Source organism: Diabrotica virgifera, chromosome 8 (assembly GCF_917563875.1).
Source record: "Diabrotica virgifera virgifera chromosome 8, PGI_DIABVI_V3a".
Lineage (NCBI taxonomy): Eukaryota > Metazoa > Arthropoda > Insecta > Coleoptera > Chrysomelidae > Diabrotica > Diabrotica virgifera.
In genome coordinates this window covers 145,432,091-145,576,269 of record NC_065450.1, presented here as the reverse complement: position 1 = coordinate 145,576,269, position 144,179 = coordinate 145,432,091, and the positions used below count along the sequence as shown (strand labels likewise).

Sequence of the window (144,179 nt, the reverse complement as noted above, 5' to 3'; positions counted from 1 at the left end):
TAGAAAAGTGGTTATTTTGTTAAAAAATGAACATATTCACTCGCAAATAACTCGAAAAGTGTTGACTTGGCGAAAAAGCTCTATAGAACAAAAGTTACTTAAAATTAGTCAGTTTACCCATTTCCGGACATATTTTGGACATATATTTTTTCACCCCCAGCAGGGGGTGAAAGTCACCCCCAGGGCAAAAGCAAACATCGGCACAATATCACTTTTTTTCTTTAACATGTAAGCTATGCGTATGCCAAATTTCATGTCAATCCAAGCGGTTCTTTAAAATTTAGAGCAAAAACCGTGAAATAATGTACTAAAACTAAATGATAAAGCGTTTCTTTGCAATCAACGCGTTAGCAAGGCTTTTGCCGAAGACCTACTAACATGCACGCAACATTTTTCAAACCGCACAAAGATAAAAACCAACTAGATCCGAGTCGTGTTTTCTTTCCTAGCCATGGCATTTTTGTAGCTATTCACTTAAAGTGTAAAGTTCCAAGACACATACACTTTTATACTTTTTACACTTTTGTACGTTTACTTTTCTGCTTATGAATTCGTATTCTACCTGATACAGTCGAACCCGCTTATTGGAATAGCCTTCGTGCCAAGTAAAAATATTCTTATAACCGGGATATTCTAATAGCCGATCGTTGGTAGCTAGCCGAAATAAATGTATCGAATGTACGTAATGATAGTACATAACTATGTTATCATATATATGTATATGGTTTTAGGTCTTTTTATGTCAATAATAGATACAGTAGTGTAACGATTAGATACTTATTTATTAAAAACCAAATTGCATTATATAATGTGGATACATAGAGGAATTAATATGAAATGTATACAATATAAATATAGATGTGTAAATATTTTCTTATTAAAATACATATAAAAGAGTTACTTATTTTGCCTTGAAAGAAAAATAATAGGTGATTGTACTGTTTTTTTTTTGTTACATAAACCACTAATTAGTTGTTGCTCTAAATTATAAAAATTACAAAAATTTCCATTGGATTGTACCCCTTCAGAAAACTTCTTACCTACGAGCGGTCAGGATAGCAGATTAGCTGTTTCTAAAAATGTTTTTATATCAGGCAAATGGGCGGCAATATGTAAAGAAATTTGCAGACAAATGAAATTATTTTATGACCTGTGTCGGCGAACGATTGAATTCGTACTCATAACAAAGTAATAAAGTAATAAAGTGTAGGTATTACTTGACAAACCCCAAAAATATATTAAACAGCACTAAAGGCCTTCGAGGTCTTTGTCGACAATCCGTAATACCAGACATAATTTAAATTTTTTAGGAAATTGTAGGTAAAAATTTATTCGTTGATATGAAGAATATTCTATAAAGCGGTACCATCTTACTAAATCCTATTCTAATAAACGGATAAATATATTAAGGAGTAAATGGAAACGTTTCGGGACCTCGAATTTTTATTCCATAATCCGGGATATTCCTATAAGCGGTACTCTAATAAGCGGGTTTGACTGTACCTGAATCTCTGATGAAGTAGGGCATACCGAAACATGTAAGATCCTAAAATTTACCTTTGATTACCTCAAAGCTAAAACTATTCTTGTTTATCCTTAACAAAAAGATTAAACTGCAATGCTCATGTAAGAACTAGAAAAAAGTCTTATTTATGAGCAAACTATATATAATTACACATTTATAAAAAAGAACTTTTTATAATAAAACGTCTTCAATTATTTATAGGACCCATTATAAAATTATACATAGAGCAAAGACAATTATGTTGGTGGGGACATCTACAACGAATGAAAGAAACTAGACCAGTTCGAACTGTTCGAAAAGTATGGGAAGCAAAATTATCAAAAAACAGGAAGAGAGGACGACCCAGACAAACATGGGATAAAACAATAGGAACCATTCTGCAAATGAAAAGATCAAACTGGATAGTTGCCAAAGCGATAGCACAAGACAGAAAAGAGTGGAAAGAATTTGTATATACATAGAAAAATGATATTTTTATAGAATTAATAAAATTAATTAGAAATGTAAAATTAGATGTAAAGGTATAATTTGTATATGTGTAAGTATGTAAAACTAGATATGTAAAGTTGTTAGATCAAAGTAGCAACTCTACACCATTGTATGGTAGAAGGGATATGATTATAATAAAAAAATATATAAAATTATAAACTATTTTGTTGCTTTAATTTTTATGTCATAATAGTAATTTACGTAACAAGTTCCGAAAGTGATATTTTACGAGACGAGTAGGAAGTTTCCTTTAGGACTGGAATCCTGCGAGTCTCGTAAAATCACTTTTGGATCATGTTACGTACAACATTTTTTCTGCAGCCGTTTTGTATGTTAAAAAGAATATATGTATAAACTTTACTTATGAACTTTTATTAAACACTTTAATTATGACAAGCGTTGTCATAATAAAATACAAAGTTGATGTTATTGTCAAAGCCGTTACCTAGCTACCCAAAATCGTCCCGAAAGTAAAAAAGCGTCCGGAAAGTAAAAAAATTAGTCTCGAAAGTAACTACTTTCGGTACGAGTTGTGTAAAATGGTTCTTTCGATTTAATAAATCATACTGAAAGTTTTATTTTCGGGACGGCTGCAGAAAAAACAATTTTGTAATCGACTTTAAACTCATAGAAGTAAATTAAAAAAAAATGTTTTAACACACAACTTTAAGGCAAACATTGGAAATGAATTATTTCATCAAAATATATTTCATGAAATTTTATGTCTATTGCCTATTTGGTTTTCAAAGGGTACCCCCCGTTAAGATAGGCAAAATGCCTTCACTCGTAGAATTCAATTTTATTAATTTTTTTACGTTCTATGCAACTAAAAAATGAGATAACGCGGATTTTTAGCTCGCCACCCCCCTTACCCCTCCCCCCACAGCCAAAAACGTAGATTTTTAGATTTAATTTTTTTTAGTTGGGTTCCAATTGATTTAAAAATTTCAAAAAATTCACAAGTGTAGCTGAGGCTTTTACAAAACACGTCCATTTTTTATGGACCCATAGGTCGAGTGTACATAACCTCAAATTTTTTTTTAACTTTTTTAAAACCTATAACTTTTTTTTGGAGGGGGCTGCAGGTCCAGTTTTTTTTGCATTTTGTGTATCTTATCAAAAGCTATCATTCTAATTTTTTTCAGATTTTTCCGTCAGGTGCGCCATTTTGAAAAATTAAGAAAACTGTTTTTTTAGGGGGTTTTTGAAGATTTTCTCCATTTTATAGACTGCAACATAGATCAACTCAAGGTTTTGTTAATAGATTATGTATAATTTAAAATAACTGAGTATATAAGGATATTCAAAAATTGGGCGAAACACTTTTAAACCCCCCAAAAACCATGTTTTTTTTTTAAGTTTTGTAAGAATTTTTGCGGATCTAATTATATTTTTTGTGGTGGATACAGCCTGAATATTTTTTTATTTTTTTTACGTTCTATATGATTTAAAAAAATTAGGACTTACCGCAATTTTAGCCCACTTCCCCTATTCCCCCTCCCCCACAGGCAAAAATATCAATTTTTCGATTTTTTTTTAAGTTGGTTTGCAATTAAATTATGAATGTTATTCTGAAGCTATTTCTTTGGGGCATTTTTGTAATTAACTATTCTAAATGTTAATTTTTTAGTTAAATTGTGGCTTATTTCCCATTTAGAATACATAGTTAATAATTATTAAATTATAAATTACAAAAAATTCACACGCACAGCTGAGGCTTTTACAGAATATCTATTTTTATGGACCCGAAGGTTGAGTGTAAGTACATATTATAACCTCTTTTTTTTTGTTTTTTAATACGTATATTTTTTTGGTGATGGATTTATATCTATTTTTTTTGTGTTTTGTGTATTTTATCAAAAACTATATTTCTGACATTTTTCAGATTTTTCCGTAAGGTGCGCCATCTTCAAAAATCCGCAAAACTGCTTTGTTCGGTGGTTTCTAGGGATTTCTCCATGTTATAGACTTCAAAATAGCTTAATTCAAGGTTTTTTTTTATAGGTAATGTAGGTATAATTTGAAATAACTGAGTTTTTAGGGATATTTTATATATTGCTATTGAAAAAACTTAAAAACAACCTGCTAGTTTTCACAATCATAAACTTGTCAGGATGACACGTTTCACAATTAAAATTAAGTTTCACAATTAAAACTTCTCCTGTTTCCATACCTACATCAAAGTTTGTCCGACTAGACACCGTTAAACTATTCAGATATTTTCAGCTTGCTATTAATCAAAAATAATTTCAAATTTTTGCAATATTTTTATATAAAGTAAAGATGTCATTGCGATATCTTTTGGGTAGGATACAAAAAACAAAAATAAAACAGACTAATCAATTTAAGAAAAATACATTATTTTAATATATCCTACTTCTTGTCGTTGTGAATCAAAACATTTTGTTCTTTGTTAGTGTGTATTTAGTAGGTACCCTAATCTTACCTTCGATTATACATATTCTAGTTATTCAAACATGTGCTTGTACCATCTACATAACCTATATCTCTTCTTCTTCTTCCTTTTTTTTTGGGTTTCGATTTTTTTTTAATCATTTACCCAGTACATGTTATTGGTTATGCGCGTCTTGCTCAAGGCAATGCACAACCAGGTGTCCTGTCAACTTCAGATCTATTTTTTTTTTTTGGTCCTATGTGGTCCTTGTCCTTCTTCTTGTTTTTGTTTTTCTGTAGATAGAGGGGGAAAAGTATTACAACATTTAAGGTTAACTTAAGACTTTTCTCGTTTGGGGGTAGCTTCCAAACATTTTCACATAGGTTTAGGGCTGGCTACCTTCGGTTAGGATTAAGGATTTTAAGGATACCAATATAATTTTTGACATTTTAGGAGATTCCCTGTATTTTCTGAAGTATTTATTTATTGTTATTGTTATTATTATTATTTTTTGAAAATTCTATAGATCTACTTGAAAAAATTTGATAAATTTATTGATTATCTTAATAACTTTATTCGAGGGTTTATATAAAATGCTCTGTAAAGATATTGGACTGTCTATTCCAGCTTTTATTAGTTCTAGATACAAATCCATATCTTTATGTTTATTTATGGGGCACTCAAAGATGATGTGTACCAATGTTCCCATAGTACCGCATTCGCATATCGGTGTTTCCGTTTTGCCTATTTTGTGGAGATAACAAGGAGTTTTGCAATGTCCACTTCGTAAACGATTAAGGTTAGTAATATTGTTCCTACCCAAATATCCACATTTGTTATACCAAGGTTTTATAGGGAAACTATCCTGCAGTCCATAATAGTCCGGATATTTACCTTTAATTTGGGAATACCAGTTATTGTAAAATTGAGTCAAGATGTTCTTTTTTGTAACACAAAAGATATCTGTGCTGATGTTTTTTACATCATATGGTACTCTTAATTCTCTCCCAATATTGGCCAAGCTATCTGCCACCTCGTTGCCTTTAATCCCCTGATGTCCCGGTACCCATTCTAATCGTATTGAAAATCCCATATTATTTGCATCTACCAGTAGTTTTTTGGTCATTATAGTTACATAATCCATTTGGTCCCATTTGTGACTAGATATTTTGGATAAGGCACTTTTTGAATCTACAAAGATCACTGCTTTCATGATTTCCTTTTCAATACATACCGACATGGCTTTGTATACCGCTATTATTTCAGTTGTGCAGATTTGTGTGTAGTTATGGAGTCGTGACGAATATTTATAATTGATGCTTGGGATGTAAATTCCAAATCCCGATTGATTTGTTTGTGGGTCTATTGATCCATCTGTATATACGTGGGTATGATTATTATATATTCCACCATATTTAGCTATGAACCTTTCGTTCGATTCAATTTCATATTTTTCAAATTCTAGACTTTTAATTGTAATGGGGTATAGAAGAGTTTTTCTTTCTACCTCATATATCGGATTGATTTTATATCTAATTATGTTTTTTGTTTTTTTGAGTATATTTGTATATGCTAGTGAGTAATCTGGTATGACCTTGTTCCTCCAGAATCTATTGTTTGCATTTATTGCTTCGTTTAGCTTATTTAGACTCTTTACTATGATATTGTTTTTTTCCGGCATTTGTTTGAGTATATATTTATGTGCTAGTATCTCCCTTCTAACTTGTAACGTTGTTACTGAACATTCTGCTTGCAATATTAAGATGGGTGTAGAACGTAGACAACCCGTTACGATTCTCAAGGCAACATTCTGTACTTGTTCCAACCTCATCATCAAACTTTTACTGCAGGGGTTTAAAAGATTGGCTGCGTAATCTAAATGAGATCTAACTATTCCTTTGTATAAACTCAAAAGAATGTTCGGGTCAGCTCCCCATTTTGTACCACAAATTGCTCTCATGACATTTATTCCTTTGTTTGCTTTAGTTATCATGTCGTTAATTTGAATTGTCATATTCAAATTGCACTGTAAATGAAATCCCAGATACTTTATTTCATTTTTCCATGGAATTTCCATATTTTGATATATCAAATGTGGGAAGTTATAAGCCTGCCTTCTTTTTCTAAATATTATTGCTTTTGATTTGTGTGCTGAAATTTTAAAGTTGTGTTTCTCAAACCACTCCTGTAAATTTATTTATATGGGTATTTAAGGAATTAATTAGCTTGTATATATCAGATCCTTGCACCAGAATTACAAAATCATCTGCATATTGAAAACACTCCATCTCATGGTTTATTAAATCATGTAGGGATCTAGTATAGAGATTAAATAATATTGGACTGAGTGGAGACCCTTGAGGCAATCCAGTGGATGCCTGCATTGGGCCCAATATATTATTTGATTTGTCTTTAACGTAGATATTTCTGTTGAGCAAAAATTGCAAGATCAAGTTTGCATAAGTTATTGGGATGTCATACTTTAATAAGTATTTATATAGCAAATATATATTGACTGTATCATATGCCCTACTGATATCCAAAAAAATTCCAATTGTATTTAAATTTTTACTAAATCCAGTTCTAATATAATTAATTGTTAAAGCTAAGTTATCGTTGCACCCTTTGTTTCTTCTGAAACCTAACTGCTTAGGGCTTAGTATCGATTTTTTTTCCGTTATTTGTTCTATTCTTAATTTAATTATATTTTGCAAAATTTTGCCTACACATGACTCTAGAGCTATGTTTCTATAATTATCCTCACATAAAGGGTCTCTATTGGGTTTTAAAAAGGGAATGACAAGGGTGTTTTTCCATTCTTGTGGAAAACCTGTGTTTCTTTTAACTATTTGATTAAATATTTTTGACAATGCATCTAGCGCCACCAGGGAAAGTCTGTTTATCATGCTATATGTTACAAGATCTAAGCCAGTAGCCTTATCCTTTTTATTTATGGCACTTATTATTTCTTGCCTTGAAATGTCCTCCACATCCTCGTTAGTTAGGGTAACCGTGAACTCAGGATCTGTTATGTCAATTGCCAAATTATTTAATATGTTCTGAGCTATGTTTTTGTTGGGAAGTTTAGCAGGGATTACAGCATTTTGATATGTGGAGAATAGCTTAACTGTTCGCCATATTTCAGATAGAGGAGTGTCCCTTGTCAATCCATTGCAAAAGCTTTTGAAGCTATTTCTTTTTTTTGTTTTAAATATTTTTTTACTGTATGCAAATATTTTTTTGATTTCAATATAATTTTCATTGCTTGCTTCTTCCTTATATTTTTTAATTTTTTCTTTTCTTGTTTTTATTAAATTAGAGCATTCCTTATCCCACCAGGGAGGGCTTTTCTTTTTTCTTATAGATTTTTCTGTTTTCAAGAGAGGTATTTCCTCATCACTCACCATTTCCATAATTTGTGTAAATGAATTATAGTCTTCACACCCATTCTTCATCAAGTCTTCCATTTTTGAAGCATAATTCTCCCAATTGACATTCTTTGTATTTCTTTTATGACTTTTTTGTGTTACTATATTTTCATTTACAATTGCGATTTTGCAAGAAGTTGGAAAATGATCACTGCCTCCAGAATCCTCTAACACATCCCATTGGCATATATTTGCAATTTCCGAGGAAATTAGTGTTAGGTCTACCGCTGAGGCATTCTGTCCAGGTAGGGTAATCCGCGTGGGTCTCCCATCATTGCAGCAAACTAGATCCAAATCCTCTAAGGATTCAGCAATTATTCTTCCATTAACATTAACAGACACTTGACTTCCCCAAAGTGCATTATGTGCATTCATATCCCCCATTAAAATTTTATTTCCCCTGATTTTATTTATGCGTCCAACCCAACTATTTAAATTTATTTTTGCCCTAGGATGGATATAAATGTTAATAACTGTAATGTCCCAATCTATTATTTTTATTGCTAAAATTTGAATTTTACTAACATTATTATTATACCTATATACTATTTTGTGATCCAGACTATTATGAACCACAGTAGCTAGGCCACCATAACCATCCCCTCGATCCAACCTATGTATTTCATATCCTCTTAGATAGAAGTGATGATTATTTTTTAGCCAAGTTTCATTTAATAGAATTAATTTGGGTCTATGTTCGCTTATGAAATATTTCAGACTGTTATAGTTACTGCTTAAACTTTTTATGTTCCATTGGATAATAAGTGGATTCTTGATATCCATCTAAATCTAGCAACTTTTGATTCGATGAGCTTTCATGTATAAATAGCTGGTTCAAGTAATTGATTATATGTTCCTTATGTTTCCAATCTAGTTTTTTTAATATCGCATTCAGTGTTTTTTCTGTGTCCCTCTCTAGTTGCTCTGTACGGGAACATCCAGGAGTCTCATTGTTTACTGCACGAGCTCTCTCTTCGCTTCTCCCATTTGGAGATAATAAATATTGATTGTGTACTTCTTTATTGTATGTCTTATTTGTTTCATTAGCCTTTCTTTTATTTTTGTTTGAGTTATTCTCAATTTTTCTACTAAACAGGTGTTCAGGGTTACTCTTTACATTTTCTATCCATCGCATATTGATGGGAATTGTCTCTAAATTATTTGTTTGAGTTTTATGTAATGTTGGGAATTCCTCCTGGCTCATTCTGAATATATTATTCTCTTGCGATTTTCTAGTAGAAACATAAGGAAATCTCTCGCATGCCTCGTAGTATGAAAGATTGTCCAGAGACATGACAGCCTTAATATTCCGCTGTCTCACATACTCTGGACACTCCTCATAGGTACTTATATGAAAGCTGCTATTACAATGTAAACATTTCATCGAACAATCCCCTTCATGTATTTTTTCCGCGCAGTTTTTGCATTTTTCTCCCCCTCTACAAAGATTTTTTGTGTGTCCAAAAAGAAAACACCGATAACATTGAACCACTGGTATCATGTATGGTTTTACCCTAAAAGGGATCCCATATATATTCACTTCCTTCGGGATTACTTTTCCCGAAAAGGTAAATGCGACCGTTTCTGTATCAATATATTTCTCCGTGTCATATTTAGACTTCCGTTTAAATCGTCTTATTTCTAGTACTTTAATGTTGGCCGAAGCCAATCCCGAAAATTTGATTAGATCTGCATCCGATATACTAGTATCTACATTATTAACGACTCCCCTACATGTTACGTTATTTGCCGGAATAAACAATTCATATCCATCATTTCTGACCACGTCATTTAAAACAAATTTATTAGCATCCTCCCATTTCTTGAAAGCAACGCTAATTCGGTTTTTTCCTTTTTTGCTAAGTTTAAGTACATTCTCGATTTTTTTGTCATTTATGTATTTTGCTAATTTCAAAAAACTATAATTACCGACGTTATCGCCTTTTGACTCCATAAATACCTCAAAGGGACCGGTATCAGTGTACTGATAATAGAAATGTTTTTTTCCTTTTTTTATTTCATTGTTATTATTAGTGATTGAATTAGCATTGCTATCAAGTAATGGTGTATTATTTAAACTACTATTCTTTTCAGTGTTTTCTATATTATCTAACATCTCCTCATCACCGGGGGGGTTAGCCCCCCCGGTAGTATCCCCCATAATTAACCGTGTAATGCAAAGCTGTCTCTTTTTTACCTAACTAGATAATGTATAATTTATTTTATTCAAAGAAAGTACAGGAAATTTAGGAATTCAACAGATAGGAAATTTGTTAGTTACCTCTATTATGTAGTTCCTATTTTGTTTTTGCCGCCTGCGTTTTTTTTGAATTATCACTTCCACACTGAACTGTCACACAACCGAACGTTACGAAAGCTCATACAGAAGTCCTAACCTATATCTCTGCTCTGCCTATTATAATGTCATTTTGATTCACGTTTACTGCTACGTAAAACACCATAAAAAGAATAAGGAAAGTATTACCAATATATAGCTCCGTATATACTCGTAGAGTATTCGGAGAGTATATTCGTTGGTATAACACTTCAGTTCTAAAGTCTACATCGCTGTCTTCGTCTATTACAGGTATAACTTCTGTATTGTCAAAGAGTTTTTTGAGATATTCTGCTGGCTTGATGATTTTTGTAAAATATCTTCCATGCGATAAAGGTGCGTTCGCGGGTACAGTTGACAAATTGTCGCCGACAATTTCTAACCTCACTTAATATAAATAATACCGTTAATAGATAAATATACAAGGTATATTTACTTTTAGTTAATATTAATAACTAATTATTAAATTATACTAGGTAAATATACCCTGTATATTTAATTATTAACGATATTATTTATATCATTTTAAAGTGCGCATGCGTTTTGCTGCTAATTTGTCGCCGACTAGTCGCCGACAGGCACCCGCGAACGCACTTATAATGGCAGCTAATTACATGCGAACAACAGCCTATGGTCATGTTGCCGTTTGCGCAACTCGCATCTACAACAGTATCTATCGTTTAATGTTTTCCGAACCATCTTAGTTTGGCTCATAATGCAAATATTCCATGCTGCATGCTTGTCCCCATTAGGTAAATTATTTCGATTTATTTTTTTGCACAAACTTATTCAAAAACAGGTCCTTATAACAAATCCACATGGTGCCAAGAAGTACCGCGGTCGGAAAATTGTTAAACAATTTTTTAAACGAATTCAAAAAATAAATTTTTTCACTTAGAACAAATTTGTTTTAGATTCTCTGGATCAACCTGAGCAAAAAAGGTCTCTTGTGATTGTTCTATAAAATTGACTGTTGTCGAGTTACATGCAATTTAAAATTTGAGAAACGCGAAAATGGCCATTTTCAAGGCTTAATAACTCGATTAAAAATTATTATTATGAAATTCATAAAGTGACCAACTCAAAGTTTAAAGCCCCCCCGCAGGAGCCTGAAAAAATTTTTGTCATTATTTTATTACTATTATTTTTAATAATTAAAAATAAGCCCTAACCACGTATTGAACCGGCCGTCCGCGAGAGAGATGCAAATTCATTGGACGTTTTAAAAAAATATCGATTGGAAGTCAAAAATGCGTTTTAAAAAAATAAAAAAGGAATTTTGAGGTTATATGTATTGTACACTCGACCTACGGGTCTATAAAAAATAGATGTTTTGTAGAAGCCTCATAAAATTTTTAAATTAATTGCAACTTAACTAAACAAAAAAAAAAAAAAAATAGAAAAATTGACTTTTTTGTGGGGACAGGGGGAGGGGGTGGTGGGTTAAAAATGCGATTAGTCTTATTTTTAATCACATATAACGTAAAAACATGAAAAAAAATATTCAGGTTCTATCGATCTCAAAAAAATATAATTAGACCCGCAAAAATCCTTACAAAACTTTAAAAAAACATGGTTTTTGGGGGTTTAAAAGTGTTTCGCCCAATTATTGAATATCCTAATATACTCAGTTATTTTAAATTATACATAATCTATTAACAAAACCTTGAGTTGATCTATGTTGCAATCTATAAAATGGAGAAAATCCCCAAAAACCCCCTAAAAAAACAGTTTTCTTGATTTTTCAAGATGGCGCACCTGACGGAAAAATCTGAAAAAATCAGGAAGATAGCTTTTGATAAAATACACAAAATGCAAAAAAATTGGACCTGCAGCCCCCTCCAAAAAAAAGTTATAGGTTTTTATAAAGTTAAAAAAAATTTTGAGGTTATGTACACTCAATCTATGGGTCCATAAAAAATGGACATGTTTTGTAAAAACCTCAGCTACACTTGTGAATTTTTTGAAATTTTTATATCAATTGGAACCCAACTAAAAAAAATTAAATCTAAAAAACTACGTTTTTGGCTGTGGGGGGAGGGGTAAGGGGGTGGCGAGCTAAAAATCCGCGTAATCTCATTTTTTAGTTGCATAGAACGTAAAAAAATTAATAAAATTGAATTCTGGGAGTGAGGGCATTTTGCCTATCTTAACGGGGGGTACCCTTTAATTTGGAATTCCATAATCATTGGAACTAATAAGCATTCGGTTGCGGATTGCGCATTCGTTCCATTTCTCCCATAGCTTCTTCATTACAGGGTGTCTTTCCTAAGAGCCTTGAACATTCTAGTCAAAGGCGGATCCAGCAACCTTTCAAGGTGGGGGCAATGAAATAAAAAATTGCTCATCACTGGCGTACGCAGGATTCTTTTTCGGGATGGGATGTTGTTTTCTTCTTCATGTACCATGTCCTTTCAGAACATTGGTTGCCACCAAAGCTATTGTTACGAAAATTACCCGAATGACCCTCAATAGTTGTTTACGATCAAAACAGCCGGCGTCAGAAAACTCGCGAAGGTTAGAGGGAGTTCCGTGAAACCAGTTTTACCGTTCCAGACTTTTCTACCGTTTTCGAGATCATGGGCGTATCAGTATAAAAGGCATCAATTTTATTTTTTGGAGTCAGTTAATATTTTACTTCGCGTGAATTATTGTAACGTCGCGATCGGGTTATTGAAATGTATATATTTTTAAAGTACTTAGATAAATAATATTTGTAAATAAATTAAATAAGTTAGACAGTGTAAAATAAATTAGATCTTGTTGTAAAATTAAGTGTTAAATTGTAAGTGTTATAAATTAAACAATTTCACTTTTATTTATTTAATAATACATAATTAAAAGTCAATTCGCGTAACAGTTCATAAATAAATAAATCAGTACAGTAATAACCTAACACTATTTTAATTTTATTCACAATTTATTTTTTTTAATTCTCAACGCGGGTAACTTCTCGTCCACTTAAATACGTATTTAAACGTTAATTCGGGGTCAGAATCCCAACTAATAGTTTGTCCACCCTCTCGTAGCGTTTGTCCAACCCCTTAAATTGCGAAACTACCCCCTTGGAGACTTTCATTTATTTTTTTAATTCTCAACGAGGAACTTCACGTCCGCTTAAAAACGCATTTAAACGTTATTTCAGGGTCATAATCCCAACTACCCGTTTGTCCAGCCCCCTGCAGCGTTTGTACAACCCCTTAAATTGCGAAACCACTTCTTGGAGACTAATTTATTTTTTTTTTTAATTTTCAACGCGAACCCCTTCACGTCCACTTAAATGAATATTTTAAATTCGGTGTCAGAATCCCAACTACCCGTTTGTCCACCCCCTCGCAGCGTTTGTCCAACCCTTTAAAGTGCAAAACCACTCCCTTGGAGACTTGTTTTTTAATTTTCAACGCAAGCCTACGTCATGTCCGCTTAAAAAGGCATTTACACGTTATTTCAGGTTCAGAATCCCAACTACCCGTTTGTCCACACCTCCGTAGCGGTTGTCCAACACGTTGTTAAAGTGCGAAACCACCCCCTTGGAGACTTTAATTTATTTTTTAATTCTCAACGCGGGCCAACTTCCCGTCCACTTAAATACGTATTTAAACGTTATTGCAGGTTCAGAATCCCAACTACCCGTTTGTACACCCCTCCGTAGAGTTTGTCCAACCCGTTAAAGTGTAAAACCACCCCCTTGGAGACTTTAATTTATTTTTTGAATTCTCAACGCGGGCCAACTTCACGTCCACTTAAATACGTATTTAAACTTAATTCGGTGTCAAAATCCCAACTAACCGTTTGTCCACCCTCTAGTAGCGTTTCTCCAACCCCTTAAAGTGCAAAACCATCCCCTTGGACCCTTTAATTAATTTTTTTAATTCTCAACGCGGGCCAACTTCACGTCCGCTAAAAAACGCTATTTAAACGTTATTGCAGGTTCAGAATTCCAACTACCCGTTTGTACACCCCTCCGTAGCGTTTGCCTAACCCCTTAAATTGCGAAACCACCCCCTTAGAAACTTTAATTAATTTTTTTAATTCTCAACGCGGGCCAACTTCAAGTCCACTTAAAGATGTATTTAAACGTTAATCCGGGGTCAGAATCCCAACTAACCGTTTGTCCAACCCCTTAAAGTGCAAAACCACCCCGTTGGAGACATTAACTAATTTTTTTTAATTCTCAACGAGGGGTAACTTGTCCAACCCTCCGTAGCGTTTGTCCAACCCCTTAAAGTGCGAAACCACCCCCTGGAGATTGTAATTAATTTTTTTTAATTCTCAACGCATACCAACTTCACGACCGCTTAAATGCCTATTTAATCGTTCATTCGGGGGCAGAATCACACCTACCCCTTTATTCACCCATCCGCAGCGTTTGTCCAACCCCTAAAAGTGCGAAATCAAGCCATCGGAGATTATAATTAGTTTTTTTTAATTCTCAACGAGGGCCAACTTCACGTTCTTTTAAAAGTTGGCTCACGCTGAGAAAGTTTTTAAAAAATTAATTAAAGGAGGTGTGGGTTCCCCACCTCTGAGGAGGTGGGGTTCGCACTTTAAGGGGTTGGACAAACGCTGAAGGGGGTGCACAAACGGGTAGTTGGGATTCTGCACCGGAATTAACATTTAAATACGCATTTAAGCGGACGTGAAGTTGGCCCTCGTTGAGAATTAAAAAAATTAAATTAAAGTATGCAAGGGGGTGGTTTCGCACTTTAAGGGGTTGGACAAACGCTGCAGGGGTGGACAAAGGGGTAGTTGAGATTCTGCCCCCAAATTAACGTTTAAATACGCGCATTTAAGCGGATGTGAATTTGGCCATGGTTAAGAATTAAAAAATAATTACAATCTCCAGGGGGTGGTTTCACACTAAGGGGTTGAACAAACACTGTGGAGGGGTGGACAAACCTGTAATTTCGGTTCTGGACCTGAAATATCGTTTAAATGCGTTTTTAAGCGGACGTGGACGTGGTAATTTTCGCACTTTAAGAGGTTGGACAAACACTGCGGAGGGGTGGGCAAACGGGTAGCTGGGATTCAGCTCCCGCAGAAACATTCATTCTAATGGAGTCTGAAGTACTTTTTCAGCAGTACTGTCGTATTATCCGTAAGCAATATAATATATAAAAAAAATTATTTTAAAAAAGTCTGTGGGTGGACAAACATAATTATGCGGTGGACAAACATGGACAAACGATGGGCAAACAATATTGCAAGAGATTTTTCTAATTTTCGAAAAGTAGGTTTGTGAAGTTAGCCCGAAAATTTTTTTTTTATAAAAAAAACTTGATGGGTGGACTAACGAAATATCACAGTGGACAAACGTGGACAATCAATGGACAATCGAATGGCGTCGGTCACATTTTTTCCCCGCCTTTTGCGGGCCAACTTCACGGACCTGTAATTTTCTGTTAAAAATAGGTAAGAGTAAAACGTAACATATTGTTTAAATATCGCAAGATTTTATTTTTCATAAGAACACATTTTATAAGTACATATAGGTAACTATGGCAACACTGTTAGAATTACCCTTCTTAATGTTATGAACAGTGATGTGATGTGAGAGAGACACTCCCTCCCACATCACTGGTTATGAAGCAGTTGTTAAGGCGAACGGAGCAAAATTTTTAATATGTTTTAAATGTATTCATTTTTTTTTCGAATCTTAAGAAAACTAATAAATATTTTAAAAAAAATTAAACGCAGAATGAGCTATTACATTATCACCGAGGGCCGAAAGCCACTGAAAGCTTCTATAATGTTTATTTTAATAAATTACAAGGGTGAAAATAAAAGAGAAAATTTAGTGTGATTTTTAATTGCAAATACCGGGCGTCCACTTATATTTTCCCCCATTTCAACTGACTATAACTTCTAAACGGCTTAAGAAAGAACTATGCGGTTTTCGCTGAAATGTTTTATTTCAGTAGAAATTTTGTCTGAATGGATTAAGTTTTTTATATCGCTTTCAATTACGAAAAAAATGACAGATTTTTGAAAAAAACTTTGTTGACTTTTTTTAATGGAACACTCAGTATATTTTTTTGTAAATTGAAAGAACGGTCATTCCCCTATCCAACGATATAAATTTTTTAAAAATCGGTTGTCAAATGACTGAGTAATTAATTTTTAAAATGAGAGCAAAGTGACGTCACAATTGCAGTTTTTTTTTAAATTCTAAAAATCTGTGCTCTCACTATCAGTCAGTTTGATCAAATTTTTTGTATTGAGTTGTCTAACTTGTTTGTACTTTATTTAAAATTAAAATTTTTCATTATTATCCACAATGAACACTCAGGATGTGACGTCACTAACTGTCACTTTCAGTTTGCTCAAACCAGTTTGATCAAATTATTTGATGGTGGGACGCGTCCTTTATGTTATGTGATTTCCACATTGCATCTCTCATTTTAAAAATGAATTGCTCAGTCATTTGACAACCGCTTTTAAAAAATTTTATATCGCTGGATAGGTAACCCTAACAACACACAACATTCCAGGAATGTACTACCAAAGTTCTATCAATATTTGAATGTCCTGGACATTTAGGGAACATTCGGTGAACATCTGATTAAATTATTCCTGGAATGTTACCATAAGACATTCTGTGAACATACTACCAATGTTCCTATATGTTCATTTTCAAATTCACGGCGCATGTATTTGTGCATGGTGCTTAGAGAGGGCATCACGTGACTAAAAACGACCAATGACCTCACTTCGGACTTCGGCCTCGGCGCTTCGGCCATCTTGGCCTTGTCATGCATCTTGGCTTTGGCCACCTTGCCGTGCGTGATCGTTGTTTGTTTTTATTTGTGCTTTTTAAGAATATTTTTTTAATTCGGATACTTTTATAATAACTTTAATAGTATTATTAACATAGTGCATAAAATCAGTTGGAGTAGCAGAAGCAATGTAGATAAAAAATCTGCAGGAATAGCGTTTCAAAGGTTAGTATGCAAATATGTAAACAAAGGCATGCCCCTATTTCAGAAAATATCCATTTATTATTTTAATAATTGCGAATAAGCCACAAACTTGCTTATTCCTAACTAAAATAGTAAATAGAGATAATAACAAACGATTATTTGTAAAATTAAATTTTTTTTGCGTTTTTGCTAATGTATGCCTTTATAAACAGGATGGTAGACCACACACTATAATAGTACCAACTAATGAATACACAGTATGAATAGTATAGTCGGTTTGCTAAACTTAGTCTCAGACACAACTGGCTAGTGATTTTAGTAAATAATTTTGACAATTTGGTAAAATTGGCAAAAAAATAATAACTAAATAGTTAGTAATTTTGGCAAAATTGGCCAAAAACAAAAAAATTACCTACTTAAATCACTAGCCAGTTGTGTCTAGGGAAACGACTATACTAATAAACAATTTCTAAGCTGCTTTTTATAATATTTTGTGAGTTCATTAATCATATTTTTTATTTAAAACTAAAATTTGTTAATAATGCTCAGTATTTTGTATTTTTAGCTTTCCAGAAGATCCTGCGAAGAAGGCATGAAGTATTGATCAGATTTGTTAATAGAGCAGTATGTTCAAAACATTTTTAGAAAAAGATATTGACAGAACTTCACTTTCAACTGTTCGTTTGAGAGACCGTGCTGTTCCAATAGCTTATATCACACAGGTAATATGCTTAACCCAATTAATAATACAATTACAATATACAGTTGGAAAAATTAAAGAATAGGGCTTTTCATTTACAGTCATTTGTTTCGAGCTTCCGTCATATGTCGTATAATCCGTGTTGTATTAATATTATACACAGATTATATAACATATGACAGAAGCTCGAAACAAATGACAATCGATGAAAAGCCCTATAGGGCTTTGTTCATTGTCATTTGTTTCGAGCTTCTGTCATGTGTCACATATATTAATATATCTACGTCATACGTCTTTGGTTTGTATCATTGGTTATGTCAATAACATATGACGTAGATATATTAATATTATGTGACACATGACAGAAGCTCGAAACAAATGACTGAATGAAAAGCCCTATATAACCATGAACGATCACATCAATCACTTATTTTGTATTTGCTGTCTTTTTCTATAAATCACAAACGTTTGATAGAAAAAGATCATCATCATCATCATCATTGGCTCGACAGCCCTTTCTGGGTCTTGGCCTGTTCCAGGATTCTTCTCCACTATGATCTGTTTCGTGCTTTTTTCTCCAGTTTTTTATTTTTAAGGTTTTTATTTGTTCTAAAATAGAAAAAGATAGCAAATACAAAATAAGTGATTGATGTGATCGTTCATGGGTATACTCTCTGAGCTTCGCTGGTGTCGCTCCTGGCGGATTACTAATTCAACTTTCACCGGTAATTTTTAAATTTTTTATTTAATTGTTATCGCTTAATATTTACAACGCAAAAAAGTAATTAAATTGTAATCGATTTTTTTAAGATTTTGCTAATCATTTTGACGTTCTATTGATAAAATATGAATTTCTTACTTCGGATACTTTCACAATTATCGTGTAGATGGCGCTAGATTAATTTATAATTACATATTACGGAACATTAAAAAAACTTAAATTCAGCATTTAAAACGTAAGTATATTTAAGGTAAAAATATATACCACAGCTTTGACCAACTAATATTTTTTATAATTAATGTTTTTAATTTTAATTTTAAATTAATCACTTTGACATTTATGTCAAATTTCCGGTAAACGTTTACAGACTTGCCACTACTGGCGCTCGCGAATTTGTAAATATCCCCTCTACGTACGAGCTCACAGCGTATAGGGCTTTTCATTCACAGTCATTTGTTTCGAGCTTTTGTCATGTGTCACATAATATTAATATATCTACGACATACGTTATTGGCAAGGTTAATAAATAGACAGGTTGCATGGTAACTTTCCACCAATCAGCGTCGAGAATCTAATGGCGGGAGTGACGTCACCCAGAATGCTGCATTCAAATTCATTCACTTCACTCATTGAAATGAACTCGGAAAGTAGGAATATATTGAAAATGTGTATATTTAAAAAAAATACGTTTGGATTATTAATGACTATTTATTTCATATATTCGTTAAAAATGTGGTAGATACCTGTAGAGTTACAAAAATCATAGAACATAATTGCAATTAAATATATGCAGTAGAATAGCATTATTACTTAATTAAAGCAGAAGGAGATTCTTTCTTGTGTATATATGGGACTAAATCATTCAAATATCCTAGGTATATTAATAATGGGTTGAATACAATTTACTTTTTTAAATGATTTTGAGTAGGTATATAATAATTTTGAATTGGGGATAATGCATGTAGTACATTATTGTAAATTCCTCCTAACATGTAAACCATGGTGAAAAAGAGATTCAACTAAAGATTTATGTATCAAAATTAGTAGTTTTTCCCTTAAGTTTAACATAAGAGCATCTGATTACGTTAGGTAATGGATTATAATATCTAAAACTATTAAAACATTATGATTCCATTCAATAGGTACCTGTGAAGTTTTACATTAACAGTAAATTATAAAAAAATACAATTTCAGTGCAATAAAAGGAATTTTCCCCATTTTATATATTCATTTAGTTTATAATTGTTTATTCAAACGATCTTCAGATGGCTGCAATATTGGTTATAATTTTATATGAAACAATTACATATAATAGATCTATTATCTATAGTCTATAGACTTAATTAGATATATTGTTCAATAAGTCTAAGCAGATTGTAACCTACACAGATGATGTAAACTTGATGTGAAGAACCGCAAGAGACATTACAGAACTGTAATGTCTCTATACAAGAATGTCCTTTACTATACAATACAGCAGAAAGAAAATCCAGTAAGTAAGTAGGTACTTAATACAACCATATTAAAATGTATCTGAACACTTGTAAAAGAGTTTTGGGTTTAAGTTATTATACTAAAAACACTTAATGATATCTATAGATACATTATATCTCAAGATATAAACACAAATTAAAACACTAACGATATTTAATAACAAAATATAGCCTCCAAACCACGTATCCTATTATGTTTACATACAATTCGTAAAATTGATCGTCTGGGTGACGTCACGATGACAATATTTCATTTGTCAATGTCAAAGTTACCAAACAACCTATGGTATAGGGACCTTGCGTTATTGGTATATACAATAATACAAACCAAATACATATGACGCAGATATATTAATATTATGTGACACATGACAGAAGCTCGAAACAAATGACAATCGATGAGAAGCCCTATTCTTTCATTTTTCCAACTGTAGATACCGTTGCTCTTCATTATCTACATCAGAGATCTAAGTTGACATTGTTGCCCAATTACAAAAAATTTTTGAATTCATTTTAAGTCCAATATATCACATAATTATTGCGAAGTAGATTATACAAGAAAACAGATTAATATTGCATGTAAATAAATAAAAACATCAGAAATAGAAAACAAGAATTAAGTTATAATCTTAAGTTAAAGTAAATAATAAAAACAATAAATATAATAAAACAGAATACTTATTTGTTTGTGAAAAAGCTATTTCTTTGTGGCATTTTTGTAATTATTGTAACTATTTTAATGGGGAACTAAGCCACAATTTACTTGAAAAAATAACTTTATTATGGTTTCTACTTCCACATCGGACGTCGTTGTCAAAATACAAAATGTTTTATTATTTTCTTTATTAAATATTATTTAATTTATTATTATAATTTCTGCATATTATTACCTGTAAATATTTCTTCTGATTGTTAATTGTAAAGGATAGAAAAATTACCATTTATTTTATTTTCTTTTAGAATCAGCTGAGAGAAGTGGTCTACAAAAAAACAGGAAGGAAATGGAATATGTGGCTATGAAAGGCAAAATAAAGGTTTACAAAGCAAATGTGACACATTTTTTTATAGGAATATCAGTAAATTACATTAAAAAAATGTATGAAAAGATTTTTTACAATAAAAATGTTTATATTTATCAAGGATGTATTATTTGGTATGGCCACATATCGTCAGTGATGTGACAATACCTCCTATCTGTTTTTTCATGAGATTTGTAAGATAGATTAAAAACTTGTTTGGGTCACCTCCTGTTTTCATATATTTTTTGACTTGTTTTGCAGTAAATTTAACTATCTATTTACTACAAAACAAGTCAGAACTTACGTATGAAAACAGGAGGTGACCTTAAAAATGTTTTTCGTCTCCTGCAAACTTCATGAAAGAAGATATAGGAGGTATTGTCACATCACTGACGATATATTTCAGAGAATGTCTAAAAAATATACTGTGAATGTTCAAGGAACGTTCGTAGACATTCATGGAATGTTCCAACAAGACATTTAGTCTAAAAAATATACTGTGAATGTCCAAAGAACATTCATGGAATGTTCCAACATTCATGGAATGTCCCAACAAGACACTCAGTCTAAAAAATATACTGTGAATGTCCAAAGAACATTCGTATACATTCATGGAATGTTCCAACAAGACATTCAGTCTAAAACATATACTGTGAATGTCCAAAGAACATTCGTAGACATTCATGGAATGTTCCAACAGAACATTCTAAGAATATTTAAAATGCTGACACAGCACTTTCCTGGGACTTTCCAGGGACATTCGTGTGCATTTGGGGACATTCCAGGAATGTTTTCAATGTCCTGTGAGTACCTTCTAGGAACATTCCTGGAATGTTTTGTGTTATTAGGGATAACACAGGTTTACAAAAAAAAATAAACTGTGGACTATTTGACGAAACCATATGACAAGGGGTTTTTGGGGTCGCTGATCACGAATCCGGGATCCGCTGATCTCTATCACATCAGGTAAAGGTCATTTCAAGGTCAAATCAAGATACATCGATAATCGCTCTGAAAAAGTATATTAGGGGGTTTTTATAATCGCTGATCACGAATCCGGGGTCCGCTACCTTCTCTCACGTCTAGCTCAAGGTCATTTCAAGGTCAAATCAAGATAAATCGACACAATCGCTTTGAAAAAGTATATTAGGGGGTTTTTGGGGTCGCTGATCACAAAACTGGGGTCCGTTGAGCTCTACCGCGGCAGTAAAGGTCATTTCAAGGTCAAATCAGTTTTGTGATCAGCGACCCCAAAAAACACCTAATATACATTTTCAGAGCGGTTGTGTCCATTCATCTTGATTCGACCTTGAAATGACCTTGAGCTAGACGTGAGAGAGGTCAGCGGACCGCGAATTCGTGATCAGCGACCCCAAAAACCCCCTAATATACTTTTTTAGAGCGACTGTCGATTTATCTTGATTTGACCTTGAAATGACCTTAACCTGATGTGATAGAGATCAACGGACCCCGGATTCGTGATCACCGACCCCAAAAACCCCCTTGTCATATGGTTTCGTCAAATAGTCCACAATTTATTTTTTTTTGTAAACCTGTGTAATCGTTCTTTTAATTTACAAAAAAATATACTGGGTGTTTCACATAAAAAAGTAAACGTTTTTTTTTTCAAAAATCCGCCATTTTTTATTTAAAAGCGATATAAAAAATTCAATCCATTCAAACAAAACTTTTACTAAAATAAAATATTTCAGCGAAAACCGCATATTTCTATCTTGAGTCGTTTAGAAGTTATAGGCAGTTAAAATGGGGGAAATATAAGTGGACACCCGGTATTTCATTCAAAAGAAACTTTTTATTTATTCTAAGGGATTTTCGGCCCTCGGTAATAAAGGAGTCTTTCATTCTGCGTTTACATTGTTCAAAAATACTTATTAGTTTTCTCAGGATTCGAAAAAAATAAATACATTTAAAACACATTGAAAATTTTGACATGCCTCAAAATTTTCCATTATTCTCCGTTTCCCTTAAGTTGTCATGACATTTAGTGTCATTTATTGTTGTTTCATGGTAGATATATAATGGAGGTGGCTTTTAAAAAAAAGACATATTATTTTAAATGGCAGTTACATGAAAACGAACGTTTGCCACCAATAAAAATTTATTGTACTATCACCAGTAAGTGAAACAGAATTCATTGATATAAATTTTATATCCGTAAACAGTCTACCCTTTTACGGAATTAATACCAACTGAATTATTATACCATTAATTATTATAACATAATTATTATACATTCCTCATTATATTCTCTTTTTCAGAGACAATGCAAAGAAATTTCCAATGGAGTTAATATCAAAAATATTTACTTAGATATTTACTTAATTATATTCAGTAGGTAGTCAAACTCTGTACATATTTTCATAAATAATATTTTTTAAATAAGGCAATATTGCTTTTAATAAAAGTAACTATAATTAATTAAAATAATAAATTCTGTATTTTCATAAGAAATTCTATTTTTAAATAAAAAGATTGCTCAACGAAATGCCCTTATGATCCATGTGCGCATATTGAGGAAACTCTCATGGAGGCCCATGAAAATACACTTACATGTCCGCACTGCGTCAAGGATTATAACCGAACCGACTACAGACTACAAGCACAAGCCGATTGCAGATCCTAGCTTTCTACGCATACGCGGTACGAATGGATTATTATAAGTTTATGGATATATGTACTTAGAACATTATAATTTCACCTAAAATACATCAAAATTTTAATAATATTGTATAATATAGGTACATTAACTAACTCCTTCAGTCATAATCGTCGGAGATCTTTACATAATTATATAAAACTTCGTAAAAAAGTCATGTTAATAGATTGAAATCTTTACCACTTATAAAAACAACTTATTATTTATCTGAAATATTGATTAATACTGACAACTAACATTTATAAAAACATTCATTAATCCATTTTAGAGAAAAACTTACTTTTAAATAGAAAGTAGTAGTAAATTAAAAAACGCCATAATTTGAGCTATGGCAAGTTTAATTTCGTTAATTAGTTGTTGCAAAACAACCAGAGAAACGTCCAAAATGGCCGTTTTTTGCAATTGCATTATGTATTGTAAAAATAACTTATTTTATTTTTTAAGGCCTTAAGCCTCGCGAATAATCTAATTTGGAGACAAACCCCGAAACAGGTCAATTTTTATTTTTAAATATTGATTTTTGGCATATATATCACACTAGTGACGTCATCCATTTGGCCGTGATGACGTAATCGATGATTTTTTTAATAAGAATACCGGTCTTGTGCTAGCTCATTTGAAAGGTTATTCAATTCTCTATTTATTAATATAAAATATTAATATAATTATTTATACAGGGTGGCCAAAAATAATTATTTCAATTAAATTAATTAACTCAAAAACAGTTTTTTTTGTAATTTCTTTAATTCAAAATACATTTCACTGCTGTCAGAGGAGAAAAAAATGTTTATTTCACAAATAAACATTGATTTTCGCCTAAATTAAATGTTCAAACTACTATCCACATTTGTTTGAATTTGAATATTTAATTTAAGCGAAAAGCAATGTTTATTTATCAAATAAACATTTTTATTTTGTCTTCTGACGGCAGTAAAATCTATTTTAAATTAAAGAAATAACAAAAAAAACGTTTGTGTATTAATTTGATGAAAATAATTATTTTTGACCACCCTGTATAAATAAGTATATTAATATTTGTATTAATGAATAGAGATTTGAATAACCTTTCAAATGAGCTAGCACACGATCGCTATTCTCGTTTAAAAAAATCATCGATTACGTCATCACGCCCAGATGGATGACGTCACTAGTGTGATATACAGGGTGGTTCGCCTCGGTGTCTGCACGGAAAACCGCTTGATATTTAAAAAAAATTTCTTCACAGAAATATACAGGGCCATTAATACTACAATCTAAAAACAATGTGAATTATACAGGGTGCTCCAAAAAAGAGTGGTACATGTAAGTTATATTTTTTCTTCGACTTCAACAGCCACCACGAAATGTGGAAGTACACCACGAATGATGAAAATGGGGAGGCACTAGTAGAATGGTCCGAAGAGCAAAACACATACCTAGTTTTTGATGCCAAAGACAGAGGAACATTTAAATCAGCTGCATGGAGAAAAGAATATAACCCAGACCTATGTTTTGTCTCAAAAGATACCAATGACAGACCACTAACAACTGCGAGAAGTGTCCTTGCAGACTTCCCACATACTCAACATCGTCCGGTGCTTATCACCATCGGAATATCAATTCCAATAATTAGATCATATCCTCGACCCAGGTGGAATCTTAGAAAAGCAAACTGGAAGAAATTCTCTGAACAACTAGACCGGACCTTGAGCTGGGTCCCTCCAACCAGCAAACATTATGAGAGGTTTGTGGGCGCAGTAATAAGCACTGCCAAGAAAACCATCCCTAGGGGGTATCGCAAAGAATATGTGCCTGGATGGACTGAAACATGTGAAGACTTATACACGAAGTTTCTCGAAAGTGGTGACCGAGAAATAGCCGATGAGCTTTTACACAACATCGATACAGCTAGACGCCAAAAATGGATAAAGACTGTCGAAAACCTTGACTTCAAAAAATCAAGCCGGCAGGCATGGTCCTTGTTGCGGAAAATTGGAGGAGCTAACCAGCTGGAATCCAGAGAGTCTAAAATGTCTCCTAACAAGGTTGCCTCCCATATAGTATCTCTATCCAGAGCTCCACGAGATCGAACACATACTACCAACGTGAAAAGAGACTTAAGGGCATTAAAACAAATGAACAGAACGAACTCCGAATATTCAGCAAGAATACTTATTTCTGAAATCACACATGCGCTGAAAGAAATGAAATCAGGTAAAGCACCTGGGTTTGATGGTATCCATCCAGAGTTCTTGATACACAGTGGTGCATACACGAAACAGTGGCTTGCAATGTTCTTTAATGATATACTTCAGTCAGGTAACATTCCTTTCTCACTTAAGCGAACAAAGATAATTGCAATTCCGAAATCGGGCAAATCAAACGATAAGCCAGAAAACTACCGCCCCATAGCTCTACTCAGCATGGTATATAAACTATTAGAAAAGCTTCTCCTCAACAGAATTAGTCACAGGATACTAGAAAATGTCCCCATTGAACAAGCTGGCTTTCGCCCTCATCGAAGCTGTACGGACCAAGTGCTGTCATTAACAACTTTTATAGAAGCTAGTTTTCAAAAGAAACAAAAGACAGCAACAGTATTTATAGATCTAACAGCAGCATATGATACTGTTTGGAGACAGGGATTAATATATAAACTGGCCCGCATTATCCCCTGCAGAAAGATAATTAACCTCATTGACAACATGCTGACCAACAGAGCCTTCCAGGTTATAATGGGAAAGGAGACGAGTAGACAGATGAAACTTAACAATGGTCTTCCACAGGGTTCTGTTCTTGCCCCTTTACTCTTCAGCCTCTATATTGCTGACATGCCTGAAACCGAATCTCGGAAGTTTGGATATGCTGACGACTGGACCCTTGCAACAAGCCACCAATCTTTAGAAACTACAGAAATCACTCTCACGAATGACTTATCCATCCTCAGCGAATACCTTAAGAAATGGAGACTACAGCCAAGTACTACAAAAACTGAAGTATCAGCTTTTCATCTAAACAACAAGTTGGCAAACAGAGAATTGCGAGTGTATTTTAATAACAAGCTGTTAAAACACAATAAATACCCGAAATACCTTGGGGTTACTCTAGACAGAACGCTCACATTCAGAGAACACCTGACGAAAACAGCAGCAAAATTGAAAACACGCAACAATATAATACAGAAACTCTGCGGCACTACATGGGGGTCCACAGCATCAACATTAAGATCCTCTGCTCTTGGCCTGATATATCCGGTGGCAGAATACTGTGCTCCAGTGTGGCTAAATAGCAGGCATACCCACCTGGTCGACACCCAACTAAACCGTACTATGCGTATGATAACAGGCACAATTAAGCCCACCCCTACAATGTGGCTACCTACCCTTAGTAATATAGCACCACCCAACCTACGCCGCGAACATGCATTGGTTAAAGAATATAACAAAATAATGGACAGTCGCCAGCTTCTAGTCCACAACGACATCCCCGATATTCTTGGAAACCGTCTCCGATCCAGGTTACCCCCTCTACAATCTGCTCAAGCGCTGCAGCAATCCAACTTTGACTTAAATACCCGATGGAGAGAAGATTGGGAAAGTAGGACAGATCCGCATTACCATAGTCTACCGGACATCATAGGGAAACCTGGCGAATTTGAACGTCCCTGTAAGATTTGGGCAGCCCTTAATCGAATTCGAACAAACTGTGGAAGATGCGCCGACTCCCTCCACAGATGGGGTAAACTCCCCTCGCCTTCTTGTGACTGCGGCGCTGCAAGACAGACGATCAGTCACATTGTTCAGGACTGCCCACGCAGAGCATACACAGGCGACCCTATAGACTTTGTAATGGCAACCGAAGGGTCAATCGAATATATAAAAAAATTGGACATCTGTTTGTGATGCATTGTATAATGCATAAATCTAACTATATTCTGTGATATACTTAAGCCATACGCTAAATAAAAAAATAAATATTTTTTCTTATGGAATGCCCTATATTTAATAACATTATTGAATTGACCTTAAAAAATAAGCTATACTTTCATAAGGGTTCCCTATACCTAAATACAGGGTGTTCTGATTTATTTCGATTTTTATAAAAATGTAAGGTTTTAGAAAAAAATAAATATCTACGAATTTAAGAATTAGTAACAAATTCTTTCTTGGATCTTAATAATAGACTATTTAGCATACTTAAACAGATGCTTATTGCAACAAAATTTCTTACAGGGTGGTCAAAATATGAGATTGTTCTATTAACAAATTCAAGCTGTAATAACTTACTTATTTTAAATAGAACACCCTGTATCTTACTAGTCTATCGCGTAGAAAATTTACTTAGCTTTTAATTTGTATTAGATAGAGTTTCCTATAACTACCTTTTTACAGGGTGGTCAAAATATTAGATTGTTCTATTAATAAATTCAAGCTGTAATAACTTACTTATTTTAAATGAAACACCCTATATCTTACTAGTCTATCTCGTAGAAAATTTAATTAGCTTTCAATTCTTATTAGAGTTTCCTATACCTATCTCCCTTCATTTTTTAAATATTTAAAGATTTCCTAATTTGTAAGCTTTAAAAATTAGAATTAAGTACCTATGTCGTGGTTATGTACAACACATCACCAACACCGGCAATATGCTTAGACAAGATACTGTCATTAATAAAATTTTCATTGTTATCATGTAATCACACAGGGTGTTGTATTATTTTAGTTGATTTTTGCCTACATGTGACATTGAATAATATGTTTACATTAAACTGCATACCCTATTATATTAGATGCCGTATTTTGGAAGATATTTAAATTATATTTCATTCCGTATTTTTCATCAGTCTTAACCCAACGGTTATTAAGTAAATTTAAGAACACCACTTTTTGTTTGAATTTTTGAATCGCAATTACAGACAATTAAATGCAATGGCTACTTTGACGAAAACGAGCCTATTGTACAAAAATATGTAAAAATGGGTATTTACACAATAACATGGGAATTTATATTTACAGAATAACATGTGTATTAAGAATGTTTACATGGAATTGAAGAGATTTTATACTACATTCGCTCTCGCGAGATTTTTTTTGACACATTCGGAATAGGAAACATACAACACAAAAATTCCTACTTCACACTATTAACTGCTAAAATCAACTCAAATCAACTTAGGGCCGGTTGTTCGAACTCTAATCAACATTGATCACTATCAAATACTTAATTACTGTCACAACTGTCAATGTCAACTTTGGATGGGTTGCCGAAAACATAATTATTGATGACAATTATGAAATTAGTTAATCAATTATGTTAATAATGTTATGTTAATTGACTAACTAATCTCATAATTATAATTAACTATGTTTTCAGCAACCCAACCAAAGTTGACATTGACAGTTGTGACAGTAATTAAATATTTGATAGTGATCAATGTTGATTAGCGTTCGAACAACCGGCCCTTAATCTTTCATTAAAAAAAAGAAGAATTATTAGAAATAGTGGGAGTGTCTACTTATCTCATACAATTTTGTGAAGTTTATTTCTACAAAATATTTTTATTTTGTACAATAAATAATTTTCTCATTTTTTATCAATACATTATAATGGTGTAAATAAATAATTATTGATTGGCGTAAGGTTTATGTTATTTTTATGTCTGTTTACTATTAATAATATTGGATATGAGCTGGTGCGTTGGTTTTGTAGTAATTTCCAGTCACTTCTGACAACTGAACTTTTCAAAAAAGAAATTACTAACGTCAGTGTCAAAGTGAATCTCGATAGAGTGAATTCAGTATAAATATCTTCCATTATAAAGAATATAATATCTAGTATGTCATTTAAATAAGAACACTCTGTGTGATTAAATGATAAAAATGTGAATTTTATTAATGAAAGTATCTTGACCAAGATATTTAAGTATATTGCCGGTGTTGGTGATGTGTTGTACATAACCACGATATAGGTATGTACTTAATTCTAATTTTTAAAGCTTACAAATTAGGAAACCTTTAAATATTTAAAAAATGAAGGGAGATAGGTATAGGAAACCCTAATAAGAATTGAAAGCTAAGTAAATTTTCTACGCGATAGATTAGTAAGATACAGGGTGTTCTATTTAAAATAAATAAGTTATTACAGCTTGAATTTGTTAATAGAACAATCTCATATTTTGACCACCCTGTAAGAAATTTTGTTGCAATAAGCATCTGTTTAAGTATTCTAAATAGTCTATTATTAAGATCCAAGAAAGAATTTGTAACTGATTCTTAGATTCGTAGATATTTATTTTTTTCTAAAACCTTCCATTTTTATAAAAATCGAAATCAATCATAACACCCCGTATTTAGGTATAGGGAACCCTTATGAAAGTATAGCTTATTTTTTAAGGTCAATTCAATAATGTCATCAGATATAGGGCATTCCATAAGAAAAAATATAACTTTGATATACCACTCTTTTTTGGAGCACCCTGTATAATTCACATTATTTTTAGATTGTAGTATTAAAGGCCCTGTATATTTCTGTGAAATTTTTTTTTAAATATCAAGTGGTTTTCCGTACAGAGACCGAGGCGAATAAGATGAACCACCCTGTATATGCCAGAAATCATATTTTAAAAATAAAAATCGACGTGTTTCGGGATTTGTCTCCAACGTAGCCTATTCGCTAGGCTTAAGACCTTAAAGAATAAAAAAAAGTTTTTTTACAATAACTGATGCAATTGCAAAAAACGGCCATTTTGTACCTTTCGCCGGCCTGTTTTGCAACAACTAATTAACGAAATTAAACTTGGCATAGCTCAAATTGTGGCTTTTTTAATTTACTACAACTTTCTATTTTTAAAAATAAGTTTTTCTCTAAAATGGATTAATGAATACATATTTTTATAAATGTTAGTTGTTAGTATTAATCAATATATCATGCAAATTTATAAATGGTAAAGATTTCAATATATTAACATGACTTTTTACGAAGTTTCATATAATTATGTAAAGATCTGCGACGATTATGACTTATGACTATGACTGAAAGTTAGTGTATGTATGTACCTACCTATATTATATAAAATTATTATAATATGTATATGTTTTAAGCACATATCCATAAACTTATAATAATCCATTCCTACCGCGTATGCGTAGAAAGCTAGAATCTGCAATCGGCTTTTGCTTGTAGTCGGTTCTGTTATAATCCTTGGCGCGGTGCAGACTTGTAAGTGTGAAAATACATACTACTACCTACATTTTTAAACCAGATAAACGGAAAAATTAAAAGGTATACGCCATAATGTATGCATTGTAAGTTGATAAATGAGCACGGAAGTACCTATATGTATGTATACAATTTTCAGATACGTACGAGCTGTGAGAAAAGCTAGAATACCCTATTTTTTATAAGAAAAAAATGTAAAGTCATACCTTTTCATGATCGAGAACTTGAGAATATGTTAATAATTCTCGACAACCATCAAATCTGTTAATACATTTGAATAAACATTTTTCAGCTATTTTTCCATATAGTGATTCAACACCTGCTCTTTGCTTTTCTTGTATATTGGCCACTAAACATCGTCCACATTCTACATCTCTATTTGGATAAACTGTTATGGGTTTCACCGATAAGTATTTATGGCAGAAAGTACAAATTAATGTCTCTAACATTTTGTCGGGAATTATAAACGCCATAACAATAATATATAATATGACCGGAAAAACTTTTAAGACAAATATGGAATCACAAATTCTTCACTTTAAGAAGATAAATACCTAATACGTTGTTAAACGCTGAAGCAACAGAACCAAAACGCAAACGCAAAACGCAAAACCAAACGAGAAAATGGCGGTAGGGCAGGGCCGCAGGGCGTGGCGTGGGCGGTGGGCGATTTGTGAACCATCATGAACCATATGTCGGGCCATGTCCATGTCCATGAACACAGCCACCTTTACTTTTAAGTTACGTAAAAGTGGCTATGCCATGAACCAAACACACAGAACACTAACACTGTCATAACGAAAAATCCAGGCCATGGCGCGTAATGATCAACTTGGTTATCTCCAGTGATGTGGGAGGGATCTCTGTCCCACATCACTGGTTATCTCCGTTATCTCTATGCAGGCCAAGGCCAAGGTCGTATGCAGACCAGAGACATGTTAAGGATAGACCGGGCTAGTCATATGCCACTCAATGCATCGAGGTGTAACGCCGACATAGGATTGAGTGGTCTAGCCATCTTTGTCTGTCACATGCGCGGGATCGCTTGGTTAAAAGAGATAGATAGACCACCCTTAAACAAGGAAAGAGAGAGGACGGATAACACTCATTTAAATACACGTTCAAAAAGTGAAGCCAGTTTTGAGTTTGTTTGCTACCAGAAACATGGCGGTCACATCAAATATACGCTGTGAGCTCGTACGTAGAGGGGATATTTATAAATTCGCGAGCGCCAGTAGTGACAAGTCTGTAAACGTTTACTGGAAATTTGACATAAATGTCAAAGTGATTAATTTAAAATTAAAATTAAAAACATTAATTATAAAAAATATTAGTTGGTCAAAGCTGTGGTATATATTTTTAGCTTAAATATTCCCGTTTTAAATACTCAATTTACGTTTTTTTAATGTTCCGCAATATGTAATTATAAATTAATCTTAGCGCCATCTACACGATAATTGTGAAAGTATCCGAAGTAAGAAATTAATATTTCATCAATAGAACGTCAAAATGATTAGCAAAATCTTAAAAAAATCTTTTACAATTTAATTACTTTTTAGCGTTGTAAATATTAAGCGATATCAATTTAATAATAAATTTAAAAATTACCGGTAAAAGTTGAATTATAATCTACTAGGAGCGACACCAGCGAAGCTCAGAGCGTATAACAATGGGTTGCCAGTGGTGGGTGTTCGTTGAGGGTTAAAATGTCATAAAAAATAAAGTAAATCCTCATCTAAAATTTGTAATAAAAACATATGTACGTATTGAAACATATGTACGTAATATGAGCAACTTAATAAAACATTTACCGTACAAAAAGTTTTCATTTTAAATATATTTCACTTTTCATTTTAAATACTCAATCCATAACAATACGCTGTGAGCTCGTACGTAGAGGGGATATTTACAAATTCGCGAGCACCAGTAGTGGCAAGTCTGTAAACGTTTACTGGAAATTTGACATAAATGTCAAAGTGATTAATTTAAAATTAAAAGTAAAAACATTAATTTTAAAAAATATTAGTTGGTCAAAGCTGTGGTATATATTTTTACCTTAAATATACTTATAGTCCAGAAAGCCACTGCGCATCCGCTAGGAAAAATATTCTAATTCGGATTTTTTGCACAATCTTACTCAAAAAGGACTCCTTTTAACAAATTTGCATGTTGCCAGGACCAAAAGGTGGTCAAAAATTTTTTAAACGTTTTTTTTGTTTTTTCCCTAAAATTATTTTTTTTGCATGGAAAAAAGTTTTTTTAGGTTTTTTGGATCATTCCAAATAGAAAAGCTCTTTTGTGACTTTTCTCTAAAAATGATAGTTTTTGACATATAAGCGATTCAAAATTTAAAAATTGCGAAATCGGCCATTTTTCACCCTCAAAGACTAGGTGAAAAACTGAAAATTTGAATGTTGCCAAGGTAGGTAGATATTCTTTAAACATCGATTGATGAAATCCCGAAGAGTTTTTTGCAATACAATATTCAAAACTCCTTTGTTTTTTAATTGCTAATCAAGCGTGCGCGACACTATTTTCCACCGACAGTATGGTGCAAATGAAAGGAATAAATTCGTTATTTCGTAAACCGGCGACTATAAGGAAAAATCCCGAAACCGTTCGATTTTTATTTTTAAGTCACGATATTGTGGCATATTTGGTATACTAGTGACGTCATCCATCTGGACGTGATAACGTAATCGATGATTTTTTTAAATGAGAATAGGGGTCGTGAGCTAGCTCATTTGAAAGGTTCTTCAATTCTCTATTCAGTAATATAAACACTTACATAATTAAAAATGAATAACCATTTTCAATTTCGTTGCAAAACGAAAATACAGCCGAACAATATTCCAGTCCAATCAGAGAGTGCTGCAAGCACCTCTACCGGTTTCGAAACTTATTAGTCTCTCATCAGGAGGCACATATGCTGCTCTCCCTGATCCAACCAAAACAAACCCCAGCGTGCAGTCCCGAATTGCAACGAACGAAATGGCATAGATGCCCTAGCGGCAACTGCTAGCAAAGGACTAAGTTTTCACTCTAATGGCATACAGCATATCCCACCAGAATGAAAACAATGGGAACCTTCTCTGGTAACACCTCCGAGGCTTCTACAATTTGCAAGCCATACGGATGCTGAGACTAAGGAAGATGAGGGAATTCTACAATTTACAATTCACGTCCCATCTGCTCAGCGCGGTAAAGTTCCAACGAGACTGGTTCCCTTCATACTCCACACAGAGTAAATGAATTTATTCCTTTCATTTGCACCATACTGTCGGTGGAAAATAGTGTCGCGCACGCTTGATTAGCAATTAAAAAACAAAGGAGTTTTGAATATTGTATTGCAAAAAACTCTTCGGGATTTCATCAATCGATGTTTAAAGAATATCTACCTACCTTGGTAACATTAAAATTTTCAGTTTTTCACTTAGTTTTTGAGGGTTAAAAATGGCCGATTTCGCAATTTTTCAATTTTTAATCGCTTATATGTCAAAAACTATCATTTTTAGAGAAAAGTCACTAAAGACCTTTTCTGTTTGGAATGATCCAAAAAACCTAAAAAAACTTTTTTCCATGCAAAAAAAATAATTTTAGGGAAAAAACAAAAAAAAAAACGTTTAAAAAATTTTTGACCACCTTTTGGTCCTGGCAACATGGAAATTTGTTAAAAGGAGTCCTTTTTGAGTAAGATTGTGCAAAAAATCCGAATTAGAATATTTTTCCTAGCGGATGCGCAGTGACTTTCTGGACTATTACGTTTTAAATACTGAATTTAAGTTTTTCTAATGTTCCGTAATATCGTTGATTGAAATAAATGGTAATCTTAGCGCCATCTACACGATAATTGTGAAAGTATCCGAAGTAAGAAATTCATATTTTATCAATAGAACGTCAAAATGATTAGCAAAATCTTAAAAAAATCGAGTACAATTTAATTAATTTTTTGCGATGTAAATATTAAGCGATAACAATTAAATAATAAATTTGAAAATTACCAGTGAAAGTTGAATTAGTAATCCGCCAGGAGCGCCACCAGCGAAGCTCAGAGCCTATACCCCAAAGATACGTCGCTGATCAAAATCTCTGGTGGCAGTTTGGCTTTTGGCTTCACTTTTGGTCATAGGATTACTCGTCCTCGCTCTTTCCTTGTCTAAGAGACCACCGATCGACTATTTCCATGTTGTTTCCGAGTTACGCTTTTTTGGTCGCTTTTTTTCTAAGCTTAATATGTCAATGATGCAGACTCACTCGTGAGCGATATGAGCAATATACAGTATGTAAATCGTTCAGCTGGACATAGGAAATATTTGAGAGAATTGTGGCAACTGCGCTAATCTGTGTTAGTTGAAGCTTCTGTTCGAGTACGAGTTTTTGAGAGAATAGAATAGAATGAGTGAGTTTTGAAGCAAGGCTGCCCATAAATAAAGCAAAAACAAAGTTTATGATTAATGAGTTAATAGTTTTACTTTAATTTTTAAAATATTTTTGAAGTTATACTACTTTAGGCACGAGGGTAAATTTTTCATTTTACTGGGAGCATGCGCACACCGACAGTATGGTATAAACGTTATATGTGATCGGGATCTGATTGGGTATTAAAATCATCTGTCAAATTGTTCAATAGGGCTTTTCATTCACAGTCATTTGTTTCGAGCTTCTGTCATATTTCGTATAATCCGTGTATATTAATATTATACACAGATTATACAACATATGACAGAAGCTCGAAACAAATGACAATCGATGAAAAGCCCTATATGGAGATTTTGGATAAACAAATTAATGTTGTGTATATTAGTTTTTATTGTTGTGATGGCAGAGAAAAAAGCAAGTTTATAATATTGTAGTGACTTTTTAAATAGTTTTTAAAAGTGACAGGTACGTAATAGTTGTAAATGTTTCAGTATCCTAATAAAAAATTTCTTCTTCTAAAAAATTTCTTAAAAAGGTACTTCTTACCTACCTATTTGGAAAATTTAAAAAGAACCTACCAAAATAGTATGTAATGTTTTGATTTACATAATTTGATGACCATCAAAATTTCTATCAATATTCACCTAATATATTGTTTTCTTACTCTATGTTTTGCTTTATTTTAATCTTTCTTTCAATTCTAAATAATTTCAATTCAAAATCAAAATAATTTGGTTAAATTCAGAACCGTCAAAAGTTTAATCCGTTTAGTTAGTTGATCTTCGCACATGATGACACATGGTCTCAGTGGGTAAAAGTTTAAGGTGAATGAATTTCAATGCTGACTGCGCTGATAAGCGGGTTCGAATCCCAATGGAAACTTTTATTTTTTTATACATTTTATGATTGTAAGTTTATTTATTATATAATTTTTTTTCAGAAAATACGTATTTAGTTAAAATTTTTTCCTACATTGTTCAGAAATCATTTGTGGCATTTTTCAATGTGTTTGTTTGTGTGTGTTTTATTCTTTTATTATTTTAATTTTTGGCACTGTTTTAATAAAAATTTTTGAGAAGTAGTAAGTATTAAAATTAGTTTAATATTTAAATAAAATTTAAATAAACTGTTTAAAGTATATTCATTTCGTTGAAATCATATAAGTATAACTTCTTACGTGCGTACAAAGTACACACACACATTCTTTTTTTATTTAAAAACTAATTTCAAAACTAAACAGTTTTCCCATTCCCTTAGACCAAAAATATTTAGCTACTACATTGTCATATTTTGACGTTTATTTTTGTCAGTCAAAATGATTTGTCAATTTTGAGGTTAATGCCCCTTAATGCTATTAACAACCATATTGTCATCGAGAGCTCAGTTGCCACAATTATCTTAATATAATACAATATATGTATTTATGTATCTAAATATTATATACAATGTAATGTATGTTCCCTATGTCCAGCTGAACGATTTACGTACTGTATAAGATCGTACTGTAAATCGTTCAGCTGGACATAGGGAACATACATTGTATATATTTAGATACATAAATACATACATTGTATTATATTAAGATAATTGTGGCAACTTCGCTCTCTCAATGACAATATAGTTGTTAGCATTAAGAGGAAACAGTAGCGATCAACAGGTAGCAACAAACGCGTTCCAAGATTGCGGCTCTAATTTTGAATATTTTGTCGAGATATTTGGCACACATATTCGTAATATTGTAGCGTGATTAGTGTAATTACTTCTAATTACAATAAAACTAGCGGTTCGTAATTTATATACGACTTTATTTATATAAGTTACAGACGAATTTATCTTATACACTAAACTTATTCACAAAATATGCCCGTATTTATACCCAGTTGTTATTCTGGAACAATCGACTCCCATCTCGAGCTATCGGCTTGTTCCGCCTACGTGACGTACCTTCCAGAATTCTCCGGCGAGGCCTAGCACATCCGATTACGTCATTCTCGAGGTGTTTACTGTTATACGGGGATCGGCCAAGATTTCTCTTCCGCTACACTGCTCCCCTCTTAAGATCTGAGCGTCTCGATCAGCAACTCTAAATGAAGGCCCAGGATGGCGGAATCTACACGACTCTCCAGCTCTGCATACACCCTTCAAGAAGAAATAACAGTCTACTGTCTTTGAAGGGTACGACATCTTCGGGTTCATGCAACACACAGTGATTTGTACACCAGTTCCTCTGAAGACCACTTCAAGCATGCTTCTCACAATCTTCCAATCCAGATTTTCTACTGCATGGCCTATTTTTGGTAAAGCCAAATTTTTGATATCATAATTACACACGATTTTCTTCAAATTAGTTAGAACACGCCATATGTTCTCGTAGCTTGGCGTGTCCGTATAAGACTTTCTGGTCACCATATACAGCAAAGATCGAGGACCATCTTCCAATCGCAGTACTCTTCCAATTTTAGGCTGCTGATTTCTTAACTCGTCCAGGCGGCCGAACTTTCTATTGAATACGGACGATATTCCTTTAGTCATCTCGAGGTCTTGGGCAACACAGTGGGCCAGAGAGACGTTTTCTGGAACACCAAACAGATCTTGCTGAACTTCTGTGGTCACGCCGAATCTAGCACTCTTTCTCGCTGCGTAATTTGACATAAATTGATTAAAACTTGGCTGTGCGACATCTTTCATCTCCTGTTGGAGGACTCGTGCTTCTTCTGTTTCATTTGAGCCAGCATATGGTGCAAGACGATTTATGTGAATAACTTTTGGTTTACCGTTTGGCAACTTCTTAATTCTATATATTACGTCATTTATTTTCTTCTTAACTTCATATGGACCTTCCCATTGTCTTTGCAGTTTAGGACATAAGCCTCGACGACGTTGCGGATTATAAAGCCAGACAAGATCACCTACTTCGAAGCTTTCATTCTTGCATCGAGAATCATATTGATCTTTCATTCTGTCACTGGCTATCTGGATGTGTTGTCGGGCAAGTTCATGAATGTTGTTCATTCGTAACTTCAGGCGGTCTACGTATTCTTCGCCTGCAACATATTCCTCGGAAGGTCTGCAGCCAAACTCTAGGTCGCAGGGCAAACGAACTTCACGACCCAACATCAGGCAGGTTGGTGTTTGACCTGTAGTTTCATTCACGGCCGAGCGGTAGGCCATCAGGAATAAATGAATGTGTTGGTCCCAATCTCGCTGATGTTCAGATACAACTTTGGACAAGTGTTTACCCATCGTTCGGTTCATCCTCTCGACCATTCCATCTGATTGAGGATGCAGGGGTGTTGTTCTGGTCTTATTGGCACCAATCAATTTACAAACGTTTTGGAAAAGAGCTGACTCAAAGTTTCGCCCTTGGTCGGAGTGGATCTCCAAGGGAACACCAAATCGGCTGAAGAATTCTTTAACAAGTACCTCTGCAACGGTAGCAGCTTCTTGATTCGGTAATGCATAGGCCTCGGTCCATTTCGTAAAATAGTCCATGGCTACCAGAATGTATTTATTTCCAGCATCGGTTTCTGGAAATGGACCTGCAATGTCGATTGCTACTCTTTCCATAGGACTTCCAACATTGTACTGTCTCATGGGTGCTCTCTTTTTACCAACTGGACCATTACCGGATGCACACAGTTCACATTTCCGGCACCATCTTCTTACATCATCTTTACAGTTCACCCAATAGAACCGTTCTCGAACCTTTTGCAGAGTCTTCGTAATACCAAAGTGTCCACCTGATGTACCGTCATGCAACTGACGCAATACTTCTGACACTTTACTTTTAGGTACAATCAACTGAAGCTTAGATTCTGTACCATCATCGTTCTCAAAGGTTCTGTACAGAAGATCATCTTTTAGTATCAGGCAATTCCATTGGCTCCAGTAGGCCTTGACTTCCGGACTACATGCACTAATGTTTTGCCAACTAGGTCTCTCACCTCGACGCATCCAATCCAATACTCTTTTTATACATGGATCGTCTTCTTGGGCTTCTTGTAACTGTTGTGGCTGCCATTGCTCATTAACGACGGTAGTTCGTCTCACAGGGCAAAGCTGTTCATCTACTTTAAGCCGGTGATTACAACTTTCACTGCATGGCCGTATCGAGGAAGCATCTGTATTTGAACCAACTCTTCCAGCCCTCTTCATGCGTCTCTTCGGCATCGTGTCACGAATCACCCTCCGTACCATTTCCACCAAACGTTCATCTTTTCTCTTATCGCCTTTTTCCACGGTTATTACTCGATTGTTTCGTGAAGCTTGGCTAGCTGCTTCGTGTTCCAAGGCAATAGCAAGTGCTTCATCTAAAACTTTCGGCCTTGCTAGTCGTAAAGCTTTCTGTAGTTCATTATCTTTCAGCCCATTGACGAAGGTATCTACTGCAATTTCTTCTAAAACGCTGTCTGGCACCTCTGGATAAGCCAACCGCACCACACGAGCCACATCTGCTTCAAATTCTTGCAGATTCTCACTTGCTCGTTGACTTCTACTTCGCAGTTGTGCTTTGTATACTTGTTGTAGATGGGCATCTCCATAGCGTTTTTCTAGACGAGTGAACAAGGTCTGGTAACAATTTTCTTGACCCTTGGGAATTGACCTTAATATATCTGCAGCATCACCTCGTAAAGCAGCAGTCAAGGAAACAGCCTTTTCTTGTTCGCTCCAATGATTGGCGGTCGCAATAGCTTCAAACTGTCTAAGATATATGGACCAAGAGGACTTTCCATCAAATGGTGGTAATTTGAATCTCATATTATGCGACGTTTCGTCTCTCGGTAGTTCATCTTTCACTAAAGGATCTAACGTTGCTGCATTAACTGATGGTTGTACTTTTGTATCGGTTATCCTGCTCTCTAGCTGTTTGATCTTTTCTTCTACGGTCTCTACACTTTTCTGCATCTTATCGAATGTTCTAGAAACTTCTTCAAATTTCTCATTGTTCTGTTTACAAACTTCTTCTAGTTTTTCGTTGTTTTGCCTACAGACCTCTTTAATTATTTGAGAAGTCTCATCGAATCTTTTAGCAACATTTTCGAATTTCCCGTCGCTTTTTCTACTAACTTCTTCAAGTTTCTCGTTGTTCTTTATAGAAGTTTCATCGATCTTTTGAGAAATGGTTTCGAATTTCTCATTATTTATCTTAGAAGTATCGACATCCTCAAGTCGTGCTTGTAGGACTATCTTGAGCCCACTGCTGTCCAGATCCCGTTCCTCGAGCTGTTCACGGAGCTGTTTTACTGTAAGTTCTTGTAGCAACATCTTTGGTCGGCACACACGTACTTTCCAAAATGTCTTTTAACAGTCTTTCCGAATACCGAACAATCAACGCACTTTAACTATTCCCGACGAATAAAGTCCAAAAGTATTTTAAAGTCTTTCCGAATACCGAACAATTAACGCACTCCGGTTATTCCCGACGAATAAAGTTCAAAAGTCTTTTAAAGTCTCTCTTTAATTCACTTATTTATATCGCACTAAGTTAACCGAACACCGACACCAACTGTTGCGTGATTAGTGTAATTACTTCTAATTACAATAAAACTAGCGGTTCGTAATTTATATACGACTTTATTTATATAAGTTACAGACGAATTTATCTTATACACTAAACTTATTCACAAAATATGCCCGTATTTATACCCAGTTGTTATTCTGGAACAATCGACTCCCATCTCGAGCTATCGGCTTGTTCCGCCTACGTGACGTACCTTCCAGAATTCTCCGGCGAGGCCTAGCACATCCGATTACGTCATTCTCGAGGTGTTTACTGTTATACGGGGATCGGCCAAGATTTCTCTTCCGCTACAATATAATAAAGAATCGCCCAATTTCAGAAATATGTTAGTATGTGGAAATTACTCTACAACTAAATAAAATATTAAAAAAAGAGCCTGTACCGCCATTAAGAAAGACAAAAAAATACAGTTTCTTCAAATAAACTTTTTATCCCATGCCTAGATTTTGTGTAATCTTGGAACTACTAAAAATCGATTTTTTTATAACAAGAAATCGAACGTCACTGACTTGGCAACATTTCACGCCTATGTGTATAAAAATTATTGTTTTTGATAGTATAAACGTCACTGTCAGTGTCGAATTACCGACGCACTGTTGCCTCACTTTTGAAAGTTCGCAGAACTTTCGCAATATTGGACCGCGTTTATTGCCACCTGTTGATCGCTACTGTATCACCTTAATTGGGGGCATTGACCTCAAAATTGACAATTAATTTCGGGTGACACAAACAAACTTCAAAACATGACATTGTAGTAGAACTATTTTTAACCTAATGGGAAAACTGTGTCTGTTTAATTTGGAAATTAATTTTTAAATAAAAGATATTTTAAAAATTAAAGTAAAATTATTAATTCATCAGTCATAATCTTTGTTTTTGATTTATTTATTTATGGACTGCCTTGTATTCAAAATCACTCATTATATTCGTTCTATCAGCTCTATTGCACCAGAAACTCGTACTCGAACAGAAGTTTCAACTAACACAGGTTAGCGCAGTTGCCACAATGATCTCAATGTATATTCCCTATGTCCAGCAGGACGATTTACGTACTGTATAAGATAATATATAGGGGCGTTCGCGGGTAACTGTCGGCGACAAATTGTCAGCAAATCGCATGCGCACTTTAATAGTTATTTATGAGATAAGTGTTAAAAGTACACGTTTAAGGCACGCATGTGAAAATTCACATGAGTGCCTTAAAAATGTACTTTTTAACACGTATATCATACAATATTTTTCTACAAACGTCTTATATATCAACAATTATAATTTATTCATTCTCAATTACAGGACAATATCTACAAAAGCTTTTACTTGAACTTGACTGACATTCCATTTGTATATTTTTCTTGACATTACATCAAAACTGCCTATATTGTCAATACTTAAATCATAATAACTAATATAGAATAACATCTTACTTTTTCTGTTGTATATTCTAACAAATTTTAATAGTTTTTTTCTACAAACGTAAAAAATGCAATAATACAGTTTAAATTAAATTTTAAAAAACCTTTTAAACCACCTTTTTCAAATTGCGCAAGTTGTACTATTAATATTAATGTTAATAAATGAAATATAAATATTTTGACGTTTCACAATTTGACAATTCACTTTTAACTGCAGTGCCTTAAAAATTTTAAAGCACTATATTATATTGCTTTAAAGTAGCATTTTTAACGCTCCTATGGAGTGCTAAAAATTACATTTTTAACACGGTTGTAGAAAAAATAATATAAATAATATCGTTAACAAATAAATATACAAGATATATATTTACTTAGTATAATTTAATAATTAGTTATTAATATTAATTAAAAGTTAATATACTTTGTATATTTATCTATTAACGGTATATTTAGTATTATTTATATTAGGTGAGATCCCAGCTAACAGTGTTCGTATATATAACGTCAAACAAACGTCAACATTTTGGGAGAATTTTCGGTATAAATGATATTTATAAATAGGACTTAAAATTATTGTGTAAATAAAACCACATACATGATGCTGACACATTTATTAAATATTTGAAATAAACATTTATTAGATATATATTTCACTTTTATGTGAGAGAAAGAGATAAAATTATTAATAGCTACTTTATATTGCAATATATACATAAACATACCCTTGAACTAATCTTCATTCTAAAACTGCACACTTTCATATAAGGACTAGGCTGCTTCCCCATTTTTAGAAGATATTTCCAAACATTTCGTTTTTCAACTAAACTGTCATTGAATAGAATTCTATTTTGTTTATCCTATTTAGGGAAAGAATGAAACGATAAATTATTATTAGGTACGCTTTATCCAAGAATCACATTGAGGCACACAACAATAATAATTCGATTTGATTAACTCATAACTCGACACATACAAACACGATTTTAATCACGGAAATGTAAGATTAGGTTAATGAAAGGTTCGAACTAAATACTCGATGGCGCTGCAATCTCAAACGAGATCTTATACGTGTTACGTGTCTATACCTACCAAAAAGCCACGTGTTAGAGACGAATAAATTCATACGCATTAAAACCTACCAAAGAGCCACGTTTCAGAAACGAATAAATTCATACGTATAATATACGTATTAAAATTTCGTATCAGTAACGTCATTTTTTGTTAGATGTTACGTAACAATACAAAAATACCTAAATTTAACGTTAGTGTAACGGTATCTTGCTAGCTGGGATTAGAAGTTGTCGGCGACAGCGACAAATTGTCAAGGGTAACCGCGAATGTTTGTTTAAAATAATTACACTTTTGTAAAAAAGAATTTTTTTATAATAAAACCTTTTTATTATTTATATGAAAGAATATAAAATAATTTAACAAAAAACGATTTAACGATAAGATGCTTAAGATTCCAAAAATTACACTCTAATAATAGTCCGTTCTTTAACGGTAAAATATTGCAAAACCTCAAAAATTTTAAAAAACCGCTTGGATTGACATGAAACTTGGCATACACATAGCTAACAAGTCAAGGAAAAAAAGTAATATTGTGCCGATATGTGCTTTTGCCCTGGGGGTGATTTTCACCCCCTCCTGGGGGTGAAAAAATATTCGTCCAAAGAAAGTCAGGAAATGGATAAACTGGCTAATTTTAAGTAACTTTTGTCCTATAGAGTTTTTTCATTAAATCAATACTTTTAGAGTTATTTGGCAGTGAATATGTTCATTTTTTCAACAAAATAACCACGCTTTTAGACGGTTTTTCGCAAATAACTCAAATAGTAAGTATTTTGTCGAAAAAACATTCTTAGCAAAAATATAGCCTGTAAAAAATTTAAAAAAATGGTGTATACATCACGTTTCTACACCTAGTAGAAGCAGAGTTATAGCTAATGAAAAATAGGTTCATATTCGTCAAATTCCAAATGGAATACTTTAACGTGAAATAACCAAAAATAAAGCATATTTCGGGAAAACTCATTACAACTTATTTAAAGCATTTAAAAAAAGCTTCATTTTTGTTTCATAAAAAAAATTTCTAGCATCAAAATTAAACAAGTTACGCTCAAAATAATGTTAGTCCCTTTTGGTTTTGGTAAAAAAATCGAGAAAATCACCCCCTAATTAATATCTTAAATGAACTTAATCGTTACGACTTCACAAGTTTCTTGACTCATGTATATATTGTTTATATGATCTGTAAGTTTCATCGGTTCAAAGTCCTTATTATTGAAAGGGCTGTAGTTAAAAGGGGTTAAACGAGTCACTGATCACGAATGTATGCAAATTTAGAAACACCAAATCTTAATCAATTTTTGTCTAAAATAAAAACAAAAAAATACATGATATTCAGAAAAGCAAATCTGACTTTTTTTTTTGTTTTTCGAGATTTTTGGTACCTCTAACAATTTTTAAGCTATTTTGAAAAAAAGCATATTTTTCAAAATTTAAATTTTTAAAAATTTTACTTTGAAACCAAATTTTTTCAAAAATAAGCACTTTGAATCGATGAAACTTACAGATCATATAAACACAACATAAGTAAAATAATTTGTGGAGCGGTAACGATTAACTTCATTTAAGTTGCTAATTAGGGGTTGGTCTTCCCGATTTTTTTTTGCAAAAACAAAAGGAACCAACTTTATTTTGAGCGTAACTTGCTAAAATTTAATGCTAGAAACTTTTTGTAAAAACAGAAATAAAGCTTTTTTAAACATTTTAAAAAAGTTAAAATGGGTTTTCCCCAAAAATTGCTTAATTTTTTGGATATTTCACGTCGAAATATTCTATTTGAAATTTGGTGAATATGAATCTATTTTTTATTGGCTATAACTCTGGTTTTACGAGATCCAGAGACCTAACGCGTACACCATTTTTTTTACTTTTTTATAGGCTAAATTTTTGCTAAGAACGTTTTTTTCGACAAAATACTTACTTTTTGAGTTATTTGCGAAAGGCCGTCTAAAAATGTAGTTATTTTGTTGAAAAATGAACATATTCACTCGCAAATAACTCGAAAAGTGTTGACTTGGCGAAAAAGCTCTATAGAACAAAAGTTACTTAAAATTAGTCAGTTTACCCATTTCCGGACTTATTTTGGACATATATTTTTTCACCTTCAAGAGGGGGTGAAAGTCACCCCCAGGGCAAAAGCACACGTCGGCACAATATCACTTTTTTTCTTTGACATGTAAGCTATACGCGTGCCAAATTTCATGTCAATACAAGCGGTTCTTTAAAATTTCGAGCAAAAACCGTGAAAGAATGAACAATAAAAAAGTACTTTTTATAGGTTTTGTTATTGTACATATATAGGACACAACATGTTTGGAAAGAATAATTAACTTATAAAATATGAATTTTTAGTAGGTGTATTACCTGTTATTGATAATTATGATTCCAAAAATTACGCTAGTATAAAATAGTATTTTTTATAATACCACGGTTGTTTAAAATGGTATATATAATTTGAAGTATATAAACTTTTAATTATTTATTAAAACAATTAAAAAAAGATACGCAACAGCCGGGTTCCAATTGGGGACCTCTCGATCTGCAGTCTAATGCCACTGAGGCACCATCATTTTGTAGATATCGATTTATTAACGTACTTTAAAATATCATTGCATTAGTCACATTTTTAAAATAGTTTGAAATTTAAAAAAATTCGATTTATCCGTACAGTGTGATTGGTCAGTGGGGTAAAGCTTTGTAGATCCGTGATAAGTAATAGATAGTAATAAAAGTTAATAACAAAAATTGTAGCCAACTTTGATTACAGATTGATAATCAGTAATCGTAAATTGTAAGTTTTAGACAATTAATCAGTCATGGCTTACTTAAAATTTGGAAAGATTTAGACCCGTAAGTATTAATAATGTTGCTCTGAAAAATGAAAATATCTCGAAAACTAATAAATTTACACATAATGAATGTTATACAAAAATTATAGTAGATATGGTAATGGTACTTTTCGATAATGATATAAAATATATGGTGTTCTATTTAAAATTACTGAGAAAATAATGTACTTGCGTTTTGACTCACCCTGTATTCAATATAAAGAAAATTAGCAAAACAACCATTTACGAAAATTTTGGCAATAAATAAAAAAATATGACGTCAATAAACCATTGTGCTTGCTTTTATTTATATAAGTAGTTAAACTTGTTACGATTTTCATATAAAATTTATTATAACTTTGTAAATACCCCGTATAACATACCAAACCTTTATATTTTTGTAATCGAAAAGTTACGAAGATTTCGAATATAAAATAAAATATAGGGTGTTCTATTTAAAAAAACATAAGTTTGGTCTGCCACTATGTTATCGAACACCCTGTAACATTCTAACTAATTTTGTAATGTGAAGCTCAAAGTTCGTTATAATTTTTGTTATTAAGTTTTATCGCTATACATTACTATAACGGATCTACGGAGCTTCACCCCACTAATAATTAATCACCCTGTATAATAGCAATTAAATATTGCATTGTTAGCTAGTTCTAAGCTATGCTGAAAATTTCAGGTGTCTAGGTAGCCTAGAACTATTTTTAAAATGGATTACAAAATTTGCGGAGTCCGTGACACCAACCAAGCCAAGTATATAAAAAGGTTTTAAAATAGCAATAACCGTGAAAAAGGAGCAAAATTTTGAGATTTCCTTTAAATTTTTCGGCCGCTGAAACGCAAAGCTTTCATAATATAATATTCCGTCTAGAAAACTTTATAGAACACGAACGAAGCGAGTGCTAAATTTTGTTAGGATCGGTTTAATAGTTTTTTCATACCAATTTTGCAATCCAAGGTCAGAAGAAAAAATATTAATGAAATTGAAAAAATAAACATCAACGAAATATTGAACTCCCGAAATAAATATGTAGTACAGTGGACTCTTTCTATAACGAGCACGGATATTAAGAGGTTTCGCTTATAACGAGGTACACTAGATGTCCCATGAAATTCATATTGACCTATAACACCTCTATAACGAGACATATTTGGTTATAACGAGGAAAAATTAAATCAAGAAATATGTTTCTTGACCTGTATTTAGCGTAGTAATGACTATAAATAAATACTCCAACTGCCTTTATATAGAAATGCCCAACATCTGTGTTATTATCGAGGCCAGTGCTGTAATAAACTCGACCGCCTTTAATAAACTTCTTCCTTTATCGACGGATATTGAATATTGTAGGAAACTTACAATTTACGATGACGAAGCTTCATTGTTCAGATCGACCATCGACACCTATTAACTACGTAAGAGGCATCAAATCAAAACATTCCAATATTATTGTTGTCTGATCTAACGAGATCCGCTAATAACGAGATAATTAGTCCGCCATTTCAGTTCTCGTTATAGAGGGAGTCTACTGTATAAATTCAAGCCTCAGACCGCAAACTATACAAATACGTGCTAAACAGATCATAACTAAATTTAGCATACGTTTCATTCGTATTATAAGTTTTTCTATGCGGAATATGAAGGCTGTAAGTTATGTTTAAGCAGTGGCGTAACAAACTCCGTCGGGGCCCCACCACAGAATTGGAAATGGGCCCCATTACAACTACCTATATGTGTTACAGCCCAGTGACTAAACGTAAAATATGGCGATACCCATACAGCACAGGTCATCTTTAAGATATCTTATTTACAAATTACAACCAAATATGGTCTTAATGTCTTGAGACTTTTAATAAGATATCTTTAAAACGCCAAATTTAAGATATCTTTAAAACGCCAAATTTAAGATATCTTTTAAACAACATATTTAAGACATTTTTTCTTAAAAATAGGTTATAATTACGAATTTAAAAGTTAGGTTAGGTTAGTAAAACATTTAAGACAAGAGTTGGTAGCTAAAAGACAAACTCCAAACAAAATCTTTTTCACATCAGTGACTTCAGTGGTATTTCCCATATCTTGTGATGAAGATATGGTTTTATTTGAGAGATATTTAGAAGACTCTACAGATTTTAGTAATGCAGTAGGTTTAGATTTAGATTGTTATATTATTAAAGTAAAAAATTAACTTTGTTATCAAGAGTAAATGCATCTCTCCTAATTCAACAGCTTACCTTAACAATACGCTCTTAAAAATATATTTTTTAGGTAGGTATCGGAGCTTGGAAAATTAATTATTAGCAATGTGCAAGCTTTAAGTACAGTTGGCTAGGACAAAAAGGCAAAAAAAGTTTTGTGATACCAGAATTGCAAATCTGATCATTGGTAAAGCTTATTCTAAATGTACATGTAAAATTTTAATAGCAATATACGTATTTTTAGAACCTAATTATTTTTATTAAAAGTCCATTTAAAATATCTCATAAAAAATTAAAAAGAAAGCTATGTTAAACACCTTAATAATAGACAAAAAGGACATCTTTAAGATGTAAGGATGTGTAACATCCGTACATCTTTAAGACGTCGCGCGTCGTAAAGATATCTTTCCGGAAATACCAGACATCTTTAAGACGTCTAAAACATCTTTAGTGAGTTATCTTTTAGATTTCTTTAAGATGTCTTTGTTCAGTGTCACCACCGAAGTGGTCAACTCAAGACTTTCGAGTTATTTATGAGTAAAAATGTTTATTGTTCAACAAAAAAAAACACGTTTTTAGGGGATTTTTCGCAAACAGTTCAAAGAGTAAGTATTTGATCGAACAGAATATTGGTAGCAAAAATGTATCTAGCTTAAAAAAAATGAAACAAAAATTAAGTCTATCGACAGAGTAAAAGTTGTAGCTCATGAAAAGTTTTTCTTATTCGTCAAATTATAAATCGAATATTTCAACGTGAAATAAAAAAAAATGAAATACTTTTCGGGGAAACTCATTAGAACTTTTTTAAAATATTTAAAACAAGCTTTGTTTTTTACAAAAGTTTCTACCATAAAAACTAAACCAGTTACGCTCAAAATACAGTTAATCCCTTTTTTTGTGTGAATCACAAAAAAAATTGTGAAAATCTCCCCCTATATTGGCACCCCGAATGAAACTAATCATTATCGCCTTACAAATTACTTAACTTTTATGTATGACCTGTATGTAACATTCACTGGTTCAAAGTGCTTATTTTTAAAAGGGTTCTAGTTGAAAGGGCTTGAACGAGTCACTAATCACGAGTATATGCAAATTTTAAATAGCCATATCTTAACCAATTTTTGTCTTAACTCTTTGAGATTTTTCGTATCACTAATACTTTTTAAGTTATTTTGAAAAAAAGGCATTTTTCCAAAATAAAAAACTTTTCTTACTATGAAACCAAATTTTTTCAAAAATAAAAACTTCGAACCGGTCACACTTACAGATCATATAAAGAATAAATATTTAAAGTAAATAGTAAAGCGCTAACGATAAATTTTATTTGGGGTGCGAAATAGGAGCAGATATTCACGATTTTTTTACCAAAAAAAGGGGCCAACTTTATTTGAGCGTAACTAGTATAGTTTTGGTGCTAGAACCTTTTATAAAAAATAAAAATAAAGCTTTTGTTTGAAACATTTAAAAAAAGTTTTAATGAGTTTTTCCCGAAAAGTGCTCCATTTTTTAGTTATTTCAGGTTGAAATATTCGATTTGGAATTTGACGAATAAGAATACTTTTTCATGAGCTTCAACTGTGCTTTTACTGTGTCGATAGACTTCATGAATAAGTACACCATTTTTTTGTATCTTATAAGCCCCCCTTAAGCTTCATGCTGCCGGGGCCTCTGTTACGCCTCTGGATAATTGTATCGAAATCCTAAACGTAGGTAAAGATTAAAGAGAAAACCCATTTCTAGATTTAGAAATATTCTTTTAAAAATTCGGCAAATTGCAATTCCTAAGTGAGTGCGCAGACTGCAGACTTTTTAGTCGGCCGATAGTTTAGTCGGCTTCTTAATCAGTACAGAGAGGTATGCAGATGCGCACACTACACCGATTTACCGATGCATATCTCTCTGTACTGATTAAGAAGCAGACTAAACTATCGACATCGACCGACTAAAAAGTCTGCAGTCTGCGCACTCACTAAATCTTTCAGTAGTCACGTATAAAGCAATATAGTTTATTGTCGTCATCATAAAAGTTCGTGAGACCGGAAAGAATTAAGTATTTATATATGAGATGATTCACTTGCTAAATCCGCCTATTTACAAATTTACGTTTTTAAATTTAAACACAAAAAGTAAAATCATATACTATATAAGTAGTACCCATAACAGATTTTTACATAATATCAGACGATATCAGACGACAAGATGGGACCTCTGATCGATTGTCCCCCCCCCGCAAGTTTCACGCTGCGGGGGCCTTTGTTACGCCCCTGTGTTTAAGGGGTAGAAATAATTTAAAGGAAAAACTCCATTTTTTGCACCTTTTTTCGTAATTATTGTTATCTTTCAACAATAAACATTAAATTTTCAATTCAAATCAAGATCAAAATTTCAAATCTAGCTATTTTTTAGACAAAATATTAAAATTGCAAAAAACGTGCGATTTGTTTCAGATTTTGTTAAAAAAAAAATTAAGCACAAGGTGTGTGACTGGCGCATGTATTTATGAAATGCATCGAATAAAATACACAGGTAACATAATTAGTCCAATCTATGAGTGAAAAAAGGTCAACTTCAGGATATAATTCAGGAATTTTTGAAACCTATCAGGTGTTGTAAAGGACGATGTCAGGAATAACTTCTACTAAAATGTAACCAAAAATTTTAGGAGCTTTTTGAAGATATTCTTCTTTAGCGGCGAATCGATTGAAGGTAAAATTTGATTGATCCCCGCGCATGCACACACCGACAGTATGGTATTAGTGGTTATACGGGCTCTTATTGGGTGTTGAAATGATCTGTCAATAATTGTTCAATATGGAGGTTATCGGTAAACAAAAATATTGTATAATATTATTATAGTGACTTTTTAAATAGTTTTGAAAAGCCGCAGGTACGTAATTCTAAATGTTTCAGTTGGAAATACCTAATAGTTTCAATACCTATATATTTGGAAAATGTAAACAAAATAATGTAGTTACCTATTAGTAGGCAATGCTTTAATTTACATAATCTGATTACGAACAAACTTTCTACAAATCTTCATCTCATATATCGTTTTCTTACTCTATATGTTGTTGTATTTTATTTCGACAAAAATCAAACTAATAATTTTATTAAATTCATATAAATTTATGGTGTAAACGTTTAGTTTGTGTATATTCCCACATGACTTACACGTGAATGTGGTGCAGTTTGAAATGCCGTCAACTTTCGTACGGCGCGGTAGACGTGAAGTGGGTTCGAGCCCCACGCAAGTTATTATTTTTTTATTTTTTTTATAGATTTTATGATTGTAAGTATATTATTATATAATTTTTGAAGATATTCTTCTTTTTTGAAAGTGGTAGATAAGAAAGTTAGTTTGATTTTTAAATAAAATAAGTACAAATAACCTTTTAAGTATATTTACTTCATTTAAATTACCTATTATATGATAGAAGAATATCTTCTTACGTGCGTACAAAGTACACACACATTCTTTTTTATCTATGATGTTTTTCATTTGTTAAATTTGCAATTTTTAAAGATTTTTAATTTTGCAGCTTAGGATATTCATTTTACAGACAAACTTTTAAATAGAAAGTTATAGTAAATTAAAAACCTACAATTTGAGCCATGGCAAGTTTAATTTCATTAATTTGTTGTTGCAAAACAGCCTGCCAAAGGCCGTTTTTTGGAATTACGTTATTTATTGTAAAAATAACTTTTTTAATTTTTTTAAGGATTTAAAATGATGATCTTTCAATTCCAAATATAAAAAAATTGTAAAGCCCGATTGGTGAACTTGTTGCATAGATATTATAAATTGTTTATCCTGATGTCAAATGTCGAAGGCTATAACTTTAAAAAAAATCGTAGAGTTAATCCTAGTTCCACTCTCCTTCTAAAAATTTATATTTTCATATTCTATTTCGGGTTTGAAAATAATAAGGGGGCAAATTTCGTTATAAACATTTAGAACTGAAGCTACAGTTGAGTCCGGAAATCTTTACCCGTGCGTCATTATTTAAAACATACGAAATAAGTCAATGATAAGTCGGAAATTGAAATATACTAAACGCAACAGCAAGTGACAGTAAATGACTTGCTGTTGCGTTTAGTAAATTTCAATTTCCGACTTATTATTGACTTATTTCGTATACTTTAAAGACGCACGGGTAAAGATTTCCAGACTCAACTGTATATGGACCCTATAGGTACATCCTATGAGTTTGTAACTTGCAGATTATTATTTCTGAAGACAAAACGAAGATTCAAAAGAAAATAAAAATTTTCTACGACCAACTGAAGCCGAGATAATTGTTTTTGTTTTCTTAAATCGTAGTGACTTTATATATAACAATTAAGAAACTATTTCACAGTCATTGACCAAAGAAAGACTTATATTATCTTAGAATAAAAATTATTTTAAAAGAAAATTTCATTTAATTATTAAAAATGATTTTAAAGTGGAGTGTATATTTTTTTTATATGATTGTGATTCATTGTGTCGGTTGCCCTTAGCAACCAATATATTAGGTACATTGTAGTGATGTTGATTATAGTTACTTTCGAGTATTCGTTACAAATCGTTACTTTTGTATAAAGTAATCATTTACAGTATTCGTTACTTTGATTACTTTTGTATTTGAGTACCGGTAATCATATCGAGAATCTCATTTCTCAGTACATACATATTTTGTATTAGTAATAGTAGGATACTTTGATTACTATGATTACTTTTGTATTTGAGTACCGGTAATCATTTCGAGGATCGCATTTCTCAGTATTTCGTACAAGTATAAGAAATTAAATGATATGTAATTTGTTATGTTACATGTGTGCTTAGCTGCACAAAGACCAACTTCTCCTCCACGTGGTGTGTGGTGGTAACAGCTTCGAGCTGATGTGGATAGGGTCCCAGGCCCCTAGACACGTCACAAAGAGGCTGGCTAACGAAGCTCTGGCGTAAGCAAATACCGGGAACAGCAGCGTGGAGAGGGAGTGTTGTGGACGGGTGGGTGCGGAGGTAACTGGACTAATCGTTCGGGACCTCTGCGGGCATCCGGAAACAATGCAAACTTGTGGAAACCTGCCCGGTATATACCGTGTTGGTAAGCCGGTGGTTGTAGAGGATGTGCTTACCGATGTGGGGGCTTGCCTTGATTGGCTGGCCAAGTGGAAGGGAACCACAGAAATCCCCCTCAAGCCAAGGTGGAACAGCATAAGCCGAAGGCTTGGCGTGGCGCAGGAATTGCGCCGCGGGGCTAAGAGGTTGCTTAGTCACGATTATGCGGACTCCGGGTACCAGGCGAAACCCAGGTTTCATTAGCCTTCTCCCGGCATGCGGGGCTCTGCTGGGAGTGACCATACATTCCCTAGCTACTCGTGGGACTAAAATGGACCAAGTAGGAAAAACTAAAAACAATGAGGGCAAAGAGGAAGAACAAAGCCTCAATCATCCCGAGGTTATGGAATTGGATCCAGTTCCAAGCCATAAATCGGAGGATGAGCTTTTAAAAAGCAGCGGAGACGAGCAAAGTATCGCTCAAGGGCCAAAAAAGGCCGAAAGAGAGAAAATGAGTGGCGCTGCCCGTAAAAGGCTTAAGTACCTGTTAAAACAAGGCCTCAAATATGAAGAGGCTCGACAACAGGCACAAAAGCCTATACAAAAACCACCCGAGGATGTATCCAAGGGCAAAGGGTCCAAGAGGATCCGGTCTGAGGAGAGCACGCCAGAAAATCCTAAGAAAAAGGGAGCTGGCACCACCGTTGGGATAACCAGCGGTGGTGAAGAAAACAAACCATCCTATGGACAGGTTGCAGCTGCAATAAGGGTAGGAATAATGCCCAAAAACCATCCAGAATCTTCACTAACAGTGGAACAACTAGCCGCAATGAAAGAGAAGATTCTGGAAAAAATAGTGGAGCTGGATCCAAAGGCAACAATTAGGCCTAAATTCAGTAACCTACAATTCAGACTGGGTTGGATGCTTCTGTCTTGTGCTGACAAAGCCACAGTTGAGTGGCTTAAAAGCATAATTCAGGAGCTGCAGCCACAGGAGGGTATCTCGCTGAGACTGGAAGAGGAAAGCAATATTCCTCACTCCGAGATCTTTGTGACATATCTTCTTGATAGTCTGAACACCACGAATGCAAAAATTCTTCGATTCTTAGAGGTCCAAAATGAAGACCTCAACTCACAGAATTGGAGAGTTGTAAGAAGGGTTGACAAAGGCCCTACTGTAGAGCTCACTCTTTCAATGGACCCTAACTCCGCTGAAAGGGTGAAACAAAATGGCTATAAAGCCAACTATAAATTTGGCCAGGTAAGAATATTACCAAAAAAAGGCCATCCAATACCTAGTGAGCCAGAAGCTGCTTCAACTAGTGAAGCAGCAAAAATGGCCACAAAAAAGGGGGCCCAGGAAAAGGGCCCTGCGAAGTTCAAAAAGGGATCAGATAAAGGTCGCAAAAGCCAGTAAAATGGCTTCCAACAAAAATATTAGGTTTCTGCAGTTAAATCTCCATCACGCAAAAGCCGCAACTAGTGTGCTTAACAGGAGTTTTAGCAGAAACTTAACTGACATCGGGCTCATTCAAGAGCCCTGGGCTGACAAAGGACTTATCAAAGGACTTCCAAATAATACATGTAAGTTGATTTATTCACAAATGCATGACTTGCCAAGAGCAGCTTTGCTCATCTCTAAAAAACTAAAATTCATTTCTGTTCCGGAGTTTATCACAAGAGACTTAGCAATAGCTGAAGTGGAGCTCGCCACGGAAAGGGGCAAAAGGCAAATTATAATTGCCTCTGCCTATTTCCCGGGTGATGAAGACCAGCCTCCGCCAGAGGAAGTGAAAGGCCTCATCAGTTGGTGCAACAAAAAGAACAGACAACTTATCCTTGGATGTGATGCGAACTCCCACAGCATAGTATGGGGCAGCACAAACACGAACAAACGTGGGGAGTACCTTTTAGAATATTTGGCTAACTCCAATATAGACATTATCAATAGAGGTAACAAACCAACTTTTATCACTGCAAATAGGAAAGAGGTGCTTGACATCACTTTAACTAGTTGCTCTGCTACAAATCTAATACAGAACTGGCATGTCTCCGATGAGGTATCGATGTCGGATCATAGAACCATAAGGTTCGATGTCGAGGCTGAGCGGGAACAGATACAGTCCTGTCGAATACCGAAACATACTGACTGGTGTGCATATAAGGACACCCTAAGGTCAGATGTTGAAGGCGTAACTTATTCGATTGAAACCATAGAGGAACTGGAAGGTGCCTCACAATGGCTAAATCGTACGATAATTAGCTGCTTTTAGGGGGCCTGTCCCATCAAGACCAAAGCCGTCAAAAGAGATGTGCCATGGTGGAACAGGGAACTCAGTAAGTTAAAAGCTCAAACTCGTAAAGCTTTTAATAGAGCCAAAAGTATAGGTAACTGGGATGACTACAAAAAGGCTCTAACAGAATACAATAAAGAACTTAGAAGGTCTAAGAGAAGAACATGGAGGCAATTCTGCGAGGGGATAACTGAATTAGCCCCAGCAGTACGCCTCCAGAAAGTAATCTCAAAGGACCACTCAAACGGTATTGGACTTCTAAAAAAGCCAAACGGAGAGTTTACTGAAACCATAGAGGAAAGCATGAGTTGCTTATTACAATCTCACTTTCCTGGGTCAACACTCATTGAAGATGACTCAAGGGTTAATCTTGATGAATCTAATTACAGAACATCAAGAGTTGCAAAAAGCCTAGCGGGAAAAATCTTCACCAAAAATAGAATTAAATGGGCAATAAATAGCTTTAAGCCCTACAAATCTCCTGGAGAGGATGGTATCTTTCCAGCCCTGCTACAACAGGGCGTTGATACATTAACTCCTCATCTAGTCAAAATATTCAAGATGAGCTTCATCTTGGGCTACATTCCAAAAGGGTGGAGAGAGGTTAGGGTATGCTTCATTCCTAAGAGTGGTAAACGCCCTCCAGAGGAGCCGAAGTCATATAGACCCATAAGCCTTACCTCCTTTCTACTTAAAAGTATGGAAAAAATACTTGATACATATATAAGAAGCGAATATTTAACAAATATACCGCTTCACAAAGAACAATTTGCCTACCAATCAGGCAAATCCACCGTGGATGCCTTGCACTGTCTCGTAAAAGACATAGAAAAGGCAATAGGATCAAAGGAAGTGGCGCTATGTGCATTCATAGACATAGAGGGTGCGTTTGACAACACCTCATATGAATCAATCATCGCCGCCGCAACAGCAAAAGGTATCCAACCTTCCATAACTAAATGGATTCAATCCATGCTAAACACTAGGAAAATTATTACCTACCTAGGAGGCAAATCAACTACTATAAAAGCAGTAAAAGGTTGTCCTCAAGGAGGAGTCTTATCACCTCTACTGTGGTCGCTAGTGGTTGACGACCTCCTAACAAAGCTCAAAAGAGCAGGATTTCGTGCTCTGGGCTATGCTGACGATCTAGTTATAGTGGTTAGAGGCAAACATGACGGTATTATTGCCGAACGCATGCAGCAGGCCTTAAACATTATAACCACTTGGTGTTCGAGGCAAGGGCTATCAGTCAATCCCAACAAAACGACACTTATTCCGTTCACTAACAGGAGGAAACTAACATTACAGCCTCCGATCATGAATGGAATAACCCTTTCTTTCTCAGAAGAGGTTAAGTACCTAGGAGCCATCCTTGATAGGAGACTTACGTGGAATGCACACCTCACTCATATTACCACAAAAGCAACAAGGGCTTTCTGGATGTGCCGTAGGCTTTTTGGGAAAACCTGGGGTCTGAAGCCAAAAATGATCTACTGGTCATATTTAACGGTTGTCAGACCCATTATCACTTATGCTGCGGTGGTATGGTGGACCAAAACAAAGCAGCAAAAGGCAATAAACGAGTTGCAAAAAGTGCAACGACTTGCCTGTATTGGGATCACGGGTGCAATGAGATCGTGTCCTACCGCAGCCTTAGAGGCAATGCTAGACCTTCCTCCACTACATTTACATGTACAGAGGATCGCTCTAGAAAATGCCTATAGGCTGACACAGAATAAATCTCTAAAACCCGGTGACTTAACGGGACATCTTGAGGTATTAAGGGCTGGAACAACCCAAATCATGAAGATGCCTACAGACGTAATGCCTGCAAAACAAGATTTCGAACTCGCGTTAGATGTTATTATTAACGACCGCGAGTTGACAGAAAACGAAATCGCTCAAATCACAAAAGGTGCCTTCACTTAATATACTGATGGGTCAAAAACAAACGAAGGAGTAGGAATAGGGATCACAGGTCCTAATATTAGGATATCCGCAGCCCTTGGAAATGCTCCAACAATATTTCAAGCAGAACTATTAGCAATAGAGTTCTGTGCTCAAGAGTGCCTAAGGAAAGGCCTCAACTCAGCAAGAATATTTATTGCATCTGATAGTCAGGCTGCTTTGAAGGCTCTGAAGTCCACAACTTACGAGTCAAAAATAGCCTGGAATTGCAAACAATCCCTTAAACAACTGGCAAGTCGCAACAAACTAACGTTGCTATGGGTGCCAGGGCATAAAGGAATTGTCGGAAATGAGATTGCCGATAGTCTCGCAAAGGAAGGAGCTTGTACTCCTTTCATCGGACCTGAACCATTTTGTGGCATACCAAAAAGCCGCATAATGGAAGAAGTTCGAAAATATGAAAAGGAACTCAGTGCAGCCTACTGGAAAAATGTTCCAGGCCAAAGACAGTGAATTGGGATACACAGCATCTCAGTAAACATCATATTAAAAATAAACCTTTTAATAATTAAATGCCCGTGGTAATGTTTGTTTTAATAAATACGATTAACCTAGTTTTTCCATCGAGGCATGCTAGTATTTGATACAAGGTCGAGTTGCAATAATATTCAGTGGGTGTTTATTAACAGTCAGCACTTTGAATCACGGTCACCTCGGCTTACCCAAAACAGTAAATAAACAATAACCGACTTTAATTATATTTTTACGAGAACAGATAAATTAATGAGCAGTTGAGATTCGACGGGGTAACATCGATTTCAAGTAATTAATATACCACCAGTTACTTTCTGTGATATATTTAACGTGTAAATAAATGTCTTAACAACGAACTATATTTACTACATCAACCCTCATAGTCGGGGTAACCACCCCTAAGTATCCAGGGTGGCTCAGAAGGCAGGAGCCACCATATGGCGATCCAAGACCAGGCGAGAACGTAAGGAACAAGCAGTCTAGAACGAGAAATGGGAAAACACGTCAATGTTCTGGCACCTCGACCACCCTAGAACAGTGTGGTATGCAGAAAAGGATGGAGACGTCAGGCCCGAGACGGAGCTGAGGTATGGAAAATGGAATGATATGGAAAAGGGAACTTGGTATGAAGATGGAACATCGTGGGACAATGGACAATGCCATGGATCGTGCAGCGAGGACTTTTTGGTGATACGAACACAGACGTTTAAAGTGGTAAGTCCATATTATCTATTTTTATGGTATTTCCTGATTCGTATAATATAAAGTATAAAGTAATATTAACGTAATTATCATTTAAGACGCACATTACCTTTTAAGTTTTACCTATTTTTACTTAATTATTCTATTTTAATTTCCTTATGATACCAATATTTATCAAAATATACAGAGTTTTTTAACCCTGATATTAGTTATTATAGGACGTAATGATACATTTTATTTGATACTGATTTTTATATGATTTTTATATATTTACCAACATATTTTATCTTTGCTGATTTTTATCCATTTATTATTTGACTACTGATTTTTATTACATTTTTATTGGCTAAGCAGTAGACCCCTTTTTAATGGTGATTTATATTGAGTGATATACTGATTTTTTTATGGCAATTTACTATATTTTTTACTATTTTTGACATAATATTTTTCATATATATTTACTATACCTCGTAAGACTGTCAAATTTATGCGTTCGTTACGGGTACAGGAATAAGAAAATTATGAATAAATGAGTAGCAACAAAGTTACTTGGGAAGATTTCATCAAAATAGTTGAGGAGACTACGCAAGAAGTAACAAGACAAAGTAGAAGGGTCTTGAAGAAGAAAGTACCTAAATCTAAGGATATACAAGAAGAAGTAACGACACAGCTAATTAAATTGTATAACAAATTCACACATTTAACGAAGAAAAATTGGGAAGCGCTATCGGACAAACAAAGAGAAGCGTGCAACAAATATTTCGGAAAAATAAGAGACAAAGTTATACGCTCATTTCAAGCTGTAAACTTAAGGACAGTAGTTCCAAGTTCAATACACCAACTAATCGACAAGGAAATAGAGGAAGAACAAAGCGACGAAGAAGTAGAAGAGGAAAAAAGTGACGAGGAGATAGAGGAAAAAATTGACGAGGAAATAAAAGAGGGAAAAAGCGACATAAAACAAGAGATAAAAATATTAAACATGGCTCTGACAATCAACGAATTTTTGAATATTGCAAGCAAGGTATTGCCCAACGAGTTTGATGGAAGCGCAGGGAAACTACAACCATTTTTAGACGCATTAGAGTTACTTGGAAAAATAGCAGAAGGACATGAAGAAACAGCAATAACATTAATAAAAACAAGATTGACTAATAAGGCTAGAAATCTGATAACTACAGAGGATACGATCCCACTTATAGCAGCGGCACTGAAGAAGGAATTAAGAGGTGACAATCCGAAAACGATAATAGACAAGTTAGCAAAGAAAAGGCAAGGAAACAAAGATGCAGCAGTGTACGCATCCGAAGTAGAGGAATTAGCGGAACAGTTAAAGGTAGCATACATAGCGGAAGGAATGCCATTGGACCTAGCGAAAAAATACACAACGGAAACAGTTGTAGCAACAATGAAGCGAAACGTTAATACGGATAGAGCAAAGTTAATACTGGAGGCAGGTAATTTCACAACACCGCAGGAAGTAGTATCTAAATTTTTATCGATTGATACGACAGAGGAGAACACACAGGGAAGAGTGTTCAATTATTGGACGAATTATGAAAATAGGAGAGGACAACAGCAATACCGAAGAGAATACCACAACAAATACGACAGAGGAAGAAGAAATAACTTCGGACAACGGAACGAAGGAGAAGAAACAGGAAACCAACGGAATTATTCCAACAGAGGATATAGACAATTCAACAACCAAACGTACAGAGGGAACCAGAGAGGAGGACGTAACAGAAACGTAAGGCTACTTGAGTTAGAAGACAGCCAAGAGGAACCAGAAAACCAGCAGTTGGGGTTTTGAATGAACGAAACAAGGAAAGTACACAGTCAGAAGTGGAATATAATATTTACAACTTCGATTTAAACCTAACGAATTTTGTACGAATGAAAACAGGAATCCTAGAAAACACAAATACCTTTATCATAGACACAGGAGCTGATATTTCAATACTGAAATGTTCACAAGATTTTATGAAGGAACATGTGAAACCAAACACAAAAGCGAAAATAAAAGAAGTAACTAAAGGAGAATTACAAACAATGGGAGAAGTTGAAACAACACTAGAAGTAAAAGGATCTCGATTTGAGCATATCTTTCAATTAGTGGAACCTAGCTTTCCTATTCCAACCGACGGAATCATTGGGAGAGACTTTATTTCAAATTTTCAATGCATACTAAACTATGCTAACCTTAAAATGCACATTAAAGAGGACAACGCTTGTTACGTTAGTACAAACATTTTGGATAATATAGATAATGACACGATAATAATACCGCCTAGATGTGAAATTTACAGAATCGTAAAAATTTTTCAAACGCTGAAGAACGACAGGATAGTGGAACAACAAGAAATACAACCAGGAATATTCATAGCGAGAGCAATTATTTCAAGTAATAATCCGTACATCAAAATTTTGAACACAACCTACGAAACAGTAAAAGTAGAGACAAACGAAATCAAAACATTAGACATTAAATTATTCAACATATATGAATAGACTGATCAACGACAGCAAGGATAGGAAAAAGGAATTACGGGAATCATTGAAGTTAGACATTCCAGAATACATACGCGATAAGTTAGTATCTTTATGTGAAGATTATTCAGATATATTCGCCCTAAGGCATGACATGCTAACATGTAACAACTTCTACGAGCAGAAACTGAGAGTTAAAGACCAAACTCCGGTATACATTAAAAACTATAGGACACCTCATGCACAAACAGAGGAATTAAACCGGCAAGTGCAAAAACTGAGAGACCAAGGAATAATAGAACCGTCTACATCAGAATACAACAGCCCAGTAGTACTGGTACCGAAAAAGGCGATAGATGGAAATAAAGCATGGAGATTATGCATAAATTTTAGACAACTGAACAAGAAAATAGTCACAGACAAATTTCCTTTACCAAGGATAGACTCGATACTAGATCAACTAGGAAGAGCAAAATGGTTTTCAGTTATAGACTTAATGTCAGGTTTTCACCAGATACCATTAGAAAAATCATCGAGAAAATACACATCGTTTAGCACAGAAAATGGAGCATTTCAATTTACCAGATTACCTTTTGGATTAAATGTAAGCCCAAATAGCTTTTCAAGGATGATGTCAATAGCATTTTCGGGATTAACACCAGACAAAGCATTTCTTTACATGGACGATATAGTAGTGATAGGAATATCTGAAAAACATCACCTAGACAACCTGAAAAAGACATTTGAGACATGTCGAAAATTCAATTTGAAACTTAACCCAGGAAAATGTCAATTTTTTAGAAGAGAAGTAACATATTTAGGACATGATCTTTCTCAGGAAGGAGTATCACCAGACAAAGCGAAATATGCAACGATTGAACAATACCCGACACCTAAGACAGCGGAAGAAACAAAAAGATTCGTAGCATTTTGTAACTATTATAGACGTTTTATTCAAAATTTTGCTGAAATATGCAGACCACTCAACAGATTATCAAGAAAAGGAGTAGAATTTTTTTGGTCAGAAGAATGTGAAAAAGCATTCAATAAGCTTAAATCATCTCTGATGAAGCCACCGATCCTAAAATACCCAGATTTCAATAAACAATTCATCCTAACAACAGACGCATCCAACGAGAGTTGTTCAGCAATTTTAAGTCAAGATTATAACGGAATAGACCTACCTATAGCATACGCATCAAGAAGTTTTAATAAAGGAGAATGTAATAAACCTATAATCGTTAAGGAATTACTAGCGATTCATTGGGGAATTAATCATTTCAAATGTTATTTATATGGAGCACCAACATTTTTAGTAAAAACGGATCATAAACCACTAACACATTTATTCGCAATGAAAGAACCAACTTCGAAACTTACAAGAATCAGATTAGATTTAGAGGAATACGATTTCGAAATAGAATACATAACAGGGAAAAATAACTATGCAGATAGTCTTTCAAGAATAACATTACATCAACTAAAGAACCTATACATAGACAATACCCATATATTAGCTATAACACGAGCTCAAGCAAGAGAAAATAAGAAGGAAGCAAGGCAAACGAAGGCAGAAAGCGAACTCGCACTACAGCCAGAAGCCCACAAACAGACAGTAATAAAGGTACTAAATAATTTAGAGGCGCATAGACTACCAATTTTGTCTTTTGGAGCAGAACTAATCTCACCAAGGCTGAGCATTAGGGTCAAAAACAAAATAAAGTGCAGCAAGAGCATAGCCACAGGATTCAATCATTTCGATTTAAACCAAATGTTGGCACAGCTTGATAAGCTGGCGGTAGAGAATGCAGTACGTAAAGTAAAAATATACGTAAACGATATTATTTTTAAAGTGTGCACAATTGAGGAATTTATTAAACAAGGAAACGAAATATTGAAGAATGTAGAAATATACATATGTGAAGTACCAAAAACAATAGAAGATGACAAAGAAAAACACAGATTAATAGAAGAATACCATAACCATCCGATGTTCGGAGGACACTTAAGGAAAAATAGACTAATAAAGAGGCTAAAAGCAAGATTCAGATGGAAAAATTTGGAAAAAGACGTAAGAAAATACGTTAAACAATGTCATGAATGTCAAATTAACAAACCGAATAGAACACATGTCACAGAAGACGTGATATCGGACACTTCTTCGAAACCAAAGGACACAGAGTACATAGATACGATAGGTCAATTCACTAGAAGTAATAAAAGCAATGAAGACAAAATAGAGCGACAAGAAAAGAATAAGCTCAAAACAACATCACAACACTTTAAAAGAGGAGACCTAGTCCTGGTAAAAAGGGAAGAGAATGGTAAGTTTGATAGTCTTTATGTAGGCCCTTTCACAATAACAGAAGTAAATAATGTTAATTGTAAGATCAGATCGAAAAACAATAAAATCAAGGAAATACATAAGAATAGATTATATGCTTACAATCCGAGAACACCGTGAGTGACAAGTGAAACGGGAACAGTCTAGATAACGAACATTTTCACTTTTATTTTTTGTATCTAATTAGTATTTATAGGAAAAATGTATATATTGTACTTCGTAAAACGCAGCAAGTAATTAGTGGTACTATTAGAAAAATTTTCTTTCTTTTCCGTAGTCAGAAAATTTTCGGGGGAAGGGGAAGATGAATTGGGATACACAGCATCTCAGTAAACATCATATTAAAAATAAACCTTTTAATAATTAAATGCCCGTGGTAATGTTTGTTTTAATAAATACGATTAACCTAGTTTTTCCATCGAGGCATGCTAGTATTTGATACAAGGTTGAGTTGCAATAATATTCAGTGGGTGTTTATTAACAGTCAGCACTTTGAATCACGGTCACCTCGGCTTACCCAAAACAGTAAATAAACAATAACCGACTTTAATTATATTTTTACGAGAACAGATAAATTAATTAGCAGTTGAGATTCGACGGGGTAACATCGATTTCAAGTAATTAATATACCACCAGTTACTTTCTGTGATATATTTAACGTGTAAATAAATGTCTTAACAACGAACTATATTTACTACATCAACCCTCATAGTCGGGGTAACCACCCCTAAGTATCCAGGGTGGCTCAGAAGGCAGGAGCCACCATAACAGGCAAAAAGGTTATTACGACCCTCTGCCCGGTACGCGAAATTACTCTTAGAGCTTCAGAAATCTGATCTCAGAGTAATCACAGGAATTCTCACTGGACACTGCTCACTCAGATATCATCTCTGTAAGATGGGCATACTGGACAGTGGGACATGTAGATTCTGCGATGAGGCAGATGAGACGTCAGAACATATTATCTGCAATTGCAGAGTAATTGTTCGGCAACGCCATAAATATCTGGAACAGGTATTCCTTGATCCTGATCAGATTACAAACCTAGCTCCAAAACGGATAATGGACTTTCTTAGAAGCCTAGACCTTTTGGACTAAAATATAGATGTAGGGTATACACAAAAGATCTTATAGGTCGCAGTGTAGTAAGGTCAACTGGGCCAATCGACCCCTTTTGCAATCTACAATCTACAATCTTGTTATGTTAACAATTATTAAAAACAAGGGGTGCCCGACATAATTTTGTCCAGACTAATTAATAATTATTAAAAATGAATTTTTTTTATAAATTCTACTAATTTTTTTGGCCCGGGCAGATATTGTTTTAGATTTTTGGATTATAACAATAAAATACACATAGACCAAGGCATTTAAAAAACAATACATTATTTTTAGGGAAATAGTGAAACAGGAAAAAGTTTTCAATAGAAAAACGGGTGGAAATGCATAATTGCAGTATAAAATGCATCCAAAAGTACATAAACATATCAAAATCAGTATATTGGGGGCTCCTTTTTTTTTTCTAGGCCTGATAAGAATAGTGTGTATTTATTATTAAAATCTAATGTATGGCATTGTTATTTTCAAAGGAACGAACCATCTGTGAATTATCTACCTCGACGAATCGTATAGACGTCTGTTTCTGGGTGCATGCTTTTTTAAATGATATACCTCCCTCTGTTTCAGCTACTTCTCAGCGCCCTGTAATCAGGGCCCCCGTAACCGGGCGTGCAACGCGTGCGACGCACGCGGGCGTAACCCCAAAGGGGCGCCAAACCGAAGGTTTGGTAAATAAGAAATATTTATTTTAAATGAGATAATAATTTTTTATATACAATTTTAATTATTTCATGAACAGCTAGAAAAATCTCAAAAATCAAATATTGTGATATTACTGAAAAAATAATTATTCCCGTCCTGAAATGTTGAACTTGCTCTGTCAAACATATATTACATTTTGTTGTTCCTTCCTAATTTATTTCTTTGAAGTATATTGAATTACGCTTGTCATACCATCCAATCGATTTTATGTTGTAAACTAAAGCGACACTCACAATAGTGAAATAAATATCAAATCACACTCCTTGACGAGTAGAAACATAAATTAACACCCATAAAACTCAACTTAGCAGTTTTACTCCAACAAAAACACAACTTGCTGGATCAAGTAGTTTTACTCGTATAAAGTGAATATTTTACTCGAATTTATTATGATAATTACCCTTAAGTAAACAAATACTCTATGAATTATGCTTATGTATTTGACTTGAGTATCTTTTCCCTTCTCGTCTATGCGTTTATTATTATTAGGCACAAACATTATTTATTGTTACTGGTGAACGGGTGGTTTCCTGCAGTGAAAGGTTTAAAAGTGGTGTGGAAATTAAATTAATTGTGAAAATGGTAAGTATCATAATCATTGCATAGAATAATAATAATTCATTTTAAATAGGTCTAATCGGGTTTCCTCTAATAAAATCCACAATTTACAATTTATTTAAAAAAAAAGAAAATAATTAAGAGGAAACAGTAGCGATCAACAGGTAGCGAAAACGCGTTACAAGATTGCGGCTGTAATTTTGAATATTTTTTCAAGATATTTGGCACACGTATTCGTAATATAATAAAGAATGGCGGTACAGAGCCCCATTTGAAAAATATATTAATATGTGGAAATTACTCTGTATGGGCCATTCCACGAACATACGCCTGTTTTGGATTAGTTCGACAACGAATATTTTACTGTGCAACATAAGAAATACCAAAGTAAATGGCGCTAATAATTATTCCAATAAACAACAATGTAATTTGCAATTTACTTTCGTTCTTCGTATTTTGCACAGTAAAATATTCGTTGTCGAAGTAATCAAAAACAGGCGTATGTTCGTGGAATAGGGTATAACTAAATACAATATTAAAAAAACGAGCCTGTGCCGCCATTAAGAAGAACAAAAAAATACACTTTCTTCAAATAAACTTTTTTATCCGATGCCTAAATTTTGTGTCATTTTGGAACTACTAAAAGTTTTTATTTCATTAGTAGTTCCAAAATGACACAAAATCTAGGCATCTGATAAAAAAGTTTATTTGAACAAAGTCTATTTTTTTGTTCTTCTTAATGGCGGTACAGGCTCGTTTTTTAAATATTGTATTTAATTACAGAGTAATTTCCACATATTAATATATTTTTCAAATTGGGCTCTGTACCGCCATTCTTTATTATATTACAAAGACGTGTGCCAAATATTTCGAAAAAATATTCAAAATTACAGCCGCAATCTTGGAACGCGTTTTGGCTACCTGTTGATCGCTACTGTATCACCTTAAGACATAGTGTCTGCGTAACTTGGAACCATATGGGAAACTTTTTTATTATTAATTTTTGCGGAAAAAATTTATTCTTCATAAAATGCTTTGCATGATCTTAAAACTAAAATGCAACCAAATACATATAAAATTGTGTCAATCTTATGAGTATCAAAAATATGAATTTCGAACAAGAGTACCTTATATTTTTCACAATATCGAAAATTATTATTATGAAAAGTTGTTCGGAATTAATTAAAACTTATGTTTATTAAAAAATTATGTTTTAATATGCAATTATATCCTTTTAATTGCATTTTTTTTCTCAAATTACAGATACCCAACTCCCTTTTCATTTATTACGAATAATGCGATAACTCTTTTATTGTTATTGATTAATTAATTAATAATAATAAAAGAGTTATCACATTATTTCTAATAAATGAAAAGGACGTTGTTGAAAAGTACAATTAATGTAAGATAAAAAGTTCTTCCCAAAAAGCTTTGCATGGTCTAAAATTTAAAATCTAAGATGCAACCATCAAATCCTATCAATTTTTTTCAATTTTATATGAGATATAATATGTAAAAAATATGAGTTGCGATCAAAAGTAAAGTGCCTTTCTAGATCACAATATATTTCAATTATAATGATGCAATTGCATATAGTTTTTAATGCTGAACAACTTTTCATAATAACTTTTCAATATTGTGAAAACTAAACGTACTTTGCTCTTGACCGAAATTTATATTTTTTGACATACCTCGTATAGGATTCATAACATTTTGATATTTGATGGTTGCATTCTGAGTTCTAGACAATACAGAACTTTTTATGAAGAATAACTTTTTCTCGTAAAATTAATAATAAAACAGTTTCCTATAATATGATACCTAGTTATGTAGACACCCTGTATAAAATAGTGTTATTGTTTATTTACTTAAATGTATATTTTTAATTTAATATGCAGGGTGCTTCATTAATGTTGCAAAAAATTGAAGGGGAAAGGCGCAAAATGTCGCATGTCAAAATTTTCAATGTGTTTTAAATGTATTCATTTTTTTCGAATCTTGAGAAAACCAATATTTTTTTCGAATGTTGAGAAAACTAATAAGTATCTTTAAAAAATTTAAACGCAGAATGTACGATAACATTATTGTCGAGGGTCGACAGTTCCCTAGAATAAATAAAAAGTTTCTATTGAATTAAATGTTTGCAATTATCAAAAATCACACTAAATTTTTTCTTTTATTTTCACCCCTGTAACTTATGTATTAAAACAAACATTATAGAAGTTTTCAGGGACCTTTCGGCCTCAGTAATAATGTAGTCTTTCATTCTGGGTTTAAATTTTTCAAAAATATTTAATAGTTTTATACATATAAGTAGTAGATTTAAGGGGCGCTAAAATATGTCCCGCACGCGGGCGGCAATCAGCCTTGCGGGGGCCCTGCCTGTAATCCTGTAAAACTCTTCATAACCTTCTCCCTTCATATAGATAAAATTTTAGTTAACTGTAGTGGAATACCGGTCCGATTCCGATATCAACCGATTGTAGATACAATACTTAAATAGGTACTCGCTCTGATACGATTGGTACTAAGTAACGAAGTAATCAGAGTACTCAAAGTAATCAAAGTAACGATTTGCCTCTCTGTATAGTAATCGTTACTTTCGATATTCGTAAGTAACGAGTACTTTGTAGCGAATAGATACTTTTTCAACATCACTAGTACATTGAATCACCGTTTTTGCTCCAAATTTTAAAGAACCGCTTGGATTGACATGATATTTTACATACACATAGATAACATGTCAAAGAAGGAAAGTGATATTAGGCCGATGTGTGCATTTGCCCTGGGGGTGGTTTTCACCCGCTCTTGGGGGTGAAAAAATATACGTTCAAAATAAATCTGGAAATGGATAAACTGGCTAATTCTAAGCAACTTTTGTTCTATAGCATTTTTTTATTAAATTAATACTTTTCGAGTTATTTGCAAGTAAATACGTTCATTTTGCAACAAAAAAAGCATGTTTTCAGGCGGTTTTTTGCAAATAACTAAAAAAGTAAGTATTTTATAGAAAAAAATATTTTTAGCAAAAATATAGCCCATAAAAAGTAAAAAAAATGGTGTATGTATGAGATACCTAGACGCAGTAAAAGAAGAGTTCCAAGTAATAAAATATAGGTTCATACTCGCCAAATTCCAAATCGAATATTTCAACGTGAAATAACCAAAAATGAAGCAGTCTTTGGGGAAAACTCATTAGGTCGACAACTTTTTTAAAGTTATTAAAAAAAGCTTTATTGTTGTTTTTTAAAAATGTTTCTAGCATTAAAAGTAAGGAAGTTACGCACAAAATAAAGTTGGTACCTTTGTTTGGTAAAAAAATCGGGAAAATAACGATTAGTAACCTAATTAGCATCCCAAATGAAATTAATCGTTACCATTTCATAAGTTGCTTTACTCGTGTATCTATTGTTTATATGATCTGTAAGTTTCATCGGTTCGAAGTGCTTAATTTTGAAGGGGCTGTAGTTGAAAAGACTTGAACTAGTCAATAATCACGAGTGTGAGCAAATTTTGAACTGCAACATCTTAACCAATTTTTGCCTTACAGAAAAACAAAAAATCCAAAATATTCAGAAGACCAAAACCTACATTTTTTTAGTCTTTGTGATTTTTGGTATCACTAATAAATTTCAAATTATTTTGAAAAAAGCAAAAATTTACTTTAAATCCATATTTTTTTTCAAATAAGCCCTTTGAACGGGTGATACTTACAGATCATAATATAAATATACATAATAAATCAATAAATAATACAATAATTAAAGTAACTTGTGAAGCAGTAACGATTAATTTGATTTAAGATGGTAATTAGGGGGTGACTTTCCCGAGTTTTTTGACAAAAAAGAGACCAACTTTATTTTGAGCGTAATGCTTACTGTTGATGCTAGAAACTATTTTAAAAAACAAAAATAAATAATTTTTTAATAACTTTAAAAAAATATAATGAGTTTTCTCCAAAAAGTGCATTATTTTTAGTTATTTCACGTTGAATTATTCACTTTGAAATTTGACGGATATGAACCTATTTTTCATTAACTACAACTTTACTTATTACTGGGTCTAGAGAGTTCACACACACGCTATTTTTTTAACTTTTCCATGTGCTATATTTTTACTAAATATATTTTTTTCGATAAAATACTTACTTTTTGAGTTACATATTTGCAAAAACCGCCCAAAGGCGTGTTTTTTTCTGTTGAAAAATGAACGTATTTACTCGCAAATAACTCGAAAAGTATTAGCTTAGTGAAAAATGCTATAGAACAAAAGTTGCTTAGAATTATTCACTTTATCCATTTCCAGACTTATTTTGAACGTATATTTTTTCACCCCCATAAGTGGTGTGAAACTCACCCACAGGGCAAATCGGCCCAATATCACTTTCCTTCTTTGACATGTTATCTATGTGTATGCCAAATTTCATGTCAATTCAAGCGGTTCTTTAAAATTTGGAGTATAACCGTGATTCAATGTACTATACTATAGATTGCTATAAGGGCAACCAACACAATAAATCACAATCGTAAAGAAGGTTGTTTTTAATCTTCGTTTTGTCTTCAGCAACAATAACCTGCAAGTTAGAAACTCATAGGATGTACAGGGACCGCTTCAGTTCTAAATGTTTATAACGAAATTTGCTCCCTTATTTCCAAAACGCGAAATAGAAGGTTGAAAATTGTTTTACGCATTTGTTTACATTAGAATATGAAAATATAAATTTTTAGAAGGAGAGTGGATCTAGGATTAACTCTCTACGATTTTTTTCAAAAAGTTATAGCCTTCGACATTTGACCTCTTGGGATAAACAATTTCAAATATCTAAGCAACAAGTTCATCAATCGAACTTTATATAATTTTTTATTTGGCATTGAAAGATCTTCATTTTAAATCCTTAAAAAATAAAAAAAAAAGTTTTTTTTTATTTATTTTATTCTGGCCTTGGTTCAGAACCTTTAGCCACGTAACTACATATATAAAAAAAAAGTTATTTTTACAATAAATAACGTAATTGCAAAAAAACAGCCATTTTGGACGTTTCGCTGTTAACCAGCCATTTGGACCAATTAACGAAATTAAACTTGCCATAGCTCAAATTGTAGGTTTTTTAATTTACTACAACTTTCTATTTAAAAGTTGTTCTCTAAAATGAATATCCTAAGCTGCAGAATTAAAAATCTTTAAAAATTGCAAATTTCAAATGAAAAACGTCGTAAATAAAAAAGCTCCTGAAATTTTTGGTTACATTTTAGTAGAAGTTATTCCTGGCATAGTCCCCTACAACACCTGATAGATTTCAACAATTCCTGAATTGTAACACGTTTTTTCATCCAGTCTTTTTTTTTTTTTTTTGTGTGAGAGTGGGAATCTTCTAAAGACCGTACCAGGCGAATCGTACCTGGCGTGTGTTGGATTCAGAGTAAACGGAGTACATCCGAACGCAGTTCCCCCTCTGGGGGCCTTGCCTCCGGATGCATCCGTGTTACAATGCCTACCAACTAAACCCACTCTCGGCTTACGCGCGTGGCACGTCTTTCCAGACCGTTCTCTCGCGCGCGCAGCCTCTCCTTCTCTACTATTTTCTTTTTCTCTCTGTTGCTTTATTGCTTTTGTTTACCCCTGTTGTCTCTCTCTTTCTATAATCTCTTTTCTTTTAATGATTTTTGTCACAGCCTCTATCACTTCTTTAAACTCCCTTTCCCCCCTTGTCACTATGGCCATAAAATTGTTTGCTCCTAAGATGCCTACTTTTGCATGTAGCTCCGCTCTTTCGTCATTAAACTTTCTGCATTCAAACACGCAATGTTCTGCTGTGTCGCTTACTCCGCAATCTACGCAACTATCATCTATTATCTTGCCTATCCTCTCAAGGTATGCTCTAAATGATCCGTGTCCCGTAAGGAATTGCGTGAAGAAGTAGTTCGTACTTTTATATTTGCACTTCACCCACTCCTCCACGTCAGGGATCAGAGTCCTTGTCCATGCAGCCCTCCGCTCGCTTTCCCACTCTTCTTGCCACTTTGTAATGGTTTCTCTCCTTTCTTCTGTCTTTTCCTCGTTAGTCTTTCCGTATGTTTGGGCTCTCTCTTTTACCTGCAGGTGTATTGGTGGTACCCCAGCTATAACTTGTAGGGCTACCGTCGAGGTCGTTCTGTAGGCGCACACAACCCTTAATAGGGCTTTTCTTTGGGCTTTCTCTAAGATGTTTTTGTACTTTTTCTTGTTTGTTACTTGATGCCACACCGGTGCCGCGTATAGGATTGTGGAGTGTATTACTTCCATTAGGATCCTTCTTTTCCCCGTACCTGGGCCTCCTATATTAGGCATGATTATTGCCAGGGCTGTTGCTCTTTGTTCTGCCTTATGTGCAGCATATTTGACGTGTTCGCCAAATATCTGCTTACTGTCCAGCATCACTCCCAAGTATCTAACCTTTTCGGCCGGCGTTATTCTTTCTCCTTCGAGGGTGAAGGAGATGTGCTCTCTGTCTCTAGGTCCTTTTAATATCAAGGCTTCCGTTTTATGCGTAGCGAGTGTCAACTCTCGATCATTCAGCCACGTTTTCACCCTTTCCAGTGCAGCATTCGCCGTGTTCACTATGAGCCTGTTTTCGTTTTGCTCTACTAGAACGACCAGGTCATCCGCGTATGCTATAGCCTGCGTCCCCTCTCCTAGATCTTCTTCTAGTATGTCATTGTAGAGGATGTTCCAGAGCAACGGTCCTAAGACCGAGCCCTGTGGCACCCCCGCCGATGTCTGCATAACATCTCCCCTCGCTATGTTAATTTTTCTACTTGTGAAGTATTCCTTCACTATATTTTGTAGGTATGGGGATATTTCCAAATTCTCCAGTATTTCGGTTATTACTCTCCAGCTTGCACAGTTGAAGGCATTTTTTATGTCCAGAAAGAAGGCCACCAACCACCTGCTCCTACATGTGGCAGTTAATTGCGTGATCTTACTGACTGCATCGATTGCGGACTTCCCTTTCCTAAATCCATATTGGCGTTCAGACAAGCCCCCTTTCTCCATTACTTCTTTTTCTAATCTCGTCTTTATAAGTATCTCAAAGACTTTGCCTATCGTGTTTAATAGGCATATCGGTCTGAAAGCTCCCGGTTCCCCAAGTTCCTTCCCAGGTTTGGGAATAAGTAAGAGGTTCGCCGTTTTCCATGCCTCTGGGAAGTTTTGCCTTCTGAGGAGGTCATTCATGATATCTTTCACCCACGAAGCTTTTTCCTCTATGATTATCTTAACAATTTCTGGTAGAACTCTGTCGGGTCCGGGTGCTTTCCTGTCCTTGAGTGCTTTCCCTGCCTCCATCACCTCCTCCATAGTGAAATCATCTGCCGGCGTTTCTACATGCCAAGGTGTGAATTCCCTAATCTCTCTCTGTGGGAATAGCTCTTCTGCTATCTCTCTTCTCCGGCTTTCTTCGATTTTGTGGATACTACTTCCTTTGAGATTTTTTGTCACTATCTTATATGCATCACCCCAGATGTCATTCTCGAGGTTATCGCACATTTCTTTCCAGCACCTTTTCTTTTCATTGTTGATTTCCTTTGAGAGTTCTTTCTTTAAAGATTTTAATCGCTCTATCTCTTCCTCCACCGGTTGATTCTTCTTTTTATCTCTAGTGACTTTCCTTCTTAGTTCGATATATCCCCTTCTTATTCCCTCTATGTTGTCTGTCCACCAATATGGGCGGCTGCTTATTCTTCCACCTTCTGGGCAACACCTTCTGGCAAGCTCTTTGACTTTTTCGTATCCCTCTTCATAGTTGTTGGGATATTCTTCCATTGCTCTGATTTCTTCTTTTAGCTTCTGTTTATCGATGTGTTTCGTTCTTCTGCCATCGTTAGTTTTCTTTACGTTCTCTCTTATCTTAAATAGGATGTGTCTATGGTGGGTAAATATTTCCCCTTCTAATACGTCCCATTCAGCCGTTTTCCTCCTCATCGTCGCCGTTGCTAGCGTGACATCTATGTGAGTCTGACTTTCTCCTCTAACAAAGGTTGGTTTGCCGTTATTAAGGGCCGATAGGTTCATTGCTTGAATTATCTCATTCCACATATCTCCTCTGTGATCATTTTGTGGTGCTCCCCATAGCACAGATTTAGCATTTATGTCGCCCGCAATAATCAGTCTCTTTTTCCCTCTTGCATGACTAGCTATGTCGTCCACTACTTTCTTGTATTCCCTGAGTGTGATATTAGGAGAGATGTAGGTCGCCAGCAGGACAAACATTCCAAGGTCCAGGACCACAAATCCCTCCTTCCTTATGCATGTTCTTATTCCTATTTCTCTGTTTCTAATATAGACTGCTACGTCTTGCTTCTTGTCTACAATCCATCTCCCTTTAGCTGTAATCTTTTTATTGGGTTCAGATACTATTACTAAACCCGCCCCCGTTTCTTCCCCTCTTAACGTGAGTATGTCATGTGCCGACCTACATCTCCCCAGGTTTGCTTGTATTATTACTACCCCTTTAAATGCTATTGTTGGATTGAATTTATTGGCTGACTACCCCCCCCCACTTTGTGATGTGGCTGTTCTATCTTCATTGAAACATTTCCTGTATTCAGGACAGTCGTTTGTGTCCGTTCTGTGTTCGCTGTTACATATTCCGCAGTAAGGTGTGTTTTGGCAGTTTTTCGCATCATGCCCTTCTTTCCAGCAGTTAAGGCACTTGTCTCCCCCTTTTCTTTCTTTGCATGTACTTCTTGTGTGTCCAAAATGTAAGCATGCATAACACCTCTTTGGCCTATATTTGGGCGCCACAATTTTGCTTGTGACCAACCCTATTCTGACCCACTTCTTATTTATTAGGGTTTGGGCTGCTTTGGTGTTTGCCGTAATTATTACTGTTTGACCTCCGCTATATCCCGCCTTTCTCTCCAGAATTTTTACTGTATCTCCTTCTCTCTGCCCCACTTGATCCTTCAATGCTTCAATGACCTCTTCGTCATCCATAGTTTTATCTACGTCATATATTATCAGCGTTTTTTCCGGGAGTTTGGAATTAACTTCTAGTCCCGTTTTGCTCGCTATCTGTTTAGTGAGGTCTTGTATTTTATTTCTTTCTCCTCTTATTTCCAATTTAAGATCTCCCTTCGCCGTTTCCTTTAGAGTTTTAATTTCTACTCCGCAATTTTTAACATCTACTTTATTTCTTACTTGTTGTACAAGTTGTGCATATGTTGTGTCGCCGCGTTTTATTAAGATGTTTCCCCATTCTGTTTTTCCTTTTAGATTTGGGACCACCACCATAATGGTCGTCCCCATATCCTTTAGGGAACATTCCAGGGCCTTTCTGTGGTTCTCCCATGCTATACCTTGTCCAATTATGCAGAACAAATTTTGGTTTTTGTTCTCCCTCGCTTTAACTTCTTTTATGGCTTCAGCTAAATCTATTGCCGCGTCAAAACTCTCTGCCTCTCCCTCCTCGATCAATGTCGCATATGCCACCTTCGTATTTAACTTGCTTCTTCCTCTCCTTGATTCAGATGTACTAAGGACATAGTCCGTACTGCTTTTGCACTCCCTTATTATTCTGTCCAGACCGGTATGGCCTTGAACCCATTGCGTGGTGTAGTTGTCTATGTCACCTTTCTCCTTGTCTACTGTTATTATTATATCTTTGTCCCCAGTTGGTGTTATCTCTCTTCTTTCTACTATTTTGGTTATTCTGTATGCCGTTTCAGGCCATTCTTCTCCAGCATATCTTATAAATTCCTCCTTTGTCATCCCTTTTTCTAGGGTGGCAATAATTTCTCCCTCAATTCTCTTTCTTCTTAAGTCAATGTCTTTTTCGATGTCCCCTTCATTCGCTTGCGTCCCCATTTCTGTCTTCTTCACTGGTGCTTGATTACTGGGTTTTTCTTTATATGACTGCATAGTGCCACGCATTCGCTTTGTTTTTTTGAACATATTCTGAATCATTTTCTTTATTTCCATCTTTGTGGTTACGTATTCTTTCGTCATGTCTAGTAACGTTTGTGATATTTTATATATTTCTTCCATATTTTCTCTCATCACCGTTAATTCTTCACTTTCCATATCATTTTCTTCATTTTCTTCTTGAGTGACCTCCAATATCAAGACCTCCGCTTCCTCATCACCGCTTTGGTCGTCTAATACTTTCTCTGCGTCTGTTCTCGTTTCTATTACCGTTTCCTCGCCGTTTTCGTCATCAGATATGTCCGTTTGGTTGTTTATTGTTTCTTCTGTTTCCATTTCCGTCCCACGGATTTTTCATCCAGTCTGGAGTAAATATCGTAAAACATTTACTATAACCTATATACAGGGTGTCCAAAAACTCTCCTAACAAACAAAAACCGGAGATTCTTCAGATAATTTTATAATAATTTAACCCAATTCGCCTACTACGAAATGCTTCCAAGAGGCTAGAGCTCTTTAAATATGGCGCCTTGTAATTAGTATTTTTTTAAAATGGTACCTCCAGAACGCTTCTATTTAGAAAAACGAAAGCTGGTGTGCCTCTTTATCTTTAACTTTTTTTATGTCTTTAACTTTTTTAATCATTCTTGGTACTGGATTATTAAATCGTGAGATATTATACTATTAAAAGGTATTCTTGATTTAAGTCGCTGGGATACACCGTTCCTTAGAAAACCCGATTTAGAAATTTTTGAATTGAAAACCTCTTTAGAGACGTTGTGCGATTTTTGGATAGGGGAAAAAGCATTGAATTCGCGACCGTCATTGCGACCGTCATCGCTTATGCTATACAGTGAGCACGTAAAGGTTGGAATAAATTCATTTTCTGGAGAATGGACAATTTTGGAAAAAAATCCAGAAACAGGTCAATTTTTATTTTTAAATTGCGACTTTCTGGCATACATATCATACTAGTGACGTCATCCATCTGGGAGTGATGACGTCATCGATGATTATTTTAAATGGAAATAGGGATAGTGTGATAGCTCATTGAAATGTAATTTAATTTTCTATTCAGAAATATAAACATTTCTATAATTATTTATACAGAGTGTCCAAGAAAACATTTTTTTAATTTAATTTATTGACATAAAAATAAAAATGCATGTAATTTATTTAATCCAAAATACATTTTACTGCTCTCAGAAAACAGAAAAAATGTTTATTTGAAAAATATTCATTGCTTTTCGCTTAAACTAAATGTTCAAACTGTCCAGAGGAAGGTGGGTGATAGCTTTGATATTGAATTTAAGCAAAAAACAATATTTATTTGTCAAATAAACATTATTTGCTGTTTTCTGATGGCAGTAAAATGTATTGTGAATTAAATAAATTACACACATTCTTCCTTTAATGTCAATAAATTTAATGAAAAAAAATTTTTTTGGACACTCTGTATAAATAAATATATTAATGTTTATATTACTGAATAGAGAATTAAATTACCTTTCAAATGAGCTATCACACAACCCCTATTTCCATGTAAAAAATCATCAATGACGTCATCACGTCCAGATGGATGACGTCACTAGTATGATATGTATGCCAAAATGTCACAATTTAAAAATAAAAATTGACCTGTTTTGGGATTTTTTTCCAAAAGTGTCCATTCTCGAGAAAATGAATTTATTCCAACCTTTACGTGCTCACTGTATATTATTATTTGTATGTATTTATATAAGTTATATAAAGTATTTAAATTTAAAATAAATGTAAAACCTATTTTAGGATGGGGAAAAAGGATTTATTTCGCGACCGTCTTCTCTTTGGCGAAATAAATTTTGTACGTATCTGTGTATGTATTGTATAATTTTTATGGGAAAAATTTAGAAAATAAATTCATATCAGAGACCACGAGATCATAGATTTTCATCGCCCTGTATATGACCAAAAATTGTAAATATTATAATTTAGTTAGTAAACAGGGTTTTCGCGGAAAGTGAAATCGTTAAGGTGGTTTGTTAGGTAATGGGTTTTTGAACGGACTTAAACAATGGTGCGGGAAGATTAGAAGGAGAGACATTAAACAAATTTATTGAGTTTAGGATATAAGGCTTTTTGTTTAGCAATTTGAAACAACGAAGGTAGTTTGGTATCTCCTAGAATTTAACAAAACGGAAAAGTTGTATACAAAATAAATTGGTTCTTAAGAAATGAAAATATGGATGTAGTGGGTAGAGAGGATGTTTGTGATTGGCGAAGAAAGATGAATGGAAGGGATGAGAGTGTTGAGTCTGAGTTTGAGGAGAGAAAAAATGGTCACTGTGTAATTAATATCTGGAGAGAACAGTCCAGTTTTTGTAAAGTGAGAAGTCGGTGTAAAATGGTGAAGTTGGCCTTTGCGGGCAGAATCGTGTTGAAACGAAATCGTTGACTGAGTTGAGAAGTTAATTTTCCTTGTGTCCTAGGAGATTCCTGTTTCTGTTTAGAACGAGTAGCCGATTGGTATCAATTTGCACAAGATATCGAGCATAGAGAAAACTGAGTAGAGAATTCGAGCGAGTCCTGTTTGTTTGTTTGGGAAGCAGTTTGGACGAGAAGGACCTTTCGCAACATCCTAGGAGCACGTGTGGGAGAATCGAGGACTACGCAATCCGAGAGAAGAAATAAAAAAGAAACAAAAAGGTTAGTCAAATTATTTGTGAAACGGAGTCATTTTATATTCACACCATATTTGCTATTTTTTGTATTGAACAGTTCTATAGCATAATTTAGTCATTCCAAGATATAAAGAAGAAATAAGTAATCAATTCAAAAGGAGAAAAGTAAATTTTATTATTTTTTGTAAAAATAGTCTAACAAATTATTTAAAAAAAAATTGTTAAAAATAAAGGAGATATCAGAATTAAAGCTTAATTTATTAGATGAAAAAAAAATTGCAACAGAATTGAATTTTAATATAATTTAATCAGTATATTTATGGTATGGCAAACCGAAGGTAATACATTCAAATTAAAATAGCCCTGAGTATAAAATTTATTAGAAAATTTAATTTAATTTTGGTTTTGTTTTACATAAGTAATAATTAAAATAATTAAGTAATTAATCAAAATAAGAATTTGCTGATCAATCTCATAACAGAGAAATCAGAGCTTAACAGTATACATGTATATGTGTATGTATACATATGTGTATGTATACATAAATTGTATAGAAGTATTAAAATTTAAAATAAATGTAAAACCTATTTTTGTCATCGCGACCGCCATCTCTTCGACGAAATAAATTTTGTACGTATATTTATTGAAGTGAAAACTTCTTTAGGGACGTTGTGCACATTTTGGATGGGAACATGTATTAAATTGGCGACCGTCATCGTTTTGAAGAAATAAATTTTTGAAGTGAAAACTTCTTGAGGGACGTTGTGCACTTTGTGGATGGGAAAAAATATTAAATTAGCGACCGTCATCGCGACCGCCATGCTCTTCTTTTTGGACGGGGAAAAGGCATTGAGCTCGTAATTTATTTACTATAAGAAGTTTTCACTTATGTCGGTACTCCCACGAGTGCCTTCAATTTTTTGTTTCAGAAAATCGTTTTCTGCATTTCAAAAATAAATTAAAAAAACGGTGTATTTTACCAATTTACAGCAAGAATAGTAGTACTAAGAATACCTCAGAATTTACTTATCCAGGGTCAAAAATGCTTAAAAGTTAAAGACAAAAAAGTTAAGCGTTAAAATAACCGTTGCCCTACGCAAAACGGGCGCTTTTGACCGGTACTAGAAATTTGCTATTGGTTGAATAGATTTATGTCTGGAAGATAAATAGGCGTATCAGTTTTTGTTTTTTTTTTAAATAATTTCGTATAATTCTGAAGGTAATAACTAATAACTAATTACAAGACATCATCTTCAAAGAGCTCTAGCTCTCTTCGGAAGCATTTTCGGACTAGGTACATTGGGTTAAATTGTCTTAAAATTATCTTAGTAATCTACGGCCTTCGTTTGTCAGGAGAGTTTCTGGACACCCTGTATAACCCATAGCATCTACATCTACAGTGCCAATATATTCTAAAGGTGCCTGTGGCGGATGGCATCTATGCGCAGTATTATGGTAGGTGTATGAGATACAAAGTATTCGAAATAATGAAATGACAAATAATATAAAATTTGTTGTTTCCCAGACATAAATAAAAACCAGACCACAGAGTACACCAACGACGTTGGTGTAATTCTGTATTCTTTGACCTGACTATAACCGATGTATTCGATTGACTCAATGCATCGAATGGTAAAAATCGATATTTTCGATGCAGCGATATAATATCGAGCTCAAGCTCAAGTTTTGTTTGGTTATTGTTGTTTAATAAGTAAGGTTATGGTTATGTTATATTTATAAGACTTTTTAACTGATTGTTGTGCATGTAAATCAAAAACAATAAGGATTTCATTTTAAACCAACATTAAATGAGATTGATTTTAATTAAGTTTACATAATATTGATCTTACTGTTATGATATCATTTTTTTGTTTAAAAATATGAACGAATTTTCTGAAGATACTTCCAAACAATGCAGGTTTTGCTCTGCAAAAAAATTATTAATTACTTTAAAAAGAAAAACGGATGTGAAAATACGAAAATTGATTGAAGTTACCATAGGAATTAAGGTAAGTTTAGTTAAATAAACGTATATATTTATGAAGGGATTTCGGATGGGTATACATAGGCTTACTACAGGAAGTATTCAAGTTTGATGTAAAATTCTAATTATTTACATGCGTAAATTAAAGATAATTACTGATCATGAAACAAATAGCACTCAAGAGATAAATATATGTGTCAAATAATAAATCGTCGTCCTAATCTGTAAACTGTGTAACTCCACAATTCTCTGAAAATGAGTTATTACTGCCAGCTATTTCAAAAGTGCCTTCATGTGATGATTGTACTTAACTCTCAGTATAGTATGGTATTGTGTATAGATAATCATTTGTAGAGATGCACATTATCCTTCAGAGTAAACAGTAGCGATCAACAGGTAGCAACAAAATATAACTTCGGGAGATAGTATTATAAACTTTGGCAACAGTGGTAATCTTTGAAATTATCTAAGATTAATATTTTGACAATATCATAGTCGCGCTAAATGGAAGTACAGTACAACTTGCCATATCCGGACGGTTCTGCGCCATCTGGATCTACCGAAATTTACTGAGCAGGGCAGTCCTGCTGTTGGACAGCGCACTAAAAGAAGAACTAAAAGATGGCGAAATAATGTATTATACAATCTATAAAATGTGCCTATCGATGAAAGTTATTGACGGCGTTATTACTGGAATGTATGAAGGAGAAAATGTTTCAGAGACTGTAAAAGAATTAGTGGTCTTGATATCCAGATTTTTTCATATCCGGATCAGTCTGTCGCCATATTGATTAAGATATGGCAGGTTTAACTGTAATAGAAAACGATTTTATTATTAATAAATAAAAATTTATACAAATAAACCAAAATGGGTGAAAATTTTATGTTAACCCTTTCAGTCACAACTTTTTTTGAGCTATGGGAAAATTCTCATATTTGGTATATAAAATAAACTATTTTTGTTGATAATTTTAACATCATTTTTTTTTGATATGTCATATGTCACTTGGCATATGACATGTCCATGTTGATGTGACATTATGACTTGAAGCAAAATAAAATAAACCTGAAGATTTTAGAAATTTATTTGAATATCATTAGAATGACGAAATAAACAATATTCTTTGTAAATAACGAATTAATCATTTTACATGAAATTTAAAAAAACAGTTTACAAAACATAAGTGAACATTACATTTCACGCAAAATGTATGTGATTTTCCCTTACAGTTCTCCATTTTGCAACCTGTACTATCTTTTTTTTTCATCTATTTTCGGAAAATGTCCATAGCTGTCGAACCGTAATTCAATATATGGCCTTGCTTCAGTTTTGGTTTTTTTATTACTTGTTGTACCAGTATTTTCTTGACCAGATGGTCTGCCTCTCTTTGGTGGAACCTTATGTAAAATGAGGTGTTGCCCAATACTCATTCTAAAGTCCCACAAATCCAGGATTTTATTGTGTTGTACGCCTAGCAGTTCAGCTTGTTTTCTATATTCCAACCACGAATTTACTATCGCCATATCTATAGCATGTGTTATCATACGTACAGTCCATTTTCTGGATCGTCTGTAGGATCTGTAAACGCTCAATAAAAAATCTAACTTATCAACACCACCCATGTTGGAATTGTAAAGCGATATGGCTTCCGGTCTAGATACATTTATATACTCTTTCGACGTCTTATCCCATCTCTGGCACAAATCCATTTTTCCCGCTGCAACAAAATTTAAAGCCACTAAAACTGGTTTATTGTCGAACCATTTTGTAATCACAATTCCATCTTCACTAACCGCTACATCAAAACTACCTCTACCATTTTTTTTTAGATCTTTATCAGATGTTAGTTCTGGTCCAAAAAATCGGTTTATTCTAATTGTTCCGACAGCCATAATAGATTTATTGTTCAACCATTGAAAGAGGTGATAAGAACTAAAGAAATTATCAAAGTACAAACCGTGATGAGTTTCTTCAATTCTCTCAACTAGCTGCATCACAGTTCCAGCTCCTTGTCCAAACTGTGCATAATTTTCTTTTATTTCCGTTTCAGCACCTTGATATATGATGAAATCGTAAATGGTACCAGATTGTCCAGCCAATATCCATAATTTGATCCCCCATTTTTTCGGTTTATTTGGGAGGTACTGCTTGACATTGATCTGTCCCTTGAATGGAACAATTTGCTCGTCAATGCACAAATTTGTTTCGGTTTGAAGTTCCCTACAACGATTTCTAATGGAATTATATATTTCTCGGACTTTCCACATGCGATCTGTTTCGTCAACTCTTGCTGTTACATCTACTAAGTGAATGGTATTGCGCAACTTAGAGAAGCGATTGAATGTCATATTATCTTTTACAATTGAAATACCTGTAAGCTGGGACCAATACAGTCTTGCTCTTGGGAATTTTAGATTTCCCATAATAATGTGAATGCCTTCAAATCGCTTTATTTCTTCTTTATCTGATGGAGAAAACCGAGCAATATTTTTTTGTACGGCATATAAGTTAGTCATTTCTGAAATCTTCTCAAACAGAGCATCAGGTATGTATTTCATAAAATATTCAATAGGAGCAGGTAATTCATCAACTTGTACTTCTTCTGGAACAAGCCACTGTACTGGCCTGGTAAGATAGGTAATATTTTTTTTCCAACAAACATCTTTCTTATTTGTGAGTTTGAACTCTTTACAAAACTCTAGCAGTCTCTCCTTTGCAGTTGTTTGTTTTTCAGTGGTTTGGTTGGAATTTTCTTTGGTTTTCATGTCCTCAGACATTGGTTGTTCTGTAGTCACTTCATTGGGATATTCTAGATTTTCTAACTCACCTCTTTCTGTTGACTTCTGTTCTTGGATCAATCCGTCAAAAATAGTTTCCTCAATATCTTGGATATCATCGCCAAATTCTGAGGAAACGTCATTTTGATCCACAATACTGTTGGCGTCATCAGCATCTGACAAACGTAATATTTCTGAGTCATCGTCTTTCATGAGTAAATCCAGAAGTTCATCCTCAGTCAAGGGTCGTGACCATCTCTTTTCTTTACTAGTTGACGGTAAACTTTCCATTTTATGGATATCTAAAACAACACGACCTTGCTAATTTTTATATGCATAAGTATACCTAAGTCATTTTGTCCATCTACATGGACATATAAATATACACCACTTTATAAGATATTTTCAGTCAACAGTTTAATACATAATATAAACACACTATACTAATGCTCTTTACTTACCCAAATCAGCAGGTATTTGTACGAAAAAACAAGTTTATTCAATAGAAATCGTTCCAATAACAAACAGGTGTTTTCACCACCACGACAGCGTGCTAAATGCAACCTGTTTTGCGTTTTATATAGCTTCACAAATCGACTAACAGATGGCTATCAATGTATTCAATGCTTTTCTTATGCATGTACCATGTACCCACACATGGACAAAATGATTTGGGCGATAATAACCATCGATGTTTTAAGAGAATGCTTTGAAAATCGATGTCCATCGGTGTGGACACGATGACTGAAAGGGTTAAGATAGGTATTTAGAAAGGTATTTGCATGAAATATCTAATAATAAATCAATAATAAATAATCATTTTTTGTTGTGAAGCGAAACAAATTTCGATTTTCGCATAATTTTGGCACAGTTTTTAATGGACTTTTTCTTGAAAGGTTTCATATTTTTCGTTTGATTTACTTTTTCCATTTTGTTAAACTATTGATAATATTTTTAGAATAAAAAATCATCCTAAAACTTTATACATTAATGTATACTCGCATTAGAATTCGAAATATTTTTACGTAAAATATACTTACCTACCTACATATAACTAAAACTCACAATTAACAACAATCTATTCTTTCAAAGAGGCCAACAACTTGTACAACAACAAATATATAATAAATTAACTATCAATAAACACTACTTTCCTATGAAACAACAATAACGAATAATTCTTAAATTAACACACTACTGCACTGAACAGATATCGATAAAGATGACAGAACAGATTAGAGAAAATCTGACGCAGGTTTGTCAAAATGACAGTGATAATTTCTCTATGTTGTCTAATTATTTATTTAGTTATATGTTCAGTGGCGTAACTAACACCAATGCTACCAATGCGGTGCATTGGAGCGCAGGCCTTAGGGGGGCGCAAAAAACTGATATTCTGGAAAAATTTTAGCAAAAAAATATGTTGAAGCAAAACATTCGTGGTATTTTATTCCGTTAGCGCCATAACAGACGGTCGACTGTGGCCGGGCACTCTGTGGATCCACAAAAATACATAGTTTCCGATTATTGACCGTGAGTTCTTATGTGGAGTGGACGTTGCATCACAGACGAGCGACTGTGGCCGGCCACAAATACCCCTAGTTGATGATGTAGAAAATAACTTATATTTCAATAATAACTTTGAAATTTCATGTTCCAGGGTCTCTACGAGTCCCAATCACAATCACTGCAGCAGTGGAGCTATGTTTTTATTTTCACGGTGCAAGTAGATGGCGCATAAATCATTTAATTTTCGATATTTTTTATGAAAATTATTTTACATGTACTTCTTTTCATAATAAATGCTCATGCACATTTTCAAAACAATTGGTACTTACAGTTCTTTTTATTTTAGAAATTAACAAAAAAGTATTAGTACGTTCTTTAAACGTAAAATATTGCAAAACCTCTAAATTTTAAAGAACCGCTTGGATTTACATGAAATTTGGCATACACATAGCTAACAAGTCAAAGATAAAAAGTGATATTGTGCCGATGTGTGCTTTTGCTCTAGGAGTGAGTTTGACCCCCTTTTGGGGGTGAAAAATATATGTTTGAAATAAGTCCGGAACTGGATAAAATGTCTAAGCAACTTTTGTTCTATAAAGTTTTTTCTCCGAGTTAATAGTTTTCGAGTTATTTGCGAGTGAATATGTTAATTTTTCTACAAAATAACCACGTTTTCAGACGGTTTTTCGCAAATAACTCAAAAAGTAAGTATTCTGTAAAAAAAATTCTAATCAAAAATATAGCACGTAAAAAAGTGAAAAACATGGTGTATATGTTAGGTCACTATACCTAGCAGAAGCCGAGTTATAGCTAATGAAAAATAGGTTAATATTCGTCAAATTCCAAATCGAATATTTTATCGTGCCGTAACCAAAAAAACGAAGCACTTTGTTGGGGAAAACTCATTTTAACTTTTTTAAAGTGTTTAAAAAATGCTTATTTTTGTTTTTTTAAAAAATTTTTAGCATCAAAAGTAAACAAGTTGCGCTGAAAATAAAGTTGGTCTCTTTTTTTGGTAAGAAATTGGGAAAATTGCCCTCTAATTAGCATTTCAAATGAACTTAATTGTTAGGTACCACTTCACAAGTTTTTTACTCGCGTAATTATTGACCATATGATCTGTAAGTTTCATCGGTTCAAAGTCCTTATTTTTGAAAGAGCTGTTGTAGTTAAAAGGGCTTGAACGAGTCACTTATCACGAGTGTAATGTGTTTTCCCCAAAAATGCTTCATTATTTGGATATTTCACATTGAATTATTCTATTTGGAATTTTTCGAATATGAACCAATTTTTCATTAGCTATAACTCTGCGTTTGCCAGGTATAGAGACCTAATATATACACCGTTTTTTTTTTCATTTCTTTATATTCTATAGTTTTGCTAAGAATATTTTTTTCGACAAAATGCTTATGTTTTGAGTTATTTGCGAAAAACTGTCTAAAAACGTGGTTATTTTGATGAAAAATGAACATATTGACTTTCAAATAACTGGAAAAGTATTGATTTGGTGAAAAAACTCTATAGAACAAAAGTTGCTTAAAATTAGTCAGTTTATCCATTTCGGGACTTACCTTGGACATATATTTATCACCCCCGAGATGGGGTGAAACTCACTCTCAGGGCAAAATCACACATCGGCACTATATCACTTTTTTTTCTTTGATATGTTAGCTATGCGTATGCCAAATTTCATGTCAATCCAAGCCGTTCTTTAAAATTTACAGCAAAATCCGTGAAAAATGTACTATATGTGAATTTCGTACTTTTACACTAGGATAGCCCCTTGAGCCCCTTAATTTTACTTTCAATTAATTTTTGAATAATAATGTTTTTTAATAATAATTAACTTTAAAATTTCGCCTTACACCACTAATGTGGTAAAAAGGTTTTTTGAAAATATATTATATAATATATAACTTTAAAATTACTGTTATATTTCTTTGTATAATTTTTCTCTGATTGGATATGGCTTGTACAATGTCGTGTGTACTGAAATTGAAATAGTATCCCCTGGAAGTACGGAGAAATGTTGTTGTTACTTTCGTTGGAGGTTGGGGGGGGGTGGGGGGAGGAAGAATAAGTCTGGGAATAGGGGCGCACGAGGAATACTTGCATTGGGGCGCAGGTCAGGCTAGTTACGCCACTGAATATGTTCGATTTCTTGCTAGAAATAAAAAATTTCAGTAGTTCCAAGATTACACAAAATCTAGGCATGGGATAAAAAAGTTTATTTGAAGAAAGTTTATTTTTTTTTCTTCTTAATGGCGGTACAGGCTCCTTTTTTCAATATTTTATTTAGTTAAAGAGTAATTTCCACGTACTAACATATTTCTGAAATTGGGCTCTGTACCGCCATTCTTTATTATATTACGAATATGTGTGCCAAATATCTCGACAAAATATTCAAAATTAGAGCCGCAATCTTGGAACGCGTTTGTGGCTACCTGTTGATCGCTACTGTAGCCTCTTCAGTAAATGTCTAGACTCATCAGTAGAGTCCGCATTTCTAAGCATAATGCTTATGTTAAATAATACAAGCAGGACTATTTTCTTTTTAAATATGAATGAAATATGCAAAAATAAGTCATTTTGACAAGCCCTTTTTTTATGTTTTTTTTTTGTTTTTTTTTTAATTATTATGCCTTTTTTGACTTTTTGTGCTTATTTGGTGCTTTTTTATATACTATTATCATTTTTTGCATTTGCGAACAGCAGAAATTTAATTTTGATGTATGTAGTGCAATTGTGGAATCTTATCTCCCATTAAATAAATTGTAAAATGAAAGTTTTAAATAATTTTTGGAAAAGTACCTTCTATTGAAGGTAGTACTCTGACTCTGCGATAATATGAAAGTACTATGCGAAAAAATATGTTATTAATTGCATTTACAATAAAACCACAAAAAAAACACTAGTGGGAAACAATGTTGTTCTGAAGCTATTTCCTTGTGGCATTTTTATAATTACGTATTTTTTATGGGAAATAAGCCACAATTTTACTAAAAAATGAATTTATTAACGTTTCGAAGCCCAAATCGGGTTTCGTTGTCAAAATACAAAATACTATTGACATATTACAAAATAGTATTTTGTATTTTGACAACGAAACCCGATTTGGGCTTCGAAACGTTAATAAATTCATTTTTTAGTAAAATTGTGGCTTATTTCCCATAAAAAATACGTAATTATAGTGGGAAACAATTACACCTGGTTTGCTGTGGAGGAGACTACGTATATTTGTGGAAGATATGTCGCTAATTTAATCATAGGTGTACTTCACGAAGAAATCTTGACGAAGGGTTATTTAGTGTGCTCAAAAGAACTAGAAGCAACAAATAACAATACAGTTCCAAGATTCGTAAATGACGCTTTAACAAATTTGTATCTTCCCGAGGCTGTGCCCACCAACAAAATAGTATTAATGCTTTTCGACGCTGCACCATATAATATGATCAAAACAGCATCAAATATTAAAGTGTTTTATCCAAATCTAATTCATTGTACGTGTCTAGCACACGGCCTGAATCGCATTGCTGAGACTATACGGCTGCATTTTCCACTTGTTAATGAGTTGATAAAAAATGGAAAAAAAAATTCATTAAAGCTCCTTTAAGGGTGCAACTTTTTAAAGACAGATTCCCTAACACTCCATTACCATCAGAACCAGTGTTAACTCGGTGGGGTAGATGGTTAGATGTAGCTTTATACTAGGCCGAATATTTCGAAAATTTTAAAAGCTTCGTATTGGAACTTAAAGAGACTGCTAGCAAATCGATAAAATATTGTCAGGATGTTTTAGGTGAAACATAATTACAAAACAATCTTGCTTTTATCAAAAGCAACTTTTGTTCTGTGAGTGAAATAATAAAATATTTGGAGAAACAGCAAATGTCATTAGTTGAGTCGATCCAAAAAATAAACAGTTTTGAAAAAAAGATGGAAGGCGGTGCTGTTTTTGTGACGGTACGTGCCAGTACGCCGTACCGGTACCTCTTGGGACAAAAAATAAGAAAAAACAACAAAATTATAGACAAATTCCTGAATTGTTTCCTTGCTCCCAAATAGCTTTAAAATGACCTTATTGAGGCTAAATTTAAAAAAATTTCCCGGGTACGGACCCCCTTACGAACACTCCCCAGACCCACCGGAACATTGCGTACCGGAACCTATATTGTTACAAAAACAGCACTGATGGAAGGTATCCCTGGAAAAATTGGTCAGATAATATTAACAAAATTCAAAGATGTATTAACAAAAAACGAAGGATTTCAAAGATGAAGAAAATATTTTCAGTTTTAAATTGAGAACACGTTGAAGACATAAATAATATGGATCCGGCAGTAGTGGCAAAGTATAAGTATGCAATGATAACCAGTGTGGACGTTGAAAGAAGCTTTTAGATATACAAAAATGTTTTGAGTGATAGGTGCCGAAACTTTACGATGGAACATTTAAATGAGTAATTAGTTATTTCATGTTTTAAACAAAAATGATATATTTTCCTTCATCTAAAGCGTGTCGACAAAAATTAGGTTAAAGCATTTTTGTTTCAGTTATCTATTTTTTTTTTGTTTATTCTATTTTATTATTAAATTTATAATAGGTCTTTACTAGTTCTTAAGCTAAGCCTTAAGATAATTATATATATTTTCTTAAAAAAAAACGCTTTGTCAAAATTTATATGCTTATTTTCATGCTTTTTTTGTATAATTAAATGCTTTTTTTCGTAAAATTGTTATGCTTTTTAAGCGCTTTTTTTGCGTTTCTTTATGCTTTTAAATCCGAACTCTGCTCATCAGCATTGACGTGTTTCCAATGCTAAACATAGATTTATTTTATGCTAGCGTTGGTGAACTTTTTATTAATTTATCTATGGAACGCAACGCTTCTATTTCTTCTCTTCTTCATGTGCCTCATCCTTTAAGGACAATGTCCCATTTAACTCTGTCTGCAGCGGTTCTGAAGAGTTCTATTGTTGTTTTTCCACTACATTGCTTTAAGTTTTTCTTCTTCTTCTTCTTCTTCTTCTTCTTTATAAGCAATTCTGCTTGTTCATTGGCGGATTGATACCTCTATGGAAGGTTGTCACTTCTCTTTTTCTATTTAGTGTCCATTCGTTTATACTCTGTATGTTACATTGTCTTCTGATATCTTCACTCCTCTTTCGATCTCTCAGTGTATTTCCTGTAATTCTTCTCAGTACTCTCAACTCTGCCGTTTCCAGTAGTTTTTGTGTTGTGGCTGTATCGGGTCTTGTTTCTGATGCATATGTCTTACACTGGCTTTATAAATTCTTGACTTCATCTCAGTGTTAATATGTCGGTTTAGCCATATAGTGTTATTAAGGCTTCCTGCCAATCTATTTGCTCTTTGTATTTGATTTCTCACTTCTTTGTCCAGGTCTCCGTAACTTGACAATGTAATTCCAAGGTATTTTATTTCCATTACTTGTTTAATACTGATACCATCAATTTCTATTTTACATCTGATTGGTTCTTTACTGATTACTATTGTTTTGGTTTTCTGAGATGAAATTGTCGTATTGAATTCTTTTGCTCTTATGTTAAATCTGTGGACTAATCTTTGCAGACTATCTTCATCTTGGGCTATCAATATTGCGTCATCTGCTTAGCAAAGTATTTCTACTTCTTTGTTTCCCATTATATATCCTCGTCCTTTGTTGACGTTTTTGATGATTTCATCCATGATTAAATTGAAGAGCATAGGACTCAATGAGTCTCCCTGTCTTATTCCGCTGCCCATATCTATAGGTTCTGTAAGTTGTCCATCTATTCTGACTTCCATTTTGTTGTTTTGGTAGATGTTTTCAATAGCTTTTATATTATCTAGAGGGACTTCTCTATTATACAGAAGATGGATTACATCTTTGAGTCTTACTCTGTCAAATGCTTTCTTCAAGTCAGTCAGACATAGAAATGCTGGTCGATTATACTCTAGTGATTTCTCAGTAATTTGCTTTATGACGAATATTGCATCTGTACACGATCTTCCAGTACGAACACCCTGTTGTTCATCTGCTAAACTTATCCTCTGATTCATTAGGTCTTGTAAAATTTTAGTTGTAAGTTTTAGGGTAGTATTTAACAAGTTGATACCTCTGTAGTTTTCTGGCTGCTTTTTATCTCCTTTTTTGAATAGTAGAATTAGTTCGCTCGTTCTCCATTCTTCCGATATTTTATTGTGTTTTATGATTTTGTTAATTAATGTTGTTAATTGTTCTGTCATTGCTGCTCCACAATATTTCAGTAATTCGTTTTGTATTCCATCCTTACCTGCAGCTTTTCTGTTCTTCAGCTTTTCGAGCGTTTTTCGTACTTCCTGTGTACTTATATTAACATCTTCATTTGTGGTAATTTCTGGTGTTTCCGGTTCTACCATCATTTGTTCTTCCTCTGCATAGAGCTTTTTTAGATAGTCAATCCATGTGTCCTTTTCTATGTGTTTTGATTCTATTAGTTCCTTTACCTCCGTTCTTTGACCTCTTATAAAGCGCCATATTTCCTTTTGGAGACCATAAAAATCATGTTCCATTTCTTTCGAAAAACGTTCCCAGTGATCATTTTTTATTCTTCTTACGACTGCATGTGTTTCGTTTCTTATACAGTGGAACCCCGAAAATCCGAACTAATGAGTAAATGGTTGAGTTCAATTAGTTACCACTATAAACATCTTGGATTAACCGATAATAGTATAAAATGCCCGGTTTCAGGTAAAATTTAAAATTTAAATATGTTTTCTGGTAAAATTTCTTTTGCTTTATTATGGGAGGACCGTCTAGTCAGTGCTAATTGTCAAAAGACCAACTCTGTCTACCTCGATTGCTTATCGCTCCGGGTGGGTCTTAACAATGGGCCAGGTCAGATAAATTTAATAATATTTACGACCGCACTAATTGCACTCAACCATTTACTGTTGAACAAACCATACGCATTTATTTTTAAGAAATTTTAAATGTCAAAGTCCAATTAATCCTACATTGTTCAATTTTCTGGTTTTACTCTGTATAATAAACATGTTTTTAAGTTTTTGTCTTGAATTTTTTAATTTTTTTCACTTTCCGTTGGTTCGGATTTGCGGAACGTTCGGATTAGCGGGGTTCTACTGTAGTTTTATAATTATCGTATGCCTCTTGTATTTTAGTTGACATGTATTTTAGGTATGCTTTTTTCTTCTCTTTACATTTTTCCTTCACTTCTGTACAAAACCATGGAGTTCTTCGTCAGCTCCGTGAAGTTAGCCCGAAAAAGTCGGGAAAAAAAATGCGATTGATGCCATTCGTTTGTCCATTGATTGTCCACGTTTGTCCACCATTTTATTTCGTTAGTCCACCCATCAATTCTTTTTATAAACAAAAATTTTTTTTCGGGCTAACTTCACAAATCCACAAATTTTCGAAAATTTAAAAAAAACTCTTGCTATATTGTTTGTCCATCGTTTGTCCATGTTTGTCCACCACATAATTTTTTTTGTCCACCCTCTGAAACAACCCCCTGTAAATTGTAATTATTTTTTATTTCTTAATTCGGGCTAACTTCACGTTCTCTTAAATGGGCATTTAAACGTTAATTCGGGTGCAGAATCACAACTAAGCGTTGCTATATTGTTTGTCCATCGTTTGTCCATGTTTGTCCACCACATAATTTTTTTTGTCCACCCTCTGAAACAACCCTCTGTTAATTGTAATTATTTTTTTATTTCTTAATTCGGGCTAACTTCATGTTCTCTTAAATGGGCATTTAAACGTTAATTCGGGTGCAGAATTACAACTAAGCGTTTGTCCACCCCTTTGCAGCGTTTGTCCAACCCCTTAAAGTGCGAAACAACCCCTCTGTTAATTGTAATTATTTTTTTATTTCTTAATTCGGGCTAACTTCACGTCCGTTTAAACGTGTATTTTAAAGTTAATTCGGGTGAAGAATCACAACTAAGCGTTTGTCCACCCCTTCGCAGCGTTTGTCCAGCCCCTTAAAGTGCGAAACAACCCCCTCGTTAATTGTAATTATTTTTTTAATTCTTAATTCGGGCTAAATTCAAGTTCTCTTAAATAGGTACTTAAACGTTAATTCGGGTGCAGAATCACAACTACCCGTTTGTCCACACCTTCGCAGCGTTTGTCCAACCCCTTAAAGTGCGAAACAACCCCCCTGTTAATTGCAATTATTTTTTTATTTCTTAATTCGGGCTAGCTTCACTTTCCCTTAAATGGCCATTTAAACGTTAATTCGGGTGCCGAATAACAACTACCCGTTTGTCCACACCTTCGCAGCGTTTGTCCAACCCCTTAAAGTGCGAAACAACCCCCTCGTTAATTGTAATTATTTTTTTATTTCTTTATTCGGGCTAACTTCACGTTCTCTTAAATGGGCATTTAAACGTTAATTCGGGTGCAGAATCACAACTACCCGTTTGTCCACCCCTTCGCAGCGTTAGTCCAACCCCTTAAAGTGCGAAACAACCCCCTCGTTAATTGTAATTATTTTTTTATTTCTTTATTCGGGCTAACTTCACGTTCTCTTAAATGGGCATTTAAACGTTAATTCGGGTGCAGAATCACAACTACCTGTTTGTCCACCCCTTCGCAGCGTTAGTCCAACCCCTTAAAGTGCGAAACAACCCCCCTGTTAATTGTAATTATTTTTTTATTTCTTAATTCGGGCTAACTTCACGTCCGTTTAAACGCGTATTTTAAAGTTAATTCGGGTGAAGAATCACAACTACCCGTTTGTCCACACCTTCGCAGCGTTTGTCCAACCCCTTAAAGTGCGAAACAACCCCCTCGTTAATTGTAATAATTTTTTTATTTCTTTATTCGGGCTAACTTCACGTTCTCTTAAATGGGCATTTAAACGTTAATTCGGGTGCAGAATCACAACTACCCGTTTGTCCACCCCTTCGAAGCGTTTGTCCAACCCCTTAAAGTGCGAAACAACCCCCCTGTTAATTGTAATTATTTTTTTATTTCTTAATTCGGGCTAACTTCACGTCCGTTTAAACGCGTATTTTAAAGTTAATTCGGGTGAAGAATCACAACTACCCGTTTGTCCTCCCCTTCGCAGCGTTTGTCCAGCCCCTTAAAGTGCGAAACAACCCCCTAGTTAATTGTAATTATTTTTTTATTTCTTTATACGGGCTAACTTCACGTTCTCTTAAATGGGCATTTAAACGTTAATTCGGGTGAAGAACTACAACTACCCGTTTGTCCACCCCTTCGCAGCGTTAGTCCAACCCCTTAAAGTGCGAAACAACCCCCCTGTTAATTGTAATTATTTTTTTATTTCTTAATTCGGGCTAACTTCACGTCCGTTTAAACGCGTATTTTAAAGTTAATTCGGGTGAAGAATCACAACTACCCGTTTGTCCACACCTTCGCAGCGTTTGTCCAACCCCTTAAAGTGCGAAACAACCCCCTCGTTAATTGTAATTATTTTTTTATTTCTTTATTCGGGCTAACTTCACGTTCTCTTAAATGGGCATTTAAACGTTAATTCGGGTGCAGAATCACAACTACCCGTTTGTCCACCCCTTCGCAGCGTTTGTCCAACCCCTTAAAGTGCGAAACAACCCCCCTGTTAATTGTAATTATTTTTTTATTTCTTAATTCGGGCTAACTTCACGTCCGTTTAAACGCGTATTTTAAAGTTAATTCGGGTGAAGAATCACAACTACCCGTTTGTCCTCCCCTTCGCAGCGTTTGTCCAGCCCCTTAAAGTGCGAAACAACCCCCTAGTTAATTGTAATTATTTTTTTATTTCTTTATACGGGCTAACTTCACGTTCTCTTAAATGGGCATTTAAACGTTAATTCGGGTGCAGAACCACAACTACCCGTTTGTCCACCCCTTCGCAGCGTTTGTCCAACCCCTTAAAGTGCGAAACAACTCTCCTGTTAATTGTAATTATTTTTTTATTTCTTAATTCGTGCTAGCTTTTAAATGCCCATTTAAGGGAACGTGAAGCTAGCCCGAATTAAGAAATAAAAAAATAATTGCAATTAACAGGGGGGTTGTTTCGCACTTTAAGGGGTTGGACAAACGCTGCGAAGGGGTGGACAAACGGGTAGTTGTGATTTTGCACCCGAATTAACGTTTAAATGCCCATTTAAGAGAACGTGAAGCTAGCCCGAATTAAGAAATAAAAAAATAATTACAATTAACAGAGGGGTTGTTTCGCACTTTAAGGGGTTGGACAAACGCTGCAAGGGGGTGGACAAAGGGGTAGTTGTGATTCTGCAGCCGAATTAACGTTTAAATGCCCATTTAAGGGAACGTGAAGCTAGCCCGAATTAAGAAATAAAAAAATAATTACAATTAACAGGGGGGTTGTTTCGCACTTTAAGGGGTTGGACAAACGCTGCGAAGGGGTGGACAAACGAGTAGTTGTGATTCTGCACCCGAAATAACGCTTAAATGCCCATTTAAGGAAACCTGAAGCTAGCCCGAATTAAGAAATAAAAAAATAATTACAATTAACACGGGGGTTGTTTCGCACTTTAAGGGGTTGAACAAACGCTGCAAAGGGGTGGACAAACGGTTAGTTGTGATTCTGCACCCGAATTAACGTTTAAATGCCCATTTAAGAGAACGTGAAGTTAGCCCGAATAAAGAAATAAAAAAATAATTACAATTGACGAGGGGGTTGTTTCGCACTTTAAGGTGTTGGACAAACGCTGCGAAGGAGTGGACAAACGGGTAGTTGTGATTCTGCACCCGAATTAACATTTAAATACCTATTTAAGAGAACTTGAAGTTAGCCCGAATTAAGAATTAAAAAAATAATTACAATTAACGAGGGGGTTGTTTCGCACTTTAAGGGGCAGGACAAACGCTGCGAAGGGGTGGACAAACGGGTAGTTGTGATTCTTCACCCTATTTAACTTTAAAATACACGTTTAAACGGACGTGAAGTTAGCCCGAATTAAGAAATAAAAAAATAATTACAATTAACAGGGGGGTTGTTTCGCACTTTAAGGGGTTGGACAAATGCTGCAAAGGGGTGGACAAACGCTTAGTTGTGATTCTGCACCCGAATTAACGTTTAAATGCCCATATAAGAGAACGTGAAGTTAGCCCGAATTAAGAAATAAAAAAATAATTACAATTAACAGGGGGTTGTTTCAGAGGGTGGACAAAAAAATTATGTGGTGGACAAACATGGACAAACGATGGACAAACAATATAGCAAGAGTTTTTTAAATTTTCGAAAATTTGTGGATTTGTGAAGATAGCCCGAAAAAAAATTTTTGTTTATAAAAAAGAATTGATGGGTGGACTAACGAAATAAAATGGTGGACAGACGTGGACAATCAATGGACAAACGAATGGCACCAATCGCATTTTTTTTCCCGACTTTTTCGGGCTTAGTTCACGGACCTTTCTTCGTCTTGGAAGCGATTTATTTTTATTAATGTTTCTTTCATCAAGAACTTAAGTAAGATATTAGACTTAATTTTTGCCCAGCTTTCTTCGACTCCGTCACTTTCTGTGATATACATGTTGCTGCTATTTAAGTTTTTCAACCAGGACATTTATCCTCTCCCTGGTCCTCTTCGTTTCACTTTCCCTTGTATAACTTATCGCATCAACTCATATTTTTCATTTCTTAGTGTGTGACCAAAGTAGCTAATTTTGCTTTCTTTCATAGTGTTGAGTATTTCTTTTTTCATCTTTCTTAATATTTCTGTTTGTTATGTCTTGTGTCCATGGTATTTTCCACATTCTTTGATAACACCACATCTTAAAGCTGGCAGGTATTTTTTCAGTTGCGTCCGTAATTGTCCAGGCTTCAACTCCATATAAACGGGCAGAGAATACATAGCATCTCAACACTCTAGTTCTACTTTCTATTCCCAGTACCATTACATAATACTGTGTTCGTCATATTGAAAGCGCTTCTGGCAATCTCTATGCTTCGTTTTATTTCGAGTTATTGTTCATTTAGTTCACATCCCAAATAATTGTATATTGGTACTTTCTCTAAATCTTATCCTTTAACGTAGATTATTTCATCTTAAATCTTGTTCTTACTGACAATCATGGTTTTTGTTTTTTTTTGTGCTGCCTAGCCATTACATACATCTCGCAGGACTGCGTAGTGCAATCAACCAAAATTTGCAGCCCTTCTCTCCAAGAGCCGCAGGGAGGGTTGGAGAGAAGCATTCCCTGCAGCCCTACAACCATTTACAACAAACTATTCGTAGAAGTGCTGGTCAGATCTGCGTTAGGAAAGTTTATGGTGGACATTAAGAATGGTCATTTCTAAGATGTAGCCGAATGTTGTATTTAAAAAAAACCTCTAATATCGCATTTTATACTAGCAGAACTGGTCATCTTATTGTGATTGAAATTAATCCTGTAGTTACTTTTGTTACGTTACAAATGTAGAGTATAATACAATTGGTGCCACTATAGAATGCAGTCTACCGTAGCGTTTTGGCTATAGCTTGAGATCTACCGAGGGATGCGGTGAAGAATCATTATCTTAATTTTACAAATTAATATTTTGTCATATCAATTTACTATATTAGTTGGGAATAAGAAACAAAATTGGCTTATTCTATACACTATAATAGATATGCACAGGTAGACTGCATCCTCGGGGCAGACTTATTAGTATAGTAGCACCATACAATTGCTGATAAACCCTATTCCACGAACATACGCCTGTTTTGGATTACTTCGACAACGAATATTTTACTGTGCAAAATAAGAAGAACAAATTACATTGTTGTTTATTGGAATAATTATTAGCGCCATTTACTTTCGTACTTCATATGTTGCACAGCAAAATATTCGTTGTCGAAGTAATCCAAAACAGGCGTATGTTCGTGGAATGGCCCATAATAATGTTTTGTAAAAATAAATTAATTAATTTTAGATTGAAGAAAATGACTACTACAATAATGTATGTTTAAATTGTATAACGTTTGCCTACAACATACATGTGTATAAAGAAAATACCCAGATACGAGAAGACAAATTAAAGGTAAGAAGTGAATATATTTATAATTCAGTTTTGCCATGTATTTTTAAGAAATATCTGCTTATAGTCCAGAGAAATGAGGTTTTTGTCAGGACACTTGAGCAGCCAGGTTGCAAATGGATTTTTTGGGTACTATATACTTAATACATTATAAATACAAAAATGCCCGTTACAGTTCGGACGAGAAACTTAGTTATTAACAAATAAGGGTCAAAAATCGCAGTTTTTTCGTTTAAATCGCTACAGGTACAAATAGTGTAATTATATATATTATTTAGAGTATTCGTATTTTAGCAGATCAGCCAAGGTTTAAAATGGCACTTTTTGAATTTTGGTCCGATCATTTTTTGCTTCGGAAATTGCAATATAAGACTAAAATTTCAAAAATAAAAAATGTGCTATAACTTTAGCAAAAATTGCCTTAAGACTTTCATATTGCACGAAAAGTTGAGTCAAGCATTCCATATAATGCACAAAAATTTTTAAGACGATTCGTCAATTAGTTTAAATTTTATTCAATTTGTTTATCGCACAGAGCTTTTTTTTCGCAATGTTATTGTTCAGAAAATAATAAGGTTATAACAATTCTGTGGAAACGAGACCGATCCTGCATCGATAACTATAATATTGTATTCAATGTGGGCTCCGAATATTTTTAATATTAACAAAGTTTAATATAAGTTATAAATTGTGAATCTCAGTGATATATTGAAATAAACTGTAAGTGTACAAACTCTTTACATAATATCCAGTAAAATTAGCATTAAAGTCAGCAAACTGCAATTATTTGTTATTGTTGTCAATACACAAATCCAGTTTAACCAGCAAAATAACCGCTTTTAGTAAAGACCGATACACCTGTTTTAGCAGGTGTACAGGGTCGGGCTTACTTTTCACTTAACGTTTATCGAAATGAATTCAAACATGGAATCCCACAACAGTTCTACAATACAAGACGATCAAAGTCAAATAAACGCATCACAGTCATACTCTTTGGCAGCGTCGAGAGTGCAATTTCCTTTAAAGTCCCAAGCAATTATCTTTAGTGCCTTAGAAAACACCAAACTTCAAGACTATCTTCTCCCACTTGGAAATATAATTCAACCGAAAAATATAATCTTCTCTTCTAGATTATCTAATAATCGCATATGTATGTATTTATCCAATAAACAAATAGTGGATGATTTTATGAATAATTATGGTCAAATAGAAATACAAGGTGAAATTGTCAGAGCAAGAAGGTTAGTTACACCAGCGGAACGACTTGTGCTCTCCGGCGTATGTCCTTCAATACCGCACGACTTGCTAATCAATGAGTTACAAAAAATCGGCATAGTTCCTGTCTCCCCCATGACATTCCTCAAAATTAGTGCTTCTATGCCTGAGTTCAATCACATCCTGAGTTTTCGAAGACAAATCTATATCACTCCTCACAGTCTAACACTACCAGAGTCATTTACTCTTGTTTTTGACAACACGATATATAGAATATTCATCTCTCAAGACAGTTTAGTTTGCTTTAGATGCAAGAAGCCAGGTCACATTGCATCACAGTGCTCCGAACCACTAGCTCAACTAAACCCCAACCAAAACAATGAAGCATCGGTATCCAGCGCAACAAATATATCTTTGCAAGCACCCAATGATACAAACCCTTCTCAGTGTGAACAAATGTCTATTTCCAATGTCTCGGAGATACCGAACAAAGAAGATGCATCAAATTAGGACAGTCACATAATTAATCAACCAAAACGTAACTTTGATGAAATTATTTCACCTGAAGCAGATCCATCTTCAAAAGAATGTAACATTTTTCCACCACCTAAAGTCCAAGCAAAATCTAAAAAAGCTAAAATTAGTTCAGCAAGCACTTCTGAATGCTCATTTTCTCTCTTACTTGACCCTGCTAAGAACTTCATAGAAAATCACCCTCTACCTTTCCCTCTAAACTTTGATCAACTTAACATGCTCCTAATGAATATCACGGGATCAACAGATCCTATAACCACAATTCAAGAATATACCACAGACCTATCAGCTTTGACCCATATGCTCAGTCTAGTTTACCCCCATTTAAAGGAAAGATCCATAAAACGAAAATTCACTTCCATAAACAAAAAAATTAATAGTTATCTTTGCAGTGAGGTGTCAGACTGGGAAAGTGACACATCTCAATTAAGCCAACATTAAGATTCAAGTTTCTACTCCAAAAGAATATTGATGGAATTTTTCATCGCCTTGTTATGCTCCTACATCTTTCTCTGAATTCTAGCATCTATACTGCAGAGCTCTTTGGTTTGTTTAAAGCCATCAAACTATGTATATACTAAAAACCTCCCTTGTTGCCCAGTCCTTTCCAACTCTCTTAGCACAGTCAAAGCTATGCAAAATATATACCATAAACACCCCATTGAGAAAAGAACCAAGGCCGAACTATTGGAAGCTCAAGAAAGTTTCAGAAGAATCCACTTCCTGTGGATACCATCCCACATAGGCATTGAAGGAAATATGAACAAGCAGATACTAGTGCGCGTAACGCTATCACTAATGATGCATCAGAAAGAGAGTGTCGGAGTGTCGCTAGCGATCTAAAAGTTCATTTCAAAAATAAAGTGTTAGTGCGTGGAATCCAATTATTGCTCCAAAGGTTTAATTGTATGCAAATTGTAATTCATTTTTACCAATTTTTGATTTAATATTGTTACAAATGTTACAGAAATGTCGCTAATAACCTTCGGGTGGATGCGACTTTGTCTTTCTAAATAAAAAAAAATTCTGTGGAAACCACATGCAAGAAAAATAGTTATTTTTTCAAAGTGTTGACAAAAATCATTAAAATGTCGGTTTTATCACTCCGAAAAAAGTTTAGCAAAATAGAGTCATTTTTGGCTTATAAATAATTTGAATAACTTTGTTAATATTGACTATAGAGTAAATCTACTTTAGAATTTCAAAAGCTGGTATTTTTACACGAATTTTCAGAAAAAAACTTATTGCCTAGGTTAATTAGGCTCAAAGTTAGCCACTTTTATTATTTAATTCGCAGTTACTTCTATATACATCAAATTCTCCTGTTACTCTGTTAGTTACCATACTACTCCGAAACGGCTTGGCCGATTTTTATGAAATTTTACACGTATATCCTATAGGACGGAGAAGAGGTTTTAACCTATTTTTTGTGCCCATAAGTTGTAAGGGGGGCTGCCCCCCTGACATTTTTTAAAATTTTTTTGGATAAAATTATTTACCTTAATTTTATATGATTAGAATTAAAAATTACATTCAACCCTTAATTTTCACTCTTTTATCACCAACCCCTATTTGTTAATAGCCATCTATATATTTACATCTATAAAATTCTCCTGTCACAGTGTTAGTTTCCATACTCCTCCGAGACCGCTTTACCGATTTTTATGAAACTATATATTTATATTCGGTAGGTCTTAGAATCGGTCGTAATCTATTTTTCATGTCCCTGTGTGATAAGGGGAGTGCCTTCTAACATTTTGTAATGTTAGGTGGGGATGTGTGTACATAACGTACTCTATAAGACTACGAGTAAATACAAATTTAAAAAATTATAATCAAAATCCATCAACAAGCTCCGGCGATATTAATCTCAGCATATTATGTTTTCAGAATCAATTTCATTTTTTGAGTGCACGGATTTTATTAATTCCCCTCCGCCGACCACGAATTAATTCCGTTCGGAGCCACTTTTAAGACTGTATTAACCACTCTGTTGAGGTTCAAAGTTTACTCAAACTTTTACACATAAATTATATATCTTCAACTTCAAAATAGCTTAAGTTAGGTTGCTTAATTATTATAAACAAAGTAGCCGTCAATTAAATAAAAAAAGTGGCTAACTTGACCGTAATTAACCTAGGCGAAAAGTTTTTCTTTGAAAATTCGTATAAAAATACCAGTTTTTCAAATCTCAGTGTAGTTTTAGCCTACAGTCAATATTAACAAAGTTATTCAAATTGTTTATAAGCCAAAAATGACTCTATTTTAGTAATATATTTTCTGAGTGATAAAAATGATTTTTTTTAAATGCGTTGAAAATATGACTATTGTTCTTTCATATTGTTTTCACAGAATTACTGTATCATTATTATTTTCTGAACAATAAGCTCATTGCGATAAACAAATTGAATAAAATTTAAACTAATTGACGAATCGTCTTAAAATTTTTTGTGCATTGTGCGGACTGTTTGACTCAACTTTTCATGCAATATGAAAGTCTTAAATTCATTTTCGCAAAAGTTATAGCAAATTTTTTATTTTCGAAATTTTAGTTTTATTTTGCAATATCCGAAGCAACAAATTATCGGACCAAAATTCAAAAAGCGCTATTTTAAACCTTGGCTCATCTACTAAAAGAAAAATATTATAAATAAGATATTTAAACACCCTATTTTTACCTGTAGCGATTTAAACGAAAAAACTCCCATTTTGACCCTTATTTGTTAATAACTAAAATTCTCGTCCGAATTGTGACGGGCATTTTTGTATTTATAATGGTATAGGTATATAGTACCCAAAAAACCCATTTGCAACCTGGCTGCTCATTGCTCAAGTGTCCCGAACATGGTATATTTTTGCCTTATTTCCCTGGTGTATTAGTGTTCACATTAGTTTGGAATAAATATCAAAATTTTGCCTTTTCCCCAGATCAGTGTGCTGCCGTAATTCTCTGTGGAATCAAAATCAAATATGTAATGTGGAGTCAAAATGATTATGATTCGTTGAGAAGTCGCTGGATTTGATTAATTAAATAATGAAAATGAAAAAACGTGAAAATAAACTTATTTTAAACTAAAATTGTGGCTAATTCTCACTTTATTTATTTTTTCTACGACCGTTTAATAACATGCTAATTATTCGCTATTTTTCATGGATAATAGCACCCATTATTGTACCCGTGAGTAATAATTCATTACTCACGGGCTGAAGTTACTCACGGGTCATTACTCACGGGCTGAAGTTAGATTCAAGTGGCGCATGCCACTTTTAATATTAATCGTATATAAACTGCAAATAAAATTACTTAAACTTGTTTATTTAATACAATAATTATTGTAATTTATACCAATAATTAACTTCGAAAAATTTTTAAAGGAATTTTAACTGTAACAATGTCAGTATATTTTTTACGTTTATATCTTGTTTACTAAAAATTTTGACGTTTTATCATTTAATTTAGTGACAGTGACATTAGCGCATTTTGTTTATGTTAATTGGAATTTATAACTAATATTGTGTCTGTTTTTCAAGTTATATTGCGTTAAATATGTTATAACATATTATGTATAGTCATATTATTATATTATATATAGTTAAATGTAAATATACATTATAACTATATATATATATATGAAATACGTCCACCGCCAACAGCCATTTCCTATTTATTAGATTTACTGACAGTAGGTACAAATTTTATAATTTTTCGGAAACAAATAGAACTTATATTGACTATTTCTAGTTGTATTTTTACAATAAATAAGAATTTGGTAATAATAGGCAACCAATTATTCAGCCACGTACTAGGGGTAAATAGCATTTAGGTATTTTTGTAAATTATTATAATTTAAATCTCGAGTAGTTGATAATTAAATTGTTTACTAGTTAAAATAAAAAAAGGTCGTAGAAAAAGTATAGTATTCTACTCGCATGTAATGGCTATTACATGCTCGTTGAATAATATACTATATTTAGCGTATGGCTAGAACACAGTTGAATTTTTCTGTATAAGTAAATAGGACAACACATTACAAACAGTAAATAACATTAATAAATTTTTACAAACAAAAATTTAGTTGACAAATACACATAGTTTCAAAAGTTATGCATCACTTAAAATTATGCTCATTTTCATAGTTAATTTTTTCGTGAACAGATTAACGGATTCCGCTAAATTTTTTTTAATATTTCAAATTTTTCTTTGGTATTTACACAGGTTGGCAAAGGTTTACTCAAACTTCTTTTTTGAACTTATACCGGGTGGAAGAAAAGATATGTTTTCCTGATGCTAAGTTTGAGACACCCTGTAGGGAGGACGAGGTATAAATGTGGGTATACATCGAAATCGTATTATAGCCTTATGTTTTATGAACATTTTGTTTTTTGAATGTCCCTAATATCTTTAGAAACAAATAAATTAGACTGGTTTAGTCTTTAACATGACCTGTTTTATAACTGATACAAAACTAAATTAACAATAAAAAATAACAGTTAATAAACGTTTCAAACAGAAAGGCACATAACGTTAACAATTCTGGTAGACACCTTTAGAGTTTAGTTGTCGACCATTGAGCGGTATGTACAGCAAAACATAAGAGAGATCAGATTGTTTAAGAGATGCTCCGTGACGTTTTGGGGTGAAATTTCCTTGAGAATAAGTACGAATTTGGTGTCTACGTAGGGGCTCTTTAAAGGGTGGTGTGAGTTTTTATTGAATCTCACCTTAACAGTGGCGAAAAAGGTTTAATTATTACCCTTTGCCTAATTGGACATAGGTGAATATTTTAGGACCACACGCATATGTCCCAAAAGCAGAGAGTCTTTCGGTATTAACAAACTAGTGAACTTTTAGGGCGACTGGTTCTGAGAATTTATTTGATCTGGTTTTATAGTTACTAATAAACACGATATGAAGGGTTGTGCAAACGACAAATAAAAGTGTTAAGCGAACAAAACATTTATTAACAACAACAGGTATAACAAATATGCGGAATTAACGATAAATTGTCTTAATAGCGAAAGAGAAAGAGTATTTAACCTAATTATTGCGGAAGGCGTAATGTGTCTTCACGGCGAAAAGAGGAACACACGCGAACAGAAGTGTCCACCGCTGAGAACTAAAAGGGACTGCTCAAATTTTTTTCAAAAATCACTGCATTAATATCTTAATTTACACTTTTCTGCCGGAAAAAGGGCGACACACGTGTTTTTTCTTAGTTAGCAAGGATAGGTGCCTCTTCTAATAGCAACCACATGTGCGTTAACCTTTGTGCCTACATAACACAAACTTTTTGGAGAACTAAAATATATAGTCCGTCTAGAAAGTATCCGGAATTTTATATTTTTCCTAATTTTAATAGAATTCCTTTTTGTAACATTTTAAGACAAAAGTAATGCATCAAGTAGGTTGTGCCGATAGTAGGTTATGGACAAAATCGCATGACAACACCATTTGTCAAATGTTGTTGTTTGTAAACAGACTTAAGATTTGTGAAATAATGTGCAAGTAGAAAAAAGAAAAGTGGTGGAATATTTGCATAGAAAGAGTGTGCGAAACGTTAAAAAATTAGTGCAATTGACTGAACTCGGCAAAAGTGCAGTGTATGAGACAATAAAGAGGATAAAAAATGGCATAGATATGAGACATAGACCAGTTTCGGGTAGACCGCGTAAGATTCGCGGAAACAATTTAAATGCTTTAGTGGCTTTAGTACGACAAAATCCGCGTCTAGGGTTTCGAAAATTAGCGAGCAGATTTGGAAATCAACGAAGAATAAAAGTGTGTCCAGAAACTGTCCGCATGTCACTGAAAAAGCAAGGCTACATATCAAGGAATCCAAAAAAAAAATCCCTACAATGACACCTCTGCAAAGGCAACGAAGAATAGATTTTTGTCAACGTTTTCGAGAAGATAATTTTAATAATGCCTTTATATCATCTAAAAGTCCTATCAAGAGAAAATGTTACCGTTCAAATTTCCTACTAAAATAATGGTTTGGGGAGCAATATCTCAGCGTGGTGCTACACCTCTCTGTATAGTTAATGGTACTGTTGATAGTGCGAAATATTGTGACATCCTAAATGGTTTTCTTCTTGAAACGGCTCATGTTTTATATCCAGATGGGTGGCGTTTCAGCAAGGTAATGCAAGATGCAATACTTCTGCTTATACTCAATCTTGGATGCAAGAACACGAATTGGCAACAATTCCGTGGCCAGCAGCATCTCCAGATCTTAGCCCCCTTGAAAACATATGTGACTGATGAAGATTGAAGTGGAACGAGCAGCGCCACGAGATAAAGAAGGTTTGATTCGGTCAGTTTTACAGGCCTGGAACATCATTACCGAAAATTATGGCCTTGAACTAGTTTCGGGTGTACCTGGACATTTAGTTAAGTGTTTAGATTTAAATGGAGGTTGTATAAGTAAATGAGATAAATTATTTGTTGAAATTTTATATTTCAAGTGATAGAAATAAATACCGTAAAATTATAATTCTGCTTTCTTTTTTCCGGATACTTTCTAGACGGACTATATTTTCAACCCACATACAGATTGTCCCAAAAATTTAAGAGCGATATTTTTACATAAATTCGAATTAATTTAACTGTTGTTTTCACAACAAAGAGCTAGATGTACATTGCATAGAGAACTTTCTGTGAACACTTTGTTCCTTTCGCAGTATATATCGAAAATAATTTCATCTCAGTGTCTGCTAAAACATGGCCTCACGTATCGCATGTCGTCAGTTAAAACACACATTACATATTAAAACCGTGTAGTTTCTTGGTTATTAAAGACATCAGAGAAACTAAAAAAACAAAATGTTAACAAAATATGAGACTAACATAATTTCAATGTATACACACTGTTGTACCTTTTTCTCCCTACAGGGTGTCTCAAACTTTTGTTTTAGTTAAAATACACGTTCAAGAATAAAACCGACTATTTTCTTTATTTCTAAAGATATCAGGCACATTCAAAAAACAAAATGTTCACAAAACATAAGACTACAATAACATTTTAGTGTATATCCACACATGTACCTTGTCCTCGCTACAGGTTGTCTCAAACACAAGAAAAACATATCTTTTCTTTATCCCGGTATAAGTTCAAAAAAAAGTTTAATTAAAGCTTTGCCAAACTGTGTAAATACCAAAGAAAAATCTAAAATAATAAAAAAACATTAGCGGAATCCGTTAACCTGTTCATGAAAAAATCAACTATGAAAATGAGCATAATGTTAGGTGATGCATAACTTTTGAAACTATGTTTATATTCAATTGACTTGAAAAACTATAAATAAAACACGTGCACTTATGACATTATAAAAATTTTTGTGCGACATTGGAAGCCTCTCTTCTTCTTAATGTGTCATCTCCTCTAAAAAGGTCGGCAACCATCATGCCAATTTGTACTTTCGTTACCGCTGCTCTAAAGAGATCAGCAGAAGTGCAGTTAAACCAAGCTCTCAAATTGTTTAACCAGGAGATGCGTCCTCTTCCGCGACTCCTTCTACCCTGTATTCTTCCTTGTATTATTAACTGCATCAAGTTATAACGCTTGTCCCTCGTGACATGTCGCAGATATGACAGTTGTCTAACTTTAATTTTATTTAAAACCTCTCTTTTCCCATTCTTTTCAACACCTCGACATTCGTGACTCTATCCACCCAACTTATTCTTAATATCCTTCTGTAGGCCTATAACTCGAAGGCTTCTAATCTGTTCGAAACATCTTTCTTTAATGTCCAAGCCTCCAACCCATAGAATAACGTAGCATCTTAGAAGTCTTATCTTTAAAGAAATTTTAGTATCCTTGCTACAGAATACTTTTTTCAGTTTGTTGAGAGCATTTCTTGCCTGTCCTATTCTTGCTTTAATATCTTCTGTGTATTCATTATTTTCATTAATTATTGTATCCAGATATTTATATTTTTCAACTTTTTTAATTTGTTCTCCATGTATTGTTATGCTTTCTTTGCGCTGTTGAGCTTTTGTTATTACCATGAATTGTATCTTTTTTGTGTTTAGGGACAGTCCGTTTTCTTGGCTGACTTCTACCACTCTGTCAACCATTTTTTGTGAATCTTCAAGGCATCCCGCTAATAAAACAGTGTCGTCGGCAAACCGTATATTATTGATTGGTCGACCATTTACTTTTATTCCCGTAGTTAGTTCTTCTAGTGCTTCCTAGATTATTTCCTCTAAATACAAATTGAACAAGGTAGGAGACAGGACACAGCCCTGCCTGACGCTCCTCGAATCTTCTAAACCTGTTATCCGATTTTAGTGATTTTTTTAGTATGTTACAGACTTATTCTTTAAGAATCTCGATTTAGTAATATTGTTGCTGAACATGTAAATGTCATAATATACCAGGTGTAACAATACTACTGTGTTTTTTCCTCAAAGTTCGGAACACCCTGTGGAATATTCTAGCATTTAAAAAATATTGAAATTAAAACTCAATTGTATTCTTAGGCTTTCTTAACATTATGTGTTTTGACTCATTCACTTATGTTAGATAATAAAAAAGTTAGGTACTTTAACAATTAGCCATGTTCTTCATCAATACAGGGTGTTTCTAAATAAGTGCGACAAACTTTAAGGGTTAATTCTACATGAAAAAATAATGACAGTTTGCTTTATAAACATACGTCCGCAAATGCTTCGTCTTCGAAATACGGAATGTTGAATTTTTTCTTACAAACTGACGATTTATTTATTGCTCTAAAACCGGTTGAGGTATGCAAATGAAATTGGGTAGGCTTTAAGAGGTAGTCATTTTACATTTTTTGACATACAACTAAAAATTTTATATTCACCATTAGCGTGCATACAGAGTATATGACCGGGTTATATGACCCGTATGCACGCTAGTGGTGAATACAAAATACATAATTGTACGTCAAAAAATGAGATATAACTACCTCTTAAAGCCCATCAAATTTCATTTGCATATCTCAACTGGTTTCAGAGCAATAAATAAATCGTCAGTGTGTAAGAAAAAATTCAACATCCCGTATCTCGGAAACGAAGCATTTGCAGACATATGTTCATAAATCAAACGGTCATTATGTTTTCATGCAGAATTCCCCTTTAAAGTTTGTCGCGCTTATTTAGAAACACCTTGTATTGATGAAGAACATGGCTAGTTGTCAAAGCACCTAACTTTTTCATTATCCAACAGAAGTGAATGAGTCACAAAGCAGAATGTTAAGAAAGGCTAAGGCTACAATTGAGTTTTAATTTCAATATTTTTAAATGCTAGAATATTCCACAGGGTGTTCCGAACTTTGAGGAAAAAACACAGTATTATTGTTACACCCGGTATATAATGCCATTTACATGTTCAGCAACAATATTAATACATCGAGATTCTTAAAGAATAAGGCTATAACATACTAAAAAAATCACTAAAATCGGACAACAGGTTTAGGAGATTCGAGACATCAAAAATCACCCATTTTTAAGGTGTTCCATTTTTTTTTAGCCAGGAGTGTATATAACTAGTTAAATACTGTCAAGTTGACAAATAACAACCTAAGTAAAACTGTGGTTACCACAATTACGTTACGACTATTGCTGGCAAATGTACCTACTTATTTAAAAACTAATTAATTCAAAATTCATTCAAATTTTTTGCATATAAAGAATATTTAGTCGGATATTAAACGTTGAAGGCACCACGGGCATTATAGATAATAACGCTTTCGGTCAACGTATATCCCTCGGGCCAAAGGCCCTCGGCATACACACCATTGACCTCAAGCGTTATTATCCTTATAATACCCTTGGTACCTAATAACTATATTACACTGACCTTTTTAGGGTTTCCTGAAAGAAAGAAATATGCATCAAACACACAAATCACCTGTAAAACCAACGAAAAATAACAACTTATACAATGTTTGTATAGATATATCATCTATAGGTGACTGGATAAAGGATCGACGACAAGATTTACTAAAACACTGTGACAACGCTATTTTACTTAAAAATCGGCCTTTGCAAAAGATTAGTATAGGTATTCAAGTGGGAAAATCAAATTCAACTGTAGCTGTTCAAACTGAACTATGTACTAAGAATAAAGGAGTTCAAGTGAAAAATTGTAATTCGAGTGTAGCTGCAGTTCAAACTAAACTTTTAACTACAGATATAGGTATTCAAGTGAAAGATTGTAATTCAAGTGCAGCTGTTCAAACTGAACGTTACACTATGGATGTAGGTATTCAAGGAGAAGATTGTAATTCAAATGCAGTTGTTCCACTTAAACCTGATACTATGGATATAGGTATTCAAGTGAAAAATTGTATTTCAAGTGTAGCTCTTCAAACTGAACTTTCTGCTATGGATTTCAATAATAAGCTTTGCAATGAAATACCATTTAATTCTGTATGTATGCAGATAGATGACTTTCAACTCAAAAAGAGAAAATTAAACGATGTATCGGAAGAATATCTAAAATCACTAAAACTAATTAAAGTGGATGAGCAGATGATCCATCAAAATGACTCTTGCGAAATAACAACACCTAGACATACAAGGCGAAGAGCAATGGAGAAGGCTGCTGAACCTCTCACAGTAGAAACTACATCCTTATCGAATATGCATAATGATTCAATTCATATAAAAACATCACCTAGGTCTAACACGCCTGTGAATTCTGTAAGTGAGAGTCTTTTAATACCTTATACTGGAGAGAATCTTGTACTGTGTACAATATGCGATGCTGCTGTAGCGCCGAAAACTTTGAAAAAACACGAAAGAATACATAGAAAGTGTTCCATATGCAAAAAGTCTTTTCGAACAGTGAAAAAATTTAAGGTAAATATCTTATTTAAATTTTTTTTATTATTTATTGCTTGCTTTTTCTTAATACGATAGGTTGTCTTTTTAGTTTTGCATATAACCCTAATGACAAAATAATTATACTTTTATAAAAAAGAACTTTTTTATAATAAAACGTTTTTATTATTTATAGGAGAGAATATAAAATAATTTGACGATATAAAATACTTAAAATTCCAAAAATTACACTATAATATAAAAGTACTTTTTATAATAACACGGTTTTGTTATATACAGGACGCAACATGTTTCGAAAGAATAAAATATTAATTTTTAGTAGGTGTATTAACTGTTAAAATTATAATTCCAAAAATTACTTCTTCTTCTTCTTTCTCGAAACTCCTTATGCCCCTCAGGGGCGTCGGAGGTTTTATTCATCTTCTATCCATCTCTTCCATTTCTTGCGGTCCTTTGCTAACTCTTTCATTTGTTGATGTGTTTTTCCTTTTTCCTGTCCAATTTCTATAATCTGATCGATCCATCTCTTCCTTGGCCTCCCTTTCCTTCTTTTACCATATCTTTTCGATTCCATCACCTGCTTTGGTAGTCTTCCCTGGTCCATTCTGTTAATGTGTCCATACCATTTTAATTTTCTTTTTTGTATCTTGGTTATTATCGATTCCTGTTTCAGTCTTTGTCTAATATCTTCATTTCTTATTCTGTCCAATTTCGTTTTTCCTGCTATTTTTCTTAGCTGCTTCATCTCCGCTGCGTTTATTGTACTGTCTATTTTTGCATTGTTTACCCATGTCTCACTTGCATATATTAAAGCTGGCACAGAGATTGCGTTGTATACCTTCAGTTTTATTTCTTTATCTATTTCTTCCTTTCCAAATATTGTTTTATTTAGTGCATAGTAGATCTTATTTGCTTTTTTCGCTCTGTATGAGATTTCTTGATCTATCTTTCCATCCTCTGATATTATTACTCCAAGGTATTCAAACGTCGAGACTGTTTCTATTATTTCGTTTTTGCACCTAAATATCGTTTGGTTTATTTGTTCCCTTTTCTTTTGGGTTACTATCATGGTCTTCGTTTTCTTTACATTTACCTCCATTTTCAAATTTTCTATTTCCTCCACCCATATAATGATTAATTTTTGCATTTTCTCTTTATTGTCTGCTATTATTACTAAGTCATCTGCATATAGTAATCCCTCCATTCTCACTGGTACTAAATTCCTGTACCCTATTATTGACTGTAATTGCCTTGACCTTCTTTTTGCGCTCTTCATTACTCTATCCATTACTAATATAAACAAAACTGGGCTGAGACTGTCCCCTTGTTTTATTCCTCTCCTTAGGTTTATTATTGGCGATCTGTTTCCATTTATTTGTACTTTAGCAAGTACGTTTCTATACGTACTTTTTACCACGCTTACTATCTCTTGCGGGATTTGCAGATCTTCCATTACTGACCATATTACTTCTCTATTTATAGAATCAAAAGCAGCTTTAATATCTATAAACGTAATATACAGTGTGTCCACGATTGGGGTGCCCAAGAAGAAAAACTTTTTTATTTTCAATTTTAGCGAAAAATGTCATTCTTGATAAAAAGTTTTGCTTGTTCTAAAACCCCATAAAACGAAATAAAATTCAAGTTTTACAAATCCTGCTTAATTTTGTAGTCAATTTTATGTAAATCCCTATAAATTTTTGCACTAACTTCGAAATCGTAACAATAATCTAGTGTTGCCAAGCTACAATGTAGCTTAGTAACTGTCAACTCCGATAAATCATTTGCGAATTGTCATTTTTAATGACAATGTTAAGCGTTCAAAAAGAATTTATCTTGTGGTCAATTTTATTGTTAAAATTATTGGATTAATAATTATTTAATTATTAAATAATTGGATAATTGGATGTTTCAAGGAGAACGACAAAGTTTGGTTTCATAATCCAAAGAAGCGAAATGGTTGTTCTCCCAAGTTATTATTGTTACAATTTCGAACTTAGTGCAAATATTTATAGGGATTTACATAAAATTGGCTACAAAATTAAGCATGATTTGAAAAACTTGAATTTTATTTCGTTTTAATGGGTTTTAGAACAAGTTTAATAATAAACTAAGTAAACAAGATTTCGAAGTAAAAAGAATTTTAATATATTTAAAGTCATACTCAATTATTGCTTGAGAAGTTCTAGAGCCTTCGCCGGGTCGACTGGGGAACTAGAGCTTATCGCTTGCTTTAATATAGAGTACAAATACATAAAAAATGGTGGATAGTGATAATGATTACACCTCAGAAGACAGTAAAAAGAGAAGTCTAGAGATAGATGCAGACAATATTTTTAACAAGAGCAAGAAACTATCCAGAACACCAACCAAACAACAGAAAGATGAAAACAAATTGATCAGCTTTTAAAAATGATGCAAAATTTAACAGATCAAACACAAAGTTTAACATCGGAGGTAAAAGGAATAAAAGAAGAACAACGAGAATATAGAAATGACCTCCGAGAATTAAGAAAAGAAATAAATGAATTCAAACAAAGTAACCAACAACTACAAAAAGAAAATGATGAAATGAAACAGGAACTAAAGATAGTGAAAATGAAGGTAGAAAAGTTCGAGAAAGAGAGAAAAGCTAACAATGTTATTGTCCAGGGTCTACCGATGGATACAAATAACCCAAATGTAGTCAATGAGATTATGGCAGATTTCGTGGAAAGAGAATTAGGTATTAAAGTAGAAATAGAAGAAGCTTATAAAATAGGGGACAAAACATGTCTTGTAAAACTAAAAAACAAAAATGAAAAAATAAAAATTATGAAGAACAAAAACAAACTAAGGAATTCAAAGCCGGAAATATATATCAATAACGATCTAACGCAAGAAGAGATGAAAATACAACAAGAAATACGGAGAATTGCAAAATTTCAAAAAGAAAACGGTAAGAACACTAGAGTAGGTTATCAAAAATTAATTATTGACGGGACTGAATGGAAATGGAACAAAGAGAAGAATGAACTGGAAAGGGCAAAGCAGGACACGCCAAAAAACTGATAAAAAAACAAATATTGGATACAACACAAAAAACGGACACGAAAATGGCAAAGGAAAAGGACCTGAACAGATTAGATAAAATAAAACATACGAACACAAAAAAATATAATAAAAAACCGAAAAAATGTGATCAACTAAAAATAAGTACGTGGAACATCAGAACAATGCTTGAACCAGGAAAAATGCAGGATATCGTCTCAGAACTAGAAAGATACCAAATTGATATTGCAGTGATTCAAGAAATCAGATGGGCAGGTCAAGGAGAAATAAATAGAAAAAACTACACACTACAGTACTCGGGACATGAAAAACAAGGTCAATATGGAGTTGCTTTCATAATTATGGGAAAAATAAAAAATAACATTATGCAATTTAAATCAATAAATGAACGTATGGCTTACCTGAGAATTAACGCCAAACCATTTAATATATCAATCATAAACGTATATGCCCCAACTGAAAGTGCTACTGCGGAGGAAAAAGACAAATTGTATGAGGAACTCGAACGAGAAATGGAGAAGTTACCTAGAGAAGACACAATACTGGTAATGGGAGATTTTAATGCCCAAATAGGTAAGGAAGACTACATTAACCAAGTAGCAGGTAAGCACACAATACACGAAAAAACTAACGACAATGGCCAACGATTATGTAATCTAGCATCTAGTACCAATATGATTATCGTTAGTACAAAATTCGAACATCCCAAATACCATAAAGTGACGTGGATTTCCCCAGACCAAAAAACATGGTCACAAATAGACCATATTCTGATTACAAGAAGGAAGCAAACATCGGTAACAGACGTGAGGTCCTACAGAGGTGCACATGCAGACACAGACCATTTTATGGTGACTGCAAAAGTAAGACAAAAAGTCAAAAGAACACTAAAAAACACGACAACAAAAAATAAATGGCACGTAGAAAAACTGAATACTCCAGACATAAGGATTAAATATGCTGATGACATGAACAAAAAACTGAAGGAACAATCTAAACCTACAAAGGATATAGAAACAGAATGGAGAAATATAAAAAAATGTATAAATGAAACAGCGGAAGTACACGTAGGGATAAAAAGAAACAAAAAAAGACAAGAATGGTATAATGAAGAATGCCATAAAATGTTAAAAAAGAAGGTAGAAATGAGACAAATGTGGATAAGAACAAATAGACAGGATTATAGGGAAGAATACAATATAATAAGGCATGCATGTAAGAAAAAAATAAGGAAAATTAGACGTGAGTGGTTGGATGATAAGATAAAAGAAATAGAAAAAGAGAGTAAGAACAGAAACACAAAAGAATTCTATAAGAAAATTAGTGAGCAGAACAAAACGTTTAAAGGAAAGATAAAAAGCATAAAAGATAAAAATGGAAAAGTATCAGAAAACGATGAAGAGTATAAAGAAATTTGGACTAACTATTTTAAAGAATTATTAACAGAACAACAAGATCAAGACCTAAATGAAAACAGAGGAGAAGAGACAATGATGTTAGGAAACCAGCTACAAATACCAACAAAAGAGGAAGTTGAGGAAATTATTAATAGCAGCCGTAATGGTAAAGCCTCAGGATCGGACTGTATCAATATGGAGCTTATAAAATATGGTGGTGAAGAATTAAAAGATAGATTATACAATTTAATAAAAGACATATGGGACGAAGAAAAAATGCCGGAAGAATGGTACAAAGGACAAATTATCACGATTCATAAAAAAGGAGATCAACAGATGTGTAAAAACTACAGAGGACTGACGCTATTAAACACAGCATATAAAATCATGTCCGCCTTAATACAACGAAGACTGACCGAAGCTACCACGAATATCATAGGACACTATCAATGCGGATTTGTTAAGGGAAAGTCTACAACAGATGCCATACATACAGTTAAACAAATTATGGAAAAAGCTCATGGATATAAAATAGAAATTGAACTGCTTTTTATAGATTTTCGACAAGCATTTGATACAATAAATAGATCAAAACTAATGGTAGCTCTGAAAGAAATGGGAATACAACATAAATTAAGAAGATTAATACAAATGACAATGAGTAGAACTGTAGTTAGTATAAAAACTCAAGTAGGCGACACAGAAGAATTTGTCATCAATAAAGGGGTGAGACAAGGAGATTCATTATCAGCAACTCTGTTTAATCTTGCCCTAGAATACGTCGTCAGGAAGATCAACAAAGGCACCCTCCGAACGAGAGAAGGACAAATAATAGCATACGCTGATGATATTGTGCTAATAACAAAAAATAGAAAAACAATGGAACGAATGTTAAACGAAATGGTAACAGAAGGAAAAGTAATGGGATTAAAAATAAACCAAGAGAAAACCAAAATAATGAGATTTGACAAAAACTTTGAAAAAAGAAAGGTTAGAGTAGGAGAATACACTTTTGAAGAAGTCGAAAAATTTAAATATTTAGGAATATTAATAACAAACAATGGAGAAAGAGAAACCGAAATCAAAGAAAGGATTATTACAGCAAATAAGAGCTTCCATGCAAATAAAAAATTACTTAAAAATAAGTTATTGAGTAAGAAATCAAAAATGAAAGTATACAAAACAATAATTCGACCGACGATGATGTATGCAGCCGAAACTCTTAGCATGACAAAAAAACAAGAGGAAAACCTTAGAATACAAGAAAGAAAAATACTAAGAGCAATATTAGGACCAATAAAAATAAATGACAATGAATTTAGACAAAGAACGAACCTTGAGTTACTGGAAGAAATTGAGGAGGATATAGTATGTAAAATAAAACAGCAAAGAGCAAAATGGCTAGGACACATATGGAGATCCGGATCAACTACGACGATATACTCAATATTGGAATGGACACCAGCTGGCAAAAGAAGACGTGGAAGACCAAGATCTACATGGTTACAAGAAGTAGTAAGTGATCTCAACAATGCGGGCATACGACATTGGAAAGGGAAAACCAGAGACAGGAAAGAGTGGAGAAAAATAACAGAGAAAATTAAATAACGAACATGAGGACTGATCTACCTCAAAACATAGATCTAGAGAGCGTAAGCGGCGTAACCCCTAAAGGGGTGTTTAGCCACTATATATATATATACATAAAATTGGCTACAAAATTAAGCATGATTTGAAAAACTTGAATTTTATTTCGTTTTAATGGGTTTTAGAACAAGCAAAACTTTTTATCAAGAATGACATTTTTCACTAAAATTGAAAATAAAACAGTTTTTACTTTTGGGCACCCCAACCGTGGACACACTGTATAAGTCTTCTCCTATTTCGTTTTCTCCAAAAATTACACTAGTATAAAAAAGTACTTTTTATAATACTACGGTTGTTTAAAATGGTATATATAATAATTAAGTTATAAAATATGAATTTTAAGTATATCAACTTTTAATTATTTATTAAAAAAATTAAAAAAAGATACGCAACAGCCGTGTTCGAACTAGGGAACTCTCGATCTGCAGTCTAATGCCACTGACCACCATCAATTTGTAGATATCGATTTATTAACGTACTTTAAAATATCATTGCATTAGTCACATTTTTAAAATAAATTGAAATAAAAAAAATCGATTTATCCCTACGGGGTGATTGATTAGTGGGGTAAAGCTCAGTAGATCCGTTATAGTAATAGATAGCAATAAAAGTTAATAACAAAAATTGTAACCAACTTTGATTATAGATTGATAATCAGTAATCATAAATTGTCAGTTTTAGACAATTCAGTCATGGCCTGCCTAAAATTTGGATAGATTTAGACCCGTAATTAATAATCTACTCTGAAAAATGAAAATATCTCGAAAACTAATAAATTTAGACATAGGAAATGTTATATAAAAATTAAAGTACGGTAATGGTACTTTTCGATAGCGATATAAAATATAGGGTGTTTCATTTAAAATTACATACTGAGAAAATAATGTATTTGCGTTTTGACTCACCCTGTATTCAACATAAAGAAAATTAGCAATATCGATTATTTAGCAAAATTTTGACAATAAATAAAAAAATATGGCATTAATAAACCATTGCCGTTGTGCTATTTTTATTTATACAGGGAGTTAAACTTGTTACGATTTTCATATAAAATTGGTTATAACTTTGTAAATACCCTGTATAACATACTAAACCTATATATTTTTGTAATGGAGAAGTTAAGAAGATTTTGAATGTAAAATAAAATACAGGGTGTTCCATTTAAAAACACATAACTTTGATCTGTCACTATGCTATCGAACACCCTGTAACATTGTAACTAATTTTGTAATGTGAAGTTCAAAGTTGGCTACAATTTTTGTTATCAACTTTTATCGCTATCCATTACTATAACGGATCTACGGAGCTTTACCCCACTAATCAATCACCTGTATAATTGCAGCTAAATATTGCATTGTTAGCTAGTTCTAAGCTATTCTGAAAATTTCAGGTACCTAGGTAGCCTAGAACTATTTTTAAAATGGATTACAAAATTTGCGGAGACCGTGACAACAACCAAGCCAAGTATATAAAAACGTTTTAAAATATAGGCTTAATATAGACTTAAGGCTATAGGCCTATAGACTTAAAGTACTTTATTGCTTTTTAAAATATGTCCCACCAAGATCGATACACTTTTGCATACGTTTAAACCAATTGGCAAAACAGTTATTCCAGTCTTCAGTTGACACCTGCAAAATCGCTGTTTTAAAGGCATCGATGACTTCTTCTGGCGAATGAAATAGCCGCCCACGCATTTGAATTCTTGATATTTGGGAACGTGAAGAAGTCGTTGGGACTTAGGTCGGGGCTATACGGTGGATGGTTTAACAATTCGATGTTTTGAAGCTCCAAAAACTCTATTGTCTTTTGGGCAGTGTGAGCACTTGCAGTATCATGATGTAGGATGATTCCCCGTTGTGTGTTGCTTTGTCGGAGTTTTGCGATAACTTGTGGTAAACAAACTGTTATATACAAATCAGAAGTAACCGTTTTTCGATCTTCTAAAGCAATTGTCTCCACATGATCAGATTTTGACACAAAAGATGCGACCATTTTCTTTGACACACTTCGAGAACGGATCACTTTTGTTGGTTTTTCCTCATCGTGAAACACCCACACAGCAGATTGGCGTTTATTTTCCGGTTGGTAGGAGTAAATCCAAGATTCATCGCCACTAACAATACTATAAACATTTTTTGAGCTTCCTTTGTTGAACCGGTCTAATGTTTTTCGACACCAATTGACGCGAATCGCTTTTTGCTCTTCTGTGAGCAAATGAGGGATCCAACGGCAAACCATCTTCCTAACATCCAGTTCTTCATGTAGGATCTTTTGGATCGAGAATGCCCAAAGATGCCTTTATCTCCCGGTATGTTACACGGCATTCATACTTAATTAGCCGACGAACCGCATCAATGTGTTGCTGTGTGACTGATGTTTTGGGTAGACCTGGCCTGGATTCGTCGCTGAGACTGGAGCGACAACGTTGAAATTCACAATACCAGCGGAAAATAGTTGACTGGTGTGATGCTTCATTCCCAAACACAAAATATTTCAGCGTGACATTGCTGTTGGGATAATCCTCTCCCAAAATTGAAATGAAATTTATTTATTTATTTATTTATTGTTCATACATATGACCTGGCCTCTAGTGACTAATCCAGGTCGTTTTTTCCTGATGGGATTACAGATATTTTTTTTTATATTTTTACATTTTTTATTAAACTACTAAATCTATTTTTACAATTAATCATTTGCCATAATCTATTAATTACATTTAACAAATTTAAAGAAACAATATATATTTGTTAAAATATTTTTGGTACTATCAACTCCCTTCTAAGTTATAAAGACAGTCCCTCTATTTTCAGAAGAGAGTTGGTAGTTTTTTTTTAATTTAATGAATTATTAATTGAATTATTATTTTTATTTATTTATTTTATATTGAATTATTAGTATTATAATTGTGAATATCTATTTTTGAATTTATATTTTATTTTATTTATTTTAACTTTATCTTACTCAACTTCATCAGGGTTGGATTATTTGTTGTCTTCTTCTATTATTATAAATTTCTTGTTGTTTTTTAGATATTATTTCTGTTAGATTGTTTAATATTCCAAAATATTCTTCATTTTGTAATATATCTCTTATTTCAATTCTTTCAAAATTATTTATTGAAATGAAACTGAAATCCTCTCCGAAAAATGAAACTTGATTTATGTCAACAAAAGATTGAAGTTGCCTTTGTGTCGGAAGGCTTTATTGGTGGCGCCCTATAAGCGGCTATATGAAAAACTAAAAAAACAGGCACAGATTGTTCCGAAGCTATTTTCTTGTTAAAAAAGACGGTTGCGTTTTGATTCAATTCTAGTCTCTTACCACAGTTTAATGCTAAAGAATCAGCTAGCCCACTTTTGAATTTTGACAGTAGTCCAGGGTAATAAGGTTTTTTCCATGACACTTCAACAGCCAGGGAAGAGTTTTTTCGACAGATAATACCTATAAGAGCAAATTGTAACTATTTCCTGCGTAGGATCTGGCGGCTATTTTTATTTATAAACAATTTAGTGTCAAAAAACGACATTTTTTCCGTTTTTTTTTCAAATCAATGGAGAACAGTGAAACTTATGGTTTTTTTAGTACAAGCATCTTCGAGAGCATGGAAAAGCTTTGAAATGGCGTATTACAAAGTTTGATATACTCATGTATTGTTATAGTCTGGGCAAATTATCGGAAAATAGGTCATTTTTGGAAAAAGTTATTTACCATCAATTTTATTGTTGAAATCGAATCTTATGATTATATATATATATATATATATATATATATATATATATATATATATATATATATATATATATGTTATATTTCTATTTGATATGAAAATTAAAATTTGATAATTATAGACAAAATTCAATTTAATATAAAATATTTTCAATTTTCTCAACCACGGGCATATAAATTTAGAACAACCTGTATACAACAAATTGTTATATCTAATTTTAAGAAGTGATTAAATAAGACTCAAGTGAAATCGATAATAGGTAATTATGTTTGTTCGCGGAAGGATCGATCATTAGCCGATGCTAAATAAGACTAAGTGGAAATAGAGAATAGGTCATTAAAATTTGTATATAGTAGAAAGTAATTTTAGAATGGGAATTAACTATTTTCTTTGAAATCCATTAAGCATATTTAGAAAGTTTAAAAATTGGTTTTGAGGAATACTGCGAATGAGAGTTGGTGGTAGAATTTTGATTTGTGAATCTGGAAGGGATATTTAGAAAGTAGGGGAATGAATGACAAATAGAGAGCAGAATGTTTTGAACTGTCGAGAAGTGAAGTCGAGTCGTGGACGGTAGTGTACGGAGAGTGAGAAAGCCGGTGTAGTTCCGTGAGTGTGGAGTATCTATCGTAGAACGAGAGGTAGGCCAGGTTGAGAGTAAAAGAACCTCCTTGAGCCAAGAGTTCCCGGTAGCTGATTGCAGTTTCGAAAAAGGTAGAACACAGCATCACGACAGAAGCAGGAAACGAGAGCTATACGAGCTAGTTTCAGAGGAGAACATTACTGGAAGCCAGGACGAGGTTTTGATTGTAGCCAAGGATAGCAGGAAACGGGTCTTGTGTGAAGACATTCTCAGTGCACCAGAAAAAGGTCAGTCTCATTTGTTTGGACATGAATGTATGGGTTTTTCGTAGTAAATACCACATTTAAAATTGAAGAAACATAATCAATAATATCAGAAAAGCTTCATCAAACTTAAATAGAATTGTTGCTGATAAATCATAATAGTTAAATGTTAATAAAAACTTTCAATTGGAAATCAAAAGGAAATAAGATTCCCATGTGTAAATGTTATGTTTAAGAATAATAAGATATAGCAAATATTAAGCAGTGATTGCCATTTAAATAAAATAAACAATATTTTGATTACAATTGTAACTCATATGTGTTATTATTTTACTCTTTTCTTTCCTATCCCGGTTAGGAACCATTAAGAAATACTTAGAAGCCACGTATGTAAGTACTTAATTTTATTAAAAGCCCTGAGATTGAAAACATATTGATATATGATCTGGTAAATTAATTAGATTATTATTAAAGCATTGATTAAATTAAATGACATATAAAATTATTATCTCATATCAATAATCAAGATCACATCAACTGTCGTCCAACGTGGAAAGCATTGTTAAGTATTTCTAGTGGCAAATTTGAAGGATAGAAAGAGTAAAGCCGGTATTTGAAAATTTATATGCCTGTGGTAAAAAGTGAGATACTTACATTTGATAACATAAAATTTTAGATCTCTTTAGGTACAAATTTTACATAACTGATTTAATATTTTATTTTTACGATATTTACATTTGATATATTTATTGACAATTTATAATATTTGGGTGAGAAAAAGTCGTCTTGGTAACATACTAGTAAAATTTCATATTTGGCGGGGACAGTACTTCTTGAAAACAAATGTCTGTGACAAGAAGCCAAAGCAAAGACAACAAAAAACAAAAAGAACATTCAAATCAAGAGAATAATTCAGACCAAGAAGATATTTTAGACACGACAATCATGGCATCAGAACAGCAAGAATTATCAGGAATAGATAAAATATTACAACTGATGCAACTCCAGTCACAAAGAATGGAACAGAAAATGGATGAAACACAAAAAAAAATGGATAAAAATCAGGAAGAAACATCAAAGAAAATGGATAAAGTGGAGCAAAAAATGGATGACAATCAAAAGGAAACAAAACAAGCAATAGAAGAGAACAATAAGAAAATAGAGGAACGCATAGAAAAGTATGAAAAGGAAATAAAAGGATGTTTGACAACAATGAAAAACGAGATAGAACAGCAAGAAATGAAAATTAAAGATCACATGCAAGAACAAGAAATTAGAATGAAGGACCACATGAAAGAACAAGAAATGATAATTCAAAACAAAATGGAGGAGTTAACGAATGGCCAGAAAAAGGAACTAGAAAATTTGGAAAATAAGTTAGAAAATGCTATTCAAGTAGACAGAGAAGAAGTGGAAAAAAGAATCACAGAAATAGAAAAACAAGTCACCGAAAACAGGACGCAACAGAATGTCGGAGAAAGAAGAGAAATGGTTATACATAGCACAGATGACGTGAAGATAAGGTTTGGCGGGGATGTAAGAAGATTACACCCAGTGCCGTTCATAAATAGCCTGAAAAAGAAAATACAGCACATCGGAAATTTCGAAACAGCAAAAGAAACTATCAGAAACCATCTCAAATATGAAGCAAGCCTATGGTTCGATAGCAAAGAAGAAGAATTCGGCAATTGGCAACAATTTGAACAAAAATTTTTGAATTATTTCTGGGGAAAAGTCCAACAATTGGAAATTAACAAGGAATTGCAAAATGGGAAATACAATGATAGGATGGGTGTATCAGAAAGGACATATGCTTTGCAGATTTACAATAATGCAAAACATTTACAATATAATTACTCATCGGAACAATTAGTCGAACTGATTGCAAGACATTTCGAGGAAACGCTGGAAGACCATATCACATTACAAAATTACAAAGACATAGATAGTTTATGCCAATTCCTACAAATAAGAGAATCACGTCTAAGAGAAAGAAAATCAAGAAAGTCGCGAGAAGATTACAGGCCCCGAGAAACACAAGATTACAGAGATAGAAATCAAAATAGGAGGGACTATACAAGACGAGATTTTAATACCAGAAGGGAAAACGAAAATAGAGACAACGGAAGAGGAAATTATGAACAAAGAAATAGGCAATGGAATGAGGACAGAAATCGAGAATACCAGAATAGAAACACCACACGCTCAAATCAAGAAAACAGAAATAATGGTAGACAAAATGAACAGGCATATCGAGAAAACCGAAACAGATCCGACAGACCAAGAGAAAATAGAAGAGAAGTAAATAATACCCAGACAGATGAATATGACGGAGAGAGACATTATGACGAAAATATAAACAACGATGAGCAACCGGCGTCTTTTCACGACGGCGCTCACTAAAAACCAAAAATCAAACAGGAATCTTTTGTCACCCCAAGGAGTTTATTAAATTGGCAGGAAACAACGAAAAGAAAAATGGAGTTAATTTAAAATTTGTGGATGGATTTATCAACGAGAAACCAATTAAAATTATGATAGATACTGGATCGGAAATAACATTGGTCAACAGAAAACTAATAGAAGAAGTTAACTTAACAAATTTAATTTACAAAATACCTAGGGTAAATTTAGTGGGCGCAAACAAACGGACATTGGCAACTATAAATGAAGGCATACGAGTAATGGTACGACTGGGTAAGAATATGTATGCACTACAATGTGTAATAATGCCAAATATGTCACATGACATGATAGTAGGAGTTGACGAATTGGCAGAAAAACATGTAGTGATAGATTTTAAAAATAATACGATGAAACTAACAGAAGAAAAAGAAAAGGAACAGAACAAGGAACAGGAGAAACAAAATACGGACGAATCAGGTAAAGAACAAACAGTGGAAATGAATTTGGCAACGAAGCAAGGACAAAGAAGAAAAGGGAGAAAAAGTCAGAAAAGGATAAAAGAAAATGAAACCTGTGGCTCCTCAAAAGAAGAGTTGAGCCCAGAAGAAGAAAATTTGAGAGTATCAGAAACAAAGGAAACCTGGGATTCCTCAAAAGAAGAGAAGAGCTCAGGAGAAGAAGAAATAAACCAAAAAAATGAAAGTGAAAAGAATATGATTGAAACAGTGGTATTTGATGAGGAGGTATATGCAAACGAGGATGCAGAATGCACGGTGAACATGTGTGAAGAATCTGAAAAAAAAACAGAAAATTGATATGTGGAGAAGGGAAAGAAAAAGAATTGCAGTTGATGTTAAGAAACTACGAAAATTTGATCAATGAGGAAAACAGAGTGGCTAAAAAGTACGAACATTCATTTGAGGTGAAAAACTTGGGAAATTTTCGATCAAAGACTTACCCGATTCCATACAAGTATCGACAAGAGGTGAAAGAAGAAATAAATAAAATGTTGGAAGATCAAATCATCGAAAGATGTGATTCACCGTATGTTAACCCGATTGTGATAGTAAAGAAAAGCAATGGAGAATTGAGATTATGTTTAGATGCCAGGAATATCAACCAGCACACTGTATCACAATATGAATCACCTCTAAACATCGAGGCCATTTTTGGAAGAATCACCGGGTCACACATATTTTCGAAAATTGACTTAAAACACAGTTTTTGGTTGATACCGTTAGCTGAAAAGTGTAGAAACTACACCGCTTTTTCTATTGATGGTATTGTCTACCGGTTTAAGGTAGTGCCATTTGGATTGCAGAGTGCTTGTGCTGCACTCGTCCGAGCTCTACATACCATTTTGAATCGCCATGAAGATTTCATAGTTCATTATATCGATGATTTATTAATTTTTTCACAAGATACTCAGAGTCATCTGGAACACATAGAAATAATTCTGAAAGAATTGGACACAGCGGGATTGAAATTAAACATTGAAAAATGTCAATTTTTTCAAAAAGAAGTCATTTATTTGGGTTTTCAATTGGACACCAAAACAGTAAGATTAGCCGAAGACAGAGTCAAGCTCATAGATGAATACCCAAGACCAACGAATTTGAAAACATTGAGAGGTTTTCTTGGCACGATAAATTATTTTAAAAAGCTGATTCCCGATTTGAGCCAAAAGGAAATCCCTCTGATAAAATTGCTTAAAAAAGGAATAAAATGGAATTGGAAAGAAGAACAGGAGGAAGCTTTCGAAACATTAAAACGAGAATTCTCAAAAGGAACGAAAATATACCACCCCATTTACAATTTACCTTTTATACTCCGAACTGATGCGTCCATACAAAAATTTGCAGGAGTTCTGTCTCAAATACAAAACGACCAAGAAGTACCGATATGTTTTATATCTCGAGTGACTAAAACACATGAGAGAAAATATAGTGTTACAGAATTGGAGTTTGCCAGTGTACTATATTGCGTAAACAAATTGAGGTTTTACTTATTGGGAGCAAAATTCACAATCGAAACAGACCATGCAGCTTTAGTACATATCATGAAGAATAGATTAGTAAATAATAGAATACATAGAGGCATTCTATTATTACAGGAATATGATTTTGAGTTCCGATATATAAAAGGAAAAGACAACATAATAGCCGACGCTCTAACACGGGATGAGGACACCGGAAAAAAGGAAACAATTACTCTACAGGTGGGACTAAATAGATTAATACAAGAAGAAGGGATATATTCGTTAAATGAGATAAGGACAAACCAGGAAGACCTAGAGGAAAGAGAGAAAAGAAGAGCGGAAGTAGAAAATAACATATATTTTAAGAGAATACACGGAAAGGAACTATATTTAGTGACACAGACATTGGCCGAAAAGATAATAAAGAAATTACATGAGGACAATGGGCATATCGGTAGCAGAAAAGTTTGGCTCGTTTTTAGGGAAAATTACATAAGCCGACAGGATTACCGCATTGCAAAGGAAATTACCCAGAAGTGCGATGTATGTCAAAAATAAATTTCAAAATTTCAAAAACGAAAATGTTGCCAAAAATATTGAAGCCCGAAACAAACTAGACATTGTAGCAATAGATATGTTAAGCGATCTAATTATGACCACTAAAAGGAACAAACATATTCTGGTAATGGTGGATGTGTTTTCAAAATACGTAAAATTATATAGTTGCCGCACCACAAAGGGGGAAGAAATATTAAGAAAAATCGACAATTTTATAGCCATAGTAGGAACACCAAAAAAGATTCTACTGGACAATGCAACGTATTTCCGAAATGATCGTTTCAAGGGACAACTTCGAGAACGAGGAATAGAGACAAATTTTGTCAGCATCAGGCATCCACAGAGTAATCCTTCGGAACGATTCATACAGGAAGTGACGAAATTTCTTCGCATTGCAACAGATGGTCAACATCGCCACTGGGACAGGAAAATGGCGGAAATAGAAAGGTATATAAATACAATTCCGAGCACAGTAACAAAAGAGACCCCAGAATACATCATGAAGGGTGTACTGCCGATAAGGCCATGGGAAGACCAAGAGCCAAAAGAATATCAACAGGTGATTGAAACCGTACAGAGAAGATTACGGCGAAGCAACGAAAAATATATCCAAAGACAGGAACAAAATAGAAAAAGAAGACCAGTGACTTTCCAAAAGGGTGAAAAAGTACTCGTGAGGGCATTACGAGTATCAAATCTTCCTGGGGGCATTTGCGCAAAGTTGATGCCTGTTTTCGAAGGCCCGTATATCGTGAATAATGAAAATGGGATAAATAGTTATGAGTTGAGGCACAGGAACTCGGAAAAGATCCGAGGAATTTATAATATTCACGATGTATACAAATATCACGAATAAAAGACAGAATTACATGAAGTAGATAGTAAGTTAGGATATAAGACGTAGATTAAAGTAAGGAAATATACAGGGAGTTGGTTTTGCCTCGAGAAAATTTATTTAAAAATGCAGATAAATTTTATCGAATACAAGGCGGGGATTTGTTATATTTCTATTTGATATGAAAATTAAAATTTGATAATTATAGACAAAATTCAATTTAATATAAAATATTTTCAATTTTCTCAACCACGGGCATATAAATTTAGAACAACCTGTATACAACAAATTGTTATATTTAATTTTAAGAAGTGATTAAATAAGACTCAAGTGAAATCGATAATAGGTAATTATGTTTGTTCGCGGAAGGATCGATCATTAGCCGATGCTAAATAAGACTAAGTGGAAATAGAGAATAGGTCATTAAAATTTGTATATAGTAGAAAGTAATTTTAGAATGGGAATTAACTATTTTCTTTGAAATCCATTAAGCATATTTAGAAAGTTTAAAAATTGGTTTTGAGGAATACTGCGAATGAGAGTTGGTGGTGGAATTTTGATTTGTGAATCTGGAAGGGATATTTAGAAAGTAGGGGAATGAATGACAAATAGAGAGCAGAATGTTTTGAACTGTCGAGAAGTGAAGTCGAGTCGTGGACGGTAGTGTACGGAGAGTGAGAAAGCCGGTGTAGTTCCGTGAGTGTGGAGTAAGGATAGCAGGAAACGGGTCTTGTGTGAAGACATTCTCAGTGCACCAGAAAAAGGTCAGTCTCATTTGTTTGGACATGAATGTATGGGTTTTTCGTAGTAAATACCACATTTAAAATTGAAGAAACATAATCAATAATATCAGAAAAGCTTCATCAAACTTAAATAGAATTGTTGCTGATAAATCATAATAGTTAAATGTTAATAAAAACTTTCAATTGGAAATCAAAAGGAAATAAGATTCCCATGTGTAAATGTTATGTTTAAGAATAATAAGATATAGCAAATATTAAGCAGTGATTGCCATTTAAATAAAATAAACAATATTTTGATTACAATTGTAACCCATATGTGTTATTATTTTACTCTTTTCTTTCCTATCCCGATTAGGAACCATTAAGAAATACTTAGAAGCCACATATGTAAGTACTTAATTTTATTAAAAGCCCTGAGATTGAAAACATATTGATATATGATCTGGTAAATTAATTAGATTATTATTAAAGCATTGATTAAATTAAATGACATAAAATTATTATCTCATATCAATAATCAAGATCACATCAACATATATATATATATATATATATAATGTAGGTAAGCAAAGTCCGCAGATAGTGTGCTACTTATTTTTATAAACAAAATGGTGCCCGAAAATCGTGTTTTTTTCAATTTTTACTCTATAACTCCAAAGATTTTAACTTTACACCAAAAACACCCAGATAAAAATTCACCGTAATTAAATTCTGCATAGAGACGTGTTTTTCCCGATTTACTTCGACGAAAATTTTCCCCGGAAAATGCGGGTTTTTCCAACAAAATCTTTAATTTTCAACTAAAATTAAATCGTTTATTTCAGAAAGGGGTCAACTGACAAATCTTGACAAAATGAGTGCAAAAAATTATTTTTTTTTTCTTAAACAAATTAACAAGATACATTTTTTAAAAATATAACACTTTTTGACAAATACTCCAGGTTGTTAGGTAGAATTTTTATTTTATATAAAGTGATTGTTTGTTGAATGTAAACAGTGTGTAAACTTGATTTTCTTAAAAGTAGACACTTGTGACTTGACTTGACCCCTTTCTGAAATAAACGATTCAATTTTAGATAAGTAATTGACTTACATGTAAAAAGTAATTGAAAGTATAGATTATAATTCCAGAAGCCGATGAAAATTGAATGAACAGTTTAGCAACAATTGAATTGTTAATTAAAAATTTACGGTCGCTATAATAACCACAATAATTATGATACATAAGAATAACTATGATTTTTTGTATAAAAAGACACAGTACCTATCTAATGTGCTTTACAGAATTGAAATTGGACTATTTAAGCGGCCTCAGGAATATTTTAAAATTATAAACAATTCTTTGGCTTATACAACTTTGGCAATTATAAACAAATATAATATCTCGGGAAATATTAAATTAAATTAAATCATGAAAACGGTATTGGAAAAAAAGCGGCAGGACGCTTCTTTTAAAAGAAAAACGTTTAATTGTGATGAGTGGTTCCTGAGATACAACCGGTCAAATTTGATCGGCATTTACGGCAAAGATGTAGGTAGTGACCACAGTCTAGTATTATGTAAAATTAGAATCACCATGAAATCCTTCACACCTAAGAGAGTGGCACCAACACAAACAAAAATCAAAGTCGAATGATTAAGTACGGAATCCACGGAGTACTTATACAGAAAAGGAATATCAGAGAAGATTGCTGATAATGAAATACTCAAAAAAAACTCAACAAAAGTAACATAATTAACGCAGAAACAGAATCACTTGGAGAGAGGAAAGTAACGAATACCAATATATCAAAAAATAAAACCCCATGGTTTCGAGAGGAAGTGAAGAAAAGAAGAAAGCCTTTTTACAATACAGAACACAACAAACACAACGGGCATACAACCATTATAAAAGAATAAGAAACGAAACCAAGACTTTAGTCAGTAAAATAAAAAGGGAACAATGGGAGAGCTTCTCAAAACATATGGAACACGACTTCTACGGAACACAAAAGGAAATATGGAGAATGATCAGAGGACAAAGAAAAGAGATGAACGAACTAATAAAAACGAAACAAATTCAGAAGGAAACTTGGACAGACTATTTTCGATCTCTGTTTGCTAAAGATAACGATAAAGAACCACCAACATCTGAAGTGACAACAAACAGAATATCGAATGAACTCCCAAAGTACGGAGGACAAGATCTGACCAAACAACTATTAAAAATAATAGAATACCGCAAGAATGGAGATCAAGTATCCCCTCTTCAAAAAGGGAGAAAAATCGAACCCGGAGAATTACAGAGGAATTAATTTATTAAACACAACACTAAAATTAACGACCAAAGTGATAACAAACAAACTGAATAAAATTATATCATTAGCAGAAGAACAACAAGGTTTTAGGTCGGGAAGATCATGCACCGACGCTATATTTATAATGAGGCAGATTCAAGAAAAATCGTTAGAATACAACAAACCGGCATACTTATGTTTCGTGGACCTGAAGAAGGCATTTGACAGGGTCAAATTAAAGGACGTTATCCATTTATTGTACGCAAGAGAGGTACCTCTAGGAATAATTAAAACGATCGAAAATATCTACCAGAACAACACAAAAGTAAAAGTAGATGAAGAACTTACTGACCCAATTGAAGCTGGCAATGGTATAAGACGGGGAGATTCCCCGAGTCTTGTGTTGTTCAACCTGATCATGGACGAAATAATAAAAAAAGTAAGAACAAAAAAAGGATACCAAATGGGAGAAAAGCAACTTAAAATAATCTGCTATGCAGACGACGCAATACTAATCTCTCAAAATGAAGCAGCATACAACGTATGCTGCATGAATTTAATATAACCGCTAGAAAATTTAACATGTTAATTTTTTTAAAAAAGACTAAATGCATGGTTATAACAGCAGATCTAATAAGGTGTAAATTAGAGCTGGAGGGTCAAATAATAGAACAAGTCATGGAGTTTAAATATCTAGGCATCACACTATCTAGCTACGGAAAGCTCGAAACAGAAGTGGAAGATCATTTGAATAAAGCAAACAGAGCCGCAGGTTGCCTGAATTAAACAATAGTGAGAAATAAAAACATCGGAAAAGAAGTGAAAGGCAGAATTTACAAAACAGTCATCAGACCAATAATGACATACGCGGCAGAAACACCACCTGGTACAGAAAGGACAAAAAGAATGCTAGAAACAGCAGAGATGAAAGCACTGCGAAAAATCGATGGTAAGACACATAGAGCTAGAATGCAGATATACGACGGAGATGCAAGGTGGACAACATTAATAACTGGGTGAAAAACAGAAGAGTGGAATGGAACGACCACATAAGCCGAATGACAACAAATAGAGTAGTAAGGACGGCGAGAGACGGTTCCCCAATTGGAAGACCACGAAGGGGAAGACGGAAGGGGAAGAAGGAAGACGATCAGTGGGAAGACCACGAAAAAGATGGAATGACAACTTTCTAGAGACACATTGAAAAACAGACAGAGTCATGTCTACATAAAAAGAAGAAGAAGAAGACACTCTTGACAGTGCGTATCAATATAACACATCGATCATTTAATATTTTAAGGCTAAAAATGACAGATGCATAGTATTTAATATGAGTAACACGAGATTGCTGATAAACAACTAAATGCTTTGGATTTTTAAAATTACACTTCTTCAGGCGCGTTTGGAAAAATTGTTGAGAGTGAATTTTTATAAAAACGACAGTATGAACTACGCGCACACGACAGTGTGAAGTTAGTTGCTAAATCTTTCAAGTTATGTATGTATCAGTGAAAATAAAGTGTGAACAAATATATTGGTGTTTTTAGTAAATATATTTTATTATAATTTTTGTCGTCGTCGGGAATTAGATAATAAATATTAAAATATGATGAAAAGAAGATTAAAAAGCAATTTTAATGTTACAAATTCGTACAATCTGTCAAAATAATTAATTTTGGTGCCAGAATGAAAGAAAAAATGCTCAATTATCATGCTAATTTGAGACACGTTTTTATGAAATAAAAGTTATATTTCACTACTAACCTTTTATTTATTTTATATTAGGTCCAAATATTTCATAATTTATATTAGAATACTGGATTATAATGAAATAAAATTCAACAAAACTGTAAATTTTCTATGTTGTCATGTGCCATATTGTTTACCAAATTTAGATCGACATATGACAGCGGCTGTACGAGTAGTGCGAAGTTGCCAATTTTTGTTGTAGGTTTCTCTACATGTACCGATGCGTAACAAATAATTGAACAAAAATGTATCTGTTAAAATACTTGTCGTTCTGACTGACCCTGTATATTCTAAAATAATTTTAAATTATAGACGTCTTTAATACACATTATTTTTCTTATAAACATATTTTTGTATGCCTCAAAGCTATACTCAAAGAAAACTAGAGGTTTGGCGCACCCTGGATATGATACACTAAGCACCAAAATTAACGCACCACCTTAAAAATGGGACATTTTTACTGTCTCATATTTCCTAAACCTGTTGTCCGATTTGAGTGATTTTTTTAGTATAATATAGCTTTGTTCTTCAAGAATATCGACGTAATAATATTATTGCTAAAGAGTTAAGTGTCATTGTATACCGGGTGTAACAATGATAGTGTGTTTTTTCCTCAAAGTTTGGAACACACTGTGGAATATTCTAGCGTATATAAAATATTGAAATTAAAACTTAACTGTAGCCTTAGGCTTTCTTAACATTTTTCTTTTTGTTTCATTCGCTTATGTGGGATAATAAAAAACTTAGGTACTTTAATAACTAGCAATATTATTTATCAATACAGGGTGTTTCTAAATAAGTGCGACAAACTTTAAAGGGTAATTCTGCATGAAAAAATAATGACCGCTTGCTTTATAAGCATATGTCCGCAAATGCTTCGTTTCCGAGATACGGGATGTTGATTTTTTTCTTACAAACTGACGATTTATTTATTGCTCTAAAACCGGTTGAGATATGCAAATGAAATTTAGTAGGTTTCAAGAAGTAGTTATTGCACATTTTTTGACATACAATTAAGAATTTTATATTCACCATTGGCGTGCATACGGGTATAAACATTTTAGATACATTCCGTATGCACGCCAATGGTGAATATAAAATTCTTAATTGTATGTCAAAAAATGCGCAATAACTACCTCTTAAAACCTACCCAATTTCATCTGCATATCTCAACCAGTTTTAGAGCAATAAATAAATCGTCAGTTTGTAAGAAAAAATTCAACATCCCGTATCTCGGAAACAAAGCATTTGCGGACATATGTTTATAAAGCAAGCGGTCATTATTTTTTCATGCAGAATTAACCCTTAAAGTTTGTCGCACTTATTTAGAAACACCCTGTATTGATGAATAACATTGCTAGTTGTTAAAGTATCTAACTTTTTTATTATCCAACACAAGCGAATGAGTCAAAAATCAAAATGTTAAGAAAGCCTAAGGCTACAGTTGAGTTTTAATTTCAATATTTTATATTTGCTAGAATTTTCCACAGTTTGTTCCAAACTTTAAGGAAAAATCACACTATCATTGTTACACCCGGTATACACTGACACTTACTTCTTTAGCAATAATATTATTACATCGATATTCTTGAAAAACAAAGCTATAATATACTAAAAAAATCACTCAAATCGGACAACAGGTTTAGGAAATACGTGACATCAAAAATGTTCCATTTTTAAGGTGGTGCGTTAATTTTGGTGCTTAGTGCAGCGGTTCTCAATCTGTGGTACATGTACCACTGGTGGTACATTTCATTTTTTGAGGTGGTACACAAAAGGCAAAAACAGCCAAAATCAGCACCAATATTATAGTTAATGAGATCACCTAGTTAGATATGTATTTCAGTTAAGTGGTACCAAAAATAATAAAAAGTATTTGGTGGTACATGACACAAAAAGATTGAGAACCGCTGGCTTAGTGTATTATAATATTATTTTTTTGGTACAGGAATGAAATTTTTTAATTATATAATTTTTTTTAAAGGATCACCGAACAGAATGTTTAGGAGGAATAATTACGAGGGGCATGACTATTTCTCTGAACAGATTGGAAACATTGGAAGAAATAATGAAACAGCATCCAAATGTTCTGCCGTCTGGTCATAATTGATATAATATGAATTCCAATGATTTAATTTACGATAATTTGTTCTTAAGAGCGTAGGCGCAAATATTTTACGGCTATATCTACTTTTTCTTTCTTTACACGTCAAATTACGTGTATCAAAATTTTCACTGGTATGGAGATGTAAATATTATTTGACAATGACATTGTCATCATTAACGAGATGGCTTTTGAATGTTCTTGGATAACCGTTTCTTGCATAATGGCTTAAATTCAGTTAATTAATATGATTATTTTTCATTGACTATATACAGTGGAGCCTCGATAACTCGGATCAATCGGGACAGCGGCCGATCCGGGTTAGCCGGAGAATATGGTAAAAATTAATAAAATACGGAATACTTACAGATAAACTCCGTTATAATTGAAATAACATGAACTATATTATACAGTGATGAGCGTGCTAATAACCGGCAAAATAGCGCAAAAGATGGAAAACATATTAAATTGTGAGATAAAAAGAAATAAAACTAGTAGAGTTGTTAAATTTAGTGATAGTAACATATAAATTCACATTCTATTGATTGTTTACACCTTTATACGTATTAGAGGAGTATGTCAACGAAAACTGTCACTGTGACAGTGGCATTTCTCAAATTCGTCGGATATATCTAAAGGTGAGAAATAATCAATATAACGTCAATCTATAAGTTACTATCGCTAAATTTAACACCTTCACTAAGTTCATCTCTTTTTATCTCACAACTTAATATGTTTTCCATCGTTTGCGTTATTTTGCCGGTTATTAGTGCGCTCATCACTGTATATGCACAGTAACTGACATCTAAATTACTAAAAACACGCAAACACAAACCTAAAGGCACGATTCTGACATCGACGGCAACTGCAACGGCAGTTAGAGTTGTCACCATGACGACGTCATTACTTTGCACTATTAATTTGTATAATTATTAGCAACTGGTGACCGACAGAACGTCAGTTGCTAAGAAATATACAAATTAATAGTGCAAAGTAATGACGTCGTCCTGGCGACAACTGCAACTGCCGCCCTGCAGTTGCCGCCTGTCGTCGATGTCGGAATCGTACCTTAAGCAAACGGAAACGAACAATACAAGACTTTGTACTACACACAATACAGTCACAATCGGAACGATGTTATGTTATTTAAGAACAGTGAAAACTAAGACCATTGTTTAAAAAAGAATTTTTTAAACAATGCTAAGACAGTTTGAAATAAATAAAGGAATACTACAGGTGCTTGTTGTTTCCGATAATCCTACACAATGAACGTGAATCTGCCGCCGAGTGCCATGAGTCATTTTTACTATCGTATAGTTCAAATTACACAAATACACATTATCTCTCAAATATATTACATACATTTTTATTGTTGCAATGTTTGTGTGATGAAAATCGGTCCGGGTTAGCCGGAGTTCCAGGTTATCGGGACCGATTTATCGGGGTTCCACTGTATTCAGTGATTACAATAATTTATATACTATACTATAAAAACTAATACTTAATCGAGAAAAGAGGAAAAGTGATAAAGTGATTTTTTTAATAATATATTTATTTCCAAATATGTACTTGGATAACAGAATATATCCTGGTGTATTCTCAGCTTGGATCTTCCAATAATAAACTATAAATAACTTTTTATTAATTTTACGTATTATGCAAATCAATTATTTATCAAATACACTATCAATATTATTTAATAAACAACTCAAAATATTCCTGAAGACGTGTCAAATATTTAGTAGCCTTATTTGTCACTGTCTCGTCACCACAGTCTGTTCGACTGAGTGCATTGTATGACAAAGATAGCGAATGTTTGATTTGGAAAATATCACCACGGACATGGTGTTCATTTTTTTTTCGAACCCTGGAAAAACTAATAGTTTTGAAAAAGGACCCCGCAGAAACCTTATGGGAAATGACTCTCTGTCAAATGCTCTGAAACTTTGGGTTCTGGTAGTCCTTGATGTGTAGAACAAAAGACTCAATGGGCGCGTAGCTCCAGAGAATCATGGTTTTAAGATATAAGCCTCTGAAGGTTATAGGTACAGTGAGGACGTTTGATTTGGAATAAATTCATTTTCTCGAGAATCTGCGACTCTGGAGATAAATTACGAATCAGGTCGATTTTTATTTTTAAATTATAATTTTTTGGCATATATATACTAGTGACGTCATCCATCTGGGCGTGATGACGCAATCGATGATTTTTTAAAATCAGAATAGGGGCGTGTGATAGCTCATTTGAAAGGTTATTCAATTCTCTATTCAATAATATAAACATTAACATCAATATTTATACAGGGTACACCAAAATTTTTTAGAATTAAATTAATTGAGACAAAAAGAAGAATGTATATAATTTATTTAATTCGAAATACATTTTACTGCTGTTAGAAAACAGAAAAAAATGTTAATTTGAAAAATGATCATTGCTTTTTGCTTAAATTAAATGTTCAAACTGCTAAGAGGCAGGTGGGTGGCAGCTTTAATATTGAATTTAAGCGAAAAACAATATTTATTTATCAAATAAACATTTGCTGTTTTCGGACAACAGTAAAATGTATTTCGAATTAAATAAATTATATACATTCTTCTTTTTGTCTCAATTAATTTAATTCAAAAAAATTTTTGGCACCCTGTATAAATAATTATGTTAATGTTTATATTAGTGAATAGTGAATTAAATAACCTTTCAAATGAGCTATCACACGACCCCTATTCTTATTTCAAAAAATCGTCGATTGCCTCATCACGTCCAGATGGATGACGTCACTAGTATGATATACCTATATGCCAAAAAATTATAAGTTAAAAATAAAAATCGACCTGATTCGTAATTTATCTCCAGAGTCGCCCATTCTCGAGAAAATGAATTTATTCCAACTCAAACGTCCTCACTGTACCTATTAAGGTACGATTCCGAAAGAGGCTGCAGACCGCAAACCGCAGACTGCAGCGACAGTGTCGTCTGCGGTCAGACCAATTCTGAGCAGAACTGCACTTCATCTACATAATATCGACAACAGCATTGCACGATGGGAATTTATAATAGTATAATATTAAAAGTCGTATAAGTAGGATGTCAGACGCAATGAACAACGATGAATTAATGTTATATCTTTTGATGGAAGAAGAAGATGACGACTATCTTTTACTTTTGCATTATAAAAAAAAAGGAAATCAACTAGGTCCCTATTTAAAAGTAAACAATTTGAAGGAAGCTTGCCTCGTAAATAACTTAATATTTTGCTAAACAATTAATTAATTAATTGCCCTTCTTGTTCATTTAAAATACTCATTTTCAAAAGAAATTCAATTCTTTTCAATTTAAGTCAATTTGGAAACGGCAAAAATACGTGTCGTCGATCTGCGGTGGCGACGTTCTGCGTGCGGTGGCGACAGTGCCGCTCTACTCGACATCAACCTCATAAGAAACCATATGAATCAGTAGGTCTGTCGCTGCGGTCTGCGGTTTGCAGTTTGCGGTCTTGTTCGGAATCGTACCTTTAGTGATGTAACGAATGTCATTTTTTGAATATTCGCGAATACGAATGCGAATATCTGCTACCGACATTCGCGAATGCGGATGCGAATATTCAGTTTTTTTTAAATTTGTTTCTATTTTGCAATGTTTTCTAAATTTTAAAATAAGAAGTTAATAGATATTTAGTGTAAATTTTATTACTTCTTCTTTGTCATAATCCTCTGTGCCCTTCAGTGCGTCGGATATAGGGTTCCGCTCCGCTTATTATACATTTCTTCCACGCACTTTCATTGGTAGCCAGTTTGTTCATATCTCTTATAATCATGTCTCTCTTTTCACCTATATCATGGATTTGGTCCATCCATGTCTTCTTCGGCCTTCCCTTTTTTTGTTACCAATTTTGGCTTAATGTACCTTCTTTGTTAGCCTCTTTTGCTCCATTTGCAAAAGTTTTGTTCCAAACCAATTCAATTGTTAGTTTTTGATCTTCCTTATGTCATTATCGGATTAACTATGCTGTTATATACTTACTCTGAGTTTAAGCTTAGTTTTGTTATCTATTTCAGATTTCCCAAAATTTGTATTATTTAATGAGTAATACACGTTAGTAGCCTTCTTCATTTTATAACTCTTATTGACATGTCCGTTTTTCCATCATCTTCCAAATACATAATATATTTCAAATTAAAAGCTTTATTACATAATACCAAATAAGAAATAAAGTGAAGGCTGATAATGTGATTATTGAAGTTAAGACATTCACGCACACGACTTATATTATTACCTTTATAGATTTAGCCATACAGCTCACACTCCCTCTACTTTATATCCAGATTTAGCCATACGGCTCACACTCCCTCTAAGGGGAAAATTGACTCATCCCAGATACCTACGGTATCAAAAGGATTGAGCTCTGGTGGGACTCTTTCCGTGTTATCGAGCCCTAGGTGACTTGGTATGCAGGTGTATCTCCCAAAAATGTTCGTACACATCTGGCCGTTGCTAGTAGTACAGCTTTCTGCATGGTCTTGTAAAGATGTTCATTTAGACCCAGCCTTTTTATGCTTTCGAGGAGGTTCTTCGGAATGACTCCAGTAGTAGACATAACAATAGGTATCGTCTGGGTACTTTGCATTCTCCATTGCCTTCGTATCTGAATTTCTAGATCTCTGTACTTGGCGATCTTTTCAGTGAATTTACTACGTAGATTATTGTTATTAGGTATCGCCACATCAATTAGTGTTGTTTGTCTTGTTAGTTTATTAACTAGTACGAGATCTGGTCTATTATATGCCACTGTTTGGTCTGTGAGCACAGTGCGGTCCCAGTATAACTTGTAGTTACCATCCTCAAGCATACTCTCAGGAACGTATTGATAATACGGGAGATGGTCCGTTTGGAGAAGTCCCAGCTTGATAGCTATCTCTTGATGAAGGATTTTTCCCACTGCGTCATGCCGTTCCTTGTATTCAGTTGCAGCAAATGCCTGGCAGCCTCCTGTAAGATGTTGGATGGTTTCTTGGGCTTGACATCCATATCGGCATCTGTCGTTTTGAACCTGAGGGTCTTTGATGATATATTTCAGGTAGTTTCTGGTTGGTATAACCTGATCCTGAATGGCCAGTAATGAACCCTCCGTTTCAGGGAACATCTTTCCTGATGTCAACCAGTAGTTCGACGCTATATTGTCGACATAATCTTGATGATAATCTCATTGGGATGTCGCCCGTGCAAAGGTTTACCCATCCAGGCGCGCACTTTTTCGTCCTTAGTAAGGTGCTTTATGCGCAGTTCTGCTTCCCTCAGTTTGATCGGTGTTGTGTCATCTACTGCGCAGATAGCGCGATGTAGAGTAGATGTCTCAGCCTGCATCTGAAAATAAGTTCTTAAATTAGCAATTTGTTTATCTAATTGCTCACCTATATCCATAAGTCCTCTTCCTCCTAAATACCGGGGTAATGTCGTTCGTTCTACAGCACTTTTAGGGTGGTGTTTTTGTGCCTTTGTGAGGTGTGTTCGTACTTTTCGCTGAAGATTTTCTATATCCGTTTTTGTCCACTTAACAATACCAAATGAATAGCTAAGCGCGGAGCAAGCGTAGGTGTTTAGTGCCTTAAACAAATTTTTACTGTTAAGCTGTGAACGAAGCAGCTGTTTTACCCTTCTTATAAACTCAATAGTTATCTCAGTTTTCATTTGCTTATGGTCAATTTTCCGCGCCTGCTTTACTCCAAGATATTTGTACATATCGTTGTCGCCCATGGCCTCGATATTCTGGCCATTTTGCATATCGAATCCACCGCGCTGTACCTTTCCTCTGACTATATTCAAAACACGGCACTTGTCTAGACCGAACTGCATACTAATATCATTAGAAAATGTTTCTACAGTTTTTAGCATCTCTTCTAGGTGTTCTCGAGTGGAAGCCATTAATTTCAAATCATCCATATACAACAGATGATTAGCTTCGCTACCACAGTATTATTGCTTTTAATGCTAAAACCTGAGTCAGTGGAGTTTAATAGCTGGGAAAGGGGGTTCAAAGCTAAACAGAACCACAATATAAACTACTTTATATATTATTATTATTATTATTTACCCAGATTTAGCCATACGGCTCACACTCCCTCTAAGGGGAAAATTGACTCATCCCAGATACCTACGGTATCAAAAGGATTGAGCTCTGGTGGGACTCTTTCCGTGTTATCGAGCCCTAGGTGACTTGGTATGCAGGTGTATCTCCCAAAAATTTTCGTACACATCTGGCCGTTGCGAGTAGTACTGCTTTCTGCATGGTCTTATAAAGATGTTCATTAAGACCCAGCTTTTTTATGCTTTCGAGGAGGGTCTTCGGAATGACTCCAGTAGTAGACATAATAATCGGTATCGTCTGGGTACTTTGCATTCTCCATTGTCTCCGTATTTGAATTTCCAGATCTCTGTACTTGGCGATCTTTTCAGTAAATTTAGTACGTAGATTATTGTTGTTAGGAATCGCCACATCAATGAGGGTTGTTTGTCTCGTTAATTTATTGACTAATACGAGATCTGGTCTATTATGCGCCACTGTTTGGTCTGTGAGCACAGTGCGGTCCCAGTATAGCTTGTAGTTGCCATCCTCAAGCATACTCTCAGGGACGTATTGATAATATGGGAGATGGTCGGTTTGGAGAAGTCCCAGCTTGATATCTATCTCCTGATGAAGGATTTTTCCCACTGCGTCATGCCGTTCCTTGTACTCAGTTGCAGCAAATGCCTGGCAGCCCCCTGTAAGATGTTGGATGGTTTCTTGGGCTTGACATCCATATCGGCATCTGTCGTTTTGAACATGAGGGTCCTTGATGATATATTTCAGGTAATTTCTGGTTGGTATAACCTGATCCTGAATGGCCAGTAATGAACCCTCCGTTTCAGGGAACATCTTTCCTGATGTCAACCAGTAGTTCGACGCTATATTGTCGACATAATCTTGGCTGACCTCATTGGGATGTCGCCCGTGCAAAGGTTTACCCATCCAGGCGCGCACTTTTTCGTCCTTAGTAAGGTGGTTTATGCGCAGTTCTGCTTCCCTCAGTTTTATCGGTGTTGTGTCATCTACTGCGCAGATAGCGCGATGTAGAGTAGATGTTTCAGCCTGCATCTGAAAATAAGATCTTAAATTAGCAATTTGTTTGTCTAATTGCTCACCTATATCCATAAGTCCTCTTCCTCCTAAATTCCGTGGTAATGTCGTTCTTTCTACTGCACTTTTTGGATGGTGTTTTTGTGCCTTTGTGAGGTGCGTTCTTACTTTTCGCTGAAGATTTTCCATGTCCGTTTTTGTCCACTTAACAATGCCAAATGAATAGCTAAGCGCGGAACATGCGTAGGTGTTTAGTGCCTTAAACAAATTTCTACTATTAAGGTGTGAGCGAAGCAGCTGTTTTACCCTTCGTATAAACTCAGTAGTTATCTCTGTTTTCATTTGTTTGTGGTCAATTCTCCGCGCTTGCTTTACTCTTGCACTTGCTTTACTGTAATTATTATTTATATTATTAACTTTTATTATTACTTTATTAACTTATATTTTGTATTTTTTTTTATATTGACGATTTATCAAATTTCAGAAAATTGTATTTGTTATTGTTATTGTTATTATTATATTATTTATTTATTTTTTTCTGACTTTATATTAAGCTTTGTCCATAAAATTTGTACAATTTTCAGTGACAATAAAGCATATTTCTATTCTATTCTACTGTATATAAAGTCACTTAATCCATAAGAAGACGTGTCTACATGTGAAGCGTGTCCGTGAATGTGTTAAGTTACCTTTTCTTGATAAAAACGACGAGAAGTGATTAGATTTTGATTTTATTAACCAAATACTGTATTTCCCAAAATAAACAGTACTGAAACTGAAACACAGATATATTTTTGTGGGCGCTGTCATATTCAAATTAACTAGTATAGACATGTAGAGTAATCTTTAAATAATTACTTATTAAGGCCTAATTGTTAAAAATGGTGTTAAGTACAGAGGAGAAAGTGTTTCTCGTGGAGCATTATTTTCGCTCATACGGAATCTGCCGACGTAATAGTGCAAGTCTGCAATACCTGTGTGATCAATTCACACAACGCAACGGTTTAATAAACGTTCTAATGCTGTAATTTTCAACAACCTTCAAAATTACAGCATTACTTGGACAACGTTTATTAAACTGTTGTGTGAATTGATCACACACGTATAGCAGACTTGCACTATTACGTCGACCGATTCCGTATGAGCGAAAATAATGCTCCACGATAAACACTTTCTCCTCTGTATTTAACACCATTTTTAACAATTAGGCCTTAATAAGTAATTATTTAAAGATTACTCGACAGGTCTATACTAGTCAATTTGAATATGACACCGCGCACAAAGATATATCTGTGTTTCAGTTTCAGTACTGTTTATTTTGGGCAATACTGTATTAACTTCAAATTATTTTTTTGTGTTATTCATATTCGCACAAACTTTCGCGAATGCGAATATGCGAATATTCGCGGATGCGAATACGAATATTCGTTACATCACTAGTACCTATAACTTCAGAGGCTTATATCTTAAAACCATGATTTTTTGGAGCTACGCGCCCATTGAGTCTTTTGTTCTACACATCAAGGACTACCAGAACCCAAAGTTTCAAAGCATTTGACAGAGAGCCATTCCCATAAGGTTTCTCCGGGTTCCTTTAAACGCAAAATGAAATATTACATCATTACCGATGGTAGAAAGTCCCTTAGAATAAACAAAAAGTTTCTTTTGAACGACATATTTGAAATTAAAAATCACACCTCTTCTTTTTCACCCCGGTAACTTATTAAAATAAACAGAAGTTTTCAAGGGCTTTCTATCCTCGGTAATGATGTAATCTTTCATTCGGCGTTTAAATTTTTCAAAATAGTTATTAGTTTCCTCAGGATTCGAAAAAAAAAATGAATGCATTTAAATAGGATTGGAGCCGAAAGTTTGCGCCTATCCTCTTAACATTTTACGGGTCATTTGTGAACGTCAGAAAATAGAAATGTTAAAATAAACTTATTTTAAAGTAAAATTGTGACTTATTCCCAAAAAGAATTACATTAAGACCCCCCGCATACTGCAGACTTTTTATCGGCCGATAGTTTAGTCGGGTTGGGCTGTTAGTGCGCATACCGAGCCAACGAAACAGTCGGGTTGCTGAAGAGGGCGCACACTAGCAACAGCCGACCGACTATTCTCGAACGATTTGTTACTAAAGTTCGTATTTGACTGTTTAAGTGAGTAGTCGCACAATGTAAAAATTATCCAGAAATGTTATTATCGCTCTCATACAACGTTTATTTTTGTTTAATGTTTATTTTGCAATCTGTTACATCATATAATAACAATAAGCATACATGTTGATTGGTACAATGTCGTGAGAGAGAGTTTGTTCAATGATCCACTCTCTGTATGCACTTTTACATTCTTACATTTATGTTAAAAACAATAAAAATTTGTAACTTTACATTATTACATCGATATTAAAAAATAAAATAAAACTATCACAATTTAAAATTAATTTGATATGTACAATTATTGCTGTTAGAATGGTAGATCCAAGGGTGTTCTTATTTTCAGCCTTCGGGTTTCTTCACTGTTGTCAAGCAGATTAATTGCCAGTGTGTTTGGATGTTGCTCTAAGCGTCTTAGGTAGTTTGTGCTAAGCTGTTTAGTCACTGCAGTAACCGTTAGCATATCTAGATCATTATAAATGTCTCGGTTTGTTACGAACCAAGGAGCATCTACTATACTGCGCAGGGCTTTTGACTGGAATCTCTCGATGATAGCAATGTTCGATTTAGATGCTGTTCCCCATAACTGGATTCCATAGGTCCATACTGGTTTGAGAACGGTATTGTAAGCTAGTAATTTGTTCCGCACTGATAATTGTGATTTTCTGCCAAGGAGCCAGTACAGCTTTTTCCATTTAGTATCCAGCTGCTTTCTTTTTTTCCATATGTGGGTACGCCAGGTTAGATGTTTGTCCAGGTGTATCCCCAAATATTTTACGCTGTCTGTTTTAGGTATTCGTTCATTGTTGAATGTGATGCTTGGCGTTTCACCATGGCATTTTGCGACTGTTATGTGTGCAGATTTACTTTCATTTATTGTAATTCGCCATTTCCATGCCCACGTTGCTATATTGTTGAGGCTGGTTTGTAGTGTTGTCGCTGCTACTTCAGGATTTCTGTTTACTGCTAATATAGCTGTGTCATCAGCAAACGTAGAGGTCACTGTGTCATCAGTACATGGAAGATCAGCCGTGAAGAGTAGGTATAAAACTGGGCCTAAGACACTTCCTTGTTGGACTCCTGATTTGATGATGCGTAGTTTAGTTACTTCATTTTCATATCTGACTCTGAAGTATCGTTCTTCTAAGTA

The 144,179-nt window shown here is 33.8% G+C and overlaps 2 protein-coding genes across 2 annotated transcripts; one reads left to right on the top strand and one right to left on the bottom strand.

Annotated features, from left to right (window-relative positions):
- Positions 1-4,536: 4,536 nt before the first annotated feature.
- Positions 4,537-6,667, bottom strand: LOC126889470 (uncharacterized). The gene has a single exon (XM_050657789.1). The coding sequence runs from the start codon at positions 6,484-6,486 to the stop codon at positions 4,930-4,932; it is 1,557 nt and encodes a 518-aa protein (XP_050513746.1). The 5' UTR covers positions 6,487-6,667; the 3' UTR covers positions 4,537-4,929.
- A 73,648-nt stretch (positions 6,668-80,315) lies between these two features.
- Positions 80,316-142,827, top strand: LOC126889467 (uncharacterized). Its single transcript, XM_050657785.1, has 4 exons — positions 80,316-80,622; positions 97,778-97,885; positions 109,464-110,459; positions 133,642-142,827. The coding sequence occupies exons 1-4, from the start codon at positions 80,494-80,496 to the stop codon at positions 133,765-133,767; spliced, it is 1,359 nt and encodes a 452-aa protein (XP_050513742.1). The 5' UTR covers positions 80,316-80,493; the 3' UTR covers positions 133,768-142,827.
- The last annotated feature ends 1,352 nt before the right edge of the window (positions 142,828-144,179 follow it).

Excerpts from the sequence above, each read along its gene's own strand:
- LOC126889470 (XM_050657789.1), bottom strand. The coding sequence starts at position 6,486 with ATGGAAATTCCATGGAAAAATGAAATAAAGTATCTGGGATTTCATTTA.
- LOC126889467 (XM_050657785.1), top strand. The coding sequence starts at position 80,494 with ATGAACGAATTTTCTGAAGATACTTCCAAACAATGCAGGTTTTGCTCT. Across the intron at positions 80,623-97,777 it reads AAGTTACCATAGGAATTAAG|ATTGAAGAAAATGACTACTA; the intron begins GTAAGTTTAGTT and ends AATTAATTTTAG. Across the intron at positions 110,460-133,641 it reads GAACAGTGAAAAAATTTAAG|GATCACCGAACAGAATGTTT; the intron begins GTAAATATCTTA and ends TTTTTTTTAAAG.